This window comes from Candoia aspera, chromosome 4, assembly GCF_035149785.1.
Source record: "Candoia aspera isolate rCanAsp1 chromosome 4, rCanAsp1.hap2, whole genome shotgun sequence".
NCBI lineage: Eukaryota > Metazoa > Chordata > Lepidosauria > Squamata > Boidae > Candoia > Candoia aspera.
Window position 1 is genome coordinate 16522918 of NC_086156.1, and position 144179 is coordinate 16667096.

General features: G+C 39.5%; 1 protein-coding gene across 8 annotated transcripts; it reads right to left on the minus strand.

The window, feature by feature from the left end:
- Positions 1 to 13354: 13354 nt before the first annotated feature.
- On the minus strand, positions 13355 to 113990 carry SVIL (supervillin). Of its 8 annotated transcripts, XM_063303464.1 has the most exons (41): positions 113895 to 113990; positions 78556 to 78625; positions 76406 to 76497; positions 72215 to 72272; positions 71934 to 72085; positions 70134 to 70794; positions 66755 to 66838; positions 63617 to 64492; positions 63009 to 63179; positions 62368 to 62402; positions 59666 to 59727; positions 59322 to 59461; positions 58548 to 58643; positions 56052 to 56301; positions 53583 to 54135; positions 51512 to 51701; positions 48574 to 48706; positions 43639 to 43686; positions 43127 to 43204; positions 41254 to 41319; positions 38455 to 38605; positions 36900 to 36989; positions 36734 to 36820; positions 35001 to 35178; positions 33947 to 34119; positions 32198 to 32353; positions 31198 to 31334; positions 30605 to 30752; positions 30332 to 30477; positions 27885 to 28060; positions 26797 to 26938; positions 25980 to 26256; positions 24809 to 24960; positions 22815 to 22920; positions 21719 to 21926; positions 20507 to 20640; positions 19697 to 19852; positions 18922 to 19065; positions 17499 to 17620; positions 15524 to 15679; positions 13355 to 15405 (listed from the first exon to the last, which is right to left on the minus strand). In XM_063303464.1, exons 1-41 carry the CDS (start codon positions 113914 to 113916, stop codon positions 15319 to 15321), a joined length of 6963 nt encoding a protein of 2320 aa, XP_063159534.1. In that variant the 5' UTR covers positions 113917 to 113990; the 3' UTR covers positions 13355 to 15318. The 8 variants fall into 8 exon arrangements, with proteins under 8 accessions (XP_063159534.1, XP_063159536.1, XP_063159535.1 ...); XM_063303466.1 differs by lacking the exon at positions 43127 to 43204 and having other exon boundaries at positions 38455 to 38602; XM_063303465.1 differs by lacking the exon at positions 43127 to 43204.
- Positions 113991 to 144179: the final 30189 nt, after the last annotated feature.

The window sequence follows — 144179 nt, forward strand, 5'->3', positions numbered from 1 at the left end:
GGGCACTCCCAATGTTCTGGCCTTTTCCTTGGCAAGTTGCCTATTGCCTGCTTTAACCAACCTGTGATAGACTTAAATACAACAAGAAATGTTTCATAGGTTGGTTTCTTCCTTGTTGCACTGCTGTAAAAGGAGCAGGAACGGGAACAAAAGTAACGAGCGTAGCAAAAGATGAAGCTGCCTTAACACTGGATCTGTCTTGCATATAATCTAGGCTGGCCCTGGGTCACTCCAGGAAGTTTAGTCTTCAGTTTTTCCCAGCCCTACAAGAGGCTGCTGAATGCTGAGTAAACCCAGGGCAAAAGTGTTCTTTCTTCTACTGTGGTTCTCAAACGTTTCAGGAGCCCTTTCCATTCTTAAAAATGATTGAGGACCCCAAAGAGCTTTGGTTTATGTGGGTTAGATCTATCAATGCTGTATTTACTGTATTAGAAATTAAAACAGAGAAATTTTGAAGTATTTATTTATTTGACTTTGTGGACCCATAGGGGTCTCCAGACCACACTTGAAGAACAGTAGCAGATGGACCCGTGCTTAAAGCTGTGGCTTTATGTCTTTAAAGCTGTGGCATTTCTTGTGGAGGTTGAGGGAGATCCTGCCGGGCTCCACGAGGTGCAGGGCCCCATACCTGCCAGGCCCAGTGAGGTGTCTCTGCACAGGAACTGTTGAAGACTCGTTGCCCTGCTGGGCCTCAGCAAAGGGAAATATTTCCCCCTCCACCTAGTTCCTGTCCAATTGTGTCATGCTGTGTCATGAAAAAAAAAAGGAAATTCCTACCAAATGCTACTGGCACTTACCCTGCTTTCTTAAGTTATCTATAACCATGCTAATGAACTCCTCCATGGCTCAGTTTGCTCGCCAGTAAGCTGGGCGATAAAAACATCTTCCTGTAAGGCTGAGAATAGCAAAAGTCCCCAGCCCCATGTGACTTCCCGCTGGCTAGTCTGCTCTGCAGAAATACATGAATAATAGTTACCATCTCCAGATTAAGCTGCCGTTGCTTTCACCTATTCTTAAGAAAGAAAGCCTCTTCTCTTCATATTCAAGCCAATTTCTGCAGACTGGATAGTCAACCGAAATAGTGAGCAGGAGATTCTCAGTTTGAAAATGGAGCTCAGCCTTGAACGTGCCAGCTGGGCCTGCGACAAGCCATTCTCAAGCCCAGCCCACGATCTGCAGTGTATGGATGGAGGAAGAAAGGTTTAGCTTGTAGCATTCTTGTAAGGAAATAGAAGTTAAATACTCGGAACTAAGTACTAAGAATCATTTTTGCCAGTGGCCACGCTTCCAAGCCAAATGCTTTAAGGGTCCACAAGGGTGCCCAGAGCCATCCTTGGAAATGGAGGTGAGGCTGCAGATACTGCAATATTTTCAAACATTTCTGTTACCCCTTCAATTTCTTTGAAATTAAAGAATCTTAATGGTGGTGCTGGTGTGTCTGATATCCACCATGTTGGAGACCTCAGAAATAGAGGCCTATCCTCTACAGTATACATCAGGGTCCATGATTAGAGAGGCCTGGAGTTTCGTCTTTCTGTCCCTCAAGAGATAAGGAAAAGACTTTTCTAGTGTTTCCCGGTTGGACTCTGGTTGTTTGTAATCCCAGTTTTAAACCAAACAACCAATTACCTGTAGCAAAGAAACTTGGAACACCTTAAAAGACTAAAATATTTACCGTGGAAAGTTGATAGGCCTACTAAAGTGAATAGCTAGAAGTTGAGTTCACACATCACACTAAGCCATCATATGGTTTCTTCAGGTTGTCCTGTCATGTCGTATAAGCCAGCTATTGTGTTTCTCTAAAAGTATGATTGTTGGGCTCAGTATGTACAATCCTGTTTAATTGTAGCATGATCCATAAAACAGGTTTAAACAAGCCATGGCTTAGCATGATGTACAAACCCAGCCCAGGAATAAAACCTAGAGTAATATTAATAACAGTGGAGAAATATATTGAAAAGGAAGATGGAAATGCACCTTTTCTGAGAACTTTCTCCTAATCCTGCCCAGCAACTTCTCTAGGAGGGACCCTCCGAGAAGCTAGTGAGGAACTAACTTATGGATGCCCATCACTTTGAAGGGTCTCAGGTGATGTACTTTTCTAGGGCACTCAGTTTTACAAGCCCTACAAGATGCCCATTCCAGATGGGGAACTACAGCCTCATGAAGCTTTAAAACTGAGATACTGTGCTCTGTTTTCAGGTTTTCAAACCTACATTTGCTACTCTGCTTTTGGGCCCTTTGGAAGGCTCAAGAGCCAGTTGAAAGCAAGCTCATCCTTGTGGGTTACCTTTAGAAGGTTGTTACAAGCAGGACCACAAAACAGCCTCAACTTTCTTGTGAGGCTTGAACAGGATCCATCACTAGGAGGTGAAGTCAGTCCCAAAGTTGCTCTAATAAGTTCTGTCTGGCTTTCCACCCTTACTTCCCAAATTCCCTACCCTGAGCTGGCATTGAAATCCATTTTGCCTTGAAGTACAGCCCCTGGCATTGTTCAGGGCCATTTTATAGACTTGTGTGGCAATACTGTCCCTTTCCCTCAACTAACAAAGATGGTCTTCATGGGTGTCAAGTGGCAGACCATGTCCTGTGTCGAGAAGGCATCAATAGCTGCCACTTCAAAGGATGATCCTTCTCCGGTTGGTGAACGTCCACCCAGAGATGTGGGGCCTGCCTTGATGTAGTTGTTAATCCTTATTGCACAATGACATCCGTACAGGATGTGACTGAAGGACCTGGTTATTTTTTTAACCTATGGCTGTTCTTTCCTGCATCTGGGGTCCTGGGATAAACCAGAGGAGGGAAATCTTTTTGGTTGATTGATAAAGTGCCATCAATTCAGGATCAACTCTCACAGTCCCAAAGCAGGCTTCAGCCAGGCTGGTTTCTCCTTCTAGGTGTCTCAGTGGCACACGTGTTGCTGCAACAAGGAGTCCTCTTCTGAGAACCACGTTTTTGCCAGTACCTGAATGCCCAGAGCATGTGGGCACATTGCACAGGGCAGGGGCAAATGGGAGCTTTCCTTTGAAATTCAAATAGGTTGGTTAAACAGTTTGGAGGCTTAGTGCACCTGGATTATTTATTATTTTGCTCCCCAAACCAGGAAAACAGCACCATTGTTACGTGGCGGTTTGATGGCAAATTCTGAAGGCGCAATGTTGGAAAATCCCAAAGATCACACAAAGAGAGGAGGCCCAGAACGCTGCATGTGGCTGGCAGTCTATGGGGGTTCTCCTTGCCCACCCCCCCGTCCACTGGAGATCTCCCATTGACTTTCAAGCCCATTGAAACTTTATAACACAAACATGATTCCATTGTGTGGATAAATTCTGCAGTTGGCTAGCCAGAGGCATCTGTGGGGAGGTGGGAGAAAAAATGCAAGATGGCAGACACAACCGGGGGATCAAAGCCTGGCCCCCTTTTACATGCGTTGTGCCACACACATCAAAGAGGGGCAGGGCCTTGCATGCACAGTTGTGGCTGCCATCTTGGCATTTTTGACACCTCTGCAGACCCCCTGAGCATAGCTAATGTGATTAGGATGGAGTTTGGAAAGACATGACTATTGAAATACTTAGGATCAAACACTTTGGGGTTGAGGGCCCTGACTAACTCCTCCCTCCAGGATGGACATGCAAAGCCTATTTTGTTTCAGAGTTCTGAGAAGTCAAATCCAACAGATTTTGAGAGCACCAGCTGGAAGGAAGGGAATGGCAGCTGCCAAAAGACTAGTCAGTGTTGTTAGGATCCATTCATACAGCCCTGTAAAAAGCACATTCCCCATCGGTGCTCTGGAAAGAGCACCACCTTCACTTGCAGAATGGCTGGAAAGCCCTGCTTTGACCACCAAAGGGGTATCTTCAGAATTCTGCTTTCTTACTGGAAAAGAATAGAAAGGGAGACAGCTGCCCTGAGATTGGGTGTCATGTTTTGGTGCCTCAATGTTTGTGACTGCTGCAGGCACAGGTAATGAAATGGTGAACCGGTTTAGAAATGAAGAGGGAGATACGGGTATTCCTCGTTTAACATCTACTCGTTCAGCGACTGTTCGAAGTTGCGACGGCACTGAATGAGGGGTATTTACAATGGGTCCTTGTAGTTTAGGCCATTGCAGTAGCCCCTTGGTTACATGATCACAAATCAGGCACTCAGCAACTGGCTCGCAATTACAATGTCACAACTTCACGTGATCACGTGATCATCCATTTGTGACCTTCACTGCCAGCTTCCGACAAGCAAAGTCAGTGGGGAAGCCAGCAGGAGGTCACAAACGGTGATCACGTGACTGTGGGATGCTGCGATTGTGTGGGATTTGCCTAACGACAGCAACTGGGACTGCCAGAACTGCCATCATAAGTTGGCACAGTCATGTGACTCATGCCTTACAACTGTATCACTTAGCAACGGAGTTGCTGGACCCAATTACTGTCAGTAAGCAAGGACTACCTGTACTGAACCTAGAAACCAGGACTTGTTGAAAGCTGGACTGCCTGGCCAACAAAATGTGCACGATCATGTTCACAACTCAACAGAACAGAGCAGCTGTAGCTCCTCTCCTGCCTCCAACCAGGGATCGAAATGGATCATAAACAACATCCATGGCTGCTGAATCACAAGGCTGCAATGCTGGGAGTCCCAGAATTTCTCATGGGGAAATGCTAATGGCTGGAACCAGGCCGATGTCCTCTGCCGAGTCATATTCCACGTTGTTCACTTTTCAATAGCTTGTGTTTCATGGTGTTAAATGAGCCGTAGACTTTGTTTGCAGCACACCAATCCATTGCACATTTTTTCCAGACGTGGCAACATGAACTATTGTGTGAGATCAGTCTCTTACTTGCTGATGTGACAGCAAATACAGGCCCCATTTTCCAAAAAAGACAGCAGTCTCATGCCAAGAGCTAATGTAACTCAATTGGCCTAAACCACCATCTAGTGGTATTTTGTGAGAATTTCAGGCCACTTTAATAAAAATCGGTGTCCTAAGCATTTTTTTTCCAAGCCACAGAGAAGCACAATACTGTAGTAAGCAACAGAGAAACTTCTGGTGTCTTAAATGCTAACAGACTTCCAGTATAAACTTTCATGGAACTTGCAACTTCATCTGCTTCTTGAAGCAGTAGTGAAATTGTAGTGTATGAGTGTGCGTGTGTATATACACACTTGTCGTAGTACCCAATGGACTTTGAGTGATCTAAAAAAAAACTAAGTAAGGTTGGAGCTGGATAGTACTTGGATGGGAATGTATGTACCAGGAAATTCCCTGACTAGTTGACTAGTCTGGGAAGTTAAAAAACAGCCCAAAAGAGTGCTGTGGGAGCCCACTTCCAAACTGCTGCCCAGAAAATAACATGGCTGTGTTCCTATAGTGTTAAGCTCAAGTTGGGAAAGGGGATTTGCCTCTATCATAGTCTCCTAGTTTGAGGAACATGAACTACAGAAGATGCAGGAAGTGATCATGATTTTATTAACATCGGTCATTCATGAGACAGTTATTGGCCATGCTGTAGGCACTCTAAAAGGAACCCTTTGTCTCCAATCAACATGCAGGAGATCAGAGCTGAACTATTAATTGGAGCTTGCTTTGCTACAGGATGAGACAGCCAGTCTGATGTAGAGGTGAAGGCATCAGGCTAGAAACCAGGGGACTGTGAGTTCTAGTCCCACCTTAGACACCAATCCAACTGGGTGACCTTGGGCCTGTCCCTCTCTCTCAGCCCTAGGAACTTGAGGACAAGGAGAAGTCACTTCCAAAAATCTTGCCTGCAGAGTCCAGTCCAGGCAGTCAACAGGAATCAACATTGACTTGAAGGCACAAAAATTTTGCTACAGGATCTGTCTTGCCCCTTTCTGCAAGAATAGTCCCTTTATGTCACTATCAGGCCTTGCCCTTCTTCCTCCAAACTGTGGCACAAGGATGCCTGGAAACTATTTCATCTTCAGCTGTTCCAGTCTTTAACCCTTTCAGCCAACACCATTTTTGTGCTGGATATTCCCCCGCAAGCTTCATGCCAGAGGCTGTTGCTGATACTGTCAGAGGTGGGAACTGTCCTTCATAGCCATTTGGGGTTGCTCAGAAGGAGCAACCAGGCACCTGGCTTCCCATAAAAGCATTGGCCCACATAATGTCCACATGGCAGTATTTGCAGGACCACCTATCTCCCATTGTGTCTCCCTTTTGGTAAGTTGGCATGCTTCAAGTCCTGTCTATTTATCTATGTCATCTGAAGGACCTGGGAGGCGCGCCTTCTCTGTCGCTGTACAACATTCCCTCTGAGGTCCACACAGCCCAGACCTTGCCTGCCTTCCAGAAAGCACTGAGGGGTTCATTAACTTTGTGCCTTTCCAGATGTAAGCCCTCGGCACACAATGCCCAGGATTTGTCACCAAGATGCAGTATGGGAATTCTGAGAACTGTAATTCTGAAACATCAGGTTAGGCAAGCTTAGTCTAGTACCATGTCAGCTTTCATTGCATTTTAGATTTATAAACCATTCTAAGCCATGGTTGCTCTTCTGCTTAGCCAGTCTCCCTTCTTACATACTACGACATGATAGTCTCATGAGAAAACAGCATTCCCTGTCCCTCTGAATATGGAAAATTAAAAACAGGAAAGGTTTTCATAGCAATATTTTTAGCTGCCCCGTAAATGCAGTTTAGCAGCTGGGACCCAAGAGGTACCTAGAATAGGCCAGAAAAGAGAAAGCAGATGATGAAAATTAGCTCAAACATTACTGGAGCAAAACCTCATTACTTGAATGAATTGCAGAGCATAAACTCAATAAATGACATTTCAGTTAGAAGGTAAAATATCACACAGGTGTTTGGTAAATAAAAACAGCTAAATCAATTTCTTTTCTCACCCCCTTGCTCTCCAGCATGGTGCCCCATTTATCATAAAGCATACAGTACAACATGATTTTTCTACTGAAACTGAAACAGTTATGATAAAATGCTGACAGCTCCAACTAGATTATTAGACAACAACATCTAATTTATGGAGTTAGAATGCTGATGCCTTTCTAACAATATGTCACCCCTACTGTGAATGGGCTATAAAAATCTATAAAAATAGAAAGCATGGTAGCTTTCTGCATTACTTATAATAACCAGGCAAAACAGATTCCCACCTATAGAAATGAAGCCTGATTAAATTTCATAGCCTCATCTAATAATGGCCTACAATATTTCGACAACATAGCACATTTTCTAGGCAAGGATTCATAAATGTCAAAACTGGGAGAACAGTTGTTAAAGCAGCAAATGCAGTTCTGTATGATAATAATCCTAACTTCACATATTGACCAATAGATGCCTGGGTTGCAGATCATGATCAAGGAAAAATATCTCAGGACTGGGATGAATTCTTCCATGAAAACATCAACCCAGTATCCTGGGCAGGGACCATCAAGGATGATCATAAAACTACAATGTTGTCTTCTTCTTTGGTGCCTTCAAGTTAGCATTGATTCCTGGCCCTTTACAAGTCTCTTTTTTCTTGGCAAGATTTTGGAAGTGTTTTGCCACTGCCTCCTTCCTAGGACTGAGAGAAAGTAGTTGGCCCAAGGTCACCCAGCTGGCTTTGTGTCTAAAGTAGGACTAGAACTCACAGTCTCCTGGTTTCTAGCCTGATGCCTTAACCACTACACCAAAGCAGCTCTCAGTGTCTTATTACCTTTATTCAAACCTACTAGTATTATTGTGCACAAGTCTAGTCACTGCACCTCTAAAAAGGCTTCTTTGTACAGCTGGAAAAGTTGCAGAAAAAGGCATCTGAGCAGGAGGCTGGAGAAACAGTCTAACCTACAGCTTTGCAATTCCATGATAATTTTTTATCCTAGTGCTAACCAGGTCTGACCCAACTTTAGCTTCTACACCCACACAAGGTCAAACAGGTGCTGCATCTACTGAGGTCAACTGGAATTCAGACAGTATAGATACTGTTTACATAGCTGTATGCCCAGCTGGATTGCTGTTTTAGATTTAATTTGACCTTAATATGAAAAGAACCATGCTTTGGTTTTATTACAAATGCAACAGAAGAATTCAGACTGAAGTCCCTCAAAGAGTTCTATTTCTGTTGGGCAGCGTTGAGATTCAGGGTTTAGTGACCGTGATCTAGACAGCAGATTTCCTGACGTTTTGCTGGCAACTGTGGCTGGCATCTTCAGAGGCAAGGCGATCTGCTACACAGACCATAGACAACTAAGCAGGGACTGACTGGGCTTCCGTCTTTATTGCCACTAACCACCACCAAAATGGCCAATCAGGATTGGTCACAAACAAAGAGGCAATGAGGGACCACCCTCACCAACCCACACCAATCAGAAACCAGCTCAACGAAAGACCAATCAGAAACCAGGTCACCTAGCTATAAAGACAGGAGCCCAGTTAGTCCCTGCCCCTTATTGCTACAATGAGTGGACTGACAGTCCCTCCATGTGCTTCAACCCTCTAGAAATGCTAAATCTCAGTATCATAACAAGAGTTGTATCTGGGATGGGAACCAAAAATCAGCTACGTTTGGTGTGTCTGGAGCACAATAATCCAGAAACTGTTCCTGTATTACACAAGATATCCACCAATATAGATCTGGGTATGCTTTGTTTGGTTTTAGTTTAGAGTATTGTAAGAATCTATAAACCATGAATTGTGCCCTAGGAACAGGCCATAATTTGTTTAACTGTGACTTTTTTGAATAAACTATGTTTGGGTTCACATATGTTAAGCCAAATCCACAGTTAGCACCTGTGAATACACTCTGTGGCTTTTTCAGTCAGCTATGACTTAGCGTTGTGTATGAGCTCCTAAGAGCTCAGTGTTCACAGGCAGCTCATGAATCCAGTGATCTCAGCCTGGGGGAACATAACAGCGAGGCCACGCACTGGGTTGTTAATGAGCCTAAGCTAAAATAGTATCAGTGGTGGTGCCCACACCTCAGTTCCGTCAGGTTCTATGTTAAAAGGAGAAGAAAAAGGGGAAAAAGTGTTTTGACTCAGATTTCCTGCCCTGCTGGCAGATGGGAGTGACACGTCAAGTACAGTCCCTATTTTATTACTGGAATTTGGCAGGAGTGAAACAGTTAAATTATACCCTTAGGAGAAGCAGATTTAGCAGCCACAATTCCCTGGCTGCTAGCCCAGAGTGCCTTCCTGCAGCTAAGCGGGCCATGCAAACTGACAGGGTTGCTGGCAGGCACAGAGGACCTGCAAAAGAGGCTGTATGTCTGACTACTCGTGTGACAGCTCTGATGTCTTAAATGCAGGTTTAATTTAGATCCATACTCCAGGAGGCTGAGTGACGCTGCATTTTCCCTCTTTCCCATACAGATTAAATTAGCATCATTTAGCTGATAAAACCCAAGGAAGATAGCAAGAAACAATTTAGTTGGTCAGAGCTCATCCCACCCTCAACCCCCCCCCCCCACTTGAGAGTGGGAGTTTTGAGGCCTGGAGTTGTTTCAAACTAGAATCAGAGGCTTTCTGCCTATTCTGTATAATGAGAAATGCAACAAAGGTCTGTAATCTGACATTAGCGTTCCAACTCCAGCTCTTCCCATCTCTCACTCTCATATTGTAGGTTTCATTCTTGCAAACAGAAGAGGTAGCATTTTGTAGGAATTCTACCAGCTCAAGTGGCATTCAGAAGTGCTTAGGATGATTTGCAATTGTAGTTATGGGGGAAAAAAATTCTGCACACAGAAAATCAGCGTTTTAATGTGAAACCAAGATACATCCCTCTTTCCTAATACCTAGTATTCTGCAGTATTAGTATTTTAATCAAACCCAGGATTATCACTACAATTGTGGTTTCTGAGCAGAAGACCCTATATCAGAATAACTTTTGCAGCATACACTAGTAAAGAAGAGTTTTCCACATGCAATAAGGCCAAATTATCTTGATAGTATTTTCCAGTCCATCATACAAAAATGAACATAACTCGCTGCGGGTTAAACCGCTGAGCTGCTGAGCTTGCTGATCGGAAGGTCGGCGGTTCAAATCCGCGTGACGGGGTGAGCTCCCGTTGCTAGTCCCAGCTCCTGCCAACCTAGCAGTTCGAAAACATGCAAATGTGAGTAGATTAATAGGTACCGCTTTAGCGGGCAGGTAACGGCATTCCGTGTAGTCATGCCGGCCACATGACCACGGAAGTGTCTATGGACAAACGCTGGCTCTTCGGCTTTGAAACGGAGATGAGCACCGCCCCCTAGAGTCGGACACGACTGGACTTCATGTCAAGGGAAACCTTTACCTTTACCTTAATAAATAGAAGGGCAGGCATAATTAACTATCTCGCCCTCTGCCTCCTTACTGCAGTGGCTGATTGGCTGATATCTTGGAAAATGGGAGTCAGGAATTGGTGCTGGATAGGATGATGTTTTAAATCCAGTATAGAGACATCCATGGGGTAGGGTAGGGGTAAAAAGTCAAGATGGAGGCTTTGATTGCCCAGTCATGACAGCCATTTTGACATCCCCAGATGCCCCTGCACTTCATCGCATTTGAATCAAACACAGGTTTTCTGTACACTGCAGTACCCTTGGCCTCTGTCTTGTCTTGCTCTAGAACAGCGTTTCTCAACCTCAGCACCTTTAAGATGTGTGGACTTCAACTCCCAGAATTCCCACAGCCAGCATGCATCTTTAACACATCTTAGTTGCTGAGGTTGAGAAACACTGCTTTGGAAAGTATAAGAGATCAATTTATACATGACAAGTTATACATTAACTTGGCAGTAGAATTTATTTTAAAATGTTATTATCCAAAATATTTGGTAACACAGCTTGTCTTCTGATCCATTTTTTAAAAAACTCTTCCAGACTAAGATTTAATCTGACTGTCATATGAAACTGAATTTTGTGTTTGGGAGGGAACATTCAAATAGGCTCTGGAAATCATATATAACCCACTTCTTAAAATGACTGTTGGCTCTTTCACCAGGAATTCAAATGGCCCATTTCCAAATGGAGTTTGTTCCATCTTGAATAAGGATTCATAGCATTTTCCTTAGCTAAATGCACCTTCTTGAGAGCCAGTTTGGTGTAGTGGTTAAGGCACCAGCCTAGAAACCAGGAGACCGTGAGTACTAGTCCTACCTTAGGCACAAAGCCAGCTGGGTGACCTTGGGCCAGTCACTCTCTCTCAGCCCAGGAAGAAGGCAAGGGCAAACCACTAATGAAATCTTGTTGAGAAAACTGCAGGGACTAGTCCAGGCAGTCACCAGGAGTCAACACTGACTGGAAGGCATCAAAAAAAAAAAAAAAAAAGCAAGCATCGTGCTGAAAGATAGCAAGCTCCCACTTAACCAAGGTTTTGGAAAGCTGAAATATCAGGAAACAGGGAAGCCTCACTTGATAGTCAGTCACTTCCTAATCATATCCTCTTTCACTCATGGATATTCCTCTGTTGAATCACTTGGGAAGCTAAGCAGCTACTTATTAATTGTGCTTGGCTTTCAGAGATTCCAAACTATACAGGTGGTATTGACTGATGGAAGATACCATCAAATCCTGCTGGTACAATGCAGCTGCCAATCCAGATTGAAGATCTGTCCCACTGCTTTCTTTACTGCGCCATTTATTCTAGCCATATTGGGTCCTACTATCTAGATTCTGAAAAGGATAGAAACTTTGTTCAGGCATATGAAATCTGAAATGCTTACCGCAGGAGCGCTCCCATCCACCCACTCTTGCTGACTTTGCCCAGGTGATGTCTGTCTTCTGCAGATGCTCAGGGCAAATTTCTGCAAGGGCAACATCTTTGCACAGGTCTGTACATGTACCGACTTCCCTATGTACCAGGGCTCTGCATTATATGTATCTGTGTTCACCCAGAAGCTAATGAGAAGACTTTTCTCTTGCAGGCACTTCCAGTGAATTTATGAATGACTTCAGGAGGAAGACATCATTTGGGTGAGAGTAGCGGAGAGGTATGGTTTAACCACATGGATAGCACATTAGTTTTCGTAATGCCTGAATTAGACTAGTGCATCATCATCATCATATTTATTTTTTATTATTAAGGTCACTGCAGGACCTGATTCAATATTGTTTCCAAAATAAATGGCACAGGTACTTAGGAGAACTTCTAGATGTGCAGACTAGGTGCCTATCTATCTCTATGTCATCTGAAATCTCTGTATGTGTAGTCTGTGGAATGCCTGTGCCATTTGAGAAGTGACATTGATTTAATCTATGCAGTTCTCTTCCTTGTTGACAATCACCATGAAGTGTATCTCTGGCCAGGTTGGTGGCCAGTGGAAAACAAAACTGCAGGATCTGCCCGAATCCGATGGGCTTCAGACAGGAAATGTGCCATGGAGACTGTCCTACAGTACTGTAAAGGTAATAACAAATAAAGGGATGTTTGTGTTGGCATCTGCTTCTCAATTCCACGAAAAGGTGCCTATGGTTACACAAATAATAAATTTGAATGTTACTTGTAAGTTCAAAAGGAGTCGTTCACTGACCTAGCACTCTCCAGATGTGTTGGAGAACCCTCAGAATTACCAGCTGAAAATATTGAGAATGCCAGGTTAGGGAGGAACAGATTTGGAGAAGCGGAGGTAGAAAAGAGCTGGATTGGGCAGAAGAGGAAAATGGCTGAACTGCTTAGCAAACTGCAAGACACTCGCAAATTTTTATGCCTTCTAATAGGTCAGTTTCAACACTTAATCTGGTCAGACATGAAGAACTAATTCCGCACAAAGTGCCTATTCCAAACATTTGCACTGCTTAAGCTTTCAGCTTCAGTTCTTTCTGCGTCCTAATCATTTAATGAATGAAATAAAGTGACACTTATGTCACACTGTTAAAGAGCCACAAGATTCTTTGCCACTAGTGCTCCAGAGGAGCAAACGGCTTGTCACTATGAAATGCATGTGTGCGTAGAAATACAAAGCTGTAGAGCCATAAGCACTGAACTGTAGGACCTGGTGTGAATTTTTCTAATGGAATATTCTAAGCAATAACATGAACCAAGCTTTTTCTAGGAAATGATTTTGACCAAAAATGCAAGTAACTCAGGGCAAATGTGCTGAACACAGGACTTAACCTCAAACATATAAATATCAATGAACTGTATTTAACTTCTAGCTGTTCCCTTTTAAAGCGGGTATTCGATGGCATCTTTAGATGGTACTTGACATCAGACCTTTTTTTACGTCTGTGTTTGTAAAACTAGTCCAGATGCATTTGAGACTGGCAATTCAATAGGCTTTGCCTGCATTTGGCTTAGTCAGATTAAGAACAATATCTCAAGAATTCATCACATCACTTATCTTAATGGGTTGTAGATTTTCCTAGTCTAAAGGTAATCCTTCAGTTGTCATAGTCTATTGAATACTTTCCTGAAATTAAAGGCTAGAAACTGAATACTTTATTTGTGATGTTGCAGAGAAAAAGGGGAGAAACATCTTGTGTATAAGAATAAAGATTACAGGCTTTGGAAAAGAGTATACAAACATGGCCAAACATCCTTTGTTGAAATCAATACTAAATTTAATGCCACAGAAATTGGGGTTCAATTTCTCATAATGAAATAAATCATCCCTTTGCAAGTTTGACGTTGCACAGAAGCTTGCCAGAATCAAGATCTAGTCAGATGTTCCATGAACTGAATCTGGACTCCAGAGTAGATTTATGTAGCCACCATTTGCGTTACGGAACACACAATAAATGCTTATAGCTTTACATAAAAGGAAAAGGTGACACAAGAGTCTGAGCTGGATCCAGACTTACATCATGCTTACGGATCACCAAAATTAATGGGACTTAGGTTAATCACACATACTCTAAGTCTGGATTGTAGCAAATGTTATATTTCATATATATTCCATCGCAATGCTATTTTAAGCAAATCCAAGAAAGTAATGTCTACCTGCTCCTTGAAGGCTTCTTTCTAGAAGGATATTTATTCCTTAGCCTCCTTTCTGCCACAAACAACAACCAGAAAGTGACTTGACTCTATGTGCCACACAACTGTGGTGCTGTTAGCGCCCAAAGACATAATAAAGCCTGTCTCTGAGGGAGAGGATTTAATGGCCAAGACATTATTTTAATCTTGCACGATCCTATTGGACTCCCATGAGATGAAATCTTTTAGTTTTGGTGGGACATCACTTTGATTGAATTAGAGAGCATTTGATATACAGGGGTATCTGTAATATAGATACCCAGTTTTTAATGTGCGGATCAGCACCATCCTCTTATGACATTTTAAGATGTACAACAGGAAATCTTTATTGCCTGTACAAGACCATTTTAGTCATGAAAACAGGGTGAAAAGTCTACCAATTTAACTTGTTTTCCCCCCCACAAAGGAAGGCATTTCTTTGAATCAGCTGCTCTTTTGCTCACAGTGCAATGCAAACATTTCCCACAGTCATTCATGAAGCAAAATGTTTCATTCAGTTAACTACTCCAGATGGCAAGGGAGAGAATATGGAGCCAGTCCATTGCTACAAATTTATTCGGAAGCTTTGCTTTAAGTCTTTATCACAAAAGATGGTTTATGTTTGCCACATTATTACAAACTGAGGTTTTTTAAATTTCTACTATTATAAAAGTAGAGCATAGAAGACTGTTTTGAGCCATCTTCAAAAAGCAGGCCAATATTTTTGTATATAAACTGTACATGAACAGAAAAACAAGGCACTATACATTTTTGGGATATCAAATTTGGATTCGGTAGGTTTCCCTAGAAACCCATGTGATAATGCTTTGTTCAGTTTAGCAGCTGAAACAGCTCTGAGACCAATACTTTTGCCATTAAAAAACATTCAAAATGAGAGGAAGAGAGAGAGAGAGACCATAGAATGAGCTGTCGTCCAGAACTATAACACAGTCCAGCTACTTTCCTGGTTCTTTACAGAAGTACTGAAAGTTAATAATACAAATTGCATTGTTAAATACATCCTTCTCCTATGTGTTTATATAAATATAAATCCTTTTTGAAAATCCACAGCTTGAACAAAATAACACTTTACAAAAAGAACATTTTCAAAACCCAAATGACGAGTAGCGTGTGTAGCCAAAGGATCAGTTGCAGCAGTCAGAAAAGGTCCTGCTCAGAGTACAAAGAACATAATTCCTAAGCAGGACCAATACTTTGGAGTTCTTGCCCACAAAATGTCTTCCAAAGATGCATCTCACACATTTCCATTATTGTATGACTTCAGAACAGATAGCATAGCCTAGTGACTTCAGACAGTCTCTTGTTTTGGGGGGTGAAAACTGGCAGGCTACTCAGTCCAAGAGGCGTGGAAAAGGTCAGTGGGTCACCCTCCAGCTCCAGCCCTTGGTTACAACTCTGGCAGCTTCAGAAAAGCCCTTTTGCCTTTTTGAGGTTCACCTGCTTCCAGGAGGGCAGTGCATTGTATTCTTCTCTGGTTAGCTGTAATGCAGACTGAATTCAAAACAAGAAGGCATTGAACATGATTAGAAAGAAAGAATTAAACATGTAAATAAACATGCAAAAGGAATACAAACAGAGAGATAACAGCAAACTACTTCTTTTAGTTTACCTCAAAGTCCTCATTTGAAAGATAGATTTCAAGATTAAGTGGGTCCACTCCCTCGGGAAGAGGCCTTGCTAAGAGATCAGCAAGTGGATACAGCTTTTGGCACAGTTTGGCCAGCACATCTTCTACCAGGATAATCTGATTAGAAGTTTCGGCATCCTGGGGAAGAACCAGAGATCACTGGACAAAATAATCCAAACCGAAACAGAGAAAGGAAAGCAAACTGAACCACACAGTTTCACACTGGGTTTGAATACTTCAAGAAAGCCAGGTGATGGGTATCACCTTTGACCCAGCCAAGCATTCTCTACAGAGAAATCAAGTTATAAAATCCACATTTATTTATTTGGGCCTTCAAGTCAATGTTGATTCTTGGCAACTGCCTGGACTAGTCCCTGTAGTTTTCTTGGCAAGATTTTGGGAAGTGGTTTGCCCTTGTCTTCAACTTCCTAGGGCTGAGATGTAAACTTTATTGTCTAACATACCATTTCCATGTCTTTCTAATTCTCTCATATGCTTCTGGCCCCTGTTCATAGGAACCTGTCTATGCTTCTACCTATTCTCCTGCTATACTTGCTGCCCATAAACTTCATTCCTTCGTACCTATTGATCAGGTGAGCAAATCCTGCTACTCTAGGCCAGGCCTTGCACTGATGTGTTGAGCACCTGTTCAACAACCTGGTTTTCCCCACCTCCAGGTATATCAGATAACAGCTCTTCCAGCTGGGAGTTCTTAGAATTGTAATCCAATATATCTACAGGTTGGGGAAGGTTGTACAGAGTATGTATCCTTTCTTCTATTCACCCTCTCCTTTTATCTCCTTTTAGTTCTAGCCCATTTCCTAGAGATCAGTGGTACAAACATAGTAGATCATTATACACTATTTCCCAATATAAAATGGTTTGGGGGCGTGTCTTTGAGTCAATCTCGACACCTTTCTTGGCAACATTTTCAGAACTAGTACACTATTGCCTTCTTCCTAGGACTGAGAATGACTGGCCCAAGGTCACCCAGCTGGCTTTGTGCCTAAGGTGGGACTAGAACTCACAGTCTCCTGGTTTCTATCCTGGAGCCTTAACCACTACACCAAACTGGTCTCACTATAAATCCCATACTAATTTGGCCACTGTAGCCTTTCTACACCAGTAGTTGTAGTAGTTTGTATTAGGGAGCCCCAGCTGACTTTGAAATCATTACTCTCTCTCTGCCTAACCTGGATCACAGATAGCTGGGATACATAATGTAGCAAAGCTCCAGTGGGACCTGTAGTGTCAAACCACATACAGTAGGGCACAATGAAGGAGGCAAGAATCATACCAAGATCAACAAGAATTTTAATGCAAAAATTAGGGATAAGGACTGCACTAGAAACCTCCAGCCCTCTTTTATTAGTGAGTTCATCAAGGGGAAGTCTCTTTGAAAGTCTTGGATCTCTTCCTCCCAGGCTTTTGGCAACCCAGGCTTAGATACCCTGAGATAAGCTGTTAAAAACGGTGCCATCTGTTGATGGTTTATGTCTAGAGCTCCTCCTGTTTCTTTTTCAGTCTTCTCACAATCTCTCTCACATGTGGTGTGGGAGAAATTTGGCAACTACTAGCCACGTGGAAGATTAGCAGACCAGTGCAAAGCCCGTCACTGACCTTGTACAGAAACATTATGGAGAGTGCAACTATCACAAACCCCAGCTTTTCACAAACAAGAAAGCCATTTCCTAAGAGAGATAAGGAGCAGCTGGTGGCCCATTACCCAACAGGCTCTTAGTCTGTTGTTGTTCTATCACTAAAATATTTCCTTGAGCCCTGGAAAATTAATGAATGGGTAATAAAACCTCAGTTGGAATCCCCCCCCTCCCTATTGTTTTAAACTCACTGCCCTGAAATGCTTCAAGCATCCTATCCAGGTTAACCCTCCCAGCATGATGCTCCAGCATGTCCAAAAGCAGATGGAAAACCAAGACAGATAGAACGGTTCATTTACCATTTCGGTGATTTCAGCAATGTCTTCTCTGTGTTCCCAGCTGGGAAACATATTGGTAAATGTCAGAGGCTCAAGACCAGCATGGATTAGGTAAGATTTAGGAGGCTTCTTCACATTCTTTCCTATACATTAAGAAAAAGTGTTATGCACAAAGTAAATTATAGCTGGTTTTCCCTCTTTAGTATTGTGAATTACGCATGAGCAAAACAAAATAAAACAAAAACCAAATCCTTTCCACTGCAGTAAACATTTCAGACAGAATGATCACAACAGACACTAACACTAAAGAGGTTATATTATTTTACCTATAGTGAGAAGCTTCTTGAGCACCGAGATTGCTTCAGGAGCCTGTCCCCTGCCCAACTTCCCTGAGCATTCAACAGAGAAGTAGAATAGTAGAATAGACCCTTTTCTGTGGAGCATCACAGATATAAGATTCCCATCCGAGAGAAATCTAACCAGTTTTCTCTTCCTGCTTTTGGATGGGGTCTGGTTATTTTTCTGGTCTCTAACAGGATAGGAAAATTCCACAATTACATCAATCTCTCTCCATTTTCTGGACCTGATATGAATTTTAAGAAATAAGTGGCCATTCTAATCTTCTTGGAACATTCTTTGACTGTATGGGTCATTAGGCAAGTTTTAGAGGTCTCTTAAAACTAGTTTCCACAATTATGACTAAGGTAGGTTTCTGGGTTATGCTAATGTCAGCAACAATCCCACAAAATGGGTTCAAGGACTGTATGCCCCATACAGACTATCCATCCTGCTTTAAATAAGCAGAAGCAGGCAAAAAGCCAGGCTTTTCCATACGAGCTCTCCCATCAGTCTTAGCAAACTACTTTCATTCAACCTGTTTGCTCATTCTTGGTTACTAGTCTCAAAAAGGGTATTAGATATCTCCCATTCAAGGGTTCCAGAAACTGATAATGCTAGCCTTCAGTGCCATTCTAGGATCAACCTTGGTATAAAGAAATGCCAAGAACACTAGGCTATTTGTAACCCAGAGCCAATGTCTTAGGTAGATTATTGAAAGAATACTGGATGGTTAGGACTACCGACCAAGATGGAACTCTTCATTAGAAGCACACTCTGCTCCAGCTCACACAGCAACCTAGATCTGGTACATTGTTGCATGTAACTCTGGTCTTGTGTCTTCCAGCATACATTTGCCATTCTCAGAACTTCCAGCCACAATAGTGCAAGGCTGGGAATTAAGGAAATTAAGCTGCCACAAACGTACTCCATGGTCACATTGTTCCTTTGTGTATTTCCCCCAATCCTGCTCCACATCATTAGCAAAATCTACTTTGATGATGCTATTTTCGGCTTCCCATCTCTCCTTCTTCCTGGGCTGCAACAACATCTTTTCTTGGAAATGAGAAGCAGATGCCAACACAAACATCCCTTTATTTGTTATTACCTTTACAGTACTGTAGGACAGTCTCCATGGCACATTTCCTGTCTGAAGCCCATCGGATTCGGGCAGATCCTGCAGTTTTGTTTTCCACTGGCCACCAGCCTTGCCAGAGATACACTTCATGGTGATTGTCAACAAGGAAGAGAACTGCACAGATTAAATCAATGTTACTTCTCAAATGGCACAGGCATTCCACAGACTACACATAGAGATTTCAGATGACACAGAGATAGATATGCACCTAGTCTGCACATCTAGAAGTTCTCCAAAGTACCTGTGCCAAGGCCCCATTTATTTTGGAAACAATATCAAATTGGATCCTGCAGCCCTGTGGCTGCAAGCAATGAAAAGGGGTTGAGAGGATGAACAGCCTCTGCACACTGGCCTGCTTATACAGACATTTTTTGTTACAGTGTAAGCTGCTCTCGTTGCTGACAAACCAGATGCAGGAAATGCCTTGCCCTTCCCAAAGTGGAATAGTGATTTCTTCTCAGATGCCTGAGAAGAAATTCTCACTTCTTTAGAGAAATCCCATTTTGAATGTTGCTGTCAGTCTCAGTTCTCCATATGATTATGGTAAGGATGATGATAAACCATTCACAAATATTGTATGGCACAAAGGCAATGAAAATAGTATTGGCACGCTATTGCACACATATTTCCACTGTTTTCACAATACATCTGAACAAAAGCATCTTTCTAGAGACAAGGAATTTCAGATGTTCAAGTATATGATTTCATGCTGTTATTAACCCTGCCCCTAAATAAGTCCACGTACCTGGCTGAGGAGCTGTATAGAGGTCTTCCTGAAGGAAGGGCATGGAATTCACCACGGAGGGGTCTCTTGCTGGATAAATGTATTCTGTGGCTGAGAATTCACCTGATGAACTTCCAAGGATAAACAGGCGAGGTGTAAAATTAAACTTTCCAGGATCTTTAAGAAAAATAAAATGTTCACTTCAGAAAACTAATTAAATTTGGATTTTACATTTTTTTTCTGCCGAAGTCTGAACAATGGCAATAGGTGAATAACAGGATAAATAATTGGTAATGTTCACGTAAACACTTGCAAGCAGATAATCTGACTGCACTAATTTCATTGTCCTTCTTGCCAAGGAGTAGATGTTACTAACAGATTTCTTAATAACCTAATATGGGTAGCATAAATTGGTTTACTTTCTTTTACGAAACATTAGTCCAAATCCACTCATTCCCACATTGGTTTGCAATTTTTTTCAGGAAACCTCATGAAAACTTACATCTATTTTTGTATATAAATTTCTGTAACATATGCATTTTATATGCTGTTCTCCCTAATGTACTCATTTCCCTCTAATACATTTTTTTGGCCAATTTTTAAATTTGAAATTGAAATCTGTGGAGAACTGCAAAAATTGAACAGTACTTTCTTTCCAATCTGCATATTCACTTGGGTTCAATTAAGACATTTTATATCAAAATATGATCCAATGCATTTTGACCACATTTCTAAATTTCTGAGAGACATTGGTTCCTAAAAAGGTGAATTAGATTTGAAAGATCTTGGCTGTTTTAAAGAGCATCACAAGAAATCCAACCCTAACCCTACCTTGCAACATGCAGTCATAGGCTTTTCGGTCTCTTCTTCCTAAGGCATCCCAGAATCCCAGTGGCTCTGTTCCTTCATCACATTCATGTATTGTCACTTTGCTACTACTGTGCAATCCTGCTTCCAATGGACATCTAAAATGCAGTATCGGGTCATCAGATTCAGAATTAGTGATGCAGCATAAGTCGTACCAAGGACTGATCATTTTGCCAAGAACTCTAAGGAGGATATCAGGGAGTCGCTCTTCCCAAGCTTCATCATTTCTCTTTTCTCTTCTCATAAATGCACATCTGTTCCCTTTTGCAATCTGGGGCTCACTTAACTACATATGCTGTACTGGTCTCCCAATTTAAGGGCAAAAATGCAGTCCTGCTGAATCACTCCCAAGGTCCAACATCCTGCTCCCCAAAGTGATCAATCAGATGCTGTTGCAAAGCCCACAAACTAATCATGAATGCCAGTCTTCTTTGATAATGCCGTATTGACTCTGAATACAGAAGTGCCATAAAATCATCACAACTATTAGGTGTTAATAGACAGTCTTCAGAAATTGGGTCTAATTTGCCTTTAAACCCAGACTGTGAACCCTATAAAGTAATTATTCATTGTATGAAGAAATACATTTTTCTCCACCCAGAATCTACTGCTAATTAATTACCTTGGATAAATGAGTTCCAATTTTAGGGAAGAGGCAGAGAAAAGCTTCACTTAATTCATCTTCTCCACACCATAAGAAATAGACAACTACAAAGCCAAAGTGCTTTAAAGCTGAAAGAGCACTGGACTAAAATTGGGAAGACCAAGGCTCAAATCCCCTTTCAACTGGCTGGAAGACCTTAAGCTAGTCACCACCATTCAGCCTGACCCATTTCATAGGGTTGTTGAGAAATTAAATGGACTATTAAATTCATGTACAGCATAACCATCTTGAATTCCTTGGAGCAATGGCAACAAGTAAAGATTAGGCAGAATGAGATGGCAAGAAATGAAATGGTTTATTGGCCTTTGTTATTTTCAATTTGAATTTGTATGTAGAGATTTCATATCTGTATGCTGATGTGGAAAAAACGTATTTTTGAAGTCAATTTAGAAATCTCTTGCATAAGTAACATAATTTTAAATATTATCCTAGTGCAATGTCACTTTTCATCCACTGCTAGAGTTGATGAGTTCTACAGAAAGCACCTATACAGTAATGGTTCTTCTACTTACTGTTCTTTTATTTTATTGGCTGCTGTTCTTCCTACTTCCTTGGTATGTGGCTGGGCTTTGCAGCCATGCCACAAATAAATAAGGGCTTTGTTGATATTGAGAACAATCATTGAAGTCCTGGACCTCAGGCTGCTACAGTGACAGGCTACTTCAAGCAAGTTCCCTTCAACAGGAACTTCTCCTCGAACACAATACAGTCGCCAATCACCTGCAGGGGGCGTTAAAGACACAGATTTATTATTCACCTGCCAAGTTGGCTTCTGAGTTGATCTACGCATTTCTGCTGGACAACTAAACTTGGCAGGAGCTGTTTGTATAATGAATCTGCATTTTTTCTTGCTTTGCACCTTGGCTCTGTGTATGCAAATTCCACAATGATGATCTCCTAGTCTGAACAAACCATTAGAATGTCATAAAAGTAACGGTTAATATTCAGTAACTTACATTATACTGAATCAAGCATAATGCTACCTAACTCAGCATTGTTTATCCACTGACTGACAGTGGCTTATTCACATTTTTGGAAGGGAACTTTTCCTCGCTTTGAAGTTGGGATTTTTTGGCTGAAAACCATGTGCTATGCTATCAGTCTACTGATCGTCCTTCTCTCCTCTTCATCCTTCAATCCTTTGCTGCTGTGGCTGGTCAGTTACAGAAAAAGGCAACTCTTTCACATATGCTCAAATGTATCAGATCTGCCTAATATTACTTCATTTCCCAGAGCTAACCCCCAGTTTTACAGGTAGTCCTCACTTAGCGACTGACTCATACAGTGACTGTTCACAGTTTTAACGGTGATGAAAAAGTAACTTTGCGACCAATCCTCACATTTACAACCTTCACAGGTCTGTAAAGCAAAGGAAAGCTAAAGTAAGATCGTTAACACAGTCATGGTTTTACTTAGCTGCCACATCACTCAACGACCAAGTTGCTGGTTCCAATTGTGGTTGCTAAATGAGGATTATCTGTAATGGCTACTGAAGTATCATTCAAATCAAATTAAATGGCAAACAGATGAAATTCAGGTTAATTTATCATACAGCATCACTCTCTGTTCAAAATTCAGCACAACTATTGCAACAAGAAGCTATTTTACTCTGTGTATTTTCTTCTTCCTCTTCCCTTCTCCCAGTATGAACAATCATTCCACCTTGAAAACACTGAAGAAAACATGGAGGCTCTTTTCCTTGAAGAACTTGTACCTGAAAAAAAGTGGTAATTGAAAATCACAACACGTTAAGATTTGTGCACAGTAAAATTGACTTGAAGGCAATATATGGACTTTCCTATGTATGCAGGTCAACAGCATGGGCCTCGCACAGAATGTCTGAACTAGGGAAGGTTAACAAAAACCAGGCCTTCTTTAGTGGCAGTCCTGTTAGGTTAGAACACTAACTCCAAGAAAACCCATTAAAGTACTACTTTTGCAGGCCACTCATGAAATATTTGTGTAATCATAAAATATTATCCAACACAATATTATTAATGAATATGTATTAATAATGAGCAAGTTAATTTTCATGCCCTGTTTACATCGCTTCTAGAAGTGCCCAGTTTCTGAGCAGTTATATAAGACTCTTCTGAAAAAGTCTGCTTCTAGGCAGTGAGAACCTGAAGCTTCTTGCCACAGCAAGAAAAAAAATACAAGCAGATACTTTGCCTTTATAGTTATGTTCTCTGGCAACAGGGTTGATCCTACAAAACTATTCTGCACAGGAAGCCGCCTTTTACCAACCCGGGCAATCAGTCTATCTAGGTATGGGTTACAATAAACACGGGATGGCAGTGGTTCTCTACAGCTGCAGTAAGACTTGCTCCTAGCCTTACCAGCCAAAGTTGGCAACTGAACCTGGGATCTTCAGCACAGAAAATATGAGCTCTGTCGTTGATCTGTAGTTCTTCCATACTAAATTGCAGCACAATACCAAGCATGCAAATCCACATGTTCAATGAATTAAGCCTGCCCAACTTGGTGCAAGCTCAGTCAAGAGTTCATATAAAGTTTTTTCAAGCCACAGGATTATTCTTACTATTTATTGTCCTCTGCTCTGAAAATGTAATGTATTATTACTATTTGGTGGGATTTAAGCATAGTTATGTTTCAGGTCTACCTACTTAACTCAAGTGGACTTTAGTCTAGATTAAGTAGCTGCAATGATTTCAGTAGGTCCTCTAAACAAAGCCTGGATCTTGTTTATAAATAAGAAGAGCACTGCTGGCTGACAGGTTTGTCTGGATCACTTCGTGTGTTTGCTGTACCCCCTTCTAATGGCACCTTCACCAGATAGGCTCAGGGAACTTCATACATTTTTCAAGTTTAAACATTACATTGGTCACAATGCTGGAGTCAGTTGAACTGGTCCTTATTCTCTTTGATGAAACTCAAGAACAATGGTGACACAACTGCCATTTATAAAAGATTTTGCCTAAGTTGGGAGTGGGCAACCTTTCGATAGTAGGTACAACTCAGTATTTTTCAGAAGGACTTGAACAAATGGAACAATGAATCTACATCCATGGGGGCGTGTCACCCAGTTCCTGCAGAATTTTTTCTTATTTTTTAAAAAAACATTAAACATCTTTTAAAGCTTCTACTACAGTATAATCTCAAAATGATAGGAAACCATGCTGCTTATCTTTTGCAATTGTGATTGGAAGGGTGCTAAAGAGGATCTGGTGGCCATATGTGGCTCAGAGGCTTCAGACTGCCCATCCTTGGCCAAAGTGAGTTGTATTTTTCCCTTGTGGGGCCCAAAATAGGGAAGAAATTCCCCCTGGGGTTAAATAACCTGCCTTATTACAGATTAGGAGGAAGTTAAAAGTATATTTTTTCCACCTATTAATTTCAACATTGATATTGATCCTTATCTATTTATTATGCGTTTCTTTTCAGGATTGTTTTATTACGATTCTGTAAGCTGCCCTATGCCATTAAAGGATTGAAAGCCTTTACATGTTAGGTGGATTGACAAAATACTCTGTTTGCAAGAGTGAAGCTGGAGACGCCAGACTGGCAGAACCTATCATTTGCTCTGAACTGCTGGGTAGCACAGAACATGGAACACTCTGCCAATCCTTTGCTTTCCTCACCTGAGCACCTCTCTCTTCATCAAGTTCCACAGTCATCAATGCAGAAGTCCCTTTCTCACTGACCGTAGAATGTCTCCCTTGCCAAAAGAAGTACACGCATTTCTCTTTGCCAACGACCCTGGTCTGTAAGTCCCCCTTTTGTCTGCTTCCAACTGCAAAATCAGGACAAAGAAGTTGTAACTTGGAAGGCATATGCTCAACATAGAACTCACATCCAAGGCTAAGCGAACACATATTACATCAAAGCAATTCAATATGCTCCTCAAAAGTACTGGGGGATAAACACTCAGACAGACAAAAGTCTTCTGGAGGTTGACCAGCATCACTTGAAACAAATTCAGTATGATTGTGATATTATGCATGCTCATCATGTCATATTAAAAGATGTGCATACATGTTTTTGTGTATATATAAATAAATACATTTATATTAATTGGTGTGTACATGTGCGCACAGACACACACACTGATATAGCAACATGTGGTTGATCATCTAATATGGCTGAACCATACTGGAAGGAGATACAGCTGGGCAGAAAAAAGGGGAGGAGCATTCCTTTAGGGTAAACATTCTTTAAAAAGGAACTATTTACTGGATGTCCAAAATGCAGAGGCATGTACAACAACAACAAATTGCTAGTATGGTGCTTTTAGAACTAGCTTATGACTTCTTCATCAATGGAAAACGTTATTCTAAATAATGTTCTATTCTATTCTATTTCTGTTCTACTTCTCTTCTATATTCTCTTCTACTTCTCTTCTCTTCTACTTCTAATGTTCTATTCGATTCTACTTCTATTCTAAAGAATTGAAGGCTGAGAACCTTTAGTGATTGTCTTTTATAATCCAAGCAAATCCTTTAAAAAAAATCAGACCCCAAAAAAGTAAATCTCTATGGCTAGCTAGAAGAAATAATAAACAGGTCTCTTCTGAAGCATCAGAAAAGGCTACAAAGGGCTGTATGACACCACATATAGAAATTTATTTATACTTGTTTTCTGCCCCAGAAGCAAGGTACTTTCAATAAATTAATGTGGTAAACACAAAAATCAATTGCTGATGGCCTTGAAAAGTTAAATTTCTCGTGAGATACAGACAGTGCTTTCACCTTATTCAAGCATATCATTTATAGAAGCTTAAATCATAATAGAAGACTGAGATATTTCACTGACCTGAAGTGCTCACTAGGTATTTCCACTTGACAACATATGTGTCCCCTTCATGAAACTGCCCAATGCTTTGTTTAGGGAGCCTACTATAATCAAATTCCAAGATATGCCAGACATCTACAGAGGTGGTGATAATTTCAAATTGCCTCCCATCATCTCCCTCAATGAATCCATAGCCACGGCCAATATTTCTCCCATCCAGGACAGTGCCAACGGTTGCCTGGGGGACTGGGACCATAAGCATGACATCATATGGCTTAGTGTCAGATCTGGTTTCTTCCTGTAACAAGACACAAAGCAGTTTAGTCTTAGGCAATTCAGAAAGTCCATATTACGATATAAAGCCAGAATTCTTATCACAGTGCTAAACACATACACAGGTTTTATCAACAATTCACTCAGGCTGCTCCCCAAAAATTACATTTCCAAAGAATAGAAAATAATTCAATTACTCTCTGAGTCTACCCGAGATACCAGAACTTGGGTTTCTGATGATAAAACACAGTCTCATGCATGAAGATGTCATTTATTTTTATTTTGCAAGATATAATCACCACTACCACCACCAGCAACAAAAAATTAAATCAATCTGTTACGCATTTACTATACTCTAGTGACTATTGTGCAGATTTTGGAAAAAGTTCCCTAATTATGTATTCACTGAGTCAACAACTATTTTAGGCTGATTGTAAATCTACTTAAAGCAACTTCTCTGGCATAGCTGATTTCTAGAGCAAAGTACTTTTCATGCCAAAATCTGCAATGCATTTATCAAGCAGTCTTAATGTAATTATTATAAACGCGTAAGAAACTCTGCTACCTTCTGAGGGGATTCACCAGAATTCTTCTCAGCAGGTTTCTTCAATTCAGTCCAATCAAGAAACTTTTCTTTAAAAAGTATTGTCTCGTTATGTTCTGTGAGCCTGCCAAAAATTGCCCAGTCTGGTCGCCCTTGTCCTTTTCTGCATAACAAAAAAGAGACAAATAGAATGTTCTGACATCATTTAACATTTCATGCCATACAAGAAAAGCCAGCCAAGCAAAACCAACTAACTAACCTTTATTGCCTAGTTCATATTTTGACAGTCACAAGTCTTGACTTTTGAAAACTGCATGTCAAAAAAGTTTTTAAAATGATCTTCTGAAGATAAAGAGAAGGTAACAGAGGCCTTGGAAGACTTTGCCCCCATATCTGAGACTGCAGACACTGACTCTGGCCCAGATATCTGAGAACATCCTCCAGTCTCAGAGAAGTTTGGGCAGTGTCACCAGGGAGAAAATTGAAGGGCTGTAGGTCCTGCAGCACAATACTGCAAGAAAAGTCTCCTTGTAAGTAATGATCTGTTCAGAAGTACTATTACTCCTGCATTTTGCTGAATTATATGTATATTAGGGGGTGGGAGAGAGGTATGAAGCTTCTTTCTTTCTTGTATAAATCTCCCTATCTGTAGATAATCAAATACTGGAAACTATTTCTTTGCTAACTATGCTTCTGTGACCAGCTATCTTCAATCTGCCCTTGGAATGCCCTGGCTGTTGGAATCAACTTTCTCTTTCTTGATTTGGCTTGGCCTTTCTGTCTTTTCTTCTGTGTACTGGACTGAAAATCTGATGACCTAGTTTGGCTGACTTTTGTACCATATCCAGATTACCTTTTCCACCCAACATGTACACAATTACCTATTGATTGCCTGGGAGTTTACAATTACAGACAATTGTATTGGTCTTAATTCTGCTGAGTTCCTGCCTAAAACAGGACAGTCTTGATACATGAAAAAAAAAAACCCTACAACAAGAGGATGACATACTTTCCAATAATTTGAAAAATAATATTGAAACCTTCATCCTAACATGTTTCATCTCTGTTCTTAAGGAGAGCAAAATCAGCACTGTCATTGGGTTTGATACCTTGGAATAAGAGGATTGCATTCCCCAGGATCCAGGGGATTGATGTCACAGTTGGCATAGTCAAAAGTCCCATTCCACAAGTGTTTGGCTAACTGGAAGGCAACTTTCCTTTGTGCTAGTGTGACCTCTTTTCCATGCCAAACATATACTTCACTACCAAAGTCAAACACTAAGACCTAAAAGAGAGAGAACAAGGAAATGAGAAATAAATAATTTTTGGATAGGTGAGGAGAAATGTTGAAAAAACACTGAATTTTTTAGCCAAGTAATAACAATAATAAGTGCTAATACTTATCAAAGTGTCGTATGAATAATGACATAGAATAAATCAAGCTCTGGATTACTGAAGTCTTCATCTGAGGATATTATGAACTTTTGATGCATTTTTTGATGCATGCTTATTTGTCTTATACCAGGTACCACAAAACACTGTCTATATTGGAATGAACTAAAGATGTCCATACTGACCACTTCCCCTCTCCTCATTTTGTTCAGCCAGACTGAGAAGGCATATAAAGATAGCACTTTTGTTTTTAGGCTAACTGAAAATTTAGCATAGCATCTAAGCTTTAAAGTTTAAAGCTCCACTATAGTTTGATGAAACAAGCCAGTTTTGAATATTGTGATTTAAAGGAGACTTATTTTCAACAAACTATAATTAAGATTATCTAATGCTAGTTTTATCTCCACCATTGCCAGTCCCAAGCCCAGATGAGAAAGGAGGAGGGTTAGGCGATGGGTTAGCAACCCGTCCCTGTAAAACCTATAACCACTACAAAAACAGTAAGTAGAATTTCTGGTCAAGCAGGCGAGAGTTTCGTTTTGAGTCACATGACTTGTATTACGACATTGGAGCAAACTGGCAATGGGGTCTGGTGTCTGAAGGCCAGAAAGAGCTGGAGAACCCTTACTGCCCGATATGCCATATAGCATGGACCCGGAGTGAAGAGAGAATGCTAGTTGGAGTACAAGAAACATGGTAACTAGTGGTTGATCTAAAATAGAAGTAAGATCTTTGAAGCTCCTTCTTAAACCCACATGGAAAGAGGAGGAAGAGGAGAACTCGTGTAAACTTAAAGCTCTGTAAAGCTTATTTTCATAACACTAAGCTGTGGTTTAGTTAAAGCAATGGTGTTCCCTGTAATAACGTATGGCTGCGAGAGCTGGACCATAAGGAAGGCTGAGCGAAGGAAGATCGATGCTTTTGAACTGTGGTGTTGGAGGAAAATTCTGAGAGTGCCTTGGACTGCAAGAAGATCCAACCAGTCCATCCTCCAGGAAATCAAGCCAGACTGCTCACTTGAGGGAATGATATTCAAGGCAAAACTGAAATACTTTGGCCACATAATGAGAAGACAGGACACCCTGGAGAAGATGCTGATGCTAGGGAGAGTGGAAGGCGAAAGGAAGAGGGGCCGACCAAGGGCAAGATGGATGGATGATATTCTAGAGGTGATGGACTCGTCCCTGGGGGAGCTGGGGGTGTTGACGACCGACAGGAAGCTCTGGCGTGGGCTGGTCCATGAAGTCACGAAGAGTCGGAAGCGACTAAACGAATAAACAACAAAGCTGTGGTTTAATGTTACATCTGAGAGAGGTCAATCTACAGGAAGCACACTGTTCCTTAAGCTGGTTATCCTTGGTATCTTTACCACAACTGCTCTGCATTTTTAAGAAGACACTTTGTTTTATGTTAGAAACATTTATTATATTTGCTTCTGCTGCAAAATAAAATAAATACTAGATTATTTATAATGCAAATGCAAATGAAGCACAACCATATGATGTTCTATGGGTGACATACCTTGGCTGATATATGGGCTTATTCCGCTCCCTCTCTGCTGTAGTATCTAGGTAAAATATATGATGCGCTGCACTTGCATTTTCCTATTTCCTCTGTGCCTCTACTTCACTGGCTTTGGGCTAATTGTGTATTGTGAAACTTTTTTCCATGAGTACTTCCACTATGTAAATGTAATGCGTAGCTTAGACATGATTAATAGTCTCCTACACAAATGGCATGTTGGCTGCCTTCTCTATAAGTCAGAACAGTTACAGTGGCATAATTTCAGTAAAAAAAATCATGAGATTTGTATTTTTTAAAAAGAAACATGAAGCTTTCCAATTTTATTATCCACACAGCTTCTTTAATAGTGCTTACTGGCACAGCCACCTTACTGGCTCTTCTTAGAAAACCAAATTATCACAATCTGCTTCCTATAATGCTGCTTGGTTTTTATATATCCACTGGAAGCTTTTAGCTCTAATGCACATTATGTTTGCCAGCAAAAAAAATACAAGCACCCATTGAAGAGATGAGCAAGAGTCTAGCTCTGACTCTCTGAGTCCAAAGGGAAAAAGAATATCTAGCAACTGGGACAAAGAGATATATACATTTTCATCAGCACTGAAGCTGCCCTGAAGCCTGAAAATGCTTCTTACTATACCTCTTTTGCATTTAGCAATGTACACTTTGGCATCTTTCCCCAATAGTCGTCATCAGGAATAAGTTTATCATCAACTAGCCGGTAAATGCAATTTGTTTCTATTATTGCAGCTTCATACATCTCATCTTCCTCTGGTCGTCCAGCCGCTTGAAACAGGCAGACAAAATCAACATGTTACCAATGTAGCCCAGGGACGGTACATTAGAAAAAGCAATTCAAGAACGTTCTTACAAGAGCCATGCCCTGAGATGGAGAACGCAAACCCGCTCTTACCCTGGTAGCTTGTCTGCCCACCAAGGAGTTTCCAGAATTCTTTGGCTGCGTGAGTATGGGTGTTGATGCCTTCTTCTATAGTCTGTACATAAGGAGCTCGGCAGCCAAGTTCTCGCTTTGTCTGAATTAAAGCTGCAAGCTCTGAAGCCTAAGAAATTGAACATGATTAGCTGAATAGGATTGCCTAAGCTTGGGGGACAATTGGGCTATTCAAAAAAGGATGAATGTGTACTTGTTGCTATTTTCATGAGACATATTAGACTGAAAGATGGAAACTGTGTCAAATACAGATAGGGTCCCTTGTTTCCATTTTAATGAGAACTTATCCCATTTAACTGCAAGAGCCAGAGAGGACTTCCTGTCATTCAGAACTATTTTTCTTCTTGAATGGAGGTCTCTTTTCCCTAATGATTTTTAGGGAGAAAAAAAAATCCAGAAGGGGATGGCGAGCTGTAAGAATTTTCCCATCAACATTCATACTGTGTTTATAGACATTAGGAATCTTGCGCATGAATTTGTTTGGAAATGCCCAAGAACCTAAAAAGAAAAGACAACGACACGGCTGGGCTATCTCGGGGCTTCAGAGCACTAACCTTGGCTTTTTCTATGACGTTTGCAAACTCCCCTACCCACAGGAAGCAAAATTGTGGAGTGAGTAGCAAGAAGCAGTCCCCGCTGTTAAGTGAGGAGGCCCTTGGCTCAACTAATCTTGTTTGGACATGTCTTCTTCCTAAAGAGAAAAAAAATCCAACAACCTCCTATAAATAAGGGACTAGAGGCAAATTTTCAGGTCAGATAAAGAAAACCTTTATCTCAGACAAATAATGTTTCTTTTCCTAAATGACATTTAATGCATCACAACAGAAGAAACTGAACATATGTCAAGAATAAAGGGACTTGAAGACACTGTTCTCTTATGACAAGAGTTGTCAGGTATTTCAATTTATAAAACAGGGTGGGCAATCCATGGTGGACTGCAGTCTCTGAAGTACCCACCCAAGAGTGAGTCACTGAAACCTGGGAAAAATTGTTCATTTTCAGTGGTGAGGGTTTTTTATATTTAAAAGACAGGCTAAAATAATTGCATTATATTGGCCGGCAAATCTCCCACCCCTACCTCAAATGCTTAAAAAATGGTAAGGACAGAAAGTTTTGCCTTTCCTACTCCTGTGTTGTAACCATGTCACTATCACAACTTTCAGCAGCCCTTGGGGTCATTCTAGGGCACTGACCCTAAATTTTAGAGGTCATTTTAATGCACATTTTCAGCATGATTACTTTCTTTTAGATTCAATTTCTTTTTACTACTATTGCTGGATTTTAGTGTGCTTTTCAAAAAACATAATCTGCCAAAGAACATGATTATTAGATAAAATAAATACATTTATTAAAGAATATGTTCTATCATGTAGCCTTGTCTAATACAGAGATGCTAATGCTACCCAGCATTAAACATGGGTTAAGAGTGTCTTCCCTTCCCTCTTCCCACCTTCTCCACTGGTGAAAAAAATCTTTGTCAATTTTTGCCAATATTTAACACTTTGCATTTTGGATTAATTTTCAAAAATTGTACTTAATAGCTTTTCCATTTACCTTTGATCTGCAAGAGCATCAGCTTCTTGTACGGGACAGCACTGTTGTTTGAGTTCTGCTCCGTTAAATTGACACTGCGCAGACTAACATTGCTGAAGTTCTCTTTACTTGCTAAGCCAGCAAGCGCTACTTCTGAGAAATTTGAGTTTGCAGACACTTAAGACAGACAAAGTGGAAAAAAATGACAGAAAGAGAAAAAAAAACACAGGAGAAAAATAAAAGGCCACACACACACACACACACATATAAAACAAAGAAAGGACATTATGTTTCGTTTCCATATTTATTTAGTTTTTTTCATGCATGGCTCATATCCAGCCTTTAGTTTTGTTGCTGCTGCTGAAAGAGACAACAAAAAACAAGTTGAGCTCAAATTACTCCCTAATCTGAAGACCCTCAAATTTCCCGGAGGAACATTTAAAGATAAAGATGAAACGTGGACAGATTATATTGTTATATATTATCAAGAACAATTACGTTCAAAAGTTTACAAGGCCAGTTCCAATGGTTATTTGGCTTTGCAGATATCCAGATGTCTTAGCAATTCTGTGGAAGTGGAGGAGACACAACTCATTTTCTGGACCTCTAGTCAGAGTATTTTGTCTGATAGAAAATGAGAAATCACATCCTTATTCTCCTTCCCTCTCCCAGGTATTGTGGGGTAGTGGTGAAGGTGTTGGACTAGAAGCTGGGAACCCTCAGCCAAGGAGGCCCACTCGGTGACTTTGGGCCAGCCTCTCAGCCCAACCTACCTTGCTTGTTGGAGAGAAAACAGGGAGGAGGGAGTGCCACTTACGCTGTCTTTCGTCCCCGAAGAAAAGGCAGATATACATCTAACTATAAATAAATAAACCAAGCACATGAAGAGTAAGGATTTTGCATTTGTGTGAGTATTACAGGGTATTTTCCCTCTTTTTTTCTTATCCATTCAATCATGTCTGATTCTTGGAGACTGGCAAGGTTTTTCAAAAGTGGCTTGCCATTGCCTCCTTCCTTGGGCTGAGAGTGAGTGACTGGCCCAAGGTCACCCAGCTAGTTTTGTGCCTAAGGCAGGACTAGAACTTATGGTCTCCCAGTTTCTAGCCTGGTGCCTTAACCACTACACAAACTGGCTCTCTCATTACAGTGTACTTTATCAAAAAATCCCTGGTGATGACTGAGGAACAATACCTTGCCTATGCCATTTTGTGAATTATTTGAAGATATGCTTTTGTCAATGCATTTTTAAATTCCCAAAATCTGCAAATGAAATTTTAAAAATATCACACTGAGCTATAGACACCTAGGTCTACTTCAGTGTAATAATTTCAAGCTGATAAACAACTGAAAACAAGCTCTATTTTCATGCACTCCTATTCTGACTCTTCCTTTGTGCACCAGGCCTTGGCACCTACTCTATCTTACGGCTTGTTAAGACAGTTTTCCATTATATCCCAAATAGAAACTCTGGTTTAATCCTTGCTTTCTAAGAAACGTAGATTTTATATTGGGAAACTGGGTTAAAGGAGCTATAATATCAGCATGAACGCTGGAGTAAAGAAAAACAAGGAAGGAAATACAGCTCCCACAGCTTGCTGTCAAGCAAATAAGCCCTGGTTTATCATTATGACTGAGAAGCATCATGACATACACTTCATAGGAAAATAGAGACAATACTGCTGTTCCTTAAAATGTAATTGAATTTGTATGGCACTGCGGTTGAGTCATCTGTAGAAGTGCACAGAAGGCAGCTTGGGACCTCACGCTTACTTTTTTCAACTTTCATCCGCTTCGACTCCATGAGGGCCACATTTAATCTCTGTTCTGTGTATTCATGAAGAATGTCCTCTCTTGCTGCTAGCATTTTTAAAGGATTCCTGGAAGCCTGGACTCTGCGTGTAGGCCTCACAGCACGTTTGTGCTCTGTTACTGAAGAAATCAACCTGAAAAACAAAAGATCTTCCCACTTAACCTACCATTTATCACCAGCCTTTTCTTGAAGGCACCAAACACAACCAACTTCTACATCTGAATGTGTTAACCAAAATCCAGAAGAGCAAAGGCAACCACAAAGGCTTGTCAGAGAGAATAAAGAAACGGCTTCAGTTGAGGAACCAGGAGGAGGGCAAACTGGGCCCAAACACCTTCTTGTGCCTGGGGTGGTTGCTTTATCATGCCTAAGCCACAGAGCACTTCAGAACTGCTGTGATACCACATGAGTCATTCTGAGGGGCTGGAGAGCAGTGACTGAGGCCCTCACAATGATGCTTTAAGGTTGGCCTGCAAGTGGTGGAAGGTGAGTGGTGACATTGCTTCTGCAATGGAAGAGGAGCATGTAAATGCCTTCAGAACGAGAGGTGGATGCCCTTGAATCAACCTAGCTACTTCTTCTAGCATCTGCCTTTCAGTCCTGTGATTTGCTCAGTGTGTTGCTACATTCCAGTGATTTGATATGAGAACATCAAAAGCAAGACGCAACACATACGGGAGTGCCATACTTGGGCTAAGAATTCCCTAGAAGCAAATTTAGTAAAATGTTGTTCCAACCACTACTTGTCTCTATTTCATTTTCTTCAAACATTTCCAATATTCTTCCTTTGTGATAGTGAAAATTTGGTCCTTCTGTCACCTCCTGGACTCGAATAAGGAGCCAAGATGCAGGAAGGCAGAGGAAGAAAAACTGGAAAAATTCCAACCCCAAATACGCAGAAGAGAAGTTAATAGAAGTGACAATCGAAATTTGCAGTATGGTATCGCAGAAATGACCGATTCTTGATCCTCACCCCCTCCATCGTTTTAAAGGAATGAAAGGGAAAGTACTCACTTTGGTGCATCAGGATTAAATATGGCATCAAAGTCTTCATCCAGCTCCAAAGGCAAGGAGGGAGCGGGAAAATTCATGCATCGGTAAAATTTGGAAAATGTTTCTTCATCATCCAGTTTCATAACTTCTTTCACAGATTTTCCTGTGACTGTCAAGACTGTTTCTTGCATGCCCCCAACTACAGAACACATTAAGATTATAGCATAATACTGTATGTTACTGGCAGTGTTTGACAAAAAATGTCTATCACAAAAGTAAACAAGTGCATTTTAGTGCTGCTCTGTAAACTAGCTACTGGTACAAAAGCATGCAAACTGTGATGGCCACACCATGTCCCTCCCCTGTTGGCAACAAAGAACATTGATGGTTTTAATAGCTCAAAGAGCTTTAAAGGAGAATTTGACAAATTCAGAAAGGATGCAAACTGTTGTCAGTGGTCAGTGGCTTTCATATTATATGAAACTTTCAAACTCATATGTCACTAGGAAAGAATGGACAATGCAACTACTTTCAGGTCCTGCTTATATATCACCTAGAAATATCTTGTTAGCAATAATGGAGAACTAGATGTTTGACTAGGTAGGCTGGTCTTATATTTTAATCTCAGAGATATAGCTAGACAAAGGTTTATAACCATCCTGGGAAGTTTTTTGGTTGCAGCAACAAATGGAATTTTCTCTAGTGTAGTCCTCAATTAATGTCCTCCTGTTATTTTAGATGACAACTGCTAACAGCCACAGCCACAATGATCAATGACCAGGGATGACAGGAATGGTTGCCCAAGTCATCTGAAAGCAGCGGGTTGGAAAGGGCTAGTAACAAGATGGTCAAAAGTGTCTATACTCTAACTCCAGCTTTTAAGAAAATATTTTAACAGAAATCAGTTGTTTTAAAGAAATATGAGAAATGCCCCTTCCATCTTATCTACTCAAAGCTTTAGTAACCAAGTCTAAAACAAGAGGGCTAGTTTACAACACATGGTAGCAAAAGTTGATTTTAATTGTTCATCCTGCCCGTTTAGTATGAAGTAACTGAGCGTCCAACCTTGGTGTACTTTAAACCTTGGTGTACTTTAAACAACAAAATTCCAAGGATAAAAAGTCCAAAACTATCTATGTCTCCGCCATGATTGTTCCCTGTCAGGAGAAATACATTTCGTGTTCTCTGGTGCATCATTACTTGTCAGGCCTTTTTTTAGCTTTTATAACATTTTCTTATCTACTTATGGTTAGCAAGAAGGCATACTGTTTTGCAATTTTTAAAAATAAGAATGCACATAGTATCAACATTCTTGAACTAAAAGTGTATAAAGCATTTAGTGCAGTGTTTTTCAAACTTGGCAACTTTAAGATGCATGGACTTCAACTCCCAGAATTCCCCAGCCAACACTGGTGAATTCTGGGAATTGAAGTCTACACATCTTAAAGTTGCCAAGTTTGAAAAACACTGATTTACAACATGAAATATACTGAACATGGAACAACCACTGAGTATGAAGTAAAACATGTACATGCTGCAAAATGCTACCCACCTCCTTAACAAAATAAACTTTTACTAATTTGAGTCCTTACTTATAATTCTTAATGTAGACAACAGACCACTATTGGAATAATGAGTAAAGTTCTTTATGTCTAACAAATCTGACACAGGTTTTACACAGGTAAATTAATTAAAATATTTAATTTTACACAGGTAAATCAAAACACAGGCTGCCTACTCAAAATGTTACAGACCTTTGTTGTTGAGTCTTCCTAGGAAAGTTTCCAGTTTATCCAACTTCATGTCTGATTCTAACTGCATATCTGGCCTAGCTTCAATTTCTAAATAAAATAAGAATAAAAACAGTCAACTTTTTAAAAAGGAGAGTCCTAACTGTTTTTACTTATGTTAATGACCTACCTTCCAGGGGTTTTGAAATAGCTGTTGTTGATTTTAGTCTGTTGCAGAAAGGGGATGACACTGGAGTGATGGCAGTTGGTGATGCTAAGCCTGCAAGATAATAAAATGTTTAATTTCCTAACAAAGAATGGATGTTTCTATTTCCTGCACAATCTAGTTTTCAAGCATGTCTGGGACTTTTTAGGCAATCATAAAAACCGGGCATACGTGCATTCCTTGAAGGATATTAACAGGTTCTATTTCTCTACATATTATGTGTTTACCAAAATCTCTTAAATGAGCTAAATAAAGTGTTCAGCTTCCATGAGTGATAGGCAACATGGGTAGCTTTTTAGGGGTGAAAAAAGGGTTTTTTTGAAGGTACAAATAGCCCAATTCCTTGTTTTGATAATTGGAAAGATGACAAAAACTTTGCTGGAGTGATTGTGGCTAATCTCCAGAAACACATTTATGGTCAAGCATATGTTATGTTTTCAAGGTAATCTTGTCAATAGTATCCAATACTTCAGCAGTGCTTATAGCCCACCAAGGAATCACTGAAATATGTTAAAGAAAGAACATAAAGTTCATTGATTCCTAGTTTGTTTGGACTCTTACAATTAGCAATTTCCATGGCCCAGGATTGCCAACATTTCCCCACATTACAGTGCAGAAGATCTAATGGACACCTCTGATAGAGTACCTTCCTTTTTCCTCATTGAGGAATCCCTGAAGTACTTAAGAAATTCTTTAGAATTTCATTCTAAATTCCCAGGGCCATTTGCCTCCTGAGACTCATTCAATTTCTACCACTTGCAGATCATAAATCATTCTATGCAAATGTGGCTATTTGGTGGAATGGGAAGTTAGACTATGCAAGTGAAAATTTTACCTTAGTACCTCTGGGACAAATGGTTATTCCTATAACAAGGTATACCAAGAATGAGACATTTCTGGCCCTCCAATATGTTGTTAAACTATAATTCCAGCCAGCTTTGTATAAAAATGGCAACTGTTAAGGGATACTAATGTTTCAGCTAAGCAACATCTGGAGGAACACAGACTGCCTGCTTGTGAACTAGACTAAAAGCTGCCCAGTGTTTTCATTTCTTCACTGGGTTTTCACTGACAGCTGTGTTCCTAAACCAATATCCACACAGAAACCAAGGCAGTTTCTTTATTCCTAATAGAAAAGCCCATCAGTTAAGCTACCCAAAGAAAATACAAATGCGTCCTAAAAATAGTATATTCCGTTTAAATGGTTTCATGAGATGTGATCAGCTTGCTCACCCACTTATTCTGCATTTTGTTTTTTTATTTCAATGGCAACCAATTATGTATATCAAGACAGTAAAAGCACTGCAGACTTGAGAACACAAATAGTTTGCTGTTGCTATCCTATCCTACTGAGTTTTTAGTATAACCGAAATGACTCCTTAAATAATATGCAGACCAAAATGAAAAAAGTAACTTCCGGAAATGAAAGCAACACAATTCCTTGGCAAAAACTTTATTGGTTGCTTCTGGTTCCTAACGTTTTTAAAATCCAGATACAACGGATAAATAATTTACTGACCTTTCTTGACCATTCTGCCAGCCACTGTAAACTGGGTGGAGTCATTGGATGCTCCTTTACCTTTGGCTTTCCAAGCTTCTTCTCGAACACTTATTAACTGCTTCCTTTCTTCAATTGTCATTTGATTTTCACAGGTATCCATCATCCTCTGCTTTTTCAGAGACAGATGTAGTTATCAGTATTTTATGTCCCTTTTTGTAAGACGATGTAATCAGATTAGGGTTTCAGATAGCTATACTGAAATTCTGAACTTTAAAGACGTCAAAGTGCTCTGTATTTATTTTCTGTTATAATACAACTGAATACAGCAAAAGATCCTTTTCAGGCCTTCAAAACATAATGCGTCTATAAAATTGCTGCAAGCCGCATCACAGCCTTGATCTGCTTCATATATTATGATCTTCTCCAAGGTATCCAGCAAGAGTGTTTTCCTCTCACCTGCCATTTAAGCTACCTGGAAATGCCAGATATTGAATTTGTAATGTTCTAAACAGTCTGTCCTTTGTGATACCACAAAACTGTTTATTTTCTCAAAGCTGCATCAAGCCTCATTCCTTTTTATATGATATGCATATGTGTGTATATTGTATAGCCCCCTTGGAAAACCTGGTTATTTATTTAATTTAAATATGTAAATAGACATAGATGTGCATGCTCACTATTTGGTTTTTTCACCTGATTGCTATGTGCAGTGTATCTACTCTTCATAAAGGGGGGAAAAAAGCAGTTGGCATTGTCTGGGAGCATGCAAATTTTGCCTTTTTATGAGATAAAAGCAGTCCATTTATCAAGTGGTAATATTTCCATTTTAATCAGCAATCCTCCAGTAGCATTCGCCTACTTTGTGACAATTGTATTATCTTTACTTTAGCACCAATGTGACAAGAAATAATTCTCTTAAAATATAAACTGGTGGTCCTAATGACCAATTTCTCCTATCTTGTGTGTGCATGGCACTAATTACCACTTGGTGAATGAACCTACCTATATTTCACCTACTGTACAATAACTTCAAGATTTAGTGAGAAGCATCTAGATCAGTGTTTCTCAACCTTGGCAGCCTGAAGTTGTGTGGACTCCGACTCCCAGAAGTTGAAGTAGCTGGCTGGGGAATTCTGGGAGTTGAAGTCCACACATCTTCAAGCTGCCAAGGTTGAGAAATACTGATCTAGATTAAATATTAAGAAGTTGTTTAACTAAATTGGTTCCTCCAACTTGTTTAGCTTCAGTAATCACTTTCTGTCACAACCAAGTTACTTGCTACATATTTTATTAAAAATAAAGGCAGAAAAATAATAAAAAATACTAGCTATATTTAACTGGTAACTCCTTTGCTAAAGTGAAGGATTTCTAGTAGAACCAAATCAGTTCAAGGCCGTTTTGTATTTACCAGTATAGAATCTTATGCCAGTTTTGGAATGCCTGGAAGATAATTTTGTTTCCTGTTCTATTCCTTTCTTTATTTGCATATGCAACTGCTTTATAATGAACACAGTAGGGCATTTGGTCTATTTGGATACAAAGTTGTGTTAAAAAATTAATGTTGCAAATTTTTGTATTAGCTATGTGCGAATATTTACTCTACTAGTCCAAAAAGAGTGACAAAAATATTAATGCAACAAGAAATCAGCAAAGTCCAGAAGAAGAAAAGGATTGACAAGAAAGTTTATGCTTGTTATAAAAACAAGACAAAATATACACACATGAAACAAATTCATATATACTGTTACAAACAGTGCTACCCCACTAAATGGTATGGACCATCAGTTCAGAAGTAAATACATTTTTACAGGCGCCTGACAAAATATTCTGTATTTGTACCATCATACAACACTCCCACATACTCCAGCTTCACTTCCCCTGACCAAAACAAAGCAGCCACGTACACATTACACAATAAAGTGTAGAGTCTAGCACAAATGAACAAATGAGCAAAATCATATAATACAAAACTTCCTCCGAGAAGGATGCAAGCCTTCTATTGGCCAAAAGTCACACTTGATGTTTAAGGGGTGTACAAGGGGCTGCATTTCAAAAACTGGATGAGGTCAGAACAAAAAAATCAAATGGGACTACAGCATTAAACTAAGTTTATTAATTTATTTATTCAATTTGATGCTGCCTGACCCCAAACAACTCTTACTTTATTTATTTGGCATTGAAATTCAATTTAAATACTACCCATGCATTCAACAGTAAGACTTATGAACCTATAACCATAGGTTCTGGACATATACTTTATCTTGTCATCTGGATAAATCATCATTCTGGTCATAATCACCAGCTTTGGGCATACAATTCAGAATTGAATAAAATAGAAGGCAAATGGTGCGTAAAGTTAAGCCTATCCATTCCTGAGCTGCGAATATTTGATCAGATACCCCAAATGTGATCTAATCAAGATCATATTAACTTCTGAACTTATAAACAACGATGAACCATTGCATAGTGGAAAACACAAAAAGTACAACGGAGAGATCTTTGGGACGGCACCACAGCATACGAAGGTTAAAGAAAGGAAGAGTACAGAACAAAGTAAAATAAATGTGTTCCTGTAATAGCGTAAGGCCTGTTTCTAATATGGTTTTTAATATAGATGTAGCCTGGAAGTGCCATTTGCATGCATTTGGGCTCACCAGACTACAAAGATTTTGAGTCTGCACAACTGAAACCCAGCCACGCAAATAATGCAGCTGCATATGCTGAGAAATGTACCCAGTACAACCAATCACTAGAAATCATTGCTTTTCAAAACTGCTTGCTCAGCTAAAGAAACGGGCAGAAAAGGCAATATTTCACCTTCCATCTCCAAGGGTGACACTCAAACACCAGTGGGGTTGGCTGGTTCAAACTAGCACTACTGACCTTAAGGAAAAAGAAATGGAAGTATCAGAAAGAGAGACACAGCACAGAAGCAGGTTCGGAACTGAAGAAGGAAGTCCAAGATGCCCCACCTCCCAACTGAACAGTTAAGGCAATACGGAGTGAAGCTATTGTAATTTAAACCTAGAACGTCAAGCAACGGCTTGTGTTTGTGACTGTTAAATGTTATCTACAAAGATAATGCAAAATCTAGCTTTGAAATCTAGCTACTAACACAGAAGCTTGGTTCAATCTACTAGATTCTTCTTATACTAAATGTACAGGGTTCCTAGATGTATTCGGAAGACCTGAATTTGTTTCAGAGAAAAAGAGGTAAGCAACGTCCAGAATAATAAGATAGTGATGAGTGAAGATGCTTATAGTGGACAATGTGATTAGGCAGACTTCTGAAGATGAAAAAATGGGAAACAGCGTAATTCCACTGGTTCTGTTGAAAGACAAAGTCTATCGGGCTCTTTTTTTCCTTCACTAAGTTATTTTTATTAGAATACTCTAAGATTGTTCATGGGTTCTAACAATGCTTGTTTTCTTCCTCCCTTTCCTTTTAGATGACCAGCTTATGGGTATTGTATGTTACTGATCATATGCAAGTAACTCTTGAAGTACTTTTGACTATGGAAACATAAAATATATTAAGTAAACAAACCATTACTTCCGCTATTGCTGGCTTCTGACTTTAGGATTATAGAGGTAAGCAGTTTGGGATTTAGGATTAAAGAGCTACAGAATTTGGTTCACACCAAAAGTTGAACCACTATACGGTATATTCCCTATCTGTGCTGGAAGCTCAGGTATACATATTAGTGCAACTGATTTCAAAAAGGTGCTCTAGGGTAAGCATATAGCATCCACCTACAACATTTCAAGCAACCCCATCTTTTCCTGGGAACAGGTAATAACTGCAGAGGGCAGCTGTATGATTCTGGGAAAAGACATGGTTGCTTCAAAGAACTGTAGATAAGTGCTATGTTTACACTTCCATGTGCCCTGAAGAACCTTTTTGGAGTCAAATCCAATTGCTGCACAACTCTATTAGACACATAGGATGAAAAGAATTTGCAAAGGAGCAAGATCCCCATTCTGTCCTTGTCAATTTATGTAAAAATTACTGAAAATATGTGAATGGTAGAAATATTCATTACTAGAATAAACTATCTTTAGAATTTCTAAAAATCAAAGAAAACTTGGACTTTTGGAAAAAAAAAAGTGCTTTATACAGATTTGTACCATACTGTAATTCAAAATTTAGTTTGAATCCCTAATTTGAATGAAAACTAGGATATATTTAACTACTGATAATATGAGAGCCAGTTTGGTATAATTGTTAAGGCACCAGGCTAGAAACCGGGAGATGGTGAGTTCTAGTCCCACCTTAGGCACAAAGCCAGCTGGGTGACCTTGGGCCAGTCATTCTCAGTCCTAGGAAGAAGGCAATAGTGCACCAGTTCTGAAAATGTTGCCAAGAAAGGTGTCGAGATTGACTCAAAGACACGCCCCCAAACCATTTTATATTGGGAAATAGTGTATAATGATCTACTATGTTTGTACCACTGATCTCTAGGAAATGGGCTAGAACTAAAAGGAGATAAAAGGAGAGGGTGAATAGAAGAAAGGATACATACTCTGTACAACCTTCCCCAACCTGTAGATATATTGGATTACAATTCTAAGAACTCCCAGCTGGAAGAGCTGTTATCTGATATACCTGGAGGTGGGGAAAACCAGGTTGTTGAACAGGTGCTCAACACATCAGTGCAAGGCCTGGCCTAGAGTAGCAGGATTTGCTCACCTGATCAATAGGTACGAAGGAATGAAGTTTATGGGCAGCAAGTATAGCAGGAGAATAGGTAGAAGCATAGACAGGTTCCTATGAACAGGGGCCAGAAGCATATGAGAGAATTAGAAAGACATGGAAATGGTATGTTAGACAGTAAGAGGAGAAGAAGAAATGAGATTATGTCAAATAATTGATGGAAGTTCTTACAATGTTTCAGGGTTTGCCTATCGAGGCAATATGCCATAATAATCAAACACGAAAATCCATGCAAGAATATTCTATTTATTACAGCCACTCACATGCAATCATGGAAAGGATTAATGATGATAGAGAAATTTGAAGGAGGCAAGCATGGAGAATTTTAACCACACCAATAATGTGTTTGGCTCTTGCTGGAAACAAAGAACTGCCCATGATTTTGATGAACTGCTACCATGTAGAGCCTGAAAATGCAGCTGACAATACCCGGAAACCAATAAGCCTGCGTGCCTAGAATAACCGCTTTGCATTCATGTCAGGCTTACCCAAAGCAGCTTAGACATGCCATTATCATCTGAACCTCCTCCTTCTTCCTACAGGTTGAAACAAACAGGAAACATTGCAGAGAATGACAGAAAGGAGAAGTTGGAAAAACTACCTAGTGTTCTGGATGCTACGGTTCCCTATCTGATTAAAAACCCAGGGAAAGGCAGGTACAGCAAAAAATTGGTAAAAATGTCAATAGCAAAGCAGGCTGCCAACTGATAGCTAGAGGGACATTGCATTTGCTAACCCCCTCTTTTTTAAAAAGATACTTACACTTTATACAATAATAATTCTCAATCATCACTTCTCTTTCTGTACAACTTTGCAAAGATCATTTTTAGTTTTTGATAAGTTTTGAAAGATTAATCTTTCGCAAGAGGTCTTTGCTGCAATAAAATGAAATTGAAAATCCTTTTGTTTGATTAATCTTCTGACATAATGACCCCAAGCTCAGTAAATTATCTAGTGCTCTAATCTAGTGTAATAAAGAGTGGTCATTTCAATATTGGAAAAGCTAATCTAACAGAGAGGATCTGGGTTTTTTTCTTGTATGATTGTGAAAACATGGAAGGAGGGGAAAAGAATTAAAAATTTGAAAACAGAACTGCTTCAGATACAATTTTATTCCTATCTGGAGATTTTAAAAATATTAAACCAATTACAACTTCATACATACAAATTAACAATTAGTGTGCCCTAATCCAGTAAAAAATTGCCACAACTATTGTGCCTTTTAGCAGATGGGCACAATTGATCCTTATATATCTATTACCAACTACTGTTGATATCATGAAGATTGGCATATGCAATAGTGAACATATTTCTATCAAAACATTTATTTAAAATATTTTATTATTTCTGAACTAGTTTTTCCATAAATCATAATGGCCTGCATACTAATATGCACCATACAACTCAATTTTAGATTAAAACATTTGCATTTAAAAGGGTTAGGTTAGATTTTACAGCTATCAACTTTTGAAATTCCTCATTCTGAAGAAATGTCTTATTTATGTTTTAATAAATTTTCAGCCTTGTGAGACAGTCCAGAAGCATGCCCAGATGTACTAATTCTACTTTCTTGTAACATTACATTAACAGAATCTTGCAAGTCTGAAAGCACATTTCTCCCCCATCGCCTTTACAGCCCAAGAAACTGGGGGGCGGGGGTGTCCCTTCTAAGACGTTTGCCATGCCCACATTCCTTCTGTGGGTTAAGCTGCCTCTTATCTGACCGTTCTTCTGGCTGTGATTCTTCCCCCCCATCTCCCAAGGTCATTCCCACATACTATTGTGTAAGCACTCTAAAAACCATTAAAGTGTGATGTTTCTTACATTCTTTGAAAGCGTTAACATGCCTAAATTGTATTTATTTATTTTTCAAATTTAAATATTTTAGGGCTGTCTTTAATTTCCAGAACATTTACAATATTAACTAAAAGGTTAGTGATTAAAGTTTATTCAAGCATTTGGTGGCACCATTTTATCGCTTAAAACCATTCCAGATTTACTCCAATGTCATTTATATTTAGTGGTGCTTCAGGCTGCTATTGTATCTTATGTATCAAGGTACATGCAAATCATACCAAGCAAAATCATATACTGTTCCATTATTACCTAATAGCATGCACCAACAACTGACTAACAGCATCCATAAGTTGAAGGAGAGAAGAAGTTATAATTAGGCCAGGATTTAAGATTTTTTAAGCCATGCTGTTTCTAGAAATAACACTGTCATTTCTAAAATATAAAGAACACCAGACTGTAAAAGAGGGCCTCAGAGAAGTTGAATGCTACTATCTTAAAAAGAATTCATAACCCATTCCCACAAAAGAATTTTGTCCAAAAACTGTCATCTGGAATGTAAAGCTGGTTATCAGTGATCGTAAAATTGCAATGAATTGGCATTCCAGTTGCAGTAATCTTAGCTATGTGTTATATAATACACACACACACACACACACACACACTGTATATATATATAAAACCTCAGAAATGTTTACAACTTTTAGTTAATACATGCAGTCTGGCATGTCAAGAAACACAATCCTTTTCAGATTGGGTTCATCACTAGCCTTAGGACTGAATCAACCATGGTTGCCCTGATACATAACCTCCAGCAAAGAAATAGAGAAATGGGTCTCTATTGATCTTGCCTATTCACTCAGCAGTTTTCATATAGATGACTACAGTATTCTCCAGGACTGTTTCTGTGGATTCAGGGTTGGAAGTGTTGTGCTACACTGGTTCCTCACCAACTCGCAGGCATGGTCTCAAGGAGTAGAATTGGGCGACTGTACCTCTGCACCCCGCAAGCAGCACTACAGGTTATCTCATGCCACTATTTTATCTGCAGTACTATTTAGGTTAGGTGTTGTCAATGAGCTGACAGTGTTCAGCTCTTCTTCTCCTTATGAATCAGGAGAAGTTGGATGTTCTGAACTAGAGTCTGGATGTACTGATGTAGTGGACGAGGTCAATAAACTGAGATTGAATCCTGATTGTAGGTGGAGCTTGCCTATGCTAAATGGGGTTACACTCTCAGAAAGAACAGGTACATAGCTGAGGTATTCCTAAGGTCATCCCAGTGCTGGAGGCCCAAACAAGCTCTAGGGCTAAGGGAGCCTATTGGCAGCTTTGGTTTCCCAGACAGGAATGAACCAGTTCCAACGTTGGTAAACTGAGGTTTAAATTATGTGATGTGCTGTATGTCGGGCTTCTTTTGCACTTGATCAAGAAGCTGCAATTGGTGCAGAAATCATTGGTCAGTTTGGTCAGTGGGATACCTGGCAATTCACAAGATACACCTCTATTGAAGCAACTGCACCAGTTAGGTTTGCAGAGCAAGTTTAAAACTTTGCTTCTTAGAACCTAAGCAACATGGAACTTGGATACCTAAATTTACATCTGTACAGATAAATCAGCTCATACACGTTTTAGGCAAATGCGTTTTTCTTTCACTGTATCTGGGTGATGCTTACGGGCACTTCTGTTTAGCACCAATTCCATTCCATAGTTCCTGCACACTATTTTGAAGCCAGCCATGAGATTATGTTAGCTCCTGTTGGCCTAGAAATCCAGTGAGAATCCTCTAATTACTGTGAGCAGATGGACGCTCCCCCGCTGCAGCCAGCCAATAAGAGTGCAAAAGGCATAATTCAGCCTTGTCCCCTGAACTATCACAGATTCTCCCACAAGAATAATCCCCTCATCAAAATTCTACAACAAAAGAACATTTTAAAAAATGTCCACCCCACTCCAGTCCCCCTTTTTAAAAAACAGTTCTGTGCTTGTACGATTTGGGCGGAAGCTGACTGGAGAAATATTACTGCCCCTGCTTTTAAAATCCCATTGAGAACAATGCTGTTGAGCTCTCATGTCCAGAAAAGATAGGCAGAATGCTGCCTGCACAATCCCCACCTATGCAGAACCTGTGTGCACTTTTATGCACATTTAAAGAAAGAGTGGCTTCTGGGCCATTAGGCCACTTCTCATTCTAAGGGAAAGCTATGGGGCTGAAACAAGAAACTTGCAATGAGATGGCTTGGTAGCTGCAACAGGAAGAGAGGAAAGCAAGTGCCTGTGCAGCCGCTGGGGAAGCACTGCTGTCACCAAGCAGCTAGGCATGGCGCTGCTCTCTAGGTGGACCCAAAGGATGGACTGAGCAGGCAATTGGTCACCACTGCTGCTGCCTGGGTGCTCCTACAGGTAGTCCTTGTGTTACGACCAGTCGTTCAGCGACCATTAGAAGTTATGGCAGCACTGAATGAATGGCACTTACGCCCAGTCCCTGAAGTTACAGCCATTGCAGTGCCCCCACAGTCACATGATCAAAATCAGGCGTTTGGCAGCCCGACCACATTTACGACCGCAGAGGCACTTCAACTCCCCCACCCATCTTCCCCTCTGTGCTCTTTTGGCCCCTGCACTCTGCCGCCCCTGCTGCCCTTCATCATTTTCTTGCTCCTGCTCCCGACCAAGCACGCCCAGCCTGACCCTTTGCAAGGCAGCTACTGGCCACACGAGGCTTCCTTCCCAAGGTCACGCATGGTGGTTTCCTTGCAGGACCTGGGGAAGAAGGCTTCACGTGGCCAGCAGCTGCCTCACGAAGCGCCAGGCCGAGCACGCCTCGTAAGCAGCAGGAGCAAGAAGACAGCGAAGGTCAGTTGAGGTGGTGGAGTGCAGGGTGTCAGGGGCCTTGGATTGTAGGGTGGTGAGGGCAGCTGGGGCTGGGCTGGGGCAGCTGGGCTTCCCGGGGTGGCTGTGGCCCCAAGAAGCCCCTGAGCTGCAGTGTGGCAAGCAGCCCAGAGCTGTGCAGTTCTCAGGCTGCTTGCTGTCCCGCAAGCCAGGGTGCAGGGCATCCAAAAGGGCAGAGGTGGGGGGCGGGGAATATGCAGCTGGGGGGAGTTGAAGGAGGGGGATGACAGATACCAACCGACATAAAATCAAATCCAGGATGTGCTACAGGAGTATATTCTCAGAGCATTTTAAAAATTTTGAACCTTGGGGAGAGATAAAATCCTAACATATGAACAGTTCTGGATCATATCTTACCTTCTAATAAAACCAGAGAACGAATGTATTCTTCATCAATACTTCAAGAAATATAAAAACCCTAGACTACTGCAGGACCTTAAAAGTACATGATTTATTGTGGCATAAATTTGTATAGATCATTTCTGGCAGACTGTCACATAAAAGTATTGTATAATGATCACTGTTTTTGGCAAACCAATGTGGCTACACCATGGAAACCATAAAGATACTTAAATTTATGATATGGCCAATTTAAATACTGTAAGAATGATTAATGATTCTATAGTATATAGAAATTTTGTCTTTTTAGAAGTTCTTCCCCACAACAGAAACTTTTGGAGAGGAAAAAAAAGGACATTTTAAAGAGGAATGCTATTTCCAAATATGGGGAACTGTACCTTCTTTGATAATAGCTGCTCCTTCTCCTGCAGCTGAGGGCCATGCTCAACGCCTGATGCTTGGCCGTACTCCGGCTTTTTATTCAATCTGTTTTTCCAGTTTTCCTCACCGCTCTTCTTTAGAAGTGCCAGCCTGAAAGAGGGGAAGAAAGAAAGAAAGAAAGAAAGAAAGGAAGAAAGAAAGATGGACTTGGTTGGATCCATTAATGTAAAGTGTGTGAAGTAACCTCATGTGTTCCACTGAGGGTGCCATTCAATCATGGAGACAAAGCTAATTCTGACTTTTTGAAACCTTACTCTTTGACATAATCATACTTCGTATTTTAGTGTATACTGTACCGAAAAATGGTTAGCTAACCCATGATACAATCCTTAAAGAAAAGTAATATATCTGACATAGATACAGTGAATCTTGGATCATTTAGATGTCACATACAAACAAAAACCCAGTAACAAGTGATCTTAAGCTCTTCTTTCAGAAAATATATGGAGAGTTGTGCTCTCTTAAATATCAAAATGACATTCTTCTTTGTCTTACAATTATTCTGGCAGGAGCCAATGAAACTCAGACTGACAAGTAAAATTGAAACAGCAGAAATAATCAGAATGCTGCTATTGTTGGGTGCATTAACAAGAGCATACAGTTCAGATCTACTCTGCCCTGGTCAGATACCACTTGGAGTACTGAATCCAGTTCTGGGCATCACAGTTCAAAAAGGACAGTGGAACAAATTCAGACAAGGGCTACCAAATGGTGAGGGGTCTGGAAACAAAGCCCTAAGAAGACTGGTTACCCTCTCCTTATTAAATAAATCTTAGTTTTTAAAAGTTGGCAGCTTCTCTTACTCCCTTTCAGAAAAAAGGAAGGCTAAAAAGAGGAGAATCTTGGGGCAGGCATAGCTGGTGGTGAAGGGGGGTGGGAATCAGACCCAAAATGAAGGAAGTTTTGTTTACTTTCCAGTCCTCATTTGGAGCTGGTTTCTCAATCCTGATCACATCCTATTCCTGAACTGTGTATATGTGGGGGCATTGGTGCTGTGTCTCATACAAACAAAAGTGCCTTTAACAAAGGGCATCCAAGAAATGCAGTACCTTGGTGGCAATTTCAAAGTAAGACTGAGAAAAGGAGCACTGAATTTAATCAGCAGAGGATACTGTCCCAGTTCAGTCTCTACTTGATGTTTTCTCCTTCCCTTTTCTCAAATGAAAGCCCACTTCTTTCCAAGAGTTTTTTTTTAAAGCTCCTTACTCCCTTACCAAACTAAACATAAGGACAGATAAATGAATTCAAGCATACTTTTCTATTGTTAATGGAGTATTACTCTTCTTCTATTTCATGTTGCTTATCTGTATTGCCCATTTTCCCTTACAAAAAAGGAAACCTTAAGTGACTGACATAATACAAAAAATAATGTTAAAAGACAAATAAACAATATAAAATATTATCTGCCATTACAAGAATTACAGTATGATTATAAACAAACTCAGTCTGGCCCTTAAGGAAATCACAGATTCATTCTATAGATGATGCAAGAGCGATGGGCAATGTATCAATAAACAAGAAGATAAAAAAGATAACTCATAATGTAGACAATAATATACACAGCTGTACCCTCTACTCCGGCAGCCAATTAGCAAATCACTTGAACTTAATCTGACACCTCTGCCATATGGCAAGTATACACACACATGCACACGTGTTTTTGTATAAATATGGGTGCATACTGCGGTTGGAATAAAAATTATCCTCACTTTTCCATCCCAATAATAAGTGTTAAGTTATGTGGAACTGAGCATTCCATCACGTTCAAAGAAATAAGACAGGAGAAATAATGCCCGCTCTTCTCTCTTGTTCAAGAGAGGTTTGTTTTCCTCTCTTTGATGGATTTAATGTGCTCATTCAACAGCTCAGGAGAAGCCAGAGGTTCTGCAACAGACTGACATGAAGATTAATATCCTCTGTCACCTTGCCCAGCCATTGTTTTTCCAATTCCTCCCCCAGAAATAATGAGCAGCAGTCCTCCTCCATAGGATTGTACTGAATACATGAAACACTGGCCTCCTAGGGACATTGTTGAGATGACACCATAATATTTTCCCATCATGAAATTCATGAATGTGGCAAATATTGCACTAGTGACTAGTCCCAATTCTGCATGCAGCATGCAAATGTCTCTTCCTTGTTTAAAAGTAAGAACAAAATACATGCCCTGAATTATACCAAGCCAAACTTCTTACTATATGAAAATCAGAAACTTAACAGAAACTTTCAGAATGTTACTAAAAGGAAGGAATTATAATTTTTATATTGTAATCCTGCCATGGAAGAAAGATAACTTTGTGTGGCCAACAGCCAAAAAACAGCTGTATTAGGAATTGTATATAATGTATGCTTAAAAGGAAACTATGCCATGATAACTTAAATTTTACACAGATGTTGAATGGTGTATTGTAATATATGTGTTTGTTCAATTGCTATAATTCATTCTCCATCATATGGATAGAGCAAAGCATAACATTTTTTCAGTTGGATACTGACAACATACTTTCGTGCCACAAAAAAATCTCTTTGTCTAAAAGAGTAGGAGACTCACAAAATGTGAGTCTGCACCCAAAGCTATATTTTGACAACTATAGGATAACTATAATAAGCAATTTCTTGATTTGCTCTTCTTAAAGTTGAACCATTTATTCAACTGTCTAACGAAAAACACATTTCAAGCTTTGATTTATCATATTTGCAAGGACGCTTTTCTTAAAAAATTAACTATCCGAGAGGCTTGATTTATCACATTGTCCTATTTTTAACAGTCAAAAAGGTGGTTTAAAATATATAGAGATGAAGATATTCCACAAGGAATGCTCTTCTGTGTCATTACTGAATTATACTCCTACTAGAAATAAGGGGATAATCATACACTCAGAACAGTCTATTTACCTTTCTTTAATGGACATAGTTTTGCTGGATGCATCAAGGATATCCTCTGTTATTTCAGCTTTACTCTCACTGAAGTCTACTTTTCCTAACAGATCAAAGGTTTCCTGCTGCCTAGAGGATAGCATTGCTGCGGACCGAGAAACACTCTTGGTTGCTGATGCTCTAAATTCTGAAGATGGCTCATCATTCTCTGAAGGGAAGAAATTCAGCATTAGTGCTTCATTGCAAGAACCTCCTGCACATTACATCAGTTAAATTGATAAATGACTTCTTTTTATAAGTCATTATATTACTCATAACTGAAAATTAAGTGCTTGTCCTCACACTTAATAGATTATTGCAGCTTTTAAAAAATAATAATGATAAAAGTCTTTCTCAGGTTGATTCACTCCTGGTGACTGCATGGACATGTACAAGCATGGATGCGGTTTTTCAACTTTCCAGACAATCTTATAATCTTGGTCTGCCTAGGAAAAGACGTAGCTGCTTTGAATGTGGGAGACAGGCGTGATTCTCACATTTCCAGATGCTGCAAACCACAAAATCACTTTTTCAAGTGCTTGAGATGCTAAGCGCTGCTAACACATTGTTTCTACTTTTGCAATAAATTTAATTTTAAATGCCCAGTTCACAGTGGGATAGTGACTATGATATCTTTCATGTTATTCAAGCGTTATTTATTCATCTTATTTTCATTGTTTTTTCTTAGTAATTTTCCAATTTGTCCGGATTATAAATAACAAATATTTCTCAGCAGGTGGCAGCACTTAATTAATGTGGGTTGATTTTAGCACTGGTTAGATTTTGGATGATGGATTGCTGGAAAATCCAAAGACCATGGACTATTTATACTCCTTGCTTAGTGCTTCTGCTCATCTTAGTAGGGAAGCTGAACTTGATCAACACTTGGATCTGTAAGGCCAATTCTAAGTCACTAAATCATACCAGCTCTTCTTTAAATATATAAAATATGCCACTATACTAAGAGACGTTATAAAAAATTGTGTTCTCTATAAGGTGATTGCTGAATTATCTAGTAGATTTTCCCTGGTGAACGAATTGGTACATTTTTTTCCTATACCACATAAAAAGGAACCGTGAAAAGAATATTAGATTTCTTTGTTCTTATTTCCTTGTAAAGTTAAAAACACCATGGGTGAAAGCTGATTTTTCAACGTTTCTCAGCTTTGCTCAGAAAGGAATACACTCTAGTTTGCTTTAAAAATTTGCTCTGTAACACTACAAGCGATAAGGTAGAGATTGTTCTGTTGTCAGGGAATGAAATAACTGCAGCATGGAAGGCTTTTATATCAGAAAACAAATAGTCTAATGATTGTTAAGAAATGGGTAAATATTTAGAACTAAACGTCAACCAGTGTTGACTGTATGTTAGACCTTCTTCTTACAGTAAGAAATATGTTTTAATATCTTGCACAAATATTCAAATGCTGTTTTGGTTCACATATTATGCCAGGCCATAGTTTGTTGACTAAATCTCAATTGGCTTGATGTGCACAATATAGTAAGTCATAAGCCATGGTTTACAAATAATACATTCACTGAACGAAGAGACAATTTTTTACAGAAAGAATTTTCAGTTGGTTTTTGAAATCAGAAAATGCATGCTACATTGCAGTTTTTTCCCCCAGGAAAAACTATGGAAGATTGATATGAAAATATCTCAGTTGATTTTATTAAAGAGGAATAAATCTAACTGCTGCATTTGATGATCAAATAGATTTCCTGAGAGTAACTACTTGTAGGTTATATCACACACTGAATTTACAATAGAAATATTTAATTGATTAATCAGGCAACTAACTCAAAATGTGCTCCAGTTAATCAGGCAGCATGTAAAAATGCTTATTTATAAGTTATAAAGGGGAGGAGGGAGTTTTGGTCTTAAGTTGTGGTTTACTAGGGCATGTTGTTTAAATCCATTTTTACTAATTTCATTCTCACTCATACATATAAAAATACGTAACACACACTCACTGGGAGTTGAATGTTGATTAAAATTCATATAATGAGGAGACCAAGATTTACAAAGGGCTGGAAGTGAACCATTTACCTCTCAGCGAGTCCGTGGCAATTCCTTCACACTCCATAATCTCCTCAAAGGACTGCCCTTTGACTCCTTGTTTCTCTGGCAGGATGTCAGTGACCTTTTCTTCAGTACACTCACAAAGAGACTGTGGGCTACGCAATTCCATGCTGTTTTTTCTTGGGAATGCATATTTTATCTCTTTGTTGTAGTCCACTGTTTTATCAGGAACAGGATGTGGGGGCTCTTCCTCAAAGGAGCTATGCTTTCTTATGCCATTCATTTCCCATTTTACAAATTCCTTGGGCTCTGTCTCTTCATGCACTCTCAACTGTTGATTGCTCTCCCTCACTTCTACTGAAGGCTGCCACAATTCTGTTTTCAGGGTGTTTTTTAATGGCAAATCCATCTTTTCCACTGAAGAATGGTATCTGGAATCAGATTTACTGACCATCTGGTCTTCTGCTGCCTTCACATACAGATCTTTACTATATACTGGTGGCAAGGCAGATGCCATGGTTGAAACGGACATTTTAGTAGTTGGAGACAAAGGAGTAATCTTCTCACTGTCACTTTGTACCTATGGAGTGAAACAGAGACCTAAAACTGGTTGTCTACAAGCAAAACTTCAATATACAGCAATTATGCTAACTATTCATTATCTTATCCTTTCAGATATTGAGTTGGCCTCATGATCATACAGAATCATATGGGACCAGTGAAAATGAAGTAGAAGTGAACTGTGTTTTCTGTTCCTCTTCTCCCATAATTCCACATTTTTTAAATGCTGCTTCTGGAAACAGCTACAATTCAAAAATTTCAAAGGTTCTCTTTTCATCAACTGAGAACTGTATTTTCACAAACCTACTTTTCTTAACATGCTGTAAATATTGATTGGCTGATGCATATCATCATAGCAGAAGTGGGAAACCTCAGTCCTTCCATGATGCTGGATTAGATCTTCTATTGCCCTGATCTCTGACTATGCTAGCTAAAGTCTAGCATTCATTTGGAAGGCCACAAGTTCCCCAGCTGAGGATTAGAGGGTCAAACTAGGTCTCAGATTCATGGCGACTTTCAGCTAAAGTTTTCCAATTGAGTTCATATATCACATTAAGTCATGATTTGCTTAACTATGTTCGGTTGAATAAATAAAGCATTGAATAGCACAGTAATATACAAACAAATCACATTTTGGTTTAGCACAATGTATGAACCTAGCCTCTTCACGCAATCTATCTTACAAAGGTTGCATGAGATAAGCATGGAAAAAAATGATGGGAGAGAACCGTGTATGCAAGTTAGAAGAATGGTAGGATAAAAATTTAATAGCATAATTTGAAAAAATACTTTACACTGCATTTCTAAGTGCTTATATGTACGGTCAGGAAGCATTACCCTCTACGTTCTAATTCTACAGTTCAGCTACAGGTATGGTTTACTATTAGTACTATCACTTTTATATACAATTTATGGAATGTACAGGTTTTTTAAACTATTCTTTGCTGCAGAACATGAATATATACATATTAGCCCAACACACCTATACCATCATGGGTCCCTAACACTGGAAAAGAAACATAACATTAAAAGAAGATATCTGCAATTTGTATCATTTTTCAACCTTGAAAGTCAGTTTAGCAATATTGGTCACATATAGATTAAAATAATGTAGATGCAATTCCTGGATATGCACTGGTCACTGATTGTAATAAAAATTGTATTCAATTATTGGACATAAAAACAGCAACATCAAATAATGTTAGCATTAAAGCTCTGAAGATAACCACAGCCCATGTTTACCCTATTTATAGACAAGTTGGTTCCAAGCAGCAGCTGGGTTTCTGAAGTTAAATTTCCAGTATGGAAAGAATTCATGGTGTACTTGTACCTAAACCAATAGGGATTTATTTGTTACCCAGTAAACATGTTTAGAATTAAAGAGCAAGCATATAGCTTTGGGAGTTCAGGGCTAGAGTTGTGACTAGGAGAACTTTAGATCTGCTTAGGATGATACATGTTTTCCTGAGTAAGACAGATACTGCCAGTTTCACACCTTAGGAACTTACAGTTGGGAGTGTAACAGAATTTATGTGGGACAGCCTTTGAATTTAGAAATGTCAGTCTAAGCAGAGCACAGCAGTTAGGTTACTGATATAACCTTCTTATTAAAAATCATGTAGGATCAATATTGTCCTATCTTCACTGGCTTGCAAATTATAAATAATTTTGTACTGACAGCTACATTGCAATATTAGAAAAATGTGTTTAGGGGTTTAAAGTCTGACTCTTGACAAGAGGTTATCTGTTCATGCTGAGACACTAATCACAAAGCTTGATTAACAGCACTGGAGCATCTGTCAGATGACAAGCTGGACCACATTCTTATGCAAGCAAGTTTGGCGAATGAGGCCATTAAACTCCATGTGGCTAATTTCTACTGAATAAACATGACACGGCTGAGCTGTGAGCAGAAGAAAACATTTGCATTTGTACCTGCTCAACTTCTCCAAGAGTGACAGGCTGAGTTTGATAGCGAGCTTTCGATCTCCTTTGTCTAAGATCCCCTCTCTTCCTTACAGAGACCGCCTTTATCGGTTGAGACAATTTATTAAATAAGGCCATCTTTTCAGCCAAACTCAGGGTAGAAGAATCTGGTTCTCCAGACTGATCTTGTTCAGCACCATCTTTGGCTTCCTTTATTTCTTCTCTGGCTGAAGTTTTTTGGTGTGCAGATGCTTGCAACCTTAAAGGAAACCTCAGAATCAGCATACCTAGCAGCTTTAACACCACATGAGACAATTTTTAAAAATCAGGAAAGCTTCAGACAAGACCTAAGAAAAGTCAAGAGCAAAGTGTTGGCAACTTGGTTTTGTGCAGTTGGATCTGCATTACCTTTTCTGACTGATACATTCCATACTTGTCTAAGGGCCGAGTTTTAATAGTGATGTACCCCCAAAGAGCCATGTTGGCCCTATGCCATGCACCATATCTATGGTGTGTAAATATGTATCATCACAAGACGAAGAGTACGTTCTTTTGGTGAGATGCTCTTCTGAACTCTCTAGCCACTAAATTGAATGTTTTTTCTTTGAGACTCTCATTTTGATTCTTACATGTCACGAACTTAGCAAGTCATTTGTATCATTTTCATATTAACGTATATAAAAGAGTCACAAGGCCCTCATGAATGCCCAAACTCTTAAACCATATTTTACTTTTTTTTTTTTGCAGGAATCCAGTTTTAGTCTTAGGGATATCTTCCATCTTACTAGTCTTCCACTCATTGCCTATAATTTAAGAAAAATATTGACTGTGCAAAAACAGTATCTCTTCTAGTGCTGCTGCTTCTGTGGTCTTTCTAGCTGGTATCATCCGCAAAAGGAAGTGGGGAAAACTTTAATCTTTGTGCAGCATGCCCAACTCATAGGAGGAGGAGCAGGAAGGACTGACCCAGATGCTCCATAAGAGCTATAGTGAGCACCACATGCATCAGTCTCTACATGCAAAACAGGCAATAATGACAGCAACACCGTTACATGGCAATTACTCTAAACTCTCTGTGTTCACTGTGTTGGTCTGGGCTTTATAAGCATGCGTGTGTGTGTGCATGTAAGAGAAAGAGACAGCAGAGAGAGAGAGAGAGAGAGAGAGAATGACTCAGAAAACTACAGCAAGATTTCTCACACTTCGGGGGAAGTTTACAGCACGACAGCAGTAGGCATTAACTGAATGCATGATATTTATGGGTCTATCAGGAAACACAGCATAAACTTGTGGGATCAGTTTAATTATAAATTCCTATAATTCTATCTTTTACTTTTTTGGTTAAATACAAAAGTTGGGCACTCCCCAAAAGCCCTTTATTTATTATACAGAACTTTACATAGCTGGCAGGGTAGATTAAGAACCATATTATCTTCTAAATGTTCAATCTCTGCTCCAGTTCCGTTATCTATTTTCCTTGAGCTATTAGGTCCAAACACATTCTCCCAATAAATATACAGAGACATTGGGAAACAGTCAAGAGGAATAGAAGGATGAGCTATAATGGTGTACGATGTGGGTAAAAAAGTTTTATTTATTTATTTATTTGTTTGTTTGTTTGTTTGTTTGTCAAATTTGTCACCGCCCATCTCCTCGGACCGGAGGGACTCTGGGCGGTTTACAATATAAAACAATAAATATATAATAAAATTCCAATAAAATCCCTCTAAAACAATTTCTCAACTACCCCATCTAATAAAATCCAGATGGCTGTGGTCTCCTTCAGTCATTATGTAGGAGGGGCACTTCAAGGTACTAGCCAACCCCAAGTATGACTATTCCCCTCCCTGCCCCAAGCCCAGTGGCAGAGCCAGGTCTTCAACTTCCTCCAGAAGGCTAGGAGCGATGGGGCTAGTTGTTAATCAATCAATCAATCTTTGCAGCTTAAAAATTACCATCTGGCAAAGTCAGCTATAGTCACCAAAAGCAGAAGTCCCAATAAAATCTCTAGCCTTTAGGAAAATTCTGATCTGTTTCTTCTTACCATATTTTAATTTTTCAATTCTGTCTTTTGCACCTCTTATATTTCTATTACAAATATTGAGCAGCTGAAGTGCAACTCAAATGAGAAGATGAATTTATGCTTACACCTATAGATGGTGCAATTGCTCATCCTTCCATTAATTCTTCTAGCTGTTAGAAGTTAGAGACAGAAAGGTCTATGAGCGTATTTGGCTTTCTCCATGCATTTTTCCCCTTCTATATTTGAGAATGGCACCCTCTAAAAAAAGACATTGTGCCTAATTTAAAAGCTCTTGAATCGAGTGTGCAACAAGCAAAAAGGTTTGATTGCTTTTGCAGTAGACAGAGAAAGGTTTTTATAAGAAAGACAACCATTCTTTAAAGGTCTTCAACTCATACATACAGTACACTTGCTTTTACAGATGCATTTGCTAGCAATGAAACTTGCATTCCCTGTAACATGCAAGTTGCGTCTCCCAGTACCTGGTAGGATGTACAGTGCTCTTAACTACAGTGGGATTAGGTATTCTTGCCACTACAGTGTGGGTATTCACAGTACATGAGGCAGGGGTAGGTTCACTTTAAAAAAATAGCCAAGGGGAAGAAAAATTCACAAGGAGAGAGAAAAGAACAGCATTAAGGAAAGCATATAGTTTTTACTATGCAAGATGACATACAGTAGCTTTTCCCTAGCTGAATATATTTGATAAATCTTTTATAACATTGCATTCCCAAGTCCAAGTTATCTGTTAACAGGAATGTTTCCCAAAAAGCTTAACTGATTTTCATATTCCTATTACTTATAAAATCTTGTCTACAAGAGCACAGAGATTTGAAGGAGAGTCACAGGATTTTAAAAATACAAAATATGAATTCATTATTAGGAGGATACAGAAGTTTAGAAGGCTTCTGCTCTTCTAGCAGATTCTGAAATTACACTGGCAGAGCTCTTCAAAGGAGGTGATGCATTTCATTTGATTTATAACCCAATATGATATCAAATATATCCTGTTATCACCTGCCATTTATTACTTTATTAGTGTTTATGTACTTTGTCCTGATTTACATCCCTTAGTCCAAAAAATGGTAGAAGTTGTTCCCCTCCAGCTACCATAATTTTCCAAAAAAAAAAAAAGTTTCCCCTCTGCAAGAAGCTGCTTTATAATTACCAAGCTATAAATACTTCATGAATGGAAGTGCAACCCTCTAATTAAGAAGCCAAGCAAATATCATAGCTAATGTATTTCCAGGACTTACGTAGCAGCAATGACCACCTCTTCAGTTGTAACAGGTTGTGTACGTGATCTGTCTTGCATCCGTCTCAATCTTCTCTCCACGGCAGAATTTCTTGAACGTGGTTTTGGAATACTTTTATCATCAAATGATTTTTCCATTTCCTGGAATGAAATGTACATTGGTATTACCACCTTAATGGAAGTTGGGCTCTTGGATCAGTACTGACAACATTTGTGGATATGAAAGTTAATGATACATATAGAAAAATCGCCAGTGCATTATGAGAGTTTACACACACACACAGCTGTCTCCTTAAACTGAAATAGTGAGAAATTTCCATCTACTGAGAAAAATAAGATACTTACTCTGAAAAGCAACCTCTTTGCGGCAACGCTCAGCTTAGCTCTTTCATCTAATTTCTCTTCATCTACAGAAAAAATTATGCATTAGGCTCTAGGGCAGACAATCAGAATTGCTCCCCTGCAATACATACCTACAATAGAGGCCCTGAGTTTCAGTAAGTGAGTCCCATCAGGTAATCATCAGTCTATGACAAAGAATTATCACAGCCATGACTTAGATCACCAACAATCATAAGAAACCCAATCCATTTGGTTCCTTGATGAATGAATGGTTTTGTTACCAGCTGGGAGAAACTTGAAGAAGGCACCTAGAAGCTGTTAGGACAACAGCAGGTGCAGAAGCATGTGTTAAGCCCAGGGAGGTGGGAAAGTACTGGAAAAAGACTCAGAGTATCTTCCCTGAACTCCTCAGAGCATAAAAGGAAAGGATGGGAAAATATGGGCAGACTTGCAAGGTTATCTTATTATAGCCTATCTCAACAGACTTCTAATCTTCCTGTGGAATCAGTTCCTTCATCTGGGTCTACCCTGTAGGACTGACACAGAGATCATTAACACCTGAGCTTTACCAGCAACCTCTGCCCATAGGTTGAAGTGCCATCCTAAAGTCTACTCCAGCTAGTTCAGGAAGAGAGACTCTGTTGGGCTGATGAATGGGCAGAGCTTCAACATAATCCTTTTTCTGTCTCATATCCCTATCTTCCAACAGCTGTTCAAGTTTTATTGAGGTTTATTACCAGATGTCCCCAGAGGCAGAGAATTTAAAGCAGCAGTAGTCAGGGTGTTTTCACCTTACCTTTTGTTATCAATTCTAAAAACTGATAGCATCTAGGGCAGCTTGCATATTTATTTATTTATTTTTCAAATCTAATTATTTATTTAATTAAATATGCAGCAGGTTTGCACAACTTGAGACCAGATGTGAACTTTAGAGTTGCTATTTGATTTATTTATTGGCCTTTACACACTGACCGCTCTGATGATATCCCTTGTTCTACTAAAGGAGTTCCAAAAATTACCTTATCACATCAACAAAGAAGCAAGACGTGCCCCCCTCTGACTTGCTCTTGAAATAGTTAAAAGAAGAAAAGGGGTGCATTTCTTGATGGCTATACTGTGAAAGGGCTGTCTCCTACATAGTTCTGTAATGGTGAAACACCCTTCTCTGAGAATTACAATTGGTCTTTCTTTTTGCTTTCAGAAAAGGTGTTTAATTTTTAAAAATGTGTACATTTACAGAGGACTATACTGTATTTGACCAGAGTGTCACCAGCTACCCCCACATTGTTAAATATATTACACCTTATATTTCATTATAGCTTATGGGGTGCTGGAGGGTGAATCCCTTCTCCCCACTCTTTAACATTTATATGAAGCCGGTGAGATGTTGGAAAATTACTGTGGGTAATATTCAGATTAATCCAGCATCCTCCGAGTCAAACTCTATATCCAGATCTGAGTAGGCAAACATGCCGCTCAGTTCAGCTGGCAAAAAATATAGCCTGATGTTTATTTATTAAACATCAGCAAACATCAAAACAGTTAACTGGGAAAAACAGGATAAAAGGCAGGGAGAAGTAGGGGGAGAGAAAGACATGAACAGACCTCTCTCTCTCTCACATACAAACACACGCAGACACAACAGGTACCAACTCTATTCTGCTGTTGAAGAGGTGTAGGAAACAATTTGGTAAATGAGGATGATGTATCCAACACAGGAGGGGTCATCCAACAGTTTGGAGTGTGGTGTCATTATTATATTGATCTATCCAGCTTTATCTCATCACCCCAGGCCAACATCTTATCCAGGTGCCTGGAGGCTATGACAGTCTGGGTGGAAGAGAACTGGCTGAAGCTGAGCTCAAGAAAGATGGAAATGGGGTTTGTTCATCAAAGTTGTCTATCGACATCAGGGTTATCTCTGGGCAAACACCACCCTTCTGGACCCATGGCTCCTGAGCAGCAGAGTGCCTGGAGACTTTTGCTCAGTTTTGGCTGGTGTGCCATCTACAGCTTTGCTTGGCACCGGAGGACCCAGCTACAGTAACTCATATCCTCATTACCATCTGCTAGATTACTGCAATGTACTTTACATAGGGCTTCCTCTAAAGACTACTCAGCAACTACAGTTACTCCAGAATGTGGCGGCTTCCTGCTGCTGGAAGTATGTGATGCCTATGCTAAGGACCCTGAGCTGGCTACTCATTGGTTTCAGATATAATTTAAAATGCTGGTTTTAAGCTCTAAAGGCCTTTGTGGCTTGGCTCCTGGGTACCTGCAGGGCCATCTATTCCAACTTGAATTGGACCAGTCTGTTAGATCATCCAGCGGGAAACTCTTCATAGTTTCCCATTTCCAGGAAGTGAAAGGGGCTGAAGGAGATACTGTTTCGAACCAAGATCAGACTGGGCCCTTTCTGATGGCTTTTAGAAGGATGTTTCAAAGAGCTTTCTAATTCAGTTAAGAGAACTTTGCAATCTTATATCTTTAATTGTTGTTATTATATTGCCTTATTCTGTTTTGTTTTATGATACATTTTGTTCTTATTCATTTTTAACTTACTGTGGATGTCTTAATGTTTTTTATATCATGCTAGCCATCGAGAGCCGCCAGATTACATTGGGATATAAATGCCATAAATAAAAATAAAATAAAATAAAATAAAATAACCCAGAAAAAAGTACAGGCCGAAAAAACCTTCTTACCTTCAGGAGATGGCATTTCTGGACTGAAAGTGGACCTATGAAAATTTCACAAAGGAAAAAGACAAATCAATGCTCTTTCTACAAAGGAACAAGATAAACCACTTGAGGTCAAGAAGGACAGCAGAGACCAAAACTAAGACCGTGTTTCAGTTTGCAATAATATTTTGTTTGCAAGTAACCTGAAAGCAGGACTGCAAGCAATTCCAGCCAGGTGTAAGTTGCATGAAGGAGAATGAAATCAGATAATTCATTACATAAATAATAATTAAAAACACCTTAAAATACTCTCCCAACTATTACATCCAGCACCGATTTCAGGGTTTTTTTTTAAACTTGCTTTAAACAATATAGACAGACATCTATCTGAATCTATTGGAGTGGTAAGCTACTATTTTCACTTTATAATACATGCTGAACATTTAAAGACGAACCTATTTCCTTTACCTAATATGGAATGGAATGTAGTGTGTGTGTGTGGGTGTATGAATGTATTATAAAAACACCCCCACCCCTGCATTATTATGAATAATATTTAAGTTTCATAAAAAAAAACCCTTAAAAACCTTGAACAATCTATTTTGCTACTATAAAGTGCAATATATAGACTATTGCTCAGTGATCTCAGCTGTACCAATGCCTACCTATCTGTTTCCTTTCGCTCTGCTGAAGTTATGGGTTGAGTCCTAAATCTCTCAGAAGTCTTTCTATTTTCCTCAGGAGAAAAATACCGCCTTGGCCTTCGTGACCCTTTTTCGCTTTCAGCACTGCCCGACAAATCAGTACCTGATGTTTGCATCTCAAACTGAGACCCGCTTTTTAACATGGCAGAAAGTGGAGAGAGGGAACAACGAAGAATTAGGATGAAATGAACGGGGAGAAAAAAGAAGAAAAGGAAGAATGAGAAAAGAGAAAGATGAAGGACAAATGTAAGCATCCCATCAAATCAGTCCATCACTGCTCACTCTGCATGCTCCTAGAAAAACCATGCACAGAAAAAGTACAAAGTCATTCCATTCCAGCCACCCAACATCAGAACTTGCACTAGGCAAGCAGAAGCATGAATGAACAAGAAGGTGGAGACATCATGTCTAAGACATACTAGATGGGAGTTATGCTGTGTATTGGAAGTGCTGCAGAACGCAACTGATGTTGAGTTTTGAGTGCCATTTATGCCAAGGACGTGCAAGTGTTCACATCAGTTAAATAGTAGTAGTAGTAATAATAATAATAATCAGAAAATGTCACCTACAGTTCAGGTTTCTTCCTGGCATTGGCAGTTTCCAAAAAGGCATTACGGAGTTGGGCCACAGAGATTTTTGTGTCAACCATGGTAACCTCACCATTGGGGATCTTTCCTTCAGTGCTCTGAAACTGCATGGTGTTCTTTGCAACATGCTCCTTACTTTTGAAAACTTCTAGTTTAGGAGACCCAGTGTAATCAGACAGGGAGCGCACAAGGAACTTAGGTTTCATGGTAATCTCTCCCTGGGCCTGAGCATTTCCTCTAGCACTTTGTAGATACATAACCTTTTCAGTTTTCTCAACCTTCTCACAAATCTTCACCTGAGGTTCAGGCATCCACTCCTTAAAGCTCTGTAGCTCTTTCTCAACTTCCAAAGGTTTTGGCTTCACAAATGTAGGTTTCTTAAATCCATCTTCTCCACAGTGGGCCTCTCTGCTCTTCACTTGCCTGTGCATCTCTGAAGGTCGAACTGCTTGTCTTTCCTTCTCAGCCTCCAATCCAGAATAATGAGGCTTTGATGATCCATAATTCCGAATCAAGGGACATTTTCCATTGTCCATCATAGCATCTGGTGGGAATCTGGTTATGAAGCTGGCATTTGCCTGCATAGGAACCCTGCTAGCAGGATTTCTTTCTGGTTCTTCGGTTGCCACCAACTGAGCTGTATGAGCAATTCCAGCAGGCTGAATATAGCCCTGTGCTGGTTGGCAGACTAAATCGAATGGCTTACTGGCAACCCTATGGAAAGCAGGTGTTTCTGACTGAAGAGGCACAACATTAACAGGTACTGGGTGAATTTTTCTTTGAGACATAGTATCTGTGAGAAGTTCAAGGCTTCCACGAGCACTCTCCTCTTTCACCAGTTTCTCTCTAACTTTTACTCTTTAAGAAAGAAAAATGGATTAAAAAGTGGCACAGCTGTAACTAAGAAAAGGAGAGAAAAAAAACATGCACCAACTTTGGGAAGAGACAGCAACATTAAAGTATTAGGTATTGTTAAAACAGGAACTTGCACAAGATATCAGAGAGCCTTCCTGACAAGTACTTATTGCCACATTCACCCCACTCGTGTCAGTCATGATTGGGTCACTGACCTCAGCATAGCCACTTCTCTGTTCATTTCCATTTTCATGCACTAAACAATGTGTTGTGAACTTTTATGGTCTACAACAGGATTTCTCAACTTTGGCAACTTTAAGATGTGTGGACTTTAACTCCCAGAATTCCTCAACCAGCAGCTGGCTGGGGAATTCTGAGTGTTGAAGTCCATACATCTTAAATTTGCCAAGATTGAGAAACACTGGTCTATGACGCTAATTTGCTGAGGTGGATATGGAACGCAATATGGCCAAATTAAGAACAGTTAAATGTATAATCTAGCTACTTGCATCCCTGAAACACATAACTAGCTTCTTTGTGAGATGTGTTGAACACTTTTTAATGTGTACAGTGGAAATAATTCTAAGGTTCTTGCAGAATAGTGGAAATACATGGACTTGGACAGCTTGTCATATGTACTCTCACAAAATGGCTGTTCTGAGACGTGTAGCCAAACACAAAACACTTGCTTACTAGGAGGCAAGCTGGTAAAAATGCTTCCCAGCAGCTTCTGAAACCTCCTAGGAAACCCCCCCCCCATTTCAGCTTACTCCCTCTTTCTTTTCTCTTAGCAGATATGAACACTTCCTAATAAAGCCCTGGATTGCAGTCACCCACCATTTTTTAAAAATAATGTCTTGTGGAACCTAGAAGGCATTGTGGGAAATATACATGTCAACTTCCCATTTATTATTTTTAACTAAAAGAATATAAACAAGTAAAATCTGGTGGGGAAAGAATGTGGTGGACATACAGAGGTGTTGGCAGGCAATTTAGTACCAGCGTGTGCCACAACGAGACCAAGGCCTTAATAGATTTCCTGGTAAGAATCATTCTAAAATTGTGGACAACAGGGCTAATTGATTGAACTGTAAACAGTGCCAAGTTTCTGAACAACGAGGAAAGAGAAACGAAACCTCGGTATATACACAGTACTGTTATTTTCAACAGACGTAGTTGTGTTATATGTGAAGGACATATATTTCTTCTGCAAAATACATGGTAAGCATGAAACAGAAAAAAATAAGTACCAAATACTGTGTATTATACTGCATATACATTCCAACATTCTGTATCACAGTTGCAAACTAGATACCTGCAGGTGGGACATGTCAGTGCAGTAGGCACTGTCCTATTCACTCTCCCAATCTTGTGTGTGTGTGTGTGTGTGTGTGTGTGTGTTTGTGCCTTCAAGTCATCGTTGACTGCTGGCAACTGCCTGGACGAGCAGTTTTCTTGGCAAGATTTTGGAAGTGGTTTGCCATTGCCTCCTTCCTAGGGCTGAGAAAGAGTGACTGGCCCAAGGTCATCCAGCTGGCTTTCTGCCTAAGGCAGGACTGGAACTCACCGTCTCCTGGTTTCTAGCCTGGTGCCTTAACCACTACACCAAACTGACTCTCTTAATCTTGTGCTATTGAAAAAAATACAGCCTCTGATTCTGTAGGTAATACATACTGTAAATATAGGGACTAACAGCCACTGAAATTCTTATACTTAGTAAACTTGTGAAATGCTTGTTCAAGCTAGCCATTTGCTGGCTGTTTGTTAGTCAGCTGGCTAACTGAAGGCTCCTTCACTAAGGATATCTTATCTATATGTAAGCATGAAGATTTTCATGATTCTAAAGAAAAGCTAATGAAATAAATAGTATGGGAAACACCACCATATGGGAAACGTTTCTGCATTTAATACTTGCAACATTTCACAGGCTATTATTCTGTTGTGTTACTGAATGCAAGGCAAGAGGAGTAAGTTAATGACAGAGTAAAAAGAAGGCTTAAATTTAGCCAGTGCCATTATAGTTATAGCTATGGAGCAATTTCTATTAACTAAACATCAATTAATTGTGAGTTACCAAAAAACCCAGGATTTCCTAGGAGAACACTGGGCACCAAAATGGTTCATTAACCAGAAATTGTGTTTTCTGATTCTGTGCCATCAGTGAATATTAATGACATTTGTTAAAATGATTGTGGTTGAAAGAAAAAGGAAGGAAAGATAACAGTCCAATTATTATTTACACCACACAGCTACATGGTAGGATACCTGGAGGGCCAGTTGATAAGTGAAGCTGTGTTCCCATCCGAATCTTTCTGAAGAAACCAATCGGATTTTGTTTTCCCTGTACTACTACAGAAAATAGAACTTCAGAAACCGTTCGGATAACATCCAAAACATGCACACTCAACTCCCCTATTGACCCCAGTTAAACATGTTTTTAACGATTCGTAGTAAGGTTGTGGCTTTCAGCTTAAGAATAGCTGTACTGTATGTGAATATAACTAGGGATCCATCTACAAGAGGTATTTCTATTGAAACAAGTCCGTAACATGGACTGCTACACATAGAAATATTTTCCTAAAACATGCCTTGGATACTTAATCTGAGTAAGAAATATGGAAAAAACTAGGTAATATTATACTCAAATTAACAAATGATACATTGACTTAAAATCAATTTAGAAGTGAGTTTTTTCTGAGTTTTCGATTTAAAAATAAGGGGATTCTAAGGTATCAAAAAATAAATTAGATTTACAACTGAAGCATATCTTTATAATATATCATCACTTAGACTGACTCTTTATTAGGAAAAATTTTGTATTTTAATACATATTTCATTAAAAAAGCATAATTTTTCAAAGCTTTTAAAGATTCTGGACCTGAAAATCTGTGATGCAAGAATATTCTTCACTTCCCCAAGTACATAAATTGTGGGCAAGCAAATATATACACTTAAGTGAGAATAAATCTCATTTATGGGATTTATTTCTGAGTAGATATGCATAGGATTGCTCTGTTAGTCATTCCTTATTTGAAAGCAAGCAGTGATGTGTAAAGAAAAAATTAACTTGACACTGAAACCAAGCTACATCTTTTATTAACAATTTACACAATCAATCCTTTATTAATAGTTGTCTTGTAGAATAGCAGTTTTAGGCTAGCTCCTCATAGCAACTACTTTTTTCCTGGCTGATACTGGTAAAGGTAAATAGTACATGTGCAGTGATCTGGCTACAAAGGTGAAAATGTAATTTGGGGCACATACATCACATGTGTCAGCACTACTTTATATCAGATATGTTTTTAGGCATTGTCAACAGATGCAACAAGCACACCAATGCATGCACCAAATTATCTTTTCTTCTTCAAATCCAGACACTGCATAGTCCCAGTAAGTTTTGTTAACTTTTGAAGCCATCTACAAGCTATACTTTTTTAGATTAGCAAAGCTGACAAAATGCTGATGCTGAAGCAAGAGAGTTTGATGACAAGGTGAACTAATTTTGTACTTGTAACCTGCCTAGAGTCACTTATACAGTGAGATGGGTGGTGTACAAATTAAACAAATAAATTATTTCTTACAAAAGACCTTTAGCTGATGTGATAATAAAAAAGAGGAACAGAGTTCATGATTCCCAGTATGGGTGTCCTAGCCCAGATCTTGTGTATAGGTTAATTGGATTCAACTGTTCCCAAATGTGGTGTACTCCACATGTGTTTTATGTATTCCCAGGTCTTTGGCCTTGGGAATTATGAGAGTTGAAGTCAAAATATGTAGAAAGCATCTTGTTGGGGAAATCTGCTTTAGAAATACTTAGAAATAGAAATACTTCAAACTCAGGATAAAGAAACACAGGGCAAAGTAACAGGAAAGATTCCAATTAGGAATGATTTCTTCAGATCTAATACAAAATTCTATCCACATTGATGAGCAATTTTATAAAACAGAAATGAACTCATAGGGGGCATTGTTGGAAAAGGCAGTAACTGTCATCTGTATGGATCCAAAATACTATGGTTAAAGCTTTATTTTCTTGGTAATTCATTGGTTCAGAAATTTAGATAGGTTGAATGGAAGAAGCATATCCAAAATAATTGACATTTTTAAGAACTAGCACTTTTGCTTTATTTCTGAAAGCATAATAAAAGCACTGATTAAATTGTTGAAACACAGCCTACGGAATTTATATTAGGTGACCATAAAGTAATAAAAAGATAGTATCTGCTGCAGCCAGTTTAAAACTCTTATTGAATATAATGAATCCAAACCACTTATAAGGAAGTGCATGCTATTACAGCAGTGTTTCTCCTACTGATGTTCTTCCAGAGGAAACAACTTATTTCAACAACATTCAAAGAATGTTATTAACTACAAAGCTTGGTACCAAAGGTAGTTTGTTCTACTGATGTAGCCTTGAAGCTTTTCTCTATTTTCAACTTCCCAGGGGGTTTATTTAGAGGGATGATGTATTTTTGGGGTGTATTTAAAATACTCAGGGCTCAGTGCTATGCAGTCCAGCTTAGAGAATCAGGGCTGATCAAAGCTGGCTGAGTTCACGTGCAGGCTAAGTGCATTTAGCATAAATGCCTTTCCTTGCTGAGAAGAACATGGGACTGGGCCAACTGTCTTCCTGAATCAATCTTGTATCTTTTGCTTCTTAACTCTTGGCCAATTACCCTGGAAACCCTTTGCCTGGCCCTGATGAGCTTTGATGCTCTACCTTCTGAAATGTCATCACTGATACAGAACTTTGTATGTCCTGAATTTTTGACATGGCTGTGATTATATCTTCACCTATTGATTCTACTATGAGTCCCTTTAATAATTCTGACCACTGTTAGATTATTCTAATCCTCTGGGATAGGGTTATTTTTCAAACCTTTTGGGATAGGTTACTCTCTTACCTCAAAACCATACCAAACACTAAAGGTCACTTTTGCAAATGGTTATTAATTAATGAAACATGCACATTCCACTTTTATAGTATACGTCAGGGAGAGGGCACCTTGACACTCCAGACATTCTTTAACTATAACTTCCAGCAACCTTTCCCTATTGATTGGGACTATCCATTGTTGTTGTCATGTTGTCATGTTTTGCTGGTGGTAATTTGATTTTTTTTCCTCAAATAACTTTTCACTTTCAACAGTGCTTTAAAAAACAAGAATTATGATCCCTATGAACCTCCTGGTGGCTCTCACTGCATAACCCAAGATTGGGCCTGCTATTATCTATGCTATCCTTTTTTCCTCATAATACAAGTACAAACAAGTATACATTTATATTTCCCGCTTCTTCAGTGGATTTCAAGTATTCTCTACTGATGTTCCATTCAGAGAGCTTCTCAGTCATGACATTTCATCTACTGTATATCATTATTTCAAGCTCCTTCTCAAAACTCATTTTAGAAGCATTCCAATTTCCGTCTTGGACTTACTTCTGTAATATTAAATCTGAGTGCACAATATATCCTTTTTAAAAATATGCCTCTTAATGGGCAACCCCTTGCCTCTCTCTTCTTATTCAGCTTTTCCTTTATTGTCATCATTATCATCTGCAGAACTGAACATTGAGATATAGTAAAGATTTTGGACAGGATAAATTAAGGCTGCTCAGTGAACAATGATAGTAACAGCAGACTTACCCTAATTTGTGGTCATTTAGGGAAGGACTTGGTGATGTTCCTGGCTTTGGTGAGGAAAGAGAAACCCTGTGAGTTTGCTTTGGTGAACTTGGCACTTCATTTAGGGAAGAGTCATAGACCGGAAGTGAGAAGCATGTGGAATTCTCTGATGCAGAGATTATATTGTATTTGCTCGAACCAGGTTCTGGGGCTGTTCGTTCATTGTCTTCATTCAAATGGAGTTTTTCCTCTTCTGGAGAACTCTCTTTGTCATCATGCCCAGAAAACTCCTTTGACTCAGAAGCAGCATTCCTTAGCTCTGTATTCTCAAATCTCAATGAATATGGAGAACTAAGATCTTTACTTTCACCCTCTTTTTTTTCACTTTTCAATACTCTCTTCTCAGACACATCTTGGTCTTTCTTTGTCCTTGTATATTTGGATAAATATTCTGAATCCACATCTGAATCTATGGAGAGTCCATATTTTTCAGCCAGCTGGCGCCGTCTTTCTGCCTTGTACCTAGCTATCCTTTCAGCTTTGGACTCAAGTCCTTGGGGATCCATGACTAATGGGCTGTAAGAAGGGGGTTTTGTTTTTCCTGCTGTGGATTCTGCTTGATGTCTGGATCTAGGCTGATTTTCTACCAAAGAATCTGAAGTTTCTTTTTCATTTGATCTTCCTATAACAACACAAAAGAATCAGCTGTAGCAGAGGCCCCGATATTCAGCATAAAGCTTATGCTAGACTTTAAAGAATCCAAGTAATGACTTGTGAAAACACAGGCAGGGCAGCTTTCTTCAAGCTAGAGCCCTTCAAATACTTGACCTTGCTAGCTGGAAATTCTAGGAATTGTAGTCCCAATACATCTGGAGAAATACTAAGGAAAAAGCTCAACAGAATTGGGATACAAGCTTCTCACTCCTCTGCCAATTGATTTTGAGTTAGGAAACTCCTCAGTTGTTAAAGAAGTTGTGGGGCTTCTTAGATTGTTTCCCTTTCTCCCTCAGGTTCAAAAGCATCACTGGATTTTTCATTCTTAAAAACACTCTTTAAAGACATTTTTATGTCTGTATAGTCAGGAATTACCTGCTCTTCCACTGTATTCAGAATCAAACAAATAGAAATTAATTATACAAAAATATAGCATCATACAGGTTTTTTACAAGTATCTTTAAAATTCCCATAGATATTTCAGGTTAGAAAACAGCTACTTCTAAATACTTCTAAGTATTTAAAAAAAACTGCATATAACCACAGCTTTGCAATCCTGCACATTAGTGCCATATCTTCTCTCAACATTCAGGCTAACTTTGATGCTGATAGCAGTAAATAGAGATGGATTTTTCTATGCCCCTTTAAAGCCATCTGTGTTTCTGAACTATGTGATAGAACATACTATGAGTTGGAACTAGATGTGACAAGCATTTACAATGTGCCACTAGAGGAAGGGAAGGAATATTTGCACTGATTCACCTTTGTCTTGCAGTTTCATGAACTACCTGTCTACACCAGAGGGCTGAAGAACCCTTTGAGAACAGGTTGGGGAGGGTACCAGTGAGAGCTGCAGGAAGAAACAGAACCCACCAAAAATTATCTCCATTCTTCTTCCAGTAGAAGCTTCTACCAGATCTGATTTGGACAGACATATCTGGATTATGATAAAATATCTTTAAATAACAACCTGTTCTAATAGCCTTTGTAAGGTAAAGGCAATAATGTTCAAAGCTTGACACCTAATAGCCAGTGAGAGCTTCTAGGAACTCAAACTTATGATAGTGCTTGGCCAACAACAATATATATTACAAATATATTTCTTACCAAAATGAGGACTATATGGATCTGTCGCACGCATGTATCTTGGTGTATCCTCTTCTAGCAAACGATGGGTAACCAATCCAGGGCAATTTTGCAAAAGGACGGGTTGAACATCATTTTCAATTCCTTCTAAACGCCTAGCTATTCTCTCTTTCCTGTAAAAGAGAGGATAAAAATAAGAGGTTATAGCATAAATGTCACCTATAGAAACGGAAACTGAATACTGATAAAAAATTTTTTATAAAACCATCTGTACTTTGCTGAACATAAAGATGGAGAAATACCTTTTCATTTCCAATATATCCTGCCTGTTTGGTTCAAAGAGTTTTCTTAATTCAGAAACTAGAAAGTAAAAACAAAATAAATATTAGAAATTTGGAACAATGTATTTTGTAAAAAGAAAGGCTTGGATTTTCATAAAGAGTTATCAGCAAATGAAATTGCATGTGCCGAGCAATTATTTCCTTGTTCAGTTCATCTTTCATGCTTTCCATGGGATGAGTATTATGCAAACGTTTGCAAACCATTAACTCTACCAGAATAGCATTAATACTCTAGCTTATAGCTAAAATGTTCCGTAATGATATGTAGTTATACACCACTTCTTGGTGTACGGAAGCATAATGCGTTACAACCTTTCCTTATCTTAAACATCTCTCTGTTGACTTACTATAACTGTCTTTCTCCCATAGCAGATATCCACTAATATTGTAATGTCTGGCCTTGCCACTCAGGTTTTCTAGATGGAGAAGACATTATAGAAGTAGAAGTGAGAAGGGCATCCCTTGAAGTACAACTAAATTTGTAAAGTCTTTCAGGGCCTGGCTGTAATAGATCTTATTCTTTCTTAGTCCTTGGAGAGTCAGAGCCAGAGCAGATAATACAGGGTTATATAGGCTGTCTAACTTGGTAAGGTAAAGGTAAAGGTTTCCCTTGACATTAAGTCCAGTCGTGTCCGACTCTAGGGGATGGTGCTCATCTCCGTTTCAAAGCCGAAGAGCCGGCGTTTGTCCGTAGACACTTCCGTGGTCATGTGGCTGGCATGACTAAGCGGAACGCCGTTACCTGCCCGCCGAAGCGGTACCTATTAATCTACTCACATTTGCATATTTTCAAACTGCTAGGTTGGCAGGAGCTGGGACTAGCAACAGGAGCTCACCCCATCACGCGGATTCGAACCGCCGACCTTCTGATCGGCAAGCTCAGCAGCTCAGCAGTTTAACCCGCAGTGCCACCACGTCCCATGTCTAACTTGGTACATATCAGTTTTTTATGCTCATGTTATCTAGTGGTCAACCTTCAGTTCCAAGCCTAGGGTGGTGGGAGAGCTTTTATACTAGAAGGATTTTCAAAGCTATTCTTATTTACAGATATGAAACAATATTTCAGTATCTAGCACAGCCCATCAAGCCAATCTTGGGTGAACCTGAAGGCTAAGCAGGGTAAAACCCAGTTAATATTTCAGTGGGAGACCACTGGGAAATCCCTGGGTTTGGGCCAGAACAGGAAGTTTAAATATTCATACATACATACATACATACTTAAAAAAGACAACAGCAAATCATTTCCATACTATTGCCAGAAAACTACATAGATTCATCCATGAAGAAGCTGGAAGAGCTCAACATGAAGGAGATTTTATCTATTCCTAACTAGCTTAAATTAAGTTATTTAAAACTAAGATTGTTTAATGGAATTTTAAGTTGTTATTCAGGTCTTCTGGCTGTAAATAAAAATAATTATATCTCTTTGTGTAACAAGATCTTTATATTACTACATTGGCAGTATAAGCAATGGTAGTAATATTATCAAAATAACCATTATTAGGTGCATAGTCAGAATAGTCTAACATTTTTGCCTTCAAGTCAGTCTTGACTCCTGGTGACTACTTGGACAAATCTCTGCAGTCTTCTTGGCAACATTTTAGGAACTGATTTGTCACTGCCTTCATCTTCCTAGGGCTGAGAGAGAGAGTGACTGGCCCAAGATCATCCAACTGGCTTCTACACCTAAGGGGGACTAGAACTCACGGTCTCCTGGTTTCTAGCCTTTAACACCAAATTAGCTCTTATGGTCAGAATAGACATTTCTTTTAGTTGCTATCAGTGGAACCATATTCATACTCCACATGCAGAAATAATGTGAAGTATATCATGTGACAACTGGGGAAGGCAATGGCAAACCACCCCGCTCTACCATCTGCCAAGAAAATGTTGCAAAAGTGGCATCCCCCCAAAGGGTCAGACAGGACTCGGTGCTTGGACAGGGGACTTTTCACCTTCATGGACCTTCCTTCTTTATGCAATGTAATGCCTGAAGGCATTGATCCAAGCCCATACTCACAACTGAATCACCGAAGAACAGATGCAGGAATGCAAAGTTTGCATTGGGTACTATTAGGCAACTATGGTGCAGTTTTGTAGGCTGAAATAAAAGCCTTGAGAAATATCTCCCAAAGCTTTTCTAAGCAAGACTTGAGACAAAAATAGCACACAAACCTATCCAGAGCTACACATTTTCCACGCTTGAGATTCCAGAGTAGTCATATCAATTACCTAGATTAGATCCTATCTGCAGAGAACTGTTAATACATAGACTTCTGCAATATGTTCATGCAAGCTATGTATGAAGATATACATAAGATCCTAATAACTTCCTGGAGAACACATTTTATTAGATGGTGCTTTTTCTGTACATCTTAGTGCAAATCACTTACTCACTGTCTTCACAATTCCACTAAAGGTAAGTAATTTCATACAGATATGCTTTAGCCCAACAGCGGCACAAGGGAGCTGCTGTTCCCTTACAGTTGTGACTGCGAAGTCACAATTTAACAAAATGTTTAGAAAAGAAGGAAGAGGCATTTTAAAAGTATGTGCCTCAGCATGTATCTGTCCTGGCTTTCCTTAGATCTTTTATCTCATGGATTTTGCACGCAGAATGTTAGCAGCAACTCTATTTTGGCATGCTGCCCCCATAATATAAACTGGGTTATGCTAAAAAAAATTCCATTAGAAATCATCTTGTTTGAAAGCTGTATGTTGTTCAAAGTATGTCTAATGAACCCAATTAGATACATTTCAGGAGTTGAGATATGTGGGCCCCGGGAGTGTCCTAGATACACAGCAAAGATATCAAATTAATAAAAGACAGAGCATATTTTGGCCTACATTGCTGCCTTTCAAGGAGCTTTAAATTTCAGAAGGGAGCAGTCTTCTCTATCATAATTAAGGAACAAATTTCTGGTACAAACTTCTTAAGGCAGTAAAAAGTACCCTCTTAGATACAGATCTCATGACAGTGTTGTTCAATTTATTTTAAAAACAAAACTGAAAAGCCTTATTGCAGCTCCAGCCACAAGAGAAAGGTATACAGTATGGTTTAATAATGATATCCTGAGAAACTCCAAAAGAAAGCCTAATAATTACTACAAATTCATATAAACAAGCCTATGGATACATTTTTATGCACTGCTCTGCCTGTGACCAGTTCCTGTTGCAATGATAACCTGAATAGACCTGTGCAAAACAGCATTGCTTTCTTCTACAATAAGCAGCTTGACTCACATCTCAGAGTTACCTGGAGTCGATCTATAGTTACAACTCACTGAGGTCCAAGGTGAACATTTAGATCAAGGGTGAGCACTATGTGCTGATAGGATTCCATCTGTCCTTTTGTATCCCTCAGGATCCACTGTGAATGGAGCCAAAAGTTTAGACCAATTTGTATGTGGAGGGGGGGAGGAATCCAAGAGGGTTTTAAGGGACGAAATGGGTACCTTAAGCATATCTCTTAAAATCCCAATTCCTTATAACTTGTCCCAATTTCTCCTCTATGTGTGTCTGTGTTAGTGGAGTGTTCAGGGCCAAATGTTCATTGTCCAATTTCCCCCCAAATTCTCTAATGAAAAAAAGGTCTTAAAATTTCAGGTCTGCTCATTCCAGTGATATCACATGTCATTATGGCCCCTATGCTTGGCAGACAACGGAAGTAGCACCCCCCAGGTGAAAAAAGCGTTGCCCACTTTAGAGGTCTAATTGGATGCAAGTCACTGAAAGAAACAAGGCATATGATTTTAAACAACTGCAATTAGGTATGGACTTTAAAGACAGACCTTATTAATGACTCAAATCCCTTTAAGAATAATTTATCATTCTAAATATAATCGATCCTTTGTAATTTAAATGTGACATGCCAGAAGAAACATTTAATAAAAGCTCTCCCAATAGTTCAGTTTTTGCATCCAAACAATGGGATAATGATATTCACAGCAAAAGCTCATGCATATCAGAGTTTCATTCAACAGTTTCATTCACACTGAACTGTTGGGTTAGGATTTATATTAAATGTTTATTTTGGTATGTCATATTTAGATCAATTGAAATAAATTATCTTCCTAGAATAAGTGTCTCTTAGTACATACATTATGATGCTGTTTATAAAGAAAACATGTCAATTACAAGTCTTGTACTTACCTTTCGGCAACACTGCTAAAAGGCTGGCATCAATGTCTTTAGTGCTGTTTGAAAGGTCCTCTTTATCTTCGAATGAAAACTCTTTCTGAAAACTGAAACATCATCACCTTGTTTTAACAAAGCTGCAGGAGATCCAGATATTAATCTAGCTACAGTATATTAAAGCACACAGATTATTTTATACTAGACATAATAGGGATTAAAAAGTATCAGGACCAGTTCTCAACATTGGCCAGAAGAAGGAAGAAGTGAGATTATAGAAGTATAGTCCATATAATCACGTTCTGTGGCTCCTAAATTCTTTTGGTTTTAGTAGTATTAGTATTCCATAACACAGGTACTTTTGGAGACTTGGGGGGGGGGGGTCAATCCTGATTACACTTTCCTGACAGATTTTCACTGAAAGTGCATGAAGATCTATCACGTGAAACCTGATAAAAAATCTAAAGAGTTAATATATCCTTCATTAATGCACCCATGTTTGACTCTAGGTGGCAAAAATAGTTTGAAAACCCATGCCTGGGAGAACAGCTAGGTTCTGAGCACTTTCTGGAATGCCAGCAAGGTTCGGCCAAGCTAATCTTGGGTAGCATGATCTTCCAAAGGGCAGGTGCTATGACAGAAAAGGCACACTTCCTTGGTCCCACCAGATGTCATTCTTTGATCACTGAGACCTGGAGCATTCCTCTCCTGCTGGATCGAATGGGGTGGGTAGAGAAATTGGAGAGAGGTGGTCTCTCAGGTATGCCATGAAGGGCTTTATAGGTGACAACCAATATCTTGAATTGCACCTGGAAGCCAATATATTCAGAGACATCCTCAAATTACTTTTCTTGTTATATTATTTCCATGTCGTTCGAGATCATGCATGAAATCTCTTAAAGCAGAATCTACCCCATTTGAAGAATAACAGATTCTTAATTTTCTAAAATCAAGTGGGGTATTAATCACTTGGAAAACTAATATTTTATTGCTAGTAGCACAGGTTGTATTTTGAACAGCATCCAGTCTTCTGATTTAATTATCTACAGTGAACCTAGAGAATTTACTGTAGACTTCTTCACTTTAATTCCATTTTTTTTTTTGGTAGTACAAATTACAGAAGTGATGATATTACCCCATATTTTTCTCTTACAGCATCCAGTGCAAGACAACAGATTGGAAGTTATCCTAAGCTCAAAATTCACAAAAAGATCATGGAAGAAACAATTCTGCCCCGTCCTTTTTTAAAAAAAAGGCAACCTGTGCTATTTGCTAGGTGACCATAAAACATGGCCCACAGAATTAAATGTTCTGATTTTGTTTCTTCTTTACCATTTTAAACTCAGGTAGTTTTAAACAAACTGCTTAGTTATCCTGCCAAGCTCCTATGCTATTGCAAATATTAATTGTGGCAAAAAGCTCACTATGTTTTTGTGACACACAGCCTTTTAAGTTCTGTTCTATTAACCTAATTGTGATTAGCACAAACCCTAGGGAGAATCATATTGTGTCATTATGGCTCATTTTATCTCTTCGAAAGAAGCCATCACCTTGAACTCCTATGGGGAAAAGTACCAAAATTTAACAAATTTCATTTCAAAATGAATACAAACATACTATACCTATATTTCTGTCAAGGCCTAACCATTTAAGAGTCATGCATTAAAATAGTATAAAAACTTCAGGTATGCATTTCTGCTACTTTTTACATATTTATTGTTGCCTAAGATTTTGGGGTCAAAGGCCACTTTTTTGAGATAGTTGAAATGTGATCTTTAGCTGAAAGAGGCACATGCTAATGTGTATATAGTACAGAGAGAAAAGCATTAACAGCATCAGCACGGGACCACACCACCATGAAATTAAATCAATGCAAAGGACTTGCCATACTTCTCTTTGAGAATTGCATAGAAATATCACAAAATCGAATGCACATTTTGGATTTTATGGTGTTTGCCCTCTAACAATTTTGTGTGTGTGTGTGTATCAACTGATTACACACACATCTCAGGGAGTGAGGTTTATCCTGTACACAGTCACAATAGATCTATTGTGGGACTTTTACCTGTTGGGAAATATAAATATTGAGATAAGGAAATCAACCTGTTCTTCTTTGATCTTACTGCAGACTAACTCATTACACACAAGAAGTGCAAATAATGTTTTACCTTAATGTCCTCCTCCTCCTCTGGAGTAATCTTGGAGTTTTATACGTAAACAAATTCTCTTTGTCAAAATCTGAAATAGTGGTGGAAAAAGTTATATGACATCAATAAACAGTCCGATAGTAAGGAAAAAATCTTAAATAGTTAATAGTACTTTGAGCCTTAAAAAAAGCAGTTAAATTCTAATGATTAAGTGTTCATATTTCAAAGCAGACAAGATTGAGCCGAGTGTGGGGATGAAAGACAGTAGCAACTTATGAAGTATGACATAGAACTGTAACAACTGGGAGCTGAATGCTTTTTAATCTTGTTTCACCTATGTTTTGTCTCTGTGCAAACTTGCCATGTGGCATCAGTTATTTGTAGAACTGGGGGTGGGGGGGAACCTACCTCTTCACAACAAGGAAGTCTCCTTCTCAAAAAGTACATTTTACTTCCACGAAAAATAAAATTCAAATCCCCCAAAATCATCTCTTTGGCGAATAAGCATTTTGTGCAACATTTGTTAACAAATTAACTAGCAATTTGCTGCCATTTCTTAATACAAGCAATCTGCTTGCTGGTAAGGATAGCTTTGGGAAGCAGGAATGACTACAAAGAGTTGTTGTCAGACTGCGTACCTGGTAACGCACTTTCTGTAGACTCCAGTGTCTACACTAACTTTGAAATTATCTCAGAATACCTTGCAGACTGTCTAGGACTACAGTAAATATATAAATGCACCTGAGATCCTGATAAAGTGTCTTATAGAGAGATATTTTTAGAAGGCAAGCTGTAAACAGAATTGTCAGTAGAGAAGAATATGTGAAAAAGTATGGAGGAAAAACTGCATTCCTGAAAAATGGTGCCATATGACCACCATTTTGCATTTACAGTTGGCATCAATGTCATCCATGTGATGTACACTAGAATAGCACTGCTGAATTGCTTTTACAAAGAAGCGTAGCTAAATCACCCCTCATTTTCTATCTTTCTCTACCAATTTCTGTCAGCACCTGCTCATTCAAGCATTCACACACACAGTCAAGAAACTGGAGTTCCTTGAACTGGTTTATTGAACTGGTTTATTGAAGCGTAATGCACGGTACAGAAGGCAAGCTGCGAATAAAGGCTTCCCGCCAAAAACCTACTTTAAACTACATTCCCTTAGCTAGTTCCCTTTCCTACGAAACGTGTCACTCCCCCTCCCAACCAGATGGCATTTCTATCGTATCTCAACCGCCTGTCCTTGATGTGCTTATAGCCAAAACAACCCCTTACATTCCAACTTCACAAACCCCCTTCCACCTCCTTCCCATCCTGCAACCTGTGAGAATGACACAATGGGAGATGTCCTGATAAGGGTTTCTGTGAAACCTTTGATCAGGGAATCTGACAATTTCCATGATTCTCAACTAAAAGAGAAAGACTCTAAAGAGTAAAAGTAGAGAGCCAGTTTGGTGTAGTGGTTAAGGCACTGGGCTAGAAACCAGGAGACCATGAGTTCTAGTTCTGCCTTGGGCACAAAACCAGCTGGGTGACCTTGGGCCAGTCACTCTCTCTCAGCCCTTGGAAGAAGGCAATGGCAAACCACTTCCAAAAAACCTTGCCAATAAAACTGCAGGGACTTCTCCAGGCAGGATCTAAGAATCAGACATGATCAAACAGATTAAAATAAATAAATAAATAGGGAGTAATCAATAAATTAAGGGACACGGTGGCGCTGCGGGTTCAACTGCTGAGCTGCTGAGCTTGCCAATCGGAAGGTCGGCAGTTCGAATCCACGTGAAGGGGTGAGCTCCCGTTGCTAGTCCCAGCTCCTGCCAACCTAGCAGTTCGAAAACATGCAAATGTGAGTAGATTAATAGGTACCGCTTCGGTGGGCAGGTAACAGCGTTCCGTTTAGTCATGCCGGCCACATGACCACGGAAGCGTCTACGGACAAACGCCGGCTCTTCGGCTTTGAAACAGAGATGAGCACCGCCCCCTAGAGTCGGACACGACTGGACTTAATGTCAAGGGAAACCTTTACTTTTACTAATCAATAAATTGCTATCTTTCTTCACTAGAAGAGAAAATAACCATTTTGGCAGCAAGTAACCATCTTCAGCAGGTCTTCATTTCATTTCCTGTGTATGAGATTTCCAGATTTTCCCATCACCCCGTAACAAAGAAAACACACATTATTTAAATTAAGCACTGTTATAATTCTGTTTGAAACTCAAGGCCTTTTGCTGTTTACACTTAACAGTGGCCTAATCATACCTAGGCAACATCTTTTTTCTACCACAGCCCCATAATGTTGCATGCATAACCCTTCTTCGGACGCCTTCCAAGGGCAGCCTCAAGGTGTATAATGTGTTTGGCTGCCACCCCTTACTTTAGAGCAGTGTTTCTCAACCTTGGCAACTTCAAGATGTGTAGACTTCAACTCCCAGAATTCCCCAGCCAGCATGGCTGGCTGGGGAATTCTGGGAGTTGAAGTCTACACATCTTGAAGTTGCCAAGGTTGAGAAACACTGCCTTAGAGGTAAGTTACACGACAGGCAGCAATTAGAGTTATGTGCCAGCTCAAGGAACCAGCTCAGCAGTGGGGAAAGGCCTCAGGTTCCCCTCAAAAAAGCATATTAAAAGTTATCTGTTTGGTATTGCTAAAAAGAGCAGCTGTTAATAATATTTTGTCCAGTTAAATTAAATCCAGGCATGCATAAAAATTTAAATGGTATATAGCTCAATACAAGTTCTGGAATGTAACTCTTTCCACTGTGAAAGCCTCAACGTAGGACATACAGAGGTTCTTTTCTGTCCCTGGAGGACAACTCAGGGAAGGATGAAGGAAAGTTATGCAGAAGAAAAAGGTCTATATGATTATTCTGGCACTCCATTACCCATGAAATACCAAGCCACACCGGAATGCCTGAGCACAAAATTTGGAGCATGCTTTCTAGAACAAAGTCCACAATGCTTTAATTTGCTGTAACCTCAAAGCATCCAGTAAATGAAGTTTTTAGTGATAGTGTAGTACTTTTGATAGCATGTCTTAAAAATCTCACCACCACCCCAAAAACCCCTATCACTTAAAATGACATAAACACGATGAACCAAGTTTAATGCACTTCTCTCCACAAGAGGTTTAACTGCTAATCCAAAAAGCATGTCCAGTATTTTCTCCACTGCACAGGTATTAATTGTTTATTGTTCAGACAGACTCAGAATTACAACTGTATTTATAAAACTCACTGGAAAGCAGTCTTCATATACCTGCAAAGTTCTTTGTTCATTTATTAAAGGTTTTTACATGATTTCCTGCTTCCAAGTTTGAGCTCTTCACTCTTACAATCCTATTAAAAAAAAATCTTTTTTAAGCTAGTAACCAAGCCTTCCCTTATTCTGAGCATGCCATGAAGATATGAACAGTACCATAAAAAAGCTTTAAAGGTTCCTTGGCATCAGCAAGGACTTAATTCATCTGTTAGCTCAGCTAATTACAAGATTAATACAATCTGATGTTTTAAAAAACAAAAAGGAGCATCCCTGAAGGAGCAGTAAGATGAAGTGCCAGAATGAATGCTGATAACTAAAGCAACAGAGCAAATATGTTCTGTCACTAGCAGGGGGAAAGAGAGGAGATACCTTGATAAAGCAGTTTAAATTCGGAAAGCATATAAATGACAATGAATTGCTTTTTGATGTAGCTGGAATTCTTACCGTGCTGTCCCAAGTATCTGACATTTTGCGAACAGCTGGATATCCAAGGATCTTGGAACATGGATGCTCAAAGCAAAGGCACTCAGCAAAGGAAGAAACTACAAAAACAGCTAATCCTTAGCCAGCCTCAGCTCCAGGCAGGCCTATCTTAGCAATGTCGTGTAGAGATTTTTCATAGCACAGGACTGGAGCTGTGAGGCTATTACATCCCAGGGAGTACAGTAAGTGCATAGCAATAGGCTGGAAAACCGGAACAGCTCAAAACAGTAATCACATTTCAAGCAAAAATTAAGCCCCTGAATGCTAAAACAAATTGGACAATCGTGACTGGGATGGTAATATCACAGATTTCCCGAAGTGTTAGCTAAATGAGTATTTGTATTCCAGAATTTTAAAAATATATACAATTTTTTTCCTGAGAGAAGAATGAAAAATCTTATTTTCTATAAGGCAAGTTCTAATGCAACTTCTCTACTTAACTGTGAATATATACATACACACACAGAGCACACATATATACACATGCGGGTGTGTATATGGCAGTCCTAGAGACTGCCAGGACTAGTCCTTGCGGTTTTCTTGGCAAGATTTTGGAAGTGGTTTCCCATTAACTGTCCCACAGTGATAACTTAAATAGAAAACTTTAACAGCCAACTACTCTACTCTTTGGAAAGATTTATGTTGGTAAATCATATTCATTATGCTAAAGAATTGTGTCACTAGAAAATATGCCACTAGCAAAATACTAAAAAAGCTTAAATTTATGGGCATCTGAAAAAAACGACCTATGGTTGAAAGTGGAGGAGAGATAAACAACGAAGGACTTAATAACCGCCATCCATCTGCAAAATATTTTAAATTCCAGATACATGGCATTAAGAATGCAGCTGCAAAAATTGGAGGACAGAATTAATCTGATTGCTGAATTCATTTCAAGCTTAATTTTATAAACTGCTTTCAGAGTTAAGTCTTATACTTTCCTTTTAAAAAGGAAAAAAATAACCCAGAAATATGGTTTCTTCTCATGAGAAATGAATAAATGTTTTAAGTATTTTGTATTTAAGAGTAGACTCAAATTCCAGGTACCTTATTCCAAGAAATATAGCTCTCCTTGCAGCAATTGAAAAGCAGAAGACATGCATATCTCATTCCTCTCATCATGAATTAATTTTGCAAGAGACAATCCCTCAAAACCACAAGTAATTAAGCACAGAATTCCAACTGTTTAGGTCAGACTCATCCTGGCCTTTTGAGATGTGTTAAGACTACAACTCCCAGGCCAGAATTCTCCATTTGCCATCTGAAGTGAAAAAGTGGTTCACATTCCCAAATAATCTAGGGAACAAGTTGAACTACTTTTAATAGTTCAAAAAAGTGGCAGGAGGCTTCTCCTTTTATTTACACTGCTCCAGAACAAGCTTTAATTGGTTGATTATAGAGAATGGCTGAAGCATAGGGGCAAATACTGGCCTGAAAATCTGGAGTTAGCTGGTATACATCAGAAATCTTAGTGTAGCCCTTCCTCCCAAAATCTCACTGAACCATAATTAAAACCACAGATGGTAATTGTAATAGCTGAGCTAGATACTGAATACAACAATTGTTTTCTTTTTAAACTGGTGATTCTAGAAAAGGTACCAGTTTGAATTCTTTTTCTTATTCATATAGATTAAAACAAAGAAATACAAAATGCCCAGTGCCTTATTTATGGAAGTACATCCCATATATAATATATTCCAAACATAGCTACCACATCACGTAAAGGGACTGACTTTAGGGAAGGGAAAAATCCCTAGCGGAAGGAGGTAAGTAGGTAATTTTAAGCTTTCTAGTTCAGGTGCTTAATTCAAATCCACCCCTCTCTTGTGTAATGATTAAGAACCAAGGATGAAGATGTCTCAAGGGTTCTTGCAAAGAAATAGCACATATGGAAATTCCAGGATGCAGCTGCAGCTCATTTCATGGTACTACTAAATGATCTCTTGGATATATATATATAAAACAGACTGATATTCATAAGTGCCATTTTGTCATGTGCAATTTTTTAACTGTGTAAACAGGCCTTCTACAAGCTGGTGCCCTCTAAATGGCTGAGGTTGATGGGTTCTGCAGTCCAATACATATGGAGGACATTAGGCTGAAGGGTTAATATTAGACCTATTATGCACACATACACAAATTATTTCATGTCTTCTAAAATAGCATTTGCCTCCAATTAGATATTTCTGAGTTATGGAATTAGACTGAAGTTCAAATAGGTTCCTTTTGGTCTTAGACTGAAGCTTCTAAAGAATGGGCATTTGGCAGCCAAATTACATTATCCCTAAAGGTTTCTTGCAGACATTTTGCAGGGAACTTGATTGGTTTTGACCTCCCAGTAAATTACGAAGTGAGGTGGGTAGGGAAGGCAGTAGATACCAGGTCTGCGCAAACCATTTAAAGGGTCGCATTGTGAAGTGACCTGCCTTAGAGCTTTGAGGTAGCTCGTTCTCTCCCAAAAGCTTGGCACAGCAGGTTTCTTCATGGGCTTCCCTAGGTTATCTGTAGGTGCATGCACAGACATTATCTGTTGGGATTACTTCTGAAGCAACACATCTGGAAACAACATGGAAAAGCCACTGAAACAGCTGTTTTCAAGCTTTCTAGAAAAGTAGAGAGACTTTCAAATATCTGCACAGCCCCAGTTAATACTCTGAAAGAAGCCCTTGATAAAACAGAGTGGATAAACTCAAAAACTTTTAGAGGGGCCAGGGAACCATCTCATCTACTCAAGTTTATAGTGTCAAGAAACATTTTTGCTGATACAAGTGACTCCTGTGTTGCCCACTTTGATCCGAACTGGGCAGTAGAGCACATAAATCCCAAATCCCTACAAGCAAAATCCCAGGTTCACAGTCCAATGCAGACACAGATGCTGACAGTATATTCCTTCAAAAATCAGACAGAAAAGGTGTGGTGTTGAACATCATGAAGTGCTTCAGTGGCTGAAAATGGAAATGTTGTGCAGATATCCCTATCTATTTATGTCCTGTTGAGACCAGCCCGGTCTGCTAGACTATTTTTTATCACAACTAAAGGATACAACAGATACAACTTATCAGGGCTTGCTCCTACTGAACTATGATCCAGTTCAACAATATCTGCACTCTCTTTATATGGCCTTAGTACTATACACCTTAATGTGTAGTACTAAATGACCCTGTGCAAAAGAAATGCATAACTGAGAGTTGATCACAAGTAGGGCAACTGCTTGATGATCAACAGCTCTTTCCGTAGCTATAATGAGAATGCACTACTGTAATGACAATTATTCCTCCTTGCTAACACTGTGTGCAGAATTGTTCTTCAAGATGGTAGCAGCATTTGCTTAGTGAACTCATACTAATGATCCCTACTGTACTCTAGAAATAGCTTGGTTCAGTCATCTTGACTTAGACCCTCTTATTTCACCAGGGAACGCAGCTTTGAGGCAGTGGTACCAGTTTTTCTATAGCCACCTTCCAAGTGAGAAACTTGGATGACATAGGTACTCAGAGGCCCAAAGGTGCATAAACAGTGATATTTCCCTTCCCTCCAGATGTACTAATTTAACTTGCTTTTATATTTGATTTTACAGAGCATTTTTTATAAATAAAAAAAAAACAGTTAACTGTTTTTAGAAGATACAACAGGCCCCCGAGCATGAGGAAATATTTCAAACAGCATAATGCAACTCCTAGATAAGCATGTACAATGTTTTATTCATACAGATGCCAAACCTGCTTCTCTGATGCAGAGGTATAAGTCATGATCCAATTCTACCTGGGAATGCAAACTTTAAGACAGCTAGCAATGTTCCTCTACTCATATAGAATGAATGCACATAAACACACACACACACACACACACACACACACCAAGGAGCAATGCTTATTTACACAATGACACATGAGTGTGGCAAAGGCAGGGCATGCCAGATCTAATACATCACAGAATATCCACATCAGGGTTTTTCTTTTCTACTAGGCCACTTGGCCTTTACTAGGGGGATTACAGCATGCAACCCTCAGCACAAGCTGTAGAAATTAGGGTATAATGTCACTCCAGAAAAGAAGAGGGACGAGGAAGAGGGGGACAACAGCAACAATGAGTTCTACTGGTGTCAGCCAGTGGCCTTTGCAAAACTTGAAATTTAACTACTTGTCATTCTTTGGATACAAAGAATAAGTTTGATTAATGGAAATCAAGGCTGTTTGAAAGCCACAAAAAGAGAAAATCAAGTTGGTCTCCTAAAAATATTATAATAATAATAAGCTTGTATACCGCCTGACTTTCAACAACACAAAATGATTGTGGGATGGGAAGAAAGCAAACATCCTTCTTAGTGCACTTAACGCAGAGATTTTCAAAACTGTGTAATTCAAAGAGCAGCTGCACTTAGCACCTGAAGTGCTTGAGACTCATCTACTTGACAGTGACCTCCACCAGTTATGAGTTGTGTACTTCAAGTTGCAGCAGCACATAAGAACTAATCTATACTGAGTTCATTTTAGATTGTGAATAAGGTGTCTCAGCTACTGGCCTGCCCCACTCTACCAAGAGAGCCTGGTCTGATTTAGCAATCATTGCCTTTAGCTGGTCTTTGATGCCAGCAATTTCTTTTCCTCCCCTTAACCAGGGTTAAGGGAGCAAATCCCAAAGAAAGAACATGCATTTCCTTTTCCTAAAGGAGGGACCCAAGGGCACCTGGAGTCAGTGCCTCCTAGTCATTCTGGAGGAGCATGATACCAGATTACAAACCCCAAGGCACAAATTGGCAGCCCAAATAATATAGTTTATTTAAAACACACAACACAGAAAGGCTTGTATGAGTATTACACTGAAGGAAAAGGACAATACTTCAAAGAGGTAGTATGAACAAATGAACAAGGAGTAGGCAATTCTAAGATGACAACTGGGCATCTGAAAAGGGCTAGCTAAGAAGGCAACTGGGTAAGGCTGGATTTGAGAAAACACAAAACAAACCCAAACCTTAATGGCACTGTAGTTACCACACCTAGAAATCTAGGTAGGTTATATTCCTTTCTGCATCCTAGAAGATTTCACCCTACACTGGGGGGTGGGGGAGTTGCAGTAGACCCTTTTCCTTCTGTCTCTCAGCCATTACTCCTGGAGAAAATTCAAAGCAACAAAATTCTCCAGCAAACTCATTTGTAGAGGACTGGCCCTTGGTTGTTGATTTGGCCAAGTGACTCCAACAGGCATGCCTTACAAGAAATGGAAAGGATTGGTCTACAGGTTAGTTATGAGTTGTTCTGACCTAAAAAGGAATGTCTAGAAGCTTGTGTTGCTGCAGTTGCCCGTTAGATACATAAACATGACCAAAAGATCCATCTAGTCCACCATAATTGTTAAAATGTCCAGCCCAATGCTTCCCAGAAGCTCACAAGAATGTTCACAAGATGCTACAGCTTTTCATGCTTCTCCCCCCCACCCCCATCCATAGGATTCACATGCATTCTGACAAACAAGGCCCACTTATTTTGCATGGGCTGGCTGGCAATCAGCAAAAGTTGGATATTTTTCAATCCCAACCCCAAGTGGTAACTGTGGGAGGTCATACCACAACTAAAGCATTCAATCAAATGTGGAAAAGGGAGGAATTCATTTAAAATGTAACATATATTTGGAACGTGTAAACGTGCAATAGAGTATTCCTGCTTGTTTCACTCCTCAAAAGATGATGTTTTCCTACTGAATATTATTTATGTAAGTTTCATTCTGGTATAAAGTTTCCTGACATGAGGTCATTTCTCTAGTGGGGAACATGTTTAATGCATTTTACTTTCCTTCACTCAGATCTATTACTATGCAATAATTCAAGACTGTCTTAGAGAATGTTGAAAGTTTGGGTGCACCCATTTACAACTAGAATTTTGTATTACACTAAACCATATTTGGCTGCACAGAACCAATTTCAGCTACTATTTCAAATAGGCTATTAGGTATCCCCCTGCCCCCCCACCTCAAAACAACCTGTAAACAAACCAAAAACATAAACATGACAATAATGAAAATTGAACAGGCCAAATTACTTGCACATTCATTTCTACTTTTGCTAAAAATGCACATGCATCTTTCTTCATGAAAAGAAATCTGTATGCTGTCCCCTAACATTTGCTGACCTTCAGCATTAAATCTCTAAGCATTATTTTTTTCTCTGCAAAAAAAAAAAAAAAAGATAAATTGCCCTCTTGGCCCTTCCAAAGGAGCATCTTAGATAGGAATTTTAAAAGTTTGGAGCCCATATTGAAGCTTCATCTTGCTGGCTATTAAATTGTTTCCAGTACTGCAATTGTTTTTAAGAATAAAATGTGTGTGTGTGTGTGTACACACAAACACACACAAGAGCCTCATGTAGCGCAGAGTGGCAGGCAGCAGTATTGCAACCGAAAACTCTCCCCACGACCTGAGTTCGATCCCAGCGGAAGCTGGATTCCCGGGTAGCCGGCTCAGATCGACTCAGCCTTCCATCCTTCCGAGGTCAGTAAAATGAGTACCCGGCTTGCTGGGGGAAAGGTAATTACGACTGGGGAAGGCAATGTGTGTACACACACATATAGAGGCATGTGAATGACATCTGGCGTGGCAGAGGACTTGGGCCTACACAAAGTTTAATATTGAGAATTCAGTGTATATCAGTTACTTCTGGATTCAATATGGATCAGGCAACTATGGTATTAATGTATTGCCATCAGTGGGGTTTGAGGAATTATGTGTTTGACAAACCACTGCAGATATGTATGCTGAGAAAATAAATGGGTATTTTTAAAAAAGAAGGAAACTGACTTGTGTTTCTTTCAACACTGAGTTGAGGATCAAAGCTACTGTATTTTCATCCTAATCTTCCATCTGAAGATGATTCCACATTCATCTTCATACAGTATTGTAGAAATAAAGCAAACCTTTGTACTGGCTGACATCTTAAGACATTTCATTTGCTGTGCAAAGAAGTTATATGTCCTAAATTTGTTTTTGGAGTAGAAGGGTTTTTTTTGGGGGGGGGAGGTAAAAGTAGGGGTCATAATTTTAGTTATAGAACTAAAAGCCTCAGGTTCAAACTCTGACATTTGCTAGAGGAGTTGGGAAAGATTCTTGCCGGAAATCCTGGAGAGATACTGTTAAGCCATCCCATACAACAGTAAGCTACCAAGAGTTGACAGAAGGCAAGTTGTTAAGGCCCTACAATGCCCTTAAGTATTACTTGCTGAGTATGAAGGAAAAAACATAAAGGTCAAATTGCAATTATTTGAGGGTGCTTTCTGCCCACACTTCTGCCTTGCAAGGAGAGGAAGCTCTATCCTACAGAAGTGTGTTATATATCAGTTGCACCGTGAGCCATTGGTCAGATTCCTACAAGCAGAATGAACAGAATAATTCATGTTTCCCAAATTAACCCATTCAGTGGGCACAACTTTATACCAGTGCAAGCCCTGGGCATCCACTTAATTTGGACAGATCACCTGCCATATTGCTGTTTCACCCATGGTTTTGCACTATTTATTTGCATGGTCTCGGACTGTTGTACCAGTGCAATCCTGCATTCTTGGCATAATTTTTGTATTTGTTTCGAACCTGATTCTGCCTACTTTGTTTTTTAAGCTGTTTAAATTATCAGTTTTTTAGTTAATGACCATAACCTAAAAGCCTGTTTTCCATTCTCTTGCTTCCACATATCTATTTTCAAGTTGCAATTATTATATTTATGATGAGCTAAAATAGGAATATGAAACTTTTTAATACAGAATTCCAGGTTTGGGGTTGGGGGATACCATAAATCAGTAAATATTTACAAATTAACAAAGACAATAAAAGAAATCCATCAATACTGTTAGCAAAACTATTACAGTAATGGAAAACTGCATATGATATAGGCTTTGATGTTCAAGGTAAAGAAAAAGAAAAGCCCTCTGCCTTTTCTATTCCTTTCTTAATTCAAGAGCTATTTGGATGAATCTTTTCACTACAGTTTATGATGCACGCACAGTGCAATTCCGTGTTTAATGAAAATAGAAGTGGAAATAAATCTCAGCACTGTGATTGTCTTTCGACTGGGCTACATCCCTTAGGGGTTGGTCGTATCTCCCTCTCTCAGATGGATGCTCAGCTTGCCATATAGTCAATTCTGTCCCCAGACATCATTCCCAGCTGCTTACCTAATAAGGCAATGTGTGAGCTGACTGGCTGGCTTATAGGTCATGCAATGTTTACCTCACAAGAAACTGACATCCTACCTTTTGGCAGACAGAGGGTGCTCAGCTATCCATTCTCAACAGTCATAGAGCATTTTCTGTCAAGTCACAGGAAATCTTCAGCTTAACAATGTGTGCTAGCAGCAAAGGGGAAAAGGGTGGACTCACTGTGCAATCCTACTGTGAAACAATGCAATTGTTTAAGGGGATGACACGTGATTGCAAATACATTAATGTTCAGAATAAATGCTCTTCAAAAACTCATTCCCCCGTAGTTATTTTCTCTCCCCTTTAAAATATTTTCAACAGTGCAGTGGTTTAAAATGTGCAAAGGCATTGGCTATTTATTTAGAAGTGGATCCAATGGTTGCATTTTTATGTATATGTATAAACTAAAACTGGAATATACCAAGGGCAAAATTAACAAGGTGAAAGTAATACTGAAATAGCAATTATATTGCATCTGCTATGAAAACTGTCCAAAAATCTTATAATCAACAGCAGGAATGTCTTTAAAGAGTTTCAGTGCTGCGGCTGCATTGGCTCTCAATAGTATTGGTACTGAGTTTATTCTATTCTAGCTTGCTGTAGTGGTTCTTGTTCAAAACAGCTGATGAGGCTAAGATAATATATAATAAACCCATAAAGAACATTGTGATAATTTAGCAGTCCCCAAAAGTTCTTTAGTAGGACTATTAGTTTAATTGTGGCCTCTTATAGGGCAACTGGATAAGGGTGTTATACATCTGCATGTATCGGGACAGACAGCCCTTTGAGGGCCAAGAAAACATAATCACATTTGTTGTATAAAGATAAGTTTATTAAAATAGCCACTCTTTCCACTCTAACCCAACTCTGATTTCATCTCCTCCAGGTCTACCACATGGCTTTTCAGCTAAGGCTCAGCTTCTCTCATTAGCTTACCTAGAATATGACTGCTCCCAAAGCCATTTTAATTCTGCCAGCTGTCGTCATCCTAAAAACTACTAGTGGCTTCTCTGCAAGATCAGCAGTGAGAACATTCAATATATTTAGGATGGAGTAATGGCAAAAGCAGTTCAGCTTACTATATTTGCCAGCAGTATGTCCTCCAGCAATTGTTAAAGAATAGGTCCAGATATTTTTCAGCACTCATCCTTACACTCTGCTTCCTTCTTCCTTTTAGAGACCAATTAGGCCCTACTCAGATTTGTTCATTAAAATTGCTGGGCGGTGGTGGAAGGAATTTTAACAACCCATTCTACTCTGTTCCATTCCCACCAGCAACTTGATGGCCAATCATCTAACAGTTGGGCACTATTCATAATCCTGTCCTTTTTACACACGTACAAAACTCGAATGCCATTCTAAAAATTTTCTTGATTATACCTGGGATCTATATATTTCTTTTAAACAAAAATATTTTATCTCGGTTGAACACACTTGAATCAGGCCGTTGCTTACAGTGTAAATGAAAGAGCTTAGACATTGAGACAGTCTGAGGTAATAAATGCAGGGATACTTATTAAAGAGATTTAATACATCTAAAAAGTCTTCATAACATCACAAAGATGAATAGCTGCAAAAAGGATTTGGTGGTAGAGACAGTAATTCCCATTCTAATCCTTGCTTTTTCAACTTGTTAGCCTTTGGAAACATTTTTTTGGCACAAACACCGCATGGTAAATGATTCATATCAAGAATGTACAGGTTCAGTGGAGTAGGGAATCCAGCAGTAGCTACTGTGGTAGTGGTGGCCATACCCTCAAAGAAAATCCAAAATGCATCATCTCAGACATGCACAACAAACAGCAGAACACAGTATAATGCCTGATTTATTACAATATCTTAACAGCCAGAGAACAGTAAGCTGGCAAAAAAACAAGGTAGCGATCATAATGTTGGACCCATACTACCTGATTTTGAACCTAGGATCCACAGTTATGTTATTTGAGTGACCACAGGCCAGTCTTTGACCCTAATCTGATAGAGATAAAGTATATCTCAAAGAGATGGTAATACATATTTCCGTATGCCATTCTGAGCCCAACAGAGGACCACAAAGAGTACCATGTACAAGAATTTGTATACTCTCCCTTTTATAACAATTGGTCAGTGATTGTAACATACTGTAGGACAATTATATTACTTTCAAATCCAGCTCTAAAGACAGCTAAAAGATACGGAAACAACAGAGAAGTGAAACAATACAGTGAAATCCATAGGAAAGAATCTAAATTAGGATACAAATACTAGAAAAAAAATCAAATTTTAAAATATATATAGGAAGTATACCACTGCCAACATACATGACTGATTTGTGACTTCTTCTTTAACTCCTCCATTTCAAAACAGTTTATTTATTAAGGGGTGTTTTACCTAATATCTTGTATTTAATTTTTTTTATCCATGAATTTTCCATTAATACCATTTCCAATAATTTGGAATACTAAATGTTTTAAGTTGGAATGCCAGTCTCCATTTCTAGAGAGAAGGGTCCTGGTTCAAGTTCATAGCTCAGTATAATGTGCAACGTGCTTCACTGTCAGAATCTGGGTGCTACTAGTCTAACGTGTTGAAGGGACATAATGCAGTCTTCTTGCTGTAGCTAAACTGGGCTGAGTTTGATTGGAGACACGCCTCGGACCCATATATTTAGGAGGAAAGGATGGAAAAGCAGTGATCCAACCTGCTTCTCTTACGTTCTTGTTCTAGAGTTCAGTCCACTATGGATCCATTCTGTACACATGTCTCCTTGGATCAGAACCGATCCGTTAGCAATTATGTTTGTGCTCATATTATAAATCAATAATACAAAACACTTTCTTACCAACAGATATATTCTTCACCGATAGTAACACTAAGGATGCATTCTCATATCACACTAATTCCTAATGTGATTGTGTGTGTATGAACCAGGTTACTGTGGTTCGTTCAACAAAATGTGATTAAAATTTCCTGGCTCATCATGATGTGTGAATCCAGCTAAGGGTCTCTGTAACATCTTATGTTTTTAAAGGCCAGCATGTCTATTATTACACTCCTACATTCTTCTCAGGCACTAAATCCCTAATTTCTACAGAAACGTAGTTCTGAAAAACATGAATAGGTTGCACCGTAAGTATATTTAGCTCATGGCAAAATAAAAGAGTTTTTTTTACATATGAGAAATATATATATATACATGGGTTCAGTTTAAGAAATTAACTATGTGTGAAACTGCATGTGAAACAATAAAAACTGGGGTGCCTGATTGAGGAAGAATGACCTCATCAGAATAAGTTTATTAGACAGATGTTTCAATTTCCTTCTCATCTTTGGACAATAAAGCCATATTTAAGTGAATTACTATGTGTGCAAACAATCCCTTTAAGATTTAATTTTTCTGCCAAGACCCATTTCAATTAGTTGCGACTTATCAAGGGAATGTAATAATAAACTCCTGCATGGGACTCGTGAGAAAGTAATATTCCAAGTCTTTCATGTAGCATATGGCTGCCCCAACCATCTACTCATCACAGTTCCAAGATTTGTAAAGGAGTTCTGACTGAGTCACCAAAACTAAAAATCCATATCTACAACTTAACTGTGCAAGAGGGACAGGAATTGTTATACGTCACAGCACATTTATTGCATTTTTGCTCCAATTATTCAGACAGAACACATGAAACATGCTTAAAGGCATTAAATTCTTGCACCTGCTTTGTCTGTATATCAGTAACTCATCTAAATTAGGTATATACTTGTTTCCTTTATGACATATTGATATGCGGAGTCCTTGGTGCTCTCTGAGCTTGGTTGTTTGCTTCCAGACACTTCATTACCCGACTAGGTAACATCATCAGTGCGAGGGAGTGTGGGGTTTGCTCCCTGTTTATATACAGTAGTTGCCCTGCCAGTGTTGGTGGGTGTGTGGTTTTCTCCTTGGTAGTTCCTTGATTGGGGTATTCTTTTCTGCTTGTTTGTCTGGTGTTAATCCCTGCTTATCTGGGCGTGAGCTGCTGGAGAGGATGTGTTCTGGTCTTTTTGTTTCCTTCTTAGCTTTTTTATTGTCTCTTTTGAATGGTGTGTAAATATGGTTTATCCCTATGTGTCTATTGATGGCTGATTTGTCTGAATGCCGAGCTTCCAGGAATTCTCTTGGCATTTTTGGATTTGGCTTGGTCTAGGATGCTCACAGTTTCCCAGTTGAAACAATGGTTGAGTCTGTCCATGTGTTGTGAGATTAAGGAGTTTTCATCATGTCTTCTGACTGCCAGTCATGGATGCACCCTGCTAGCCTTCTGCCTGTCTGTCTGACACAGTGGCTGTTACAGTCTTTACACTGTATGTTGTAGACGACTCTTGTTTTTTCTTCTTGGGCTGCTGGGTCTTTTGGTTTACTTAAGATGTTTTGAGGGCTTTAGTTGGTTTGTGTGCTACGGTGAAGCCATGTGGTTGTAACAGTCTATTGGTGGTTTCTGAGACGATTTTGATGTATGGTAGTGTTATCCTTTTCATACCTTGTGTTGGTTGTGCTGTAGTGGGTTGAGTGATCAGGCACTTTCTGATAAAGTTGAGTGGGGTGTCCATTTTGTTCGAAGATGTTGTATAGGCGGTCTGTTTCCTTTTTCTGGTGTTCTGGGCTGCTGCAGTGCATTTGTGCTGCTCTGAATAATGTTCTTACAAGGCTCCTCTTGTGGGAGGTTGGGCTGTTACTTTGGTAATGGAGCACTTGGTTAATAGGGGTTGACTTCTGATAGACCTGTGTTTTTGATTTGCCATCATTTCCTCTGCTGATGGGGATATCCAGGAAGGATAGTGTGTTGTTGTTTTCTTCTTCCTTTGTGAATGTTATTCCTTTGAAGATGTTGTTGATTGTTTCATGTGTCTTCTCTGTGTTGTTCCTTTTTTATTACGATGAAGGTGTCGTCTACATACCGGATCTACATACAACTTTTGGTTGTGTGCATGGGAGTGCTATAGTTTCTAGGCGCTGCATTACGGCCTCTGCTATGAGTCCTGAGAGTGGTGATCCCATGCGTGTTCCTCTGATTTGTTAGTATATCTGTCCATCAAACTGAAAGTAGGTAGTGAGGCAGAGGTTGATGAGGTCCATGATTCTGGGTATTTCGATCTTAGTGTATTTGGTTAGGTTGGGTGTGTTATGTAGTACTGCTGCCATGGATTCTTTTGCTAGTTCCAGATTTATGACGCAAAGAGTGCTGTGACATTGAATGAAACCATAATTTCATCTTCTTCTATTTTTAGGCCTTTGATTTTTTGGAGGCTCTGTAGCAGGGAGTTGATAAAATATTCTCTTCCCTCTGTGAGATGTCCAAGCTTTTTTGTAAGTTCTTGTGCTATGTTATATCTTGGGGTCCTTGGTAATGATACAATTGGATGAAGAGGTTTTATGTTATATGTCGGGCTTGCGTATTTTGGGGCATCCATAGAAGCGTGGAGGGATGGGTCCACTGCTTTTCATCCACCATCATTCTTCTTTTGTGATTTGATCTTTCTTAGTTAGGTTGTTGAGGGTTCTCTTGATCAGGTTGACTAGTTTCGGTTTTGGGTTGGTGTTTACTGGGATGTAGGTTTCTTTGTCCTCCAGTAATTCTTTAGCTTTTTGTATAGATTGTGTTCTGACCATGATAACCGTGGTTCGGCCTTTGTCTGCTGGGAGGCGGAGGATGGCTTGAGCCTTCTTTAGGTTTTTGAGGGCTGCTCTGTCCTCTGCTTCGAGGGGGTCCTGATTCTGTGTTCTTCTGGTCTGTGGTATGATGGCCTGCCTTGTCTGCCTTGTCTTTTCTTGTGTCTCTGAGGCAAGTCCTGTGGTTTTAAATGCTGCTTCTAAGGCTGCAAAGAATTCTAACTCATTAGCATCATCTATGTTACAGTTGAGGCCTTTCTGGAGGATCTTGTGTTCTGCGGTGGATAGTGGGTGGCTGGAGATGTTGACTACTGACTTGGGTTCAGGTACCTCTTTGCTTCTGGGATTTAGCTTCAGCAGTTTGGTTTGGAGTTTTGTTTTCTTTTTTCAGCTTGTCTAAGAGATGTAGCCTTGATGGTGGTTGTCATCCTTCTTGTGGTTCAGGGGTTATGGTTTGTTCCAGTTGCTCCTTGAGGTTACCTATGCTGTGCTGGTATGCTGGTATTTGTTTAGTCTGAGGTGAGCATCCATGATCATTAGCCGTATCAATTTTTGGCTGCTTTGTTGAGCTATTTTCCATAAACAGCTGTACAGTTTATGTATATTGATGTATTAAAATGTAGTACATTCTCTTTCATTAGCCCCAAGCGAGAGAGGCAATTGCTTCTGTGCACCAATTTCTCTCCCAAATTTCTGTTGGCTGAAAGGTCTCAAAATCTTTCCTTCAGATCCCCTGAGTTTATAACAGTGTTTCTCAACCTGGTCAACTTTAAGATGTGTGGACTTCAACTCCCAGAATTCCCCAGCCAGCATGGTCTGGCCGGTGGACAACAACAGAGTTGTCTGGAATGACAGACAATATATAAATCCTAAAAAAGTAAGTAAGTAACAGGAGAAACATCTGTTTTTATTACTAGCTTTTCTTCTCCAGAGAGGACTTTGCCAAATCCTCACTTGCTTTTAAATCAAGGCTCTGTATATTTTCCACACTGGAATGTTACCAACATTTTCTTTAAATCCCCAGCTTTCTGAGTAAATTTAATGATTATTATTTACAGGTTTATACATATTCTGGTCATCTTTTATTTGCTATTTTAGGAAGATAGATTTTGTTTATGTATCAGAAAATGTTAATTGCAAAATTATTGTCACTGTTTAATTAGATCTTCTACTTTCAAGACTATTAATAAAATAAATCAACTGCTTAAGTTCATAAGCTTCCTTAGATTAAGTTGCCTTATGAAAAAGAAAGTCAGCCCACTGGGTCATGTAGCTGAGAGCTCCCTATATTAGTCTTCCCAACCTAGTGCCTTCCAGATATGTTGGGTTACAACCCAACTATCATCACTGAAAGCTAGCTAGGAATTCTGGGAATTTAAGTCCAAAACATTTAAAGGATAGTAACTTGAAGAATGTTGAACTATACCAGTTAGAATCAGGTCTTCAAAGCCTCAGTTCAAAGTGTTCTTCCCTCAATAGGCAATTATTAAAGGGTAGAGGTAAGAAATTATTATTGCTTATTAAATTTATAGGCCACCCAACTCTATCATGACTCTGGGCAGGCTACAATATAGGACAGTTTAAAGCAATGCAATATAAAACAACACATAACACAACCTCTAATAGGCCAATCATCCCATAAGGGATCCACCACTCACTCTATCTTAAGGCCTTGGGGAAGAGCCAGGTTTTAAGGGCTTGTTAAATAAAGCCAGGGTGGGGACTGTACAAATTGCAGGGGGGATGTTGTTCTAGGGGGCAGGTGCTATTACAGAGAAGATTTACTTCTTGGGTACCATCAGGCGATAGTGTTTAATTAATGGGACCCAGAGCATGCCAACTCTGCCTGGTCATATGAGATGGGCAGAAACTAAAGAAGACAGACGGTCCCTCAGACAACTAGGCTATGAAGGGCATTATAGGTGATAATCAGCAACTAGAATTGCACCAGAAAGCCTACTGGGAACTAGTGCAGCTTACAAAGCAGAGTTGTTATGTGTGCCTACAGCCATAACTGCCTGTGTCACTGCATTCTGGACCAGCTGCAGCTTCCCTGTCTTCAAGGGCAGCCCTATGCAGAGTGCATTGCAATAGTCCACACACAAGATGACCAAAATGTCAGTGACTGCCCTAAGGGCCTGATCCAGGTATGAGCACAATCAGCCCACTAGAAATTATTTTAGTAATTAAGTCTGTGACCTTCCTGGTCACAGCTGCCACCTGCTCCTTGAGCAAGAGCTGTGAGTTCAAGAAGACACCCCACTCCCACCCCCCACCCCAAACTGTTCGAGAGGGAAGTTCAACCCTGTTCAGGACTAAAGATGCAACATTTTTGATCTGGAGGTCCAAATGCCTACAGCCACTTGATCATGTCAGGGTTGAGCCTGAGCCATTTCCTCCCCATCCATACAACCTGCAGACCCTGGGACAAGATCTTGACAGCAAACTGACTTGGTTAGTTTTAAGGAAGATGCTGTTGCTGCTGCAACCCCCATATTCACTCTGACGTTGGTCTATGTTTCCTTTTTGTTTTTCTCTTCTGAGTAATATTAAAAAAAAAAAAACAGGTGTGCAGACAATGTTAACTATACTAATAAGGTGCATGTCATCTAATGCAGCTCAGCAAGCTCTTAAAATGGATGATAAAATAACTAAACAGGCCTAAAGGAACTAACCAAAGACAAGCAAATACTATGTGGCTCAAACTACAGAGAACCATGGGCTAGTTCTCATATATAGCAGATGAAAAACTTACTATATAAGAAAATAAACCTTACTTATTTAGACATGTTCAGGGCACAGTCCTCCGTTAAGTGGCTTCTACAGATATAGAAATATAGTGTAACTAATAATAATTTATAATGTTTATTAAAAAGACAATTTAAAAACAGTATTAAAAATCCAACAGCAGAAACACCAGCATTACACCAGTAAAATCAGCTAAACTATTCAACATTATTTCAGCCAAAACAATCCCAATATCTCTAATAGGAATGAACTATAACCTACTCAGAAGCCTACACTGATGGGGACATAAGCACTTGTTTTGGGAAAGAGTTTCAAAGTTGGTGATGTGCATATTCAAATAATCTGGTCCTGAATGGCGCTAACTGGAAATGTTGGCTATCAGTGCATCTGGTAGAGTATGTTCTGATCATCTTATCTATACTAACACGATGCTATGTTCAACCAAATATTATTTCTAATGGTAACAACAATATTCTGCACAGCCATATATTAGCTCACATGTTAGGGAGTAGAATGAAGTGATATAGTCCACAGACTGAGTTATTTCTCATCCTTCATTTCGGATAAATAAATCACTTCAACACACCTAAAAAGTAATTTTGTTCATATTTTCACTTACGTAGCTTTTACTCTCTGTTTTCTCTCTTTGAATAATAAGGCTATAATCTGGGCATACTTACTCTTAAGTGAACTCATTAAATTCAACTGAATTTTATTTTTCCTACAGATACAGGGAAAACAACGTATGTGCTGACGTGGCCTTCAGATACTATAGCCTTTTTCCCAATCTTCTCAAGAACCTCTGCTTTAAATGAATCTTCAAACCCTGAAACTTCAAGATTTTACCTTTACTTGTGTCTTCTTCCAAAATTCTATAGATGCTCCAGTCCCTGCATAGCATAATGCAGACTAGACTTCATTTTGAGCAGTCTTGCTTATCATAAGAATGTACCTCTAGCATGCAAACAGCCCAACACTGAACATGCCATTCCAAAGAATGTTTCTCAATAGAGCCACTTCTAGGGTACAAAATAGAGGTCTGCAACTTATTTTCCCCCTCATATTTGAAGAAAACACAATTTGAAACATCGGTATTCCCAAGTTTAGCAATTTACAACAACTAGACTGCAATACAGAGAGTAAATCACTTGCATTCAGCCCATAATTAATAAGATCTCCTTTCCACTTAAGGGCCCAGATTGCTGCGATGTTCAACTGAATTCTTTTCAGCTGTGCCTTTATCTGAAAAGAAATAAGAGCAATCGGCATGCAGAACTGTTTTCATAAATAGTATTTGGTGCTATACAAGCAAGTAACTTTTTGGAAAAAGGATATTTCAGCTAGCACCAACAGTACACTCAAATGCTGCTTATCATGATTTTAAAAATAAATGTAATTTTCTAAAACACCATCTACACATGAAATAAAATATTCTGAAGCTGTACAAAACTGAGCAAACATTTCTATGCTTTGTTAGACTTAAAGTGGACCCACTGAAATCAAAGGGATTTGATTTTTGATTGATTAATTGACTTCAATTGATTTCCTCTAGATACAACTCATAATAAAAATGATTGCCTCTATGAAATATTTAGAAATAGATTTCTTCTTGGCTTCCAAGGGACAAATACAATAAGTTAAGGAACAAAAACACTTCTGGGATGTGGTTAACATTAAAAACCTCTAATTCAATGGAAAGGATCCGCACAAAGCTAAGACTGTGGAGTGTGGCTAATCCTTAGATAGAAAGGAAATGTCAGGACTGGGAGTAAAAGGGGGAAAAATCCAGGAGAAGGCAATGGGGGACCACATAAATACGTGCATGTAGTCACCAGGAAATTAGTTTATCTTGAGGAAAAGTTTGCTTTACATTTTTCCAAGGATTTTTTTTTCTCAATACAATGCATTATTTTATCTACTTTTCCCTAATATATAGATCTTTGTGACCCTTTTACTTAATATTGGATAAGTGTGTCCTGAGTGTGTGTATATATATTTCCTGAGTTGCAAGTCATACTGAAAAGTTGAGAGACAGCAGATCTCACTCTCCAACTATGTGAACTTCTGGTTCACGTACAGATTTAGAGGGTTCCAAAGTATGATAGAAACATTCTTTAAAAATTGGATCAAAGAAATGTCTCCTCCATCCCTATTCTACAGGATGCCTAAAATTAAAACTTGAAATGCTTCAAGTGTATACAATATTTGGATTTCAGACTACAGAAACATTTTGAATTGTTTTAAAGTTTGCTTGGCTTTTTTCTCCAAACCACAATGTCACTTTTATTATTTTAATGCTTCTTTCCTGCCAAGATTACAGAAGCATTTCATCTCTGTTTATAATCCTTCTTAAATTACAAGAACACGGGACCGTCATTTTCACAAATTCCTCCCACATCCACAGCCAATGATTGTCTCACTCTGCTTCAAAAGGTAATTTACACCACATGTAAAAGATGTTATCTGAAATTAGACATCAAAAAGTATTGTTCCTATATGAATTTCTAACACAAGACATATTTTATTTTTCTCATTTTTAACATACTATTTAAACCAGGAGCAAACTTATACTCCAAACTTTCAACAAATTTGCAGGTACATATTTGGTTAATCATAACCATACTTTATAGAGTCATTGCTAGTGGAATAATTTAAATACAGGTCAGAAGTGATTTGTCAATCCATATGTATTCCTACCAGCCATGACAAATCTCCCCTCTTTTAAATCCCAAGCAGCTGATGAAAAGAGTTTTCCCATACAGCTTGGATGTCAGAAATAAAATACTCTTATGGTCACATTTATTGAAAGTGCTTAGAAATAACTTAGCTGTACCTGAAGAACATGAAGAGTTCTTGAAAAGACTTCAGATTTTAACTTGAAAAGGAAAAGAGCACTCACCACACTAACAGAACAGAAATCAAGCACGGCTGAATTTGTTGAATAAATGACTGTGAATAAATAGCTGTGTTGAATTTGTTGAATGAATAGCTATGAAATTCTCAAGACTTATTGATCAGTGATATTTTGTTCTCATCTGACCAAAAGATAATAAATTGGAAGGCGTTTTTTTTCTCTTTCTTGACTGCTCTCCCAATATTTCATCACACATTTATTTATTTATTTTATTCAATTTGTACCCTGCCTGACTCCCAACAATGATGCACGGTTCACAAGAAAACATGAAAACTATAGAATGATAAAAACAATAAAAGAAGAAACACATAAAACAAAGATGGCAAAACTTAACAGCAACAAAACTCACACTCACTTCATGGAAGGGGCTATACCCATCCTTGTCAAAGGCCTGGGTGAAGAGCCAGGTCTCCAGGGCCCTCTGAAATGCCAATAGGGTGGAAACCACCAACATTTCAAGGGGAACCTTATTCCAGAGAAGAGATGCTATGACTGAGAAGGTGCGCTTCTGGGGTCCTAATAAATGACATTGTTTTATTGAAAGAACATGGAGTGTGCTAATCCTGTTGGACTGAACTGGCCGGGCTGATATTATCTGACAATATAACCAACACACAACTCTTCTGTAACTCCATGTCCTTCTGATGCTGTTAGCCATTCTGGCAGGGATATGGGGGTGCTGTATTTTAGAAGACATTGGAATGGGAAAGGCTTTCTACACCTTTCTAAATTGAAAGGTAATTCATTAATACAACCCAAACAAAGAATCATCCGACTGTTTTTTCCCAGCTGTCTTGAAAGACCCAATTTTGCCCATTTCAAATGACAGATATGGTACATACTGTAAATCATTGCAGTCACCATCCATTATAACTAGCGTGCACTCATAACAATATCCGTAGGAGAGCAAGACCACGGTTGACTTGCAAGACTGGTCACCTAAACCCTTTCAAGAGAGGGTGCAATAACAGCCTACATGCTATATGACCTCATGTGCTCACTATCACTACACACAGGGAGTCAAGTCACTTGTGACCTAGGTAGTTGCTACAACCCTCACCTCCAAAAGAACTAAGAGATAAATTATACCATCTGCTTACATATTTTTACATGTGAAGGACCTGGCTTCTCACATTGTTTAACATGTAAGAAAATGTCTAACCCAGTCACAAGCCTCTCAGCAGGGTTAAAACTCTACAATAATCACACTGGGCTGAAAAAATGCTTAAGTTTATTTATAATTTCTCATTTTTATAGTACCTTATAAAGGGGATATTTAATACGAATTTGCTGGTATAATAATTCCAGATTCAGTTCACTGGCAAACAAGGTTTGTTAAAAAAATTCCCTCACTTTTATGCACTCTCCTTTTCTCTTGAGGATTGCAAATTTAATTTAGCCTTACAGTCAGACTATAACTAGCCCTTCCCTCCAGGTCACTTGCATAGATTTAATATTAGCAACTGAACTGAAATACGAGTCTTAAAAATATCCTGCTTAATCCTCTGCTGGATGTCAGGATACTTAACGTGGTAATATGTCTAGTGTCTCTCCCCACTCCACCCGCTTTGCTTACCCGGTCCCTTTTCTTTCCTTTTTTCACTTTCTTCCAGGTTTTCTGGCTTAAATCGACAACACCACTCTTGGGACTGTTCTCCTCTGTCTCTTTTTCTGCCAGTTTACATGAAAGATTTAAGTTTTGATCAACCAGTTGTTTGGTATGTCATATTGCTCTACCATATGCTAACACGTCAGCCAGGAACTGACCCATCTGCAGCATCTATTTAAGTCTCTGACACATTATTCTGTGAAGTTCAGTAGATCACAACATCTTAGTAACACCACAGATACATTTAAGATTCCATCCCTAACTGAATACTTCAGGAGGCAACCAAATCATTTCTACTCCCAGAAAACAGCATGCATTCATCAGCTGCTCTACTTTCTACACTGATTTACTTTCTTCAGTAGCACCTATGATATCATTGGCAAGATCTAAATTCATGCTACAAGCTCTTAGCAGGGATCTCAAGAACTTTCCCAAGCATATCATACAATAAAGAAGTTTGCACTAGGCAACAATGCACATTGAATTTTAACTATGGATGTGATCTACAAATGGAGAATGCTGTGTGCCACACCACATCTGTCCTTTCATCAGCCCAATCTGGGCTCCTTCAGTAAAGCTCAGATTTAACTGGAATTTAGAACTCCTATCAAAGATTGAAAGCTGCCAAGCCTTATGAATATGAAATTTATAGCAAAAAGATGCAGGTCTGTTGTTGGCTTCAGCCATGGTTATGGAACATTTTTCAGGGCATGTAGCTTTCAAATCCAAAGTATGATTTAAGGGTTGCTATGACTCAGCTGTCTGCCTGAGTGCCACTACTATATGAACTGTGTCATATTTCTATCCTAAATACTTTCTTACAGGGAATTTTCCCACTTTGATTAAACACACCATTGCTACATTTTTCTTCTGCTGTGTCCTCATGCTGTCTTTCTTTTGTCTCCAACCCATGAGTGAAACAGGCTTAAGTCACTCCTTAAATGTACAGGTATTAAGGTAATATTTTTCTCCTTAAGCCAATAACACTGAACAACAAATACAATACACGGTATGTAAAGTCTGTTATACTTTCCAGCCCATTGCCCTGGAAAGGAACTCAGGGGAGAGTGGATAGCAGATGGGAGCAGAGCAACATTCTTTGGCTGTTTCAGGCTGATGAGAGCACAGCCCCTCCTCTCTTGTCCCTAGCCAGCCTCACCTATCACCATACCAGTATTTTGTCTCTCTAAGAAGTTGGGCCCAGCAGCACTGCACTGGTCATCTATCAGATTTGCCCAATAACACTGGACTGCTCAGCCAGCAATACTGTAAATGCTTTAATTTTATTGCCCTTTCCACAAGCCTGAAACACAGAAACTGCGGCATGATGGGTCCTGCCCCCGATTCCCTCTCAAACAGAACACAGAGGAATCTGGAAGTTGACATTTTTTTGCCTATCCAAAGGAAGAGAAAGAAATCCTAAATAAGAATACTGTTTGTGACTGAGCTCCCTTCTGACTCAGATCTGGGTTGCTTCGTTTTGTTTAGCTTGGTTTATGACGGAGTGTGGTGTAGAAGGAAGAGCATCGGAAAAAGCCTAGAGATGGGTTGGGTCTTGGTGCCCAACCCATCCTATCCTTGCTGGCACAATGCAACCGGCAGATGATTCTCCCACAAGCTGGCAGCAGGCAAAACTAGAGAAATTGATCCCTTTGCTTATCACATACTCAACAGGCAAAACCAGGACACCTGGCAGTGAGTCAGAACACACACAATGTGGGCAAGATTGGATTCAGTGAGCGGGCCAGCAAATTTCATGCCAGTATTGTTTTCTGCCGACACAAGGATGGATGGCTAACTCTTTAACAAAGCAGTGGGGAAGGGTCCTGAAATTTCAGTTTCAGACTGCGTTACTATAAAATACGATGAATATGAATATTGTAACTGGGATGTGAGCAATGCTAATATTCCAAACTTATGCAGAACAGTTAATGTTTTTATTGGAAATTATTATGATCAGATCATTAATTACCATCTGTGGCTATACTGTTATCCTAAGTCAAATTTTAACTAGAACATATTCTCCTTGTCCAAGTTACAAGTTAAGCATGTTTTCTCTTCTTTTTACAACTTTCAAATATAGGCAATTATTTTAACTTTTTAAACTTACCTACAAGTTCAGGTCAGAGGAAGAAATTATACCCTTCAGTCTGACAAGAGGGTAGATGCATTGAAAGAAATGAAATGTAGAAACTTAGGGTTAGATTTCTTCATTGCCAACAACATTTCTGGAGGATGAGAGGTCAGAGATCCCACTACAGTGATAAATTATTAAAGCTTTATCTCCATGATAATTAATAAATAGCAACTACTCACTTTGCACATATAATATTAACAAAAGAAGCAAACATGAGACTGCACATTAGAAGAAAATGAAAGAAATGCTTATGCTCTTTAGCTCCATTTTTGGGAAGATAATCCCTCTCAGCAAAAGTAAATAAATTATAAAATCAGTGGATTAGAAGGATCATGCTATGCAAGAACTTAAACGTGTTGACCTCTTTTAAAGTTTGATCCATCTTGTGGTTATGGAAGAATTGCAGAATGCCTATTTTACATATATGGCCCAAAGACTTCATGATGAAGATCTCTCAGGGGTAGAATAAACCATGAACTGATGTTTAGAAAGAACTTCCAAACTGGAGGCCTCAAAATGGGTCATCCTTTAGCTCTTAAAATCCTCTAGCCAGCATGACCGAGTAGCCTAAATAATGTGTTTATTAAATCATTAACAATCAAATATTATGTATTCTCCACTATCACACCATTCCCATTGTAATATCTTAGTGGCTAGAATTACTCATCACGTGTGAAAAACAGGCTGAGCAAATGTTTGATGCCCAAATTCTGGTGGGAGAACCGGTCAATCAGCTTAGTTCCCCAGCCAGCATTGCTTCTGGCTCCCAAAACCCACTAGGTTGCCTCTCCAACCAGGTAAAGGGAAGATACAGTTTGTGAAGTATTGCTGAAGACAGTAACATTCCTTGTTTAGTTTATTATTATATATTATTATATTTTAACCTGCCTATCTTGAACGCTAACCTCAGTGACATATTAAAGAGATAATGTTAGAAGGGCCCCTTAGAGCACTGGCTGGGGAATTCTGGGAGTTGAAGTCCACACATCCTAAAGTTGTTGAGGTTGAGAAATACAGCCTTAGAGTACTGAATAATCAAAGAATTACCTTTTCCTGCAAAGAAAACAGCAGATGCTTTATTTGCATGTTGTTCATATTTACTGTTCTGTGATATAGAACAGAATAATCTACTAGTTTTTTTCCTGGTATGGAACATCTGGATTAGATGTGCAGGATACAGTTAACAGTAAAATACTCTGATTATATGTCTCTCCAACCAGCTGTATATATCAAGAAGAGCCCTTCAAATATTATTGTATCTTCTCCTCCCAAGAATAAGTCTAAAATGTATTAAAGAAGGGAATGTTACTCATGCTTGACAAACTTGCTTTTATATTTTCCCACTTTATGGGGCAAATTAATTTCTTTTCAGTTTGTTTTCAATTTTTTTTGCTTTGGGAAAGAAAATTATTTATCATTAATTGTTGATGATGACTTGAAACTGCCACCCAGGATCTTTTGTCCAAGAAGAACAGTATTAAATAATAGCCCATCCATTCTTTAATGGCAAATGAGTGACATGAAGTTGCCGACCGCTCACCCTGTGCAAGGCTCAATGCAACAGGGAATTTCTGTTTGTAAGTAGCAATTGTCACTGCAGAAACAGCAGCAATTCAAAATGCTCTCTTTAACTGGCACTGGATACAACAATTGGAATGTCAGGACAAATCTGACACCTCCAAGTTCCTGCATTCTGGGGAAGGTGGCAAGGTGAGCAGGATATATTTATGTATATTTATTTGTTAGATTTGTATCCCGCCTTCCTTCTAGGAGCGCTCTCTCCTTACTGTCAGCCCCACTAAGTAGACCCAACCAAGAAATCAACTTCACAAGAAGGCTGAAACTACTTTTATTGCAGTTGGCTATAAAAACAGAATCTTGTCATTCTGATTTTGCTGTACCTTTTCTTTCTTCTTATTGTCTAATAAATTAGGGAGGCATCTGTCTGAGCTACTTCCAAACATGATCTGGATGTTCTGGACTCAGAAATGGAGCTTGCATATCTTCATCAAGGTCATATTTCATTTATTTATTCATCTAATTTTTATCCCACCTTTATTATTTTTATAAATAACTCCTAGATAGGGGCCCCCTCCTGCTCACCATCAGTACTCATGACAATACTAATTACTCCTTCCTCCTCCTATTTTCCCCACAACAACAACCCTGTGAGGTGAGTTGGGCTGAGAGAGAGGGACTGGCCCAAGGTCACCCAGCCGCTTTCATGCCTCAGGCGGGACTAGAACTCTCAGTCTCCTGGTTTCTAGCCTGGAGCCTTAACCGCTAGACCAGACTGGCTCTCATATTCCTTACTCTCTACAATTTCTCCACAACAATCACCCTGTAAGGTAGGTTTTGCTGAGAGAGTGTGAACTATTAGGTATGTTTGCCGCCTTGAGTTACTGATAAAAATAATAAAGGCAGGATAGAAAATAAATAAATAAACTTGCCTAGTATCACCAATTACGGCATTGATCTAGGACTGGATCAACCCGAGACCTGAACCTGGGTCTGCCCAGTGTGAGCACAACATCTCAACTACTATAGCACAAAGGCTCTGGCATGTGCCATCATAGTGACCAAACAAGAGGGTTGCAATTTGAAATCTTGTACTCTGAATGTGTGGGTGGGTGTGTATTTTTAAGGGGACAGGGATTCCTTTGTCAGTTTGAAACAGACAAAGGAGACAAGGCATTTGATTATTAACCAATGACAGAGCATGTCTTGAGTCATTTTTGCTTGCTTGTTGGTCAGGAAGAGCATATTCTGACTGCCAATGCTACGTACTGATGGTCCAGCAGTGCCTACCTGTAGCAACTGCTACCATTATTAGTCAGAAGCAGTCATTCAATCCATGTGAAATTTAAAAGATTTGGCTATGGGAAGACTGGATATCTGGAGCTGCCGTAACTCAAAACATCTGCATTTGACATAAGAATGCTCTGTATCTAAAAGGTAAAGGTTTCCCTTGACGTAAAGTCCAGTCGAATCCGACTCTAGGGGGCGGTGCTCATCTCCGTTTCTAAGCCTTGGAGCTGGCGTTGTCATAGACACTTCCGGGTCATGTGGCCAGCATGACGACTCGGAACGCCGTTACCTTCCCGCCGAAGTGGTACCTATTGATCTACTCACATTTGCATGTTTTCGAACTGCTAGGTGAGCAGGAGCTGGGATTAACAACAGGAGCTCACCCCGCCGCGCGGTTTTGAACCGCCGACCTTCCGATTGACAGCTCAGCGGTTTAACCCGCAGCGCCACCGCGTCCCTATGCTCTGTATCTAGGAAACTCCAAATAAATATTTGGCTACAAAGCCCAATTTCACCAGCCAGTATGGTGTGTTGTTTGGGGATGACGGGAGCTTTACTTCAACAAACATGAAAGGTACTATGTTAGGGAAGGCTGACCTAGGAAGTTAATGGTATACAGATTATAGGAAGCTGTCTTAACTTTCTCCACTTAGATATACGGCACTGACAACACATACTGCTGTTTTTGCTTTTAAGAATGTCTGGGCTCAAGATAAAAACTTCTTCCACAAGAACCTTTGTATACTTTCTGATCTTGAAAGCACTTTGATTTAGGATCCATCAGGGCTTCCTTAAAAGAAGCTCTTTCCGCTGAGAAATTTTGTTCTGTTTTCCTTCTTCTGATACTATTTTCCTTCACAAGCTTTTAAACTCTGACTGTCTTTGCTTCTGGTTGAGCTTAATGTCTTAGTTCATCAACTGATGCTTTATACATTACTTACATGTTTTTCACGTTGCAACTGTTGGCTGCTAACGAGCCTTTTTTTTTGCTCGTTTCAAGGGAAGGATATAATTATTTAAATAAAATAAATCATGGTGGAAGCTGTACTATAGCTTTTAAAACAAGACCAAAAAGGGCTATATTAAGATGTTAGCAGCAAGGGAAATATTAGGGGAGCTGTACCACAAGAGGGGTATATTCAGAAAGTTTCTATAAAAGTTCATTAGTATAATGTGCTGCCAGTTGAAACAGAAGGGCACTCCTGGATAAAGAAGAGATGAAAAAACGTAGCTATAATTAGTTTACAATCAAGAGGTTATTTTCAAGTAAAATCTAGATGTCCTTTGCCTCTTGTATGGATAGCAGCATGGAAGCCACTTGGGGCAATGGCTATGTATGATTAGCCACAGCATGACCAAGGCTACCTGGAGAGGATGGAGGAGGCCAGTCTTGTGGGGAAAAGCCAAACAATTAACCTTGTTGGTTGTATGGCCCTATAACATCAATTTACACTGCACCAAAGTGGTTCTCACTTTGCATGCATGCAGAAGACAATCAACTGCTGGAGTGTCAAGGAGCCTCCCCTGTACAGAAGGGTCCATCTTCACATACAATCCTGCAAAGTGAACAAAGTAGTGTGGGTGAGTTTGATGGGAGAAAACAAGTTTATGGTGAAGAATGAGAATACAGAAGTGCCTCAATGTTCTCATCTTCAAAATATTGGTTTCTATCTAGGAATTCTGTTTTTTAGTTTATCACCTTGATTATTTTTCAGCTTGTTTTATAAAGATCTTATTTCATTTCCCACTTAGCTAATAGGTTTGCAGATTATACTAATATAATTAGTGTGCTAAACGTCTGAATTGTTCCACATCTCTACAGTAGATCTGTAACACAGAGCAGGATTTTTTTTTTATTATCATAGTATAGTGATATAAGCAGAGGGAGGCAGATATGCCATAATAGCCTGTCTAAGGGATCTAGTGTGTTGGTATTTGAGTAAAATTTGAACTTAGGGCATCTTGGAGCACAGTTCACATTTAGTCACTACATTAAGTAAATTAGCATATCATGCAGTGTTTACATGAATATACACTAACACTGCCAGTCTTGTACTAAGAGGTAAACAACCCAGTTATAAAACAGGCCAGAATATTAAAGGCTATATTCCATATTAAATGCTGTTTTTGTTCTTTGTTTTTTTAACTTTATTCATTTCCTTTCCCAGAAATGCCAAATGAGGGAGAATAGTGGCTAATGTCACACATTGCTCTAAACTATTTAATTTGGGCTTAGCATGTACATATCTACTATGGTCTGTGAATTGTGATTTTGAACTTAATATGTTATGTAAACTAGCCAATTATTCAGTAATTCATTATTCAGAAGCTATGACTCAGCAAACCCAGTCAACTGTGGTTCATTGACCAAACCGTGGTTAAACACAGTATGATTTAGCATACTGTGCTAAACCAGACTATGTCAATTCAGAAATCACAAAACAAAGGGGTTCAGCATAATGTAATTTAAATTTAATGAGAAGAAAAATTGGAAAAAAATGCACTGGTAACAGTTACAAAGGAAATATTTCTTGTTCAGCCTATAGAGCTTTCAATGAAGGCCATGTAAATCTTCCATTATTCATCCCCCTCCCATGCTATGTTTATTCTGGTGTATCTGATTGGTATTTAAAGGCCAACACATTTACAATTAATTGTCACACACTTCACACAAAAAAGGCATTGAAGAAAACATTCCATCCATAACAAAATTAATTTACCCAATAAGCAAAGAAGAAGAAAACAGATTCAGAATGTTTCAAATGACTGACATGCACAGGCTCCAGAGTGGGGGAAAGTCTTCATTCACATAACAACCTGACAAAGCTCAAACATTCTCAAACAACTGGCTTTGAACACTTTCACTATCAAACATTTCAAGAAAAAAGAGATTACTTACTTCAAAATGCTTGTTGGTCTTGTTTTTTTAACCCTAGCTTATTTCTTTTAATTACAGAAAAAAAATAAAGAAAATGCTTTCACAAAAGGAAAAAAACCCCCAGTATTCTAAAACTTTTAAATCCAGCGGACTAAATTAGACTTCAGAAGAGGCTCCATGCTTCAACAGAAAATATTTAGGTCTAAGTAACACATCACACAAGTAACTAGCATATAGGCTTTGGAAGTACGTCTGTGACTGGTCAAGATGGTTCAGTGCCAGATGAATTTAGAAAGGTGCTTTCCAATAGTGTGTGCACACCAATGTGCAAAAGTTATATTCCAAGGACTGAAAGACTGGACAAAACATTATTGGCAAAAACCTTCCTTTAAATGTTCTCCAGCATCTGAAACCCTCAATAGAACAATTTTCTGGTTTAGCATTTCCATCCATCATCGGAATTCCTTCACAGACAACTATAGGCTCCCAAACCTTAGAAGACCAAGCCAAATGCAGGGTGCTAGCTTCACACAGGACCAACCTTTTATGGGCTGAACAGTGGAGCTTTGATACCAGCTAATCTACCATAAATAGCTCTTGAAATGCAGAAGGATCAGGTCAGCTGTTATAACAGCCCTAGACTGCAGCAAGTTCAAATCTTATTCCTCTGTCAAAATTTCCAATCCCAGTCTTTATTTCAAATTTGTGCATTTCCACACTCCAAATAAAAAGTGAGGTGGGAGGGGGAAAATATCCTAAAAGGCAAAAATGGGGGAGAAAAAAAATCAGTTGCACGGAAGAGATTAATGGAAAGAGGAAAACACTTCTTGGAAAGAAAAAGATGTGTTAACTGATCCGCATCACTTTGGTAAACAGTTTAATACTGTTGGAGCAGAGTGATGTCTGTTAAGGCATTCCTTCGCAAGATTAACAGAACATGGCTAACCATTTTCCCTTATTCTAGAATGCAGGGCCAAAAGTTTTTCTGTGTTGCAGAGAGTACCCCACAGTTGCAGAAGCAGCCTAGACATTAAAATCACTATCAGTGAGGGGGAAAAAAATAACCACAGAGTAGAATAGGAAAGAAAACTCCTTTCATTAACCCAGAGATACCCAGGCAAAACTAAAATCCAACAGATCCCCACAGAGACCTTTCATCCCCTGCAGTAAATAGTTTAAGGGATGCTCAGCTTTCAACAAACGTATAGCAATTCTTATTCTACCAGATAAATTGGCTCTAGGCAGGGAAAATATTTATTCAAACTTCACAGAAATAGTAAGAATCATGCCAGTACTGTTTTCTTGTTTTTGTTAATACAATCTGTAGAGGTAGTGATAGTTCAGCATAAGATGGAGCCAGATTACCAGCAATTAATAGCTTCTTGGGAAGAATATTAGGAATTACAGCTTCATTCTCTGTTATTACTATTACTATTAATAACTTTGCCATTTGTTCAGGAACTCACAATAGTTTATATAACACCACCTCCTCCCATTATTCCCCACAACAACCTTGTCAGGTAGGATGGGCCGGGAGTGACCAGCCCAGACTGAACTTCCATGGCTGAGGGTGGACTAGGACCCAGGTCTCCCCAGTGCCAGTCTAACACCTTGACCATTACACCCTACTGGCCTTTGAGGAGGCTACTGAAAATCCTGCCTATTCCCCTTTCTGACTACATCTTCCAGGTTCCTTGAGGACAGTGAAACAACCTTAAACTTATTAACAGGACAATCTTAAATACGTTACCTAAAACTAAGTCCCACAGAGCTCAGTGAGAGTTACTTCCAAGCAGCTGTGCTTAGCATTGCAACCTTACCCACAATTAACCTACTGAACCTCATGGACAAGTGAGTAAATCTGCATACACCAGTGCTAGAAGTATAATCATGTATGCCCCAAATTTAAGCAGAGCAAAACAAAACATGTACCAAGTAGTTTAATTAGGTCTAAGTGCCACCTTCAGAACAGTCCCTACCAAAGCAAGCACAAAACTATGCCTTTGTTCACAGCCATGCAGCAAACGTGAATTCTTTGTGACCATTTGACCAGAACAACATTTACTGATAATACACCCTTTGCATAGTTTTGGAGAAGTCATTTGAAATGTTTCTGCCAACCCAAGTGGCTGTTACAACTGTCCCCTCCCTTTGTTTAAAAAAAAAAGTACAGTGTGTGTGTGTACACACACACATACACACATTCTGTACTATCTCTCTCTCTCTCTCTCTCTCTCTCTCTCTCTCTCTCGTATGGCTGCAAACAACTATACACACACACACATACATACACACATAGACATACACATACACATACACACAAACACATAAACTATATCATGGGGCTTGCAAGACCCACCAGTCTTCACAGCATGCTATTAAACTTCCCTTGTGCCACACACCACTTCTTTGGAACTTCTCAATGCTCAGCGCAGATGACTCCCCATGAAATCAATCAGTGCCACAGCTGGATCTGAGAGATTGCTCCTTCCTGTGTGCCAACACCTCCCATGCCTATCTCACCTCCGGCTTCAGGCAGCATTAAAAAGGGCAGGTCGCAGGGATCAAGGATCCTACTGAGCTCACATGACACACTCCGCAGAAACTCTTTAAGCCAAGCACAAACTAATTGGGGAACCCGTAAGTAGACACTGTCTTCCTTTAGAGAGGAACTGAAACGAGCACATTTGCTTGTTTTCCCCATCCAGTAAAATCTTACCCGTTTCCATTGTTAGGATCATAATTCCACTTCTCTCTCTCTCCCTCTCCCTCTCTCCCTCTCACTTGCAGGGTCAGGCCTTACTTATCCAGGGCATGTGACGATTCAGAGACACAGCTTGGCTTTGTTTGAGCTTATATCTTCTGCCTCACCCTCCCCTCCTCCCTTTGGTCTGCGGAGGGTGGAGGAGAGAATGAGGAAAACATTGCCTGTACCCTCTCGGCCAGGCCATCTCGATTGGCTCATTCACAAACAATTCTACTAAGCGCATTCAAGTTTCCCTGAGAGCTTGAAATGATCCAGAGAGGCATTTTTGGCCTGCCCCGTTTGCAACTCGCAACAGAGGAAGTCAGAGCACATAGCCAACAATTGTCTTGAAAGCAGCTTCTTTCCAGTGGGGCCGAGCACTGCCTAAACGCAAAGCCTTGCGCTTCCCCACCACCACCTAGATCAAGGCAATAAATACAGGCACTCAAGAGCTACAGATGAACCATTCAGAGGGATGCTGTCATCTCTCCTTTCAGCAGAGGGTTTAATATTGTAACTTGCGCAAGAAGCTTTAAAACAGTACCCAAGGGCATCACAGCATCTAATTTGAGATTGGACTTAGGCCCAGAACCAGATTTCCATGTCAGGACTCAGCTTTGGAACACAAGCTATAATCAAAGTTTCCTCAAGCATGTCTGGCAGAGTAGGAAGATTTTGCTGCAATTACTTTATCTGTTTAGAGAGGCTGTGATGACGCAAAAAGGGTGTGGTTGACGTGATGTTCCATCTTTCTGGGTTTGGAGAAGAGATGGGGGTTATTTTGCTGGCTCGTTTGCTTTTACTATGTAAGAAACTCGGCAGGCTGCATCCCCTGGCTGACCTTGGAAACGCTAAGCTGAATCAGACTTGGTTGGTATTTGGAGAGGAGACCACTGGGAAACAGAAAAGCCGTAGACTAGAGTGGGAAGACAAAAAAAACCAGAAAACAATTGCCAACCTCTTCTCCATTGTTGCCAAGAATACATGGACCAGCTGACTTATTATTTTTATTTTTTAAGATAAGCTTAACGTTAGACTCTTGTTACATGTTCCGCATTTCCTAGCTCAAAATGGTAAGAAGCCATGCCACTCATTTTCAGCAGTTGTTCCACAGAAATTTGGGGGAGGGGGAAGTCAGGAAAGGGGGTCCGAGGGCAATGAACAAAAACTGGGTGAGGGTCCTGCAAAGCATTCTGGCTAGCATCAGGCTAGGACTAAACATGAGTTCCCCATCCCTGTTCAGATCTGAAATGTATGAATAACCTTAGGCCACTCATTTCCCCTCCTCTCACATGAAGTCTGGAATACTTCACATAATTGTTGTAGGGAGAAAGTTGGGGTGGAAAGGATAGGATGAAAGTTAAGGGAAAGGGGTCAAGTAAAAGGAAAAGCACGAGCAATGCCTTTCTCTGGGGAAAAAAAAATCAGTGTTTGTAACTTAAGTAAGGCATTGACAACTGCTACAGCAATATTTCTCAAACTTGGCAGCTTTAAGATGTGTGACAGACTGGAAGCCATACTTCAAAAAGAAGTAGGTGGTACCACAGCAAAAGTTCAAATGGATTGAACTTTGTTCATCTTTGCATTTAGATAAAATACTATCATTCTCCTGCCATCGTTTCAGCTTCTACTACATTAAAAATTACAATTGGCAACACCTTTCAGAAGTCCCCAAGGACTACAGCATCTCTGCCTTGGATGCCAACCACAAGATTTCTGCAGTGGGGTTACTTGTGAGTCTGAGCCACCGCCCTGCTCCTTTGGTCTTACAGGGTTCTGGAGATGATCCCTTTGGGAAAAACATGTTGGTTCTCATCCACCAAGCAAGGTTACCCACACACATTTTTAGGATACTCAAAGAGCCTCACATACAGTTGTGTGAAACAGTAACTGTCTTACTGAAACCTCAGACATTTAGTTTGATTTGCTCTTTGTTCTTGAAGTGTGTTGTATCACCATGCCTAAATTGAAAGAGCTCTCTGAAGCCTTCAGAAAGAAGATAATAGATGCCTATGAGTCTGGGAAGGAATTTAAAACTATTGTCCAAACCACTGGACATCAATCATTCCACTGCTGGGAAAATAATCTACAAATGGAGAAGATTTCAAGCAACTGTGAACTTGCCCAGGCCAGGCACCCCAGCAAGTTCAGCCCAAAAGCAGAATGCAAGATGCTGAATGATGTCTCTAAAAACCCCAGAATTTTATCACATGACCTACAGGTAGCTCTCGCCACTACTGATGTCAAAGTGCATGAGTCTACCATTAGAAATTATAAAAAAGTTGCACAAATTAGATCTACATGGAGGTCTCCCAGGGGAAACATTTGCTGTCCAGAAAGAACATCAGGCCAAGGCTATAGTTTGCTCATGAACACCTAGGCAAAGATGGAGTTATTTCACCACAGTACCAGGAGATATGTTTGGCAAAAACCAAAGACAACATTTCACCAGAAGAACCTGATACCAATTGTAAAGCATGGTGGTGGTGGAAATGTTTTGGGGTTGTTTTGCTGCATCAGGGCCTTGGCAGCTCACCGTTATAGCATTCACTAGGAATTCTTCATTGTACCAGAGGGTGCTTGAGGATAATGTGAGACTATCTGTCAGAAGACCGAAACTCAACCAAAAGTGGTCCTTGCAACATGACAATGACCCTAAACATTCCAGGAAATCCACCAAGGAATGGCTGAAGAAAAAGAAATGGAAGGTTCTGAGATGGCTAAGTCAAAGCCTGGATCTAAATCCCATTGAGATGCTCTGGGGTGATTTGACACTGGCTATCCATGCAAGAAACCCCTGAAACATTGCACAGCTGAAAAAATTCTGCATGGAGGAGTGGGAAAAAATTCCTCCCAGTCGAGGTCACAGACTGGTAGAAACTTATAAGAAATGCCTACTGGAGATTGTTTCTGCAAAAAGAGGGAATACCAGGTATTAAAGCCAAGGGTGTAAAGCCAAGAAGGAAATGGCAAATTTGTTGATTTTTTTGTTGAATAAATGATTGCAAAGTCAATTTTTTGTTTGTTTGTTCAATTACATCACCTTTACCTTTATATACTGTTTGAATGAAGATAAAACATTGATATGTCCACATATGTTTAAAAAGAAAAAAACTTCACATGGGGTGTACCTACTTTTTCACATGACTATATATAGGTTGAGTAATTGTTTGCAACTCCATACATGAAGCCAGTATTATTCTCTCTACATCACAGGGGAGATTTAAGACTCCTTACTAACCACCACAGCAGAATTTTTGGCAGAACTGAAAGTTCAAATGGGACCTTTCCAAATCACTGCCTTTTAACTACTACCTGATATCAGCTCTCTAGCAGCCAAATTTTTTAACATTACGTAGATAGTTACATTTCGGGTTACTCACACCTGAAGAAACGTTATCAAAACAGCCAATTTTCATACATTCCCCATCTATAACCATCCCTAATAGCTTGCCCTTAAAAGGAAACATATAATGGCTAAAACCACTCCACAGCCAATTCAGAAGGCAGGAATGAGTATCTCAGTATTGTGTTTTGCACAGGAAGCTTCCAGCTGTACACTTACAATCTTGGTTGGTAATGTAGGTAACAGTGTGCTACAATTCTCCACTTGTAATAAATTAAAAAGATTGGTGGGGCTGGTGGCTGTACATATGTAGCTCAGAAAAGCTAATCAAGTGCATCTCATTAACTCAAAAAGTCATCAGTTCATGCCTATTTTTGGAAACACCACCAACAGGAAACAAAATGCTGCTTTTCTTTATCTATCCTGGGAACATGAGCAACCACGCCATCATTCATTTCTAAATAGAATGGTCGAAGATGAGTTGCTACTTCACACTTTTGCAGCAAAGAATTGCATCCAGACCCACATCTAGGCCAGCAACTGGAAGTCACAGAACAACTACTTTCTTTTGTCATTGCCACGAAGGTGTTTTTCTCCTCAGTTCTTCATAAAGTAATGACCATTTCCAGATAAATCATTAGTGCAGGACTGTATGTGTGAGGTGCTACAATTGTTACGTTGCAGTTGTGGTTCTTGCATTCTCAGATCTAGTCTTGGAATTGCTTCTCCCTAACAGACTGAGGGGAGCTCAGCTCACATACTCAGTTGCTGAGACCATATTTATTTATTATTACATTTACACCCCTCTTTTATTTGTACAACTTAAGGCAGTGTCCCTAATGCTCCTTCCTCTTATTTTCTCAACAACAATCCTGTGAGGAGGGTTGAGTAAGAGAGAGTGACTAACCCAAAGTCACCCAGCCAGCTTTCATACCTAAGAGAAGACTCACTGTCTCCTAGTTTCTAGTCCAGTACCTTAACCCTTACCCCCAAACTAGCTCTCATGCACTCTATAAGCAAATGTAAAACCCAAACAAAGATGCTCAGCAAATATTTATAATATATTAGCGATTTTCCACTCACACCTGCATAAATTCACATGCTCATGTATGAATATACAATCAGATGCCAGAACAGAGCAACTTATTAGAGAAGAGGCAGGCATGCAGAAGATCTGAGGTTGTTTTTAAAAATGCAGATGGGGGATTTAGATTTTATAACCGGATTATGCAATGAATCATGTGGGGTTTTTTTTTCTTTATTAACTAGGGAAACATCACTGTAAGTCATGTCTTATGCATAACAATAACAAGAGAAAGCCTCAGAAAATAATAGCCATTTAATTTTTTGTTATATCCCGATACCTTCCAATACTTTCTGCTATCAATATTATGAATAGAAGCAATAACAGCAATAATATTAACTGTCATAATGAAGAGAATTATTAGTTTGCAAGAAGTGACATCTTTTTTTTCCAGGTATGCAACTGGACTATGGAAGATAGCTTTGGCATGCAAGCATCCAGCACTGGGCCTTCTTATGTTGATTACTCTTCCACCAGTGTTTCTCAGTCTTGGCAGCTTGAAGGTGTTCCCCATGCTGGCTGGGGAATTCTGGGAGTTGAAATCCACACATCTTTAAGCTGCCAAGGTTGAGAAACCAGTGTTTCTCAACACTGCTCTTCCACTAATTTTAAGTTTCTCCAAGTTTTCCATTCTCTTCCTACTTTGGATTTTTTGTCTGTATGAATTTTACCATTTTATCTGTGTTTACTGAATGCGATCTGAAAAAGTTTGGGAGCAATCTGTATAACAAAATATGAGCAAACTGAGCATCAGCAAATCCATGATATCATCCTGTGACACTGTAAGTATTACTGTATGTATCTACTCTAACTTTACAGAAAATATGTGGGAAATACTGCAGTTGCTCCTCATGGTAAAATATGAGTGCTATACAGATAAAGGAAAATGGAAGGGTGCCCTATTTTATGTCCCAGACTCTGTGTCTGAAAGCCAGAATTCATTCTTTAGTAGCTAATCTACGCCATGGGATGTAGTCCCTCTTTTGGGGGGAGATGGGTGGTGGCAAAATTTGATAAATAAAATAAATAAATAAAACTCTGTGTAGTACTTGCCACATGACTAGATTCATTGGTGAATCATCACTGATGATTTCACTGATTAGCAGTGAAAATGTCCAGTGTCCTGAGAAGGGAGTAGGGTGAAGCCTTGCATTATGCTACCAACCCTCCATGGTCAATAGATGGTCATAGTTATCACATGACCTATAGGCCAATTTTTACATCTGTCTGTTGGGTTAAAGAACTGAAGTAATAATGCAATGAAGCTTCCTTGTTATTCAGAGAAATAAAAGTTATGGACAAAAGTGTTACATTTAACATTTGGGGGCTGTTGCTTCTGAAAGACACATTTGTAAGCAGCTCACCTTAACAGTTGTTCCTGATTTCACAGGAGACAGCTGACAACACTGACTCTCAGGAGAAATTTTCAGTCTGAAGCCACTTTTCCCTAGAGGAAATAAAAAGCAGGTGCATCATTAAATGGACCATCAAGTCAAATGAAATCATCATTGTCTGGTTGAACTTAGGGGGTGCCTCAGTATAAAACTTAACTGTTCCAGAGTTCAATGGAGCCACTTGTGATTATGGTAAGAAGACATGCCTGCCTCAGGAGATAAACATCTTAGAGAGAATCTAAGCAACTTATAACATCATCTGAAAATTTATTCATCTAAACAGAATACAATGCTTTACATTCACATTTCACTTTAAGCCAAAAGTTATAACTTAATTTGTTAGGATAAGAAAGAGTATAGACCAATAGTGTGTGTTTCTTCCAGCTTTTTTCTTTCTTTTCAATGTGAATACTTTCCTGTTCCATTCAGATCCAGGATTATAATTTAGTGTATCCAATTAGCCAGAATATAACATAAAACAAATCATGGTTTAAAGCTGATTTATCAATCCTATATTGATCAGGTATAGGGTCTAATGTCGAAAAAGGTTGTTTCCTGATTAGTTCACCTGCTTTCATATAGGCAAGTGTGAAGGGTCAGCAAATGAGCTGCTTACAACAGCACATTATTCATTCAAACCTATTTTTTGAGCCAAGTGAATGGGTGCACAACTTGCAGACTTAGAGAGACTGCTGAACCAGGACTCCCAGTGGTCCTAGTTAGCATGGTCACTAGCGAGAGGTGTGGAGAAAAAAAGCAGTTATATGCAAAAATGCAAAAAATAATTGTATGTATACCATCAAGCTGCAAATTAGCACAGCAAGTGATCCAGAAGCCTGTGTGTGTTTTCAGCTACTCCAACTACATACAGCAATGTTTCTCAACCTTGGCAACTTTAAGATGTGTGGACTTCAACTCTCAGAATTCCCCAGCCAGCATGCTGGCTGAGGAGATCTGGAAGTTGGAGTCCACACATCTTAAAGTTGCCAAGGTTGAGAAACATTGCTGTATGTAGTAAGGTAAATCATATCAAAGGTAAATCTTGCCAATGCCAGCATATAACCAGACAGCTCCAGCAAATTCTAAAGTCCCCAAAATGCTTTATTGGCTTCAATAGTAACACCTTTTGTTTTAATAAGTTCTATCACATGAAAAGCGTCCTGATGGACTTAGTCCCAAGCTGGGAAGGAATCATTTTCAACAGTTGCACACAGGTATGTGCTCATTCCTAAGTTCATTCATACAACCTGAAATCCTCTCTTCCTCCCTCAGCTCCTTCAGCTCACTCCTATCTTGAACAAGGTTTCATCTTTTTTCCAACTGCTCATGGTTCAGATGACTGGCTTCCCCTCATTGAGACACCGGTGTCCTGATCTACTGATCACTTGGTCAATCTGTGTAATGGTATGTGGGAAAGACCTTGGGAGACTGGGCGAAGGGACGCTGCCTGGAGAACGGTCAGATAAGAGACAGCATAGCCTGCAGCTTGATAGTGGGCAGAGCAAGAGGCTCAGAAGAAACCCTCCCTAGGTTCTTGGACTGTAAAGGTGACGGGGGGAGAATTGTACTTTCATACTTACAAGGTTCTGTCAATGTAGCTTTACAATAAAGTAGAATTAGTTCATCTGGTTGTGATTCCTACACTGTTTACCTCGCAAGGTTGACAACCTGATAGGAACAGCCAGCAATCTCTATCTGATTCTACCAATTATACTTTCTGCTGCCAAAGACTATATGTAGTCTGCAGGATCACAGAATCCACAGAATGGACCTTAAAAGTTTTCTAGTCCAACTCCCTGCTCAGTGCAGAATCTACTAGAGCATCTCTGACAGAGGACTACCCAGTCTTCTTCTCACAAAGGAGAATCTCATCACTTCATGGGGCAGCCTGCTTCATTGACTGTCAGCTTGTTGGTCAGGAAGTTCCTCCTCACATCTAGTCTGAACCACCTTCCTTGAGTTTTAATGCACTGCTTCTGACCCTGCCTCTGGTGAAATAAGCAATACGTCCACATGTTTTTTAATGTGTGACAACCCTTCAGATATTTGAAGACTGTTTCCTTAAGGTATCTCTTCTGTTGCCTAAACATTCTCCTCCTCCTCCTCCTTTTTGAAAGTATGGCTGACAATTGCTCTTTCCCAGTCTTGTGGGAGTTTGCCAGTCCCCTAGGAGTTCTCAAAAATTACCAAGAACAATTCTGCAATCACCTCTACTAGTTGCTTCAATATCCTAGGATGTAATCCTTGTGGTCCTGGAGACATAAATTTGTTTAAATAAGTTCTCAAACCCTCTCTTGTTTATCCTAAGCTGCAGTTCCCTTCTTCTCCCAGTGGCATACCAACAACCAGATAGGGCACCACTTCCTTTCTTTGAGATACAAGTTCCACCTTCTCACCATCACTTGTAATGAATTCTCCACAATGCCTGTACCCTGTTTGGTTTTCCTTTTGTTTCTAATGTACCAAAGGAAACTTTTTGCTGTTTTTAGTATCTCTTGCAGGCCTTGGTTCTTTCTGACACAGTTCCTATGGTTTCTGGAGACTACCTTATATTCTTCTTTGGCGAGGTGCTCTCCTTCCATTCCCCAAACATATCACTTTTCCTTTTCCACATCTTAGAGAGTTCTGAGTCTATCACTGGTCATGCTGGTTGTGGCTCACAGGAGTTACACTCCAACATCATCTGGAGACTCATATGTTCCCTACCTTTTATTTATTCTGATGGTTTAATCCTCAGATTGGCCAGCCACGGTCTGTGGATTTTCTTGAGTGACAGTGCTCTACTATCACTGTTCTACTAATTTACGTGTTTCCATTGCACATTTCTCTACTAGCATGATTAACAGTCATGATATTCATAAATTATGCTTAATGACCATAATAAAGATTGATTAATATTCATAATTTGTCTAATTCCTTTTAAAGTCATACTAGTGCAAGATATGGCAATGACCAGGAAATTCCATCAACACAACATTCTGGTCCCTTACTCTTTGCTGGGCAGTATAGCAAAATAAAACAAAAATGGATTAACAGAAGTTACCCCTGACCAAATTGTATAAATATACAGGCAAGCAGAGCACAATAATGCAGTCTTCAATGTGTAGGGCTAAAGGTGGCAACCTGAAAGATTAATAGTTTATGCTGAGAGAACAACATGAGATCACGCTAATAAAAGCAACATGAATATATAACCAACCCTTTCTGAATTCTGAACTAAGATTGTAAAGTCCAAACAGAGAAGATGACTTCTGAGAAGATCACTGTGCATAAACTCTGATATCATGGAATGTAACGTGAATATTTGGCAAACATGTTAAAGAATTTGCAGGGCTTCTCATACAAGTTATTCTTAACCTGAAATTGTACACTGGTTTTGTATTAGCAAAGAACACCTTACAAGATCTTTTTTCAGAGAGATACTGAAGAAAAATATTAAAAACTAATTTTAAAAATCTATGAGACATTATCAGCTTTCTCTGAGTGATTTGACTCAGTAAGAAATCTGTATAGAAACTCTAGCCTCCCTTTGAAGGAGTTCCTCTCATTATATACTGACCTCTAGTGTGCTAAGAAAAAATCACTATTATCCAAAACCTTGCCCAAAACTTCTGAAAATATTCAGGAGAAAAGAACAAAGAAAAGTCTTACACTATGGTGCCATTAACCTCTACATCACTATTTCCCTCTTTAAGGGCTGCTTGTTCTTCAGTGTCTTTCACTTTTAAACCCCCTTCAAAAATTGTTTCATGTAATTGGAGATTAAATCAAATTATTCTTCCCTTTGTCAAAAAACATATTAAAAAGAAGCATTTATTCATTAGATTTGCTTATTATTAGATTTATAACCTGCCTTTATTTTGTACAATTCGAAGCGATGTACACAATGCCCCCACCTCCTATTTTCCCCACAACAACAACCATCCTGTTTAGACTGGGCTGAGAGAGAGTGACTGACCCAAAGTCAGCCAGTGGATACACTGTGACTGAGGATACACTACACCTCCACTATTCTAGTCCAACATTTTCACAACACCTCACAACAGATCCCTTACATTTCAAGCCTAAACTTTTTTTGTTCCTACAGAAAGAGATAAGGAAAGAGAGGCTAGGTGCATGTCTTTGTATGCACAGGAGAAAAAGTCCAGATTTATGGATTACAGAAGGGTTCCTCAACCTTGGCAACTCTAAGCTGTGCGGACTTCAACTCCCAGGATTCCCCAGCCAGCAAAGCTTAGAGTTGTCACGGTTGAGGAACCCTGGATTACAGTAAGTCAATGGTTTGTATGAAATCAACCAGTGAGGCATGTAAATAAGGATGTACAAAATGTTCCATGCCCAGTGCACCCAGTCTGGGGTGGGCTGCCCTGTACCAAGAAATGCAGGTTTCATCCAGGCAAGAGCCTGCAGCATCTGGGACTTCCAGTGGGGACATGGCGGACTGAACAGCTGTGCCCGTGGGCTCAGCGGGCAGAATTGACAATGCAGCAGTTTTTTCGGGCTCAGGCAGGTTTTTCCTGAAGCCCAGGAGTGTTTTTCTGAAAAAAGGAAAACACCTGGAATCACCTCATCTGTCCTCCGGATGGCTGCTTGCAGCCAGAAGATTGCAAACAGCATTCGCGCTCGACTGGTAAGAACTAACGGGGAGTCTGGGATATCACCATTTTCCAAGCTGTGCTGTAGCCTTAAAGGGACAATAAGACCGGCCACCCCATTTCTAAATCACCCAATTTATATTTCTTTTAAGTACGCATACCCTGAGAGAGGCTTTCTACAGCAAGGAGAAGTGGGCTCTCTTGGTGCTTATCGCTATTTTGGGGATTAATTTTTTTAAAAAATTCTTTTTAAGTTTTGGACTTTGTTTTCCCTCCAAATATTAAGGAGGATTGAAAGTAAATAATTGCCTCCCTGTTATTATTTTTGTACTAAATTTGAAGATATTAGCATTTTCCTACACGTTGAATTGGCTGTTCTGAACCTTCAGTTTTCTGCTTCTACTTTCCCTGGGGAACTGTCTGCATATCTCACTTTCGCTTGTGTAAACACATTCCGGAATTCTTTCATATCTTCAATTTTTGCTGGTTCAGCTCCTACGGGGTACCATAATCTGTGTGAGACATGGAGGTTTTTAAACAGATTTTCTCTGACTTCCACCAAGATTTTAAAAAGATTCTTTCTGATTCCTACCAAGTTTTTATGCAAGACATTCAGGACATTGTGGAAAATATGAGGTCAGAAATATATCATATGGTTGGGAATGTCGTGGATGCAATTGAGGAATTTAAGAGTAACAGAAATGTCTCTTCTTAGAGTGAGATTGAGATTTCTCTTGAAATGATGAAGATTGGATAGTTGAGTTGGAGAAATTTAAGGGAGAAAGCAAGTTGCAAGACACAAGTGAAATTGATCTTCTGGTGGAATGCCATGGAAAAGAAAGGGTTATTATGTATGGGAGGTCTCCTGAAGAGAAGTCAGAGTTTTTGAGGGGGGCAGTTGGGCTGTTTGATTTTTTAAAGAAAAGCTCTATGCGCATTGCGGGGATATGTAAATGCTCTGGTTTATTTTGAAGTGGGATAAGGGTTTAAGAATATTATCTGTATTGCCTTTAGGGTTTGGCTGATTTCATTTATCTTTAACGATTTGGATTATTAAGGTATAATAAAAAATAATAAATGTCTAGGGTAAAGGTAAAGGTTTCCCTTGACGTAAAGTCCAGTCGTGTCCGACTCTAGGGGGCGGTGCTCATCTCCGTTTCAAAGCCTTGGAGCCGGCGTTGTCCATAGGACACTTCCGGGTCATGTGGCCAGCATGACTCACGGAACGCCGTTACCTTCCCGCCGAAGCGGTACCAATTAATCTACTCACATTCGCATGTTTTCGAACTGCTTGGTGTGCAGAAGCTGGGACGAGCAACGGGAGCTCACCCCGCCGCGCGGTTTCGAACCGCCGACCTTCCGATCGACAGCTCAGCGGTTGGATGGTTTTCAGTGTAATATGATTAAAATTATTAAAATTGTTGTATTATCAAGTACAATGGGAGACAATTCATATGTTTTTTAGTTTGATCTTTATTATAGTAGACAGAAATGTATAGAATAGTAGTGGGAAGGAAATAATTAAATAAATGTTATCTGGGGGGGGGAGTTGATTAGGAGGTTTATATAAATGGTTTACATAAATTGTTCCTTTTTTTTTAATATAAGGGCAGGAAGTAACTGTATGTAGTGATTTTTACAATGTACCAATGGAATGATTTATAGAAATAATGTGATTTTGGTTTAATATAGAGTAAGGGATTATGGAAATTTTTGTATATCCTTGTTGTTAAAAGTTGGAAGTCACCTCTTTTTGTAACTTTGAAAAAATTTTCTCTTGTGTTTCCACACTTTTTTCGTTTTTTCTTTTTTTTCTTTAGCTTTTATCTTCGCTTGAAACTTAATAAAATTCTTACCAAAAAAAAGAGCCTGCAGCATCTGGGCTTGGTGCCCCTTGGACTCAGAATGCAGAGGTTCCAGACCCTGGGTGCCAGGGTGGGGACTGGAGGGAAAAACCAGGGCTATGGCCAGTGAGGTGTGAGAGAGGACAGAGGCAGGTAAGCCAGTCAGATACGCCTTGCTTGAATCAAGCATGGTGGTGGCAGTGAAAGGAAGGTATACGACAGAAGTCCTTGGAAGACTGGCAGGTAGGCTGGCACATAAGCCATGCAGACAGGGGTATGGAACACTGCCTTACTTGCCCCATAAGATCCTTCTGGACTTTGTCTCAGGCAAAACCCAGAATAATCAGCTTCATGCAAAATGGTCCAGCCAAGCTTCTCAAGTACAGTGGGTTTTTTTATGCACAAAGCAAAACTTATCCTCTGTATTCATGCATACCCCAACTTGTAAAATGTATTTTTGCTGTTGTTGATTAAAGCACAATTAAACAAATCATGGTTTATCACAGTGTATATTATACATGTATGGATTATACATAAAGTCTGCAGAGATTTAAAGCAATAATATTTTTGGAAAAGAATTGGTTTTTTTTAAGGTGACTGTCAAGAGCAAAAAATTGACCAGAATGTTCCAAGTCTTCTTAACATGTTGAGTTGGTTGTTATTTGGCATTCTGTGTGCACAGAATGGGCCATCACCAATAGCACCAGCTCCCACTGGATCTCAAGAGAGGCAACCCTCATTTTTACTTCCACTAGCTCTGACTTTTATATGGCAGAAGATCAGATGAGCACTATATTCTTTCAGTATGCATCTCAACTGAAGTCCCTGAGACAAAAGACAAACCACGCAAGCTCAAGAATTAACAGAGGAAGTATTTCCTGCAGTCTAAAGGACTGAAAGTAACACCACCAACTGAAAGAAGTATGGGATGAATCTCTCCAGCATTTATAACGTGCATTGTCACATCTGCATATGTCTTAACTGGGGTGGGAAGAAAAAAAATTATAACTACAAAAATTAACAGAAAGGTGCAGCAAGAGCAACCTGTAAATTCCTTATTGATAAAATTACAGAAGTTATTCATTTTCATTTGGAAAGCAAGAGTCATTTGTCGAGATGGGCGGCTATAGAAATCAGATCAAATAAATAAATAAATAAATAAAGTGGAGCAGAATGAGAAGTAAAGCTAAAGGATAATCTGTGGTAAAGTTTCACTTGAGTTGAGCATGGTCCATGCCATTTTATGAGTAACAACACATAACTGGTTTCCTACTGCCTTCCTTCCAGAAATGTTTTTGGCTTTCCAGTCTAGTCTGCAACCCTGACATTTCCTGATGATGCCCCACCCAGATACTAACCAGGCCCAATCATATTTATCTTTTCTGAGATCAGCCAAGACTGGCTAGGTGCTCCATCATCTGCTGGAATTCAAACCACATAGGAATGAGAAAATGCAGAGAAAAATCCATATACCCCGCTTAAGCATTCTGTGGAAGAAATATTGCCTGTTCACCCAACCAAAGAAATTGATAAAAAGTCCACTCATTTTTGTACCTACCCAATATTTAACTTTCGCTCTTAAGGAAAAAACACTCCCAATTCACCTACCCTCCATTCTCAATTTTCCAACTCCACTTGCAACTTTATTACCTTTCTGATCTATAACTCTACCTCAGAAAATGCTTATGTTGTCCTTCCAACTCCTATAAAAACCAGGAAATACACATTTGTTTCTGTTCATGTAACAAAGTGCTTTCAGAGCAGAGCAGAAGGAACATGTTGCTTTTGAATCAGGCTGGCTCAGTGAGTAAACAAACAGCCTGAAAGCTTCATTACAGATGCTACTGACTGCAGTATCAGCAGTATTAATTAAAAATGGCAAAGTAAAAGGTGATGGGATCACCTCTTTCAAGCAACAGCAGGCTTCCGGAGCAAAGCACCAGACGCCAATTGTCTATTCTTGCTTAACATCACAAAGCAAAATAGTTATCTGCTAGCCACAAGGAAATCTTTAAACGTAACCATCTGGATATAACTTGAACATTAATCCACTTCACATTACTACAATGATTTACTTCAGTTTAAGCTTCAAAGAGAATTATAAAATATAACTGGGGAAACATAAGCAAACTTAACCACATGCAGAGAGAAAATGGTCCAGTTCACATATATTAAGACAGAACTGCTATAAATCCTGGCTTATGTTTGAAAGCAGTATTGTGGACATACTCGCCTCTTGCTCCTACTTAGTTCTGCCTGCTGGCAAGAGTGGCAAAACAAGCCAGAAAACTAAAAGTACTGGCTGATTTGCCATTATATCAGAACTAGGATTCTGACTTGTGCGCTCCAAAGAAGCTGGGTTATGAAGCTAGGGTCTTTCCTTGGCTTATGGTTTTCTGGTATAGTTCAGAGTGACAAGCCAGGAATTCACAGGTGAATGCAAAGCCAAACAGCATTAGAGATTTCTAAGTTTGTGAAGCCATTATCACAGGAAGAAAGGCCAGGAGCTATGCACCAGCCCACTGCTTGTGAGCAATAACGCAGAATTCACAGCACTGCACACTGGCCTAATAATTTACTGAGGATTCTCCATAATTCTTGGTATTTTTTCTCAATTCCTTTTGAGGAATTCACTGCTATTTTTCGTTTTTATACTTTTATACAAGTTGATGTATGTCATTTTCTACAGATCAAAACAACAGGCTGGAAGCTTGGATGATTAAGGAAGAGCTTATAGTGGTCTTCAGACATGCATTTTGGCACCAATGGCAGACCTGTTAAGTATTAAGAAGTACCCACATCTCCAGTGGGTGATTATGAAGACGTGTCTATAAGAATTTTGAATTCCAGGTGAAAGAACCTGGGTGGGCACAAGAAACCACAATCAGAAAGCATGCTTAGATAGTGTTTCTTGTGCAACATGACTGATCGCTGCTCCAAAGGAAAATGTAATGAGACTTTGAAGGAGTACTTCCTTCCTAAAGATGACTGAAATATATTCCACTGAAATTGGTGCAACTTCTTGTTGTTGTTTATTCGTTTAGTTGCTTCCGACTCTTCGTGACTTCACGGACCAGCCCACGCCAGAGCTTCCTGTTGGTGGTTGCCACCCCAGCTCCCCCAGGGACGAGTCTGTCACCTCTAGAATATCATCCATCCATCTGATGAGAGATTATGATAGTTACAGATGTAATTAAGCTCACAGTTGATGAGATGCAACTTTGTTGTTGTTTATTCGTTTAGTTGCTTCCGACTCTTCGTGACTTCATGGACCAGCCCACGCCAGAGCTTCCTGTCGGTTGTCAACACCCCCAGCTCCCCCAGGGACAAGTCCGTCACCTCGAGAATATCATCCATCCACCTTGCCCTTGGTCAGCCCCTCTTCCTTTTGCCTTCCACTCTCCCTAGCATCAGCATCTTCTCCAGGGTGTCCTGTCTTCTCATTATGTGGCCAAAGTACTTCAGTTTTGCCTTTAATATCATTCCCTCAAGTGAGCAGTCTGGCTTGATTTCCTGGAGGATGGACTGGTTTGATCTTCTGGCAGTCCAAGGCACTCTCAGAATTTTCCTCCAACACCACAGTTCAAAAGCATCTATCTTCCTTCTCTCAGCCTTCCTTATGGTCCAGCTCTCGCAGCCATATGTTACTACGGGGAACACCATTGCTTTAACTATGCGGGCCTTTGTTGTCAGTGTGATGTCTCTGCTCTTAACTATTTTATCGAGATTTGTCATTGCTCTTCTCCCAAGGATTAAGCGTCTTCTGATTTCCTGACTGCAGTCAGCATCTGCAGTAATCTTTGCACCTAGGAATACAAAGTCTTTCACTGCTTCTACATTTTCTCCCTCTATTTGCCAGTTATCAATCAAGCTGGTTGCCATAATCTTGGTTTTTTTGAGGTTTAGCTGCAAGCCAGCTTTTGCACTTTCTTCTTTCACCTTCATCATAAGGCTCCTCAGTTCCTCTTCACTTTCAGCAACTTACTTATAAGTAAACATGGATGCATCCATACAGTCACCAGGAGTCAAGGACAACTCAAGGGAGTTCTTACCAATCAATCAACTTATAGAATGCCTTGTTGTCTAATGATAATACAATGAGCAAGTATATTTTTATTCCAACTGCTTGCAAAACTGAGCAACTTTCAAAAGGCTTATGTTCTTCTTCTTAGCTTTTTCTCAAATATTTAGGAGCTAAGAACAAGCTACAGATGTTTTTTTTTTTTTTAAACCCACAGTAACTCTGTTAGGAAACCACAAAGAAGATAGTTCTCCCTTGTACATAAGGAGTATCACACTGCAATGTACATGTATGCTATTTCCTTCCCTACCATGTGCATCTGTTAACTATTCCTTCACATATCTCCACTTAAATACAACTCTTACCTTAATGATAAAACTAACACCGTTAACAAGTAAAACCTTTACTCATTAAACCATAAGTCTCACTGGAAACTGAGAGCCTATACTTTTAAAACTGCCACAGTGAATTAAGCAGCAGTTTAATCATGTACCATGCAGGAAATGCAAGCATGATGATTTCATAGGCAGAGAAACTGAGAGATTATCGTTAAATAAAGGACGGACAATCTGTCATCTATAGGCATCTCACCTATGGTACATGTCCAGCACTCAGCCTCTTTGTGCCCAACTGGAGTGCCTGCAGATTAAAGCATATCTTTTTTTTTTATCTGCAGTGGGGCAGAATAAGGAGCTAGTGTTATTGACCTTTTTTCCTACAAAAAGGCAAATCATGCATAAAAAATATCACCCTCTCCACTGACATCCCTGTGCACTGCCCTGGAATTAGGGCTGAGATAGCTTCTGTTTTAAACTAAAATTGTAAGTACTCCTTACAAAAATATTACTTCAAAATCAGAAAAGGCAAACGAGGTTCACAGAATGATTTGATGCAAAAATTGTACCCTAAACAAAAATAGGCCTAATGTAGTTTTTATTCTATGGTAGAAAACTTTGCTAACAAATTACTTTGGCACAAAGTGTTGTGTGTATCAGTTAGACAAATCTTATAGCTGCATGATACAAAACAGCAAATTCAACTAAAAGTTTAGCTGGGAAGATTAATGAAAGCCATCTAGCTATACAAGAATAGGAGACCAACCCCAGATCAGCTGATAATTTTTATTTTTTAAAGTAACAGAAGGTAGTTCAGTAAACTAATGAGTATATTTTTAGATGCAGAGACAACAACAGGGAAAGGTTTGATCTCCAAAAAAAGGAAAAAAATGGACTTTGCTGTGCTCTTCTTTGATTGCTCACAATTTTAACAAAGATATGCCACACTTCTGGCAAATAAATAAGCTAGGGCAAATTACTTTGTTTTAGCAAGGTAGTGTTTTCTACAGAAGTGGATTTCACACTGCAAATATTCTTCCTCAGAAAATAAATGAATAAATAATATAAATAAATAAATTTCCTTTTATAGGTGCACCTGAGTTATTGAATTAGGATTATTGAATGCATACATCATGCTAAGCCATGGGTTACTGAACCATATTTTATCAAATAAACTTTAATTAGCTGTATTCACACAAGACACTTAATAAAAAGCAATAATAATGGACATATACTGGAGCCTGTACTACTTTCTCAGAGATGGAATGGGAATAACAAACATTATTGAGATGACAAGAGAAATAATAAATCACTGGACCCTGGTGGCATTGTTTTTAAGCAACTTAAATGTGAATTTGCTGACCTCCTAGTAAAAATATATAACTTGTCCCTCAAATAGGGCTCAGTCCCAAAGGATTGGAAGATATCCAATGCAACACCATTAAAAAAAAAGACTCAGGAAATTAAAGTCCTGTCAGTTTAACATTTATTTGGGGCAAACAGATAAAGATGATAATCACAGAAAACAACAGTTAAGTGCACAAAGCAGTAAGTCTTGCTGAAGAAAATTCAGCAGAAGTTCTGTAAAATGAAACTCTGTCTCGCTAACCTTCAAAAGTTTTTGAGTGTCAATAGGCAAGGGGGTGGAAGTGATCCTGTCAACATTGTAGGCTTGGATTTTTAAAAAGCCTTTGACAAATTCCTCAGTCAAGGCTGTAAGCAGATGTGGGATAAGACGACTTTGGCTTTTATGGATTGTTAACTGGTTAGAAACAGAAAAAGAGAATGAATAAGGAAGCAATTTTCTTTCTCAGTGGAGGCATGTAAGTTCCTCAAGAATCTGTGTTGGGACGGATGCTCTGTGACTTACGTTGATTTGCTTAATTAACCTGTGGAATTCATTTCCACAAGACATGGTGATGGCCACTAAATTACATAGATGGCTTTAAAAGGGAGCCATCCTCCATATAACCCATGGAGGAGATCTATCAAGGGCTATCTTGAAGATTCTGTGTTACTACCAAGTTGGTGCCTACTTGCCTCCAAATAACAATTGCAGAACACTGGTGCGAGAGGGGTACATCTCCATCTCCTGCTTGTAAGGACACTGTAGCCCCTGATTGGCCACTGGGAGAAAAGAAATGCTGGATCTTGGTGCTCAGAGAGAAGGGGAGGCAGTGAGGATTTTTCTGACTGCCCTGCTTGAGATCAATAGTGATTGCTCTGGTGCCAGTGCAGATGAGCCACTAGCTGCCAGGCTCAATATTGATTCCAAGTCATCAATGGCAACAGGAAATCAGCAACTACAATTGCTTTCTAGAAGAGGTTAGCTTGCTAATACAAAAAGCAAGCAGAGGTCCCTGTGCTGAACTGAGAGCCAGATTGGCTCCTGACCCAAAGATTGCTGACTTCTGGTTTAAAGCAACTTTTTTCCCCCTTCCTGTGCTTCTATATTCTGTAAAAGCTAGTGCCCCAACAGCAACCACACAGAAATTGTTTTTATCTTCCATTCAAAACAAGGTTTTCTTCCCCCAAAGAAAAACTCTTGCATTTCTTCTGTGCCTGAGCTATGCCCAGCACTCTCTTGTCCAGGCCTTTATCAAACCCAACCCTGTTGCAGTGCAGCCTCACCCCTAGGGAATGCAAGGAGCAGGCCTACAAAGGTTAACAAGTAAAACTTTCACAGTATGGCAGAGGAATAATGGCAGAGTTCTATTTTGATCATTTTGCTTTCCAATAAAAACTAGAGCCAAGGCAGGAGTCTGGCAAGTCTTCTTTTGAAGGAGCTCCCGGGAGGGGACCCCTGCTATAATCAAAAGTAACCAGGAGTCTTGTGACACCTTGAGGACCCACACACAGATTGTGCCATCAGCTCCTGCAGGCAGCAGTCCACTTCAGTGGGTCCATGCCAGAACTGGCAAAGTTTTTCCCATCCTTGCCCTAGCCAGACAAGAGCGCCTGAAAGAAGTTCGCAAGAAGCAACAGATACTTCAACTGTAGGCGTACAGGAAGGTTTTTTTCCTTCTGTTTTGTTTGGGGTGGGGGGAGGAGTTGCTGTTTCCATATCCATCAGGCCTGTACCATTGTAACAATCTGAAACAGATTTTGCATTTATGGCTATCAGTCTGACTTTCCAGATGCACTGTGTTTTGATTTATGAGCATTAGCAAACTGATGCTAACTCTTTCGGCATGTGCTGTCCTGTTTGCTGGAGGCATAATCCTCTTCACCCACACATTCAGCTGTAAGGGGAGAAGAAAAGAACAAGAGGGGGGGAAATTTGAGCTCCAGGGCACTGTTAAGGCTTCCTACATCTGTATGAAATGCAACAGCCTGGGGGCGGGATGGGGTGGAGTAGTTTTTTAGAACACAAATATCAAAACGAAGTGCCAAGGTGCATCTGCCTACAAACCAGCTCCAGGGTGCTAATAGAGGAAACATGATGTATATTTAAAACAGACATCACCCACAAGTACTCTAGAGAGGGCACCAGAGTTACAGATTATATGAAGAACAGGATTAAAAGATTGGGGGTCATATTATGGAGCCTCGTCTACTTGAGTAAGATACCTTTGAGTTGAGTGCAACTTCTGGTAACAGTATGGCTGCAACCATACAGTTTTTGTGGCAATATTAAGGAAGTAATTTGCCACCTCTTCCTTCTCCTCCCATCCAAGTACTAACACACTTCCACATGTACATACCATACAATACCATCGATACAAATACAGACATACACACACGTCTTATCTTTCCAGAGTATTTATTTGGGAATAAGATACAGTGTTAAACCTAAAGACATACAAACACTGTAATTTTTACCATTTTTCTTGCAGCTCCTTATATTTTCTCCTATATTTTGTTCCTCTCAAGCCCCACTCGGCTGGGCAAGATCAAAAAAGCAAGAACTACACAGTTGTCAGTAAGACACATAACATACCATGTATCCTTAGAGGGATAGGAAAATACTGAAGATCTGTTTGACAGTGCCTGCCTTAAGATCCAACTTCAGAGGACAGATGAACTAGATCTGGCAGTTCTATCACAACTCTTAGAGATTGGCACCTAGCAAATGATCTCTTTTGACACTCCCAGCACTCTTGCTAAAAGTTAAGAACCCAGTACTTTTTCAATCTTGGAGCCCACATCTAAAGCAAAACATCTAAAGCAAGTAAGTAAATTGAGAAACCATCAATATGATTGCAAAAAGCAAAAAAGGAAAAGGAAATCCCAACTTTAATCCTACTTTAATCCTTGCCATCTCCCAGTATGGCTAACACAACATAGGTAGCCTTGCCTATTATGATTCCTTCTAGCAGTGTTGGATGTCAACCTTCCTAATCTTCATGTGATGACTGCCTACTCAGCTTACCATTAAATCCGATTCATACGTGATTAAGTATAAATCTCCTTAATAGAGTGTAGTGTGCAGTACAGTGAAAAAGTTGCAAATAGAAGTTCCTGCACCTTCCCCAAGTTAAACAGCCCAATGAACTCAACCCCTCCCCCTTCTTCAGTATGCAGCCCCCCCCCCTTCATGCCAGTCCGTTCAGTTCTGTGCAGATGTCTGCAGTGGCTCTGCTGGTTGACCTTGGATGCCAGAGATAGTCCAAACAAGATGCTTTCACACTCCTGGCTTGTCCCCCTCCCACTTCTACTGACTCGCAAGTCTCAACACGTGTTGACTCCATTCATGCATGCGAGTCGGATCAGATGTTCTGGGAACATTTGATCTGGGAACATGACACTTCAGCCAGCACAGATAAAGATCAACACATTTGGAAAGCACCAAGTTGGGAAAACTTCTTATTGTTCATACAGTATAATTCTGTCTTCTCATTAGGTACATTCCAAATATACTGAGAATTCTGGGATCTGTAGCCCAAGACATCAAATCGACAAAAGCTACTATTGATGAAGCTGAGCTAGAAGTCCTAATGATCTGACTTGGCATAAGGCAATTTTGTAGGTACCGTACATAGTAAGATTTTGGTGTGTGATTATGTGAACTGAAGAACAGCAAAGCAATATAATGCTCAGGGCACATAAGCAGAGTAAGTGTATATTTATAACAACTCACCACTAATTAAAGCCTTACTCCGGAGAGATGACAAGCAAACTAACTGGCATGTGTTTATACAAGCTTGCTGATGGTTTACAGATACAAAGCTCCATAGCATAAGAGTTTCATGGACTTTTACCACATTCAGCTGAACAGGCCTAGATCTATACAGAGGTGAAAACTGCTGTAGAAGCAACAGATAATTAAAAAAAAATACATTGATTTAAAATATAATGATGAAAATGGAATCCTTCAATCAAAAAAGTAATGATTTCTGATTTTTCTTTTTAAATCCGTTCAATCGTGTCTGGTTCTCAGAGGCTGGACAAGTCCCTGCAGTTTTCTTGGCAAGGCTTTTCAGAAGTGGTTTGCCATTGCTTCCTTCCTAGGGCTGAGAGGGAGTGACTGGCCCAAGGTCACCCAGCTGGTTTTGTGCCTAAGGTGGGACAGTCTCCTGGTTTCTAGTCTGATGCCTTAACCATTACATCAAATGGCCCAGGCTAAATCAGTATAGCCCAAGTTTCATTGTTATTATATTTTACCTCAAAGGTTCATTTGTGCACAGATTTATCAGGAGCAGCAATGTCCTCAGAACCCTGTGATTAAGTTTTTCTAACCTGTAGAAAAGCTTCAGGTATTTAAATTGATGAATTGGTCTCTTTGTGCACAGGATTCATGTTTTATTGCTGAAAGGATGCAGAATACTTAAATTACACTACAATCAACTTGTCAGAGCAACTTAGAAAGTCTGCTAACCTAGGTGTAGTTTATCACATTTCATTGCAAAACAAGGACCTTATAATTCAGTATTTCATTTGAGTTGCACAAAACGACATTTTAGCTAAATTTAAGGTGAGCTGTAATAGGAGTACAAATGGTAATTATCTCAAGAAATGTAAGCAACAATTCTCAGCCAGTACCAAATAATTCGAAACATGACTTCCACAGGAATAAACATTATTTTATTAGTGATTGCAATTGTAAGGAAAGGATCTTGGATTTTTAGAGTGTCAACAGATGTAAACAATGGCTTTGGGCTCAAAATCTAAGCAGGTTTGGGCTTGGCTAGTTCTTGGACCGCAGACCACCAGGAAATTCCAGGCTGGTAATCTAGACTGGGAAATAGAAAATAATCTCAGTAGAAAGTTAGAACAAACCATATCCCTATTGCAGCCAAGAAACCTCACAGCCACGTCCAGTAACTTCCCAGCAGTGAGCTTGACTTGAGAGAGATTTTACTTTTCTCTTTGCTTTAGAACAGTGTTTCTCAACCTCGGCCCCTGGAAGATGTGTGGACTTCAACTCCTGGAATTCTCCAGCCAGCCATGATGGCTGGGAAATTCTGGGAGTTGAAGTCCGCACATCTTCCAGGGGCCAAGGCTGAGAAATACTGCTTTAGAATGATGAAATGTGACCATACAGCTATTATTTCAAAGTATGAAGACTGCCTTAGAAAGCTTCCTAATGCCTATATTTTCCAACCTGGCAACTGCCAGGTGTGTGGACTTCAACTCCCAAAATTTTCATCAATGGCATGCTGCCTGTGGAATTGTGGGATCTGAAATCCACACACCTCTAAATTGTCACAGTTGGTAAACACTGCTCTCAAAACAATATAGCTTTAAAAATATATAGGAGGAGGCCTGGACAATTCAGCTAAAATGAAGTAAATGTTTATTTTTTGATACACTGTTTTATTCTTTATGGTAATATTTCAATTAATTTCATATAATGAGAGAAGGAAGAAAAAGAAATGAAGTGATAAACATGTGTATTACATGTGTATTAGGCCAAATTGTTCAGGTGATGAAATAATGCTACTCACTACAATCATTCCTAAATCTAAATGCCACATTGCATCAGAATTTGAATTTGAAAGTACACCTTCTTTCAGGTATGGGATTTAACACTTAGTTACAGGAGATACCTTCAATCCCTCCCCTTCCTGTTGGATAAAAAAGTTTTGTTATTTTAAAAGACAACAACAGAACTTGGAGCAAAAAGCTGTCATACCTGAACTGGCAAAAAAAGGAGATATACCATCTCCCTAACGGTTCAGGTAAATGACTGGAATTATCCCCAAAAGCTGTGGGAAATTCAGGAGAAAGAAACAGAAGGTTTTGCTTTAATATTTAGGTTGTTTCTATAGAAATAAATAGTTTAGCCAGGATACTGCATCAGACTTTTATTTTTCTGGGTATGCTAGATATACCTTTTTCCTCTTATGACTGCCTACAAAATAATGCATAATTCCCAATTGTTATAGATTTTTTGTGTTCATGAATATAGGTAGCCCTTGACTTACAGCCACAATAGGGACTGGAAAATTTGTCATTAGCGGTATGGTCATTAAGTGAGGCATCACATGGCCACACCCGATTTTATGACATTTTTGCAGCGGTCATTAAGTGAATCACGTGGTTCCCCATTGAGTTTGCTTGTTGGAAGCCGGCAGGAAAGGTTGCAAATGGTGATCACATGACCCTGGGATGCTACAATCATCATAAATACATCAGGTTGCCAAATGCCCAAATTTTGATCACGTGACTGCAGGGATGCCATGACAATCGTAAGTGCAAGGACCAGTCATAAGTCACTTTTTTTCAGCACCATCGTAACTTCCAACGGTTGCTAAATGAATGGTTGTAAGTCGAGGACCTGCATGGCCTTACAATCTTTATGTCATCATTTTTCCTGGGAGTTCTGTAAGATCCTGAGCTGAGTAGTAAATGAGCAGTTTCTAGAGACCAGCATGATCTTGTGGTCTGCCTAGAACACTGTTCCTTGTTTTAGACTTTTTTCCCTTTTAATTTATTTGTAAGCGGTTGTTTTACTGAGAGAACTCCACCTTTTTTTTCTTTAACAGGGGATATAAAGGTAAAGGTAAAGGTTTCCCTTGACATTAAGTCCAGTCATGTCCGACTCTAGGGGGTGGTGCTCATCTCCGTTTCAAAGCCGAAGAGCCGGCGTTTGTCCGTAGACACTTCCATGGTCATGTGGCCGGCATGACTACACGGAACGCCGTTACCTGCCCGCCGAAGCGGTACCTATTAATCTACTCACATTTGCATGTTTTCGAACTGCTAGGTTGGCAGGAGCTGGGACTAGCAACGGGAGCTCACCCCGTCATGTGGATTCGAACCACCGACCCTCCGATTGGCAAGCTCAGCAGCTCAGCAGTTTAACCCGCAGAGCCACCGCATCCCTTTTTTAACAGGGGATGGCTCCATGTTAATAAATGAAGTTTAAAAAAACAAATCAAAGTTTTATTTTCTTTATCTCTTATAAGAATTGTCTAGCTTCCCAAAACAGAGGTAAAGAAATTCTGAATCCTCAATGCTATATGACCACAAGGTGGGGCTATGGGTGTTACTGCATTATTTCCATTGTTACACTTATTCACCAGTAAGGCAGAAAAAGTTGTGGAAGCCCTATGTTTTACAGACTAGGATTGGGGTGGGTGGGTGGGTAGAGAATGCCAGGTAAAATGTCATCTGAAATATAGACAGTGGCAGCAGTAACTACCAAGAAGTTATACCAAGGCAGAAATGTGGGGTGAATGTGTACATCAAGAGAGCTTCCAGGTGAGGAGGTTTGAGACCTCTGAACTTCCATTCTACAGGCTTGGCCCTGCTGCTGCAGTAAGTATTTGTAATTATTAACATTTATATATTTTGCCTGCAGATAATTCCTTTTGTATAAGAGTGCCAAAAATTAATCATGTAAGCAATTACTACACCAGCTGCATACCCCCAGTGTTGCAAATTCCAGAGCCAAGAGCTAGAAATGTCTATAACTCAGGTCTATTTGTATAAGATTATGATATTATTTCTTCATGGGAAAGGCACCTCAGTGACTTGTATCTCTGCAAGAGTAAACCCCATTCTTCTCTCTGAAAATCAGGATATTTTCACACCAAATATCTAGGAGCAGTTGAACTACAGCCTAAAAGGAAGTCAAGGAAATCTGCATTTAGATGCTGGAGATTAAAGCAAATCTGAACAAAACCCATGTTTTTCTTGTGGTGCTGGTGTCTCTTATACAAAACACAATCACACTTGGAGTCAATACATTAAGATTTTAGCCAGATACGACATTAACTCAGATCACATGATTGAGAAACCCATACTATTTTCCTTGACACTTTAGAAACTTTCAGTGCCTTCTCCCACTTTCATTATCTTTCTCTGATCCTATGATATACTTGGGAAGAGCTTCAAAAAGCTTGCCTGTTTTAAACATATTCTCTAGTCTAGCCGTACAATAGATGTAACTGGAAAATGCCCATTTACCCAGGAAACAAACTCTACTTGCAATTTTTTCACAAAACTCAAATATATTCTTTGTGTCCTGTGTTATGGCAAAACAAGACTCTCGTTACAGTATTCAAAGGGGTACTATCAAAAGTTGTTGATGATACTCAAAGTACCTGTTACTTCCATCAACTGCAGCATGCACAATCATTAGTCAAGGATGATGGGATTCTCTGCATAAACTTATAGGCTTGCATTAAATGAACCAGAACATGCCTTAAGTTTATGCACCTTTGTGGTTGCAAGGATGAGACCAAAAACATCTGCTTTTCATTTTTAGGTAACCACAGCTTCTCATTAAATACAAATTGAGGGAGCTGTATTTAAAATAAACTACAGTCAGTGAACAAGCCAGAATAAAAAGCCACAGCATTCAGAACCTAAGAGAATTCTGATCCCATAATTTGAGCTGGCTTGGTTACACCAGAGACTGATTGCCGACAAATACAAGTCCAACACACCTACCAGCCAAGCAATATTAAAGTATCCTGAACAGTAAAAATGACATGGTTTTCTTTTTGATCCATTCAATCATGTCCGATGCTTGGAGACTGCCTGGACAAGTCCCTGCAGTTTTCTTGGCAAGGGTTTTTGGAAGTGGTTTGCCATTACCTCCTTCCTAGGACTGAGAAAGAGGGACTGGCCCAAAGTCACCCAGCTGGCTTTGTACCTAAGGCAGGACTAGAACTCACGGACTCCCAGTTTCTAGCCCAGTGCCTTAACCACTACATCAAACTGGCTCTCATAATTTTTGTAGGTAGATACTAAAAAAAAAAGTGGGGGCAGGAAGAAGTGTATGGAAGAATGCCTGAAAGAGGTGGCTTGGAAACTTTATGAAATATTACCTCTAAATAGGTTCAAGACTCAAGGCCAAAGACAAAGTACAGACCTAAGACAAAGAAAAAGCAGAGGAATTAGGAGAAATGCTGGTCTTTGCCCTAAGTGGAATAATGATCTCTTGGGCATCTTCATTTCCTTCTAGTTAACTTAAGGACTCAAGAATGGAAACCCTTCTGTTTTTGTTTTAAGAAATTATATTCATGATGTTTTATTCTTTTTTAAAAACCTTTTATGGACTACTCTGCTAGGCTACCCTTTTCTTTAAAATGCTGTCTTTCCAACTTACAAAACTGGGTTATTTCAACTTTCTAAGCAGAGGAAATACATGAAGGTTTTGTTTCTTTTAAACCTAATGCACTAATGTCCCCCTCCGAGCTTTTTGTATTTATATCCTGATTGTTCTCTAACAGTTAAAGGCAGTTTACAGAGGGGTGTCCCCACTACACTCCTATGAGGTAGGCTGGAGAAAGAGAGGGGGCCTGGTCCAGAGTCACCCAAGGGTTAAATGGAGATTTGAACCTGTATCTCAAACACATTCATCAATGCCCCAGAACAGAATCATACATGCAAACCCACAATGGCTAGGCAGCGGCTAAGGACTGAGATGGAGAAAATGGTGAATGGACATAGAAAGGGGGAAAGAAGGTGGTCTGGTCTCTTTAAAAATGAAGAAGTAATGCTGACATTGTAGCTTTTAGGTTCCAAGTAGACAGGACTTTCAGAGACTAAAACTAAACTTGCTTGGACAATTCCAAGCAGATGAACCTTATGTAAAATCTTCTGATTCCTGGCTAGCTTTGATCACCTCTCTTCATTTCTATCTGGTATATTGAACATTTCAATTAATTCACCATTCTGTATTGATAACTGAAACAGAAAAATTTTCTCAACATCTTGATTTCAACATCTTTTCCCATTTCTAATCGCTTAATACAGGATAGAAAATAAACATTTCAACAGGCAAAGATGGCCTCAGTTCTTGAAAAATGCCAAAAGGATTGGGAGGGGGGACCCAACAATCCCACAACAGGATCTAGAGAACTTTCCTCATCAAGTTCATAAGAACACATATTTCCCCTCACCATTTTTACTTTTATTTTTTTAATATATAGCACCACGTAGTTAGAAGGTAGAGCCACCTAGAATTTCTGGGTGATTGAACTGGCTCATAAATTGATTAAATAAAGAAAGCAGACGTTAATTCAAAACTCTTAATTTATTACTGGAACAGACCATGGAGTAATTTTTAAAACCAAATATGCAGCATTATACAGAACAGAAGAACCAACTGTTAAGTTGGTTCCTTCGCAAAAAAGTGGACGCAGCTGAAAGCCACTGTAGACTCAATACCATATGTTATGTGGAGGGAAGGAAAAGAAAAATAATTTTCCAAGCCCAGTTTTATGCCATATCTATTGAAACTTGAACATTATTTCAGACTTTTCTGTTGAAAGCTAACATCCAGCCAAGAAATACAGTGACTAGAAGACCAGAACTGGTTAACAGCAAAGGGGGAGAGAGCTTGGGTGGGTTTTCATAAATTTGTTTACTCAGCTGTCAAAAATTTTCTACAGAGAGTCCATTTCTTTTTTGTATTCTGGGAAATCTTCTCCTGAATTTTATCCAGCCCCCTAAATCTTCATTACCACTGAACCTAAACCATGCATGTGTCCCTTAAGGCAGACTGTATTCTCTCAAGTTTAATCAGTTAGGAAAGATCTGAAAGCTGGCTTTAGAAGGGCTACATGTTTTCAAGAAGCACCAAGTAGATGAATTCCTTTCCACAGAGAAATTTTATCTGAGATTCTTCTACAAGACCAAAAAGGAATAAGGGTGAACAGACAGACAAAATGGGCAATCTTCAAAGCATTTCAGACCAGAATAAAAAGCAGCGAAGAAAAGGAAGCAACACAGCAATAAGAGAACAGAAGGTCGCCCTATGAGAAAGAGAGAAATTGGAACAGTGCGTGGTCAGATTTGGAAAACGAACCAATGCAGCCAAGCCTAGATTTTAAAATACAGAAATAGTTCCAAGTACAGTATTGTCATTCAGAGGGAAGAAATATATGTTAATTTGGTAGGCACACAGATAATTTTTTTAAAATTATACCCCACCCCCCAGAAAAAATGCTGCGCCACCCTCATTTCACAGGAGGAGGCATATATTTTCTGAGATTTCCTTCAAAATAATACTGGATGACACTAATATGTCCTATGAGCATTTGTATGAGTGCCATATAGGCAGAAAGGTAGGGTAACAATTTCATCATCATCATCATCATCTTTCCAGAATTCAGATAAGACTATATGTTATCCATATGAGTTTTATCCATTCACCATTTCTTACCACAGTATTTCTCAACATTAGCAATTTTAAGATGTGTAGACTTCAACTCCCAGAATTCTCTAGCCTTCTGGCTGGGGAGTTCTGGGAGTTCTGGGAGTTGAAGTCCACATATCTTAAAGTTGCCAAGGTTGAGAAACACTGCCCTATCATAACTTTGGCAGCCACTGCTGGGAATGGCTTTGACCCACAAAGTGCTAACAGCTCAAATAATGCGGAATACAACAGAGATGTTTGTGGAAAAACTACTGTAAGATACAGGCTCTTGAACATTAATCCTGTCATGAGTAAGGATGGCGAGCTGGGGGCTCCCATCCAGACTGTCAAGCGCATACGTAGCACTGATGAATTGTTCAGCCATTCAAAGAGACACAGATCGGGACCGCCTTAACCCTTGGGGGTTATATGTCTGGGTTTTCCCCACGCTTCTTCAGTTTGTTAGGATTCCTGTTAAGTACTAGCAATAAATATTAGAGACCAGTTCCTTGTCTCAGTGTGTTTCCTGGTTGTTAGGACAAATCCTCAAGCTATTAAGTCCAATATTATGCACCATAACGCATGAACTGGTCAGATTTCATGAGTTTTTAATTTAGAAATCTAGACATCTATTCATAGTTTAGCATGTTCTGAATAGCAGGAGACATTTCCTCTATTAGAAATGATGTGGTTTCCTAAAAGAAAAATACGCCTTACTTTATAGAAGTGATCAAATAGTTTGTGAAATTCTGGTGGGACTTATCATTTATTTGTTTCTGATATTTATAAATCTCATTCTCAACTTAAAACCTGGGCACACTAAATCAGATATACACAACACCGAGTTTGGGTTTTTTTTCCAATCCTTATCACCCTTAGATACTTTCAAAGGTTGACAACATAGCACTCTCCAAAATTTGAATTACAGCTTCCATAAGGTAAAGGTAAAGGTTTCCCTTGACGTAAAGTCCAGTCGTGTCCGACTCTAGGGGGCGGTGCTCATCTCCGTTTCAAAGCCTTGGAGCCGGCGTTGTCATAGACACTTCCGGGTCATGTGGCCAGCATGACGACTCGGAACGCCGTTACAGCTTCCATAACTATAGT

Excerpts from the sequence above, each read along its gene's own strand:
- SVIL (XM_063303464.1), bottom strand. The coding sequence starts at position 113,916 with ATGATCCTAACAATGGAAACGG. Across the intron at positions 76,498-78,555 it reads AGGAGGAGGAGGACATTAAG|TTTTCAGAAAGAGTTTTCAT; the intron begins GTAAAACATTAT and ends ATGATGTTTCAG. Across the intron at positions 70,795-71,933 it reads TCCATATAGTCCTCATTTTG|GAAGATCAAATGAAAAAGAA; the intron begins GTAAGAAATATA and ends GTGTTGTTATAG.